Below are 144,179 nucleotides of genomic sequence, written 5' to 3' on the forward strand. Positions count from 1 at the left end.
ATAGTCCCATTGAACATGACACATTAAAATCACGATCACTGAATTGTCTCACACTCTCAATAGTGGAGCACAGTCTTAAATTAAGTATTATGTTGGAAGGTAAAAGCATCACAGAATACACATCCTTCAAATGCCACAGCTCATGCGACGTATACCAGATATTAGTGACAATGATGAATGGAATACTGCCTAATTGTGTAGGCAGACTCCGTGAAGGAGGAATCACATGGTGAAATCAATTCAAACTCCTAAAGTTGTAAATATTATATACATGTATGAATGTGCCTCTATGAATGTGCCATCTTAGAGGTATATTCTGTGTTCATTTACGAAGACATGAATAAAGTTTGGCTCCTTCATAAGTCTGGGTGTGATTCAGAAAGTGTGTATTTAGAGTACTGAATTGGGTCCTCTAATCATCAATAAGGACTACCGTTAGAGGAAAAATAGAGGCTAAAGGGTGATTGTGCGACAGTGGTGGCCGTTTAAAAGTGGTCTGTCAATAAGTGTATTAGTGTTCCATCTGAGGATGATAGTTGAACAGTGTATCAATTCAGATGTCCTATTGGGAACAATAAAGTAGGACATAGAGTGAAGCTTTTCAATCTACTTAAGTATGTTGAACATAAGTAGAGCACTGTCTCAAAAAGAAAGTCAAAGAAAGGGTGAGAGAGTGTCTTACTGATCAAGGTCACGGATTTCATTGCTCAGACCAAACACATTAGCAGATAGACGGAAAATCCAAAAAGTGTCCGCTTGTAGCATTGGTTGTTAGTTTCCAATATATTCCGCCTTATGTCATCAGGGGTGTGACTTTTTCAACAAAGTGGGAACTCATTCTGACAGAGCCTTTTCTGCAGCAAACCAGCTGATAAAGTTGGCACCTTGGTAGTTTGGATAAAAGCTTCTAATTGAAAAAGGTACAAAAACATGTAATGGATTGTTCTACGTATTCACGAATCTCACTTTTCAAATCAAGAAGATGCTGACTTCAATTTTGGAAAAAGCTGAAGAAATGAAGTGGATATAATCAAACACACGTAGTTTTCGTACAGTCCAATATCCTATGGCATCCTAAAATGTATATGCTTCCGAAAGTACACGATCCTCCATTTAAACCCATAGTGTTGAGATGCGACTCTCTATTCGAGCCCTTGGGTAAATATGTAGACTAATCCTTACAAGCATTTGAACAAAATTGGACATTATATATAAAGGACACCGCTCATTTCCTACAACTTTTAGAGAACCTTGATTGTGGAACAATCAAACAATGGTTATTTTGTACAATTGATGTTACATCACTAATCACCTCGATTCCTTTATAAGAAGGTATTGAAGCTTGTGAACGGGCATTACTGCTACAACCAGACATACCAGCCAACAAAGTGTTCCTTCTGGCAATCCTTCAGTTTTGTTTACAGCATAGCTACTTTGAATTGAATAATGAGTTTTATCTTCAATTCAGTGGCACCTCAATGGGCTTTTCTGGGGCACCATCGTGCACCAATACCTTCAAGGCAAAGTTTGAGCATGATGCAATTTTCTCTGATCCATAGTGAAATTCCAATTTAATCTTTTATGGTCGCTACATAGACAACATTCTTTTAATATGGAACAACACCCAAGAGAAATTGGAGTAAAAATTAAAGGACTTAAATCAGATAAATGCAAGAATTAAATTCACATAAAATATTAGTACGAAAGGCGTACCTTTTTTAGATGTACAAGTCTCTAAGATCCACACAATGTTGAAAACTACAGTATACAAGAAACAAACAGGCTGTTATACCTTACTTTTATTCCACAGCTTCCATCCGGATGACTTGATCCACAATTTACCTTATTCTCAAATGTTGAAGACAAAAAGAATTACCTCCACATAAGAAGGCTTTTCAACAGCATTGGATGAACAGAAACGAAATTTCATACAGAGGGGTTATCTGGACAACATCCTTCAAAAACTAGAAGCTAGAATGTCTTCAATAGTTTGTGATGAATTGTTGAAAACTCAAGTGAACGATCCCCAAGAGCGGATAGTTTTTGTTTCCCCCCCAAAAAAAAATCATTAATAAGCGTTGGGAACTTTTGCAGCATGAACCTGATTAAAGAACGTATTTGTTGCCAAGCCTTTATTCCCATGCACAAGAAGTAAGAACTTTTGTAACAACAAGGGAACCCTTTAGGTAGTGAAGGACCTACGGTAGCAATTTTTTAGGAAAACATTGGTCCTTAACGTATCAAGTAAAAAACCACAAATGAATTATAGTCAACAGAGTGTACTATAAGCACAAAAGGTGTCCAGCCGGACACTGTATTTAATCAATTTAGAGGATAAATGATATTGTGAGCACAAATATACAGTGGGATACAATCCTGTATCCAATATATAAAGACAAGAAAAGAAATGCAGATAGGGAGGAGGAATACTTTCAGGCAAAAGGGAAAAAGAAGAACGCATGTATTTCAATGAGATTTAGACAAGGCTGTTCTTATATAGTAGACACACGCATGGTAACACAATGGAAAGCTTGTGTGTAACTATTTAGCATGTCGACGGCGTTTCGATCCTTAAAAAAAAATACAAGGATCATCATCAGGACTAAGAAATGTATGCCTGAATATTGTTTGTGAGCCTGTACATTATTGAAAATGAAGGATTTGCCTTTCAATGTGTAGTCACTCCCAAGTCCAGTCCAGCGTCAAACACTAGATGCCCATTGGAACCCAATCCCATTGGTTGGACTCGCCAAATGTGACACTTGCATTGTATGTGACCACACATTGGAAGGCAAATCCTTCAGTCCTGACCAGCACGCTTCTATATATTTAAACACAGTCAACTCATCAGTTATTGTTGAACCGCATATTATTCATTTGCTCACCAGGTGTGCATTACACAATTCATTTAAAAGGTTTCATTTCCCAGCTTTAACTGCAGTTTAGAACTGCGCGCAAAGGCTGCAATGGCAGACCTGAAACATGTTTAAAGGGCTACTTAAGTGGGTGGCACAATCAGGCCCTCTAGCAGCACAAGCACTTTATCAATACTTAAAAGCAGTGGCTACTGGCATGTAAGGAGGGTTGGGGGAATGGGAGACAAAAATTAAAGTAAAACACAAGTAAGAAAATATTAGCCCTCCTCCTCGCTCGGATCTTCTCCAGGCAGGCTGCAGGCTCCAGGAATCTGCAGTAACCAATCCTGGTGTTGCTCTTATGCTGCATGAGAGCAGTGCACTGATTGGAGGGAGTGGCCTCTCTCGCCGCTCCAGAGGACACGCGAGCCCTATGCTGTCTTTAACCCAGTTGTTTTGGACAGCTGGGTTATAGAAGTTTAAAATGTGCATGTCTGGCAAGCCGTCGTAAAATGACCTGCCAAAAAGACATGCACACTTTCAAACTAAGTGCCCTGCCTAACACCGCTTTCTGCTGCTGCCTGACTGGCAGCAGCAGAAATCAGAAAGCTGCACTCTCTTTCCCTGACTAGGGGCTCGGGACGGGGTTTTGAAAAGTAAAATGATAAAAAATGAACTTTTATTACCATTTTATTTTTCCATTTCTGTGGGGCAATTTTTCAGATGGACGATATTCCTCTGCCTTAATGGAGGAGCGCAATGGTAAAGTGCACAGAGTCCTAAAAGCCAGCAAAAACGGGTTCAGAAAACAGGATGGTGAAGGAAAAAAGCATGGGGATGACCCTGTAGAAAGGGTCAAGTCCAACAGTCACATTTCCGTTTTGCAACATTTAATACCCAGACAAACAAAATTATCTAAGCTCTGGACCCATATTACATAAAGTGCCCTGGGCGCAGTGCCCTGAGCGCACAGAGCGAGTTTGTTCCCACTATACATGCCCCAGGGGCACTTTGGAATTACTACAAAAGGGGCCGCAGACACTTCTGCAGCACCCTCTGTAATACCAATAGCGCTGGTGCACATAAAGCGCCTCCGCTATCTTCGAGGGGGCATTCCCTCATTTGCATGGTGGCATGCTCCATTTGCCTCTGCACCTGCGCTGTATTACCGATGCTAGAACTGAGGCAAAGAAGCACTCAGAAGGCACACTGATAGTGCGCCATTTAAAATGTAGCGCACTGCCAGTGCACCTCCTGAGACCAGCCCTCTGCATGTGGTAAGGGTGGGTCCTATGGAACCCCTAGACATCGTTTTGCAGGCGGGTGAAGTCACTGACTGCCCCTGCCTGCAAGGGAAACTCTAATCCCCTTTGAAAGTACAGGCAGATTGCTGCCTGCACTGTGAAACACTGAGCAGCTTTAAAGCAGCTGCTCCGTATTCCATGTGAATGCACCGCCCCAAGGGCACCGCATGTTTGCAGCTGCCCTGGGGCCAGTACATTCATGGTAATAGGGTGCATATTCATTGTTTGTGTCGGGCACACCATTTTAAAGGGGCAAACAATGAAAATGTGCCTACCCCATAATTTGGCCTCTGGTCTCCCAACATCACAATTCTAATTTGAATTGCATCATTTCAACTGGTGTTGATCTGTCGATTTAAAAGAAAAAAATCCACATAAGCGATTCAATAATGTCAGTGGAAACTGTTAAATTATATATGAAAACACCATGATATTACCTTTGCTTTATAGGTGTTATTAATTTGGCTATACATAGCAAATACAAATGCATAATGGCATTATGAATACTTTTAATTCTACATTACAATTAGTTGTCAAATATCATCACCTGGATATTTGTAGATTTTTCCACATTGAACATAGGGGGCATATTATCAAGGACAGGCGATACATTATCGCCGCTTTTATCGGCAGGAAACTGCCGATAAAGCGGCGATAATGGTCTTGATAATATGCTCTATGAGTTCCAATCGAAGCCCATGTTAGATGTGAACACATCTAACAAGGGCTTCGACTGGAATTCATAGAGCATATTATCAAGGCCATTATCGCCGCTTTATCGGCAGTTTCCTGCTGATAAAAGCGGCGATAATGTATCGCCTCTCCTTGCTAATATGCCCCATAGATCCTCTCAAATTCCAACTATTTTGTATTGTGGATAGCAAAACCTTAAAGCTTGTTTTTTATCAAGTTTAATGGATAAGAAATTATTGTCAACGAAATTGGAAAGTACAGCAATGACTACATTCAATCAAACCAAGGACTGGTCAAAATAGAATATGGATACAATCTCATTTACAGTCCTTGAGTGAAACAAAGGGGCTTTCTTGACTTCCTGTTTTAAATTAAAAATCCATAAAGTAGAATGCGAAAATACAGACACCTGCTGCTGACCACTCCAAAATCACAGATTTTAATTTTCCCTATTTGCCCATAGCTACCCAAAGTCTTAGCAAACATCCTTCATCAAAGCAATCAGAATATGCAAGCAGTAAATTTTGTCCACTTCATTATACAATCGATCAAAATAATTAGAAAGATGCCATACTGAACTCCAAAAATACACAATGCAATGGTACCACACCATTTGCCAAAGAGCATCATGCCATACACACAAGTTCTACAACACTGAAAAAAAAACTCCCAAAACTCAGTTGTTGTTATTAGGACAATTGAAGATGATTCACTAAAACAGATACATTCTTATGGGTACAGTAGGGTGGCAACCCAGCAAAAATATCATTTTTCAGAATTTTTTTATGATGAATTCATGAAATCAGATATCCTGTTTGTATAAATGGAGCACAACGATGGAGCCAGTTATTAAATGTGGTTATATACATTTTTTAATAATTTGTTTATGCTGAGATAATATGAGATTTTCCAGCTTATGATTTTACATTGCTCGAATTGGTAAGTGAAATATTTGGAAATTCTGATTTGTTCACCTCCCAACTGTGAAATGCCTTAAAAACGTCTTAATTGTTCCAGAAGTCCTCTTCCTGGCTTGTAAGAACAGACTGAGATATTGGAGTAAACAAGATGTCAGGATATTTGATGTACAATGCTAAATGTGAGCCTGTCTATCACCTACATGTCCATGCTCTTAGACCATGACAAGGTGCTTCTGTAGTCCTGATTGACATTTCTGCACCTTAACATCTTACACGACCAGTCGTAGCCACTTCAAGGCCAAATTGGCTAAGCTCCTGACCAACGACCTCTGCTGGCAGTGCGGGCCTGACCACTGCGACCTACTTCATATTTCATGGTCCTGTCCGCTCTTTCCAACTACTAGTCTCATGTATGGGGCCATCCTAACTTCTCCCTCCCCTCAGTTGGCCATTCTCAATGACATCTCAGATCTCCCCGGCACACAGTTGGCTGGCTATTTCACTTGCCATGGCCAAATCTTTATGCTTCACCACTTCATACTTTCCTTGCATGTGACGAGGTACCCCTACTTCAGCTCACTCGATGAGATCCTTCTATCCTCCAACTCTTGACCTAGAGTGCGAATAGCTATTGGCTGACCACACCGTCCTAGTGATGTAGACCACCCCACATGTCTGTCCACACACTGCTTCTTTTTCCATTTAGTAATTCACCAGCACCCCTTTTGTCACTCAGCCTGACCACCCTCCTTCCTTCCCAACCCCGGTTACCTCTCCCTATCACATAGCGCTCTCATTCTGTTTCCTGGGATCATAAACTTGCAGCATAGCTATTTCTGTTTCTCCTTTAATGGATGGTTTCACAGAGTATAGGAGCTTATGTTTTGGTTTACCTTGTCCATCGATAGGGAGCAGTTGTCTTCTTACCATTTTCAGTGATTGTATGCTCCAACTCAGAAGCTTTGCACTGTATGGATACTCATGTTCATCCTTTGCACTGCTGCATATTAACTAATTAATAAAGGTTTCAAAAGAATAAAAGAGATAGGGTTTCAGTGATGGGCCAGGTGCGCTGCCCAAATCACCCCATTGGTGGGCGCATCCCGCATTTTTTACATTGTGGCGGGCGGTGCTGCAACCAGCACCCGCCGCAATGTAAAACATGCATGTTGTGCATTTGAATGAACAATGTGACAGGTACCGTGCGGTGCCTGCCACCATGTGCATGCAAATGTAGGGGGGTACCATGGGCACCCCCACCCCCAACACCCTGGGGGCCCACAACGGGTCCCCAACACAACTGACCGCAGGCCTTTACATCGCGGCATCCCTGCCATGGAAAGGTCAATTGCCGCCTGCATCATAATATGGATGGAGGTATTTGTAAAGCGCAAACTACTCACCCTGACGGGTTTCAAGATGCTGGGGGCCACCGTGGAAATTAAGTGAGCTGTTCCCAGAGTCACATGGTGCTGAGCTGAGCTGCCACCAGAGCCGGGGATCGAACTGTGAACCATGTGCTCTGAAGTCAGCTGCCCTGGCCACTGCATCACACCTCTCTTTCCTCCCGGTAGACGAGTCGACCGGCAAAAAAGCGGCAGACGGGTTTTCCGTCCGCAGCAGACCCCCCCCAGACATACTAATATGGCAGGGGTCTTTCAGGTATGGATGGCGGGCGGATCACCCCTGCCGGGCCAGCTGTGGCTATCACCGGCCCAGCGGAGGCGATCCACCTGCCATCCTAATCGGCCCCCAAATTCAAATAAACAAAAAGACACAATGCACACTCAGAGTATACTATCATACAACAACTGGAGAAAGTTACCAGAACCAGTATTTTTCAATATGTAGAAAGAAAACCAACTCATAATTATTTTTATCACAAACATTTTGAAGCAAATTGCACAGATTAAATGGATTGTGTTAATGCAAAAAATCATGAGTCGATCCAGCTTAGTTGTCTCTTCACTGGATCTATCCAGTAACTGCTCATTTCAGTAACATGTGGTTAACTCAAGATTCTACTAAGTAGAAACTAGAGCACCAGAAGTGACTAAAAGAATCATATTGACTAAATTAGTGTAGAATGTATGCTGTTTCATATTTCATCTAAACTTGCTGCAAAAATGTGGGACAAAATGCACCCATACATTTAGATGTCCATATGATTTGCAGCAGGGTTCACAACTGTAAATATTATAACCTTTAGCTCCTTGCCCATTCTTCACCTATATATCTTCCTGTAAAGCAATTTAAGTTCCAAACTGAAGAGGACATTGTCCTACCTTTTGTGCAGATTTCTCAATTAGAATTGACTTTTACATTATGTGAGAATTCTAAGTATGTTGAATGTTGGGAGTTTCCCCATTTGTGTTTTGTTTTAGAACTTTGAGATTTTGATTTTGCTGTAGCAAGCTGCCTGCTAAATAGGTGCCATCTTCATTAGTTCTGTATCACTAATTTGTGTTGGTACTCTGATTGAATCTCTCACACTGTACACCAATTTAGTTAATGATGTCACAAATCATCACTTTTGCTATTGAGAAAATGATCAAGCAGTGAAAATTAACACCAAACTTTTTTGTGTATAACATCTACGTCCAGCTACTATGCCCTAAGATACTTTAAACTTTGAGAGTATTGTAGCAGTGGACATGTCGGCAATGGGTGGCTACTCTTTTGCGATTTCATAGTAGAGCGACAAGTTCATTATATCCCTTATTCAGGGAACTCCATTGACACCCCTACAGATCATATAATATTGGTATGGAATTTCCAGTCAGTTCTAATATCCTCCTAGCCTCTATCTGAGAAAGACCAGAAAATCTCACTAGTCACAATTTGAACTATATTTTGGAGACCCATCAGAGAGGATGCCATACATTTTCAGTCAGATGAAATATCAAGACCAATCTATAAATACAATTTATCAAAAGAAATATTTTAATGTCACTTTTCCACAATCCAACAGTCAAAACATGACCACTTCTATAGTAACAGGAAGAATCCATATCAAAATCACATGGCACTATCTTCAAGTTTTGAAATTGGAAACCAGTTGCCAATTGTGAAAATCCAAGATAATTTTCCCCACAGTTTGAAAATACCTGTCAATTTGCTTAGTAATTGGCATTGACAGCTATGCTGCAGATCCCATGTTAACATAAAACTAAATGTAAAATAATTTGATATAGATGGTTTTAACTCTTACATAATTTGAATCCTATGAACTGAGCTTCAAAGACCAAATATATAGTTAGATTGCAGTTAGCTGTTGTAATTTTACTAGTTGAGAGTTCGGATAAATGTTGTTCCTTAGCATGGTATTGAATTTGATTCATTCCCTGCCTAGGTTAGAGAATACCACCACATCAAATAACTTATGAGCTCTTCTCCACCACATGCCATCTCATCACTTCAAATGGAGGAAATTCTATAACAAATTGTGAGGCGGAATGGCCGGTATCGACTATCTACCCTGTCATTTGACTATTAATTGTCCTTCTATTACCTAGTCTCTATTCAGGAATGGAATGGATGTACTACTTATTGGCTGGTTCATTGGCTCTGAAGATTATTTTGGGAAAGTATGGTCGGGAGTTGCTAGAATGCCTGTGAAGTGGTCTAAGCTGAAATGATTGCCAAATGGTAAAACAGTAGAACTTTGAGTTGAGAGTGAGATCAGCCTTGCTTTTGTGAAAATGTACCATGTTGATTTAAGATACTAAGGGCTCTGGAATATAAACAGTGACCCAAGGCACTCTGACGAAAACTAAAACACTGTATTGAAATTAGTGTGATATAGGAACCTTTTAAGGGTTGGACTTGTTACAGCAACAATAGGAAATGTACGTAGTAAGTCAAATAGTGGCCCAGAGTGGCATGTCTTCAACCCTTTATATATATTTTTTATAACCAACTATTTGACAGCAAAATAGTGGTCGTCTGTTGTTCTTGAGAGAGTGAAATGTATTTGGTTTGAAGGCAAGATCATCATTTCATTTACCCATGACTCCATACATCTCAAGATTAAGGGCCTGATTTAGATCTTGGCGGATGGGTTACGTCATCACAATGGTGATGGATATCCTGTCTATCGAAATATAGATCCCATTACAAACCTTTGGGATTTATGTTTCAACAGACAGGATCTCAGTCACCATTTTGATGGAGTAACCCGTTCGCCAAGATCAAAATCAGGCCTTAGGTTACCAAGGGGCACGTCAAGAAGGGGGCCGTAAAAAACTTATCGCCGCTTTTGCGGTCGTTTTTGGCCGAAAAGCAGCGATAATTCTAACGCCCTATTGGCAAGGACACGCTAACGCATGAATCCATGCTTCTTCGCCCTTTGCCTAAATGCCCAGCTTTGCATCTCTAATGAGATGAGATGAGATAACTCTGTTATCGCTACTTTCCTTACGCCTGCTTTGAAACTGACTTAGCCAGGATATCCTATGGAATGTGGATATCATGGCTAAGTATGTGAGGCCCTATCAGCAAGCTATCGCCAAAAGTTGTGTGATTATCGCTGGATTTCCAGCGATATTCACACAGTTAGGCAGCTTGTACTCTGAATTTTATCGCTGTGGAGATAAACGTTGCTGATAGCACGCTATCTCCGCGATAAAATTCAGATATGGGTGGCGATAATTATCATACAGCTAAGTGCGCTTAGCGATAATTATCGCCCCCTCTTGATGATATGCCCCCAAATGTTTTGCAAGTGGTATTCAGCAGGGTTATTAATCAAAGGTTAGATCGGCGATTCACCATGCCACCACTACGTTTATCTGGTATCAAGCCTTTACAGGTAACTACCTTAAATAGACCACACAAACTATTCACAAGTCTATCAAAGTCGCAAAAGTAAAACTTATTAGGGATTCCATTGGACCCACCAGCCTTACTTACTTTTATGCAACCTAGGAGTGGGCAATTTCCTCCTTTGCCATAAGTAACCTTCTAACATAAGTGGGCCTCTGTGTTTTTCTGCCACCATTCCCTTCGTTCAAAGCGAGGTCAAGAATCCACTCTTGAAAGTAAAAGGACTGATTTCAATAAGAATTTAACTAAGAGTAATGAGGATTAGAAGTATGTATCTGGGCCAGTGCAGATCACATTCATTCAGTCACCACCCTGCCAATACATTGGAAAATGGCAACAGTTGTGCGTTGAAACTTAGGGTTAGTATTTTTAGTTTATGATCACAGCTACGTATATTCATGTCTGTAGACATCTCTTTATTTTTACAAGTCTATTTATGCTTGTGCGTATATTCCCATTATGTATTTGTGGTGACAGCACTTGATCCGTATACATCGTTTTTTTCGTAATTTACAGAAGCTTTGCTGTTATTATTCTACGTCGGTAGTCCCTAGCAACGAGATCTTCCTCTAAACGGGAAGCATATTTTCTGTGGCTTTGCAACTAACTCAATGCAGTTATTGTTTTCCATAATTAAAACATTGCTTTGAAAATATTTAGATGTTCTCGAATATGAGATTCTCCTCTATGTTGCTAAGTAAAATAACAATTTCATATTAAACACATTAATTTTTATCATATGTACTAATATAATTTTGTTTTGAACTGACAGCATAAGTGGAGTTGACGTATTAGAAACAAATAGATCTTGCTATTCACAGCTAAAGCTGTCTGCAGTTGTGACCTAAAAAGTAATGAATAAACAGGACATAAAACAGGATTTGAAAATGAACTTGACATTGTGTTGCATCAAATGCCCTTGAACATTTGTTGCTCGAATTTGTGCTTTTTGGAAGCTAACTGGTCATTACTTGTCAATAAATTAAACCTAAGCTAATATTCCTCGACGTATTAGCATCAGTATGCATTATACCTAAAACGCCAAGTATTATGGGGAAATAGAAAAAAGTCATGATTGTAATCACAATTTGTATTGACAAACTAACAGTTGTTTTTGTCAGATTCGTTACCGTAATACTTGGAGGTGAACATCATCGAATAATGGCTGATTTCACACTGATGTCCAGAGCAAACAGGTTTCAAACTAGGCTGAACTGATTGAGCAATGGCCAAAATCAGCTCTGTGCTGTTATCCCATGTTTTGCACCTATCCAAACCATAAATCAATTAATTCATCTTCTATTCTTTCGCTTGCACGTTTAGGATGTTTTCACTTAGCAATTCAGACTGGACAGCTCCTATTTGAGCAGGATCAAGACTGATTTGCATATTGTTGGGTCATTTGCATATTGCCGGATCTAAATTAAGGTGGCCTGGGTTGCAAACTAATGAAGCACTGTAATACATCCTGAGAAATCACCAGTGGCTGAGATTAATTCAAGTATTCTATCCATCACTATTTTGTTTACTTCAGTGTAATGCCTGAAGTGGGACGGGTATGCCTTGGTGTAAGTCCCCTGTACACTCCGTCACTGGATCCAAGCTCTACTGATGAGCCCTAATAAGGGTAAAACCAGCCTTGAGATGCTAGAGTTCTATTTAAGGGAGGACCTGGCCTGGCAGTTTGGGCTGGACTATTCCTAACTACTGGAGTAAGGTCATGATTGATTTGCAAATGGCAGGGTCCAAACAGAGGTGGCATGGTGTGTGAAATAGCGATGGAGTGGTATGCAGCTCTAAGTAATTACCAGTGGCTGAGATTAATTTAAGCGTTGAATTGATCACTTTTTGGTTTACTACAGGACTACATGTTCTAGAGAATTTTTATTACCAATACTTACATCACAAAATCCTAAACATTCAGACATGAGGATGTATCGGTTTTAGGTTCACCCACCACGGAATGGGCTCGACCCCTTTGAGTCTTAGAATGTGCCATCTGACACTCTCTAAATTCTCTCACCTGCCTCAAAGGTACAGTGTCTGAAATCACAGCAATTTTCAAGTGTTGCAGACTGTTCTTGATCTTGATGTACCCTTGATATCGTCAAATGGACCATCACAAGGAAGCATCAGTGGGACCTGAACTGTAGAGAAAAACTCACGGCCATCAAGTATGTAAGTAAGAAAGATAATTGGCAGCGGCCCAGAGTTCACCTTCTAAAGATACGTAAAGGGGTGTATTAGTAGCAGATCTATGAGACCAGATAGATTGCAAAAATGTACATGCAGCATTTTTACCTTATTTTCACCCAATAGTTCATTGTGTCTGAAAGGCAGTTAACTTTGTTTTTTAAGAACCCATATACAGATAATGTGTGTTAAAATGACTTGCAGAATGGGGACAATATCCATCAGATGAGTTATATATTTTGTTTAAGTGAAGTGAAAGCCAGGTCTAAAAATATTAAATGAACTCTTTCACTTGCTTGTGATCTAGAAAATCTTTTGCATTTGAAAATTGGTAGTTAGAATGTTTACCAAGAGAAATATTAAGGCCTGATTTAGATCTAGGTGGCTGGGTTACTCTGTCACAACTGTGTGCACCATCCACCAAAATATAAATCCCATAGAATATAATGAGATTAATACTTAGACTGACGCAAAATGTATCACTGTTGTGACGGTCTAACCCGTCCACCGAGATATAACTAAGGCCCTAAATCTTAATACGAATTTCAGAGATGCATTCAAAAATCACTGTTCAATAAATGGCAAGTATTTAAACAAATGATAATAACCCTAAAGGCTTAAAAATGTGCCAAATCATCATCTCTAGCTGTCATTGTGTGAATATCCAACTGGTTCCAAAGTGCACGTTCAACTCAAAAGGCTGAGGAATTGAATAAGGTTTTTTTTTAGGATATTATATTGGGCGTTTGTAAGAAATCGCACTATCGATTGGGGGAGGGTGGGAGCTGTTCTCAAGTAATAACTATGATGTTTGTCATTACCCTCTCATAGCTTGGTACAAAAGCAGTCAGGCTTAATTTAGAGGCAACGTTTAAAGCACTTATGCAGCAAACAAAAATCCATAGAGTATACTACAACACAAGAAAAGTCCCAAACCAATTTAGGAAAAAATAGTACATTTTAATTAAAGATGGTACCAGAATGACAAAAACCCAAGCTGTAGCACTGTAGATAAGAAATTTCAACATTTTAGGTATATATAGCACCTAAAAGCAGAAAGCACCACTTGCAGTTATCTAGTCGAGCTACACCAGGGGAAGTCACAAGTTCAGGCAGACCCCAATGGAGTGTGGACCAGATACAGGGACCAGGGTAGTACTGCTGAAAAAGTTACCTTCTCAAAGCTAGTGAGAAGAGTTCTGTTTGTGGTATAGGAGGCTGCAGAGAGCAGGGGGAGTGGCAAGGATGGTAGTAACTGTAGCAAGAGGAGCAGCCTGGGTGGCATGGGCTGTCATCGCTGTACAACGAAGATATGGTCAGAAAAATAAGGGGCGGTTGATGGTCACCACAAGCTATTGTTGTTAAGCATGAAGTGAACATTTCTTGTTGCCAATCATCACTAGTGGTTGCTGTAGCATGAAGAGTCTGGTTCGCTGGAGCTTCACAATGTTAGTCGTCATAACAAGCAGAATCTTGGCATTAACGGGTCCATTCATAGTCATGACAAGCCAAAACTTCAGGGTTTCACCTTTCTTTGTAGGAGTAACTCAACTGATGCCATCCAAGGGCCCAGGAATTAGGGAGGAACCACTTGGGGATCAGAAATTCATGCGAGCAGGGCTCATACTGCCCCAGTTGCAGGTTAGGCAGGTCCAGTCAATCAAGGCAACTTGGACAGTTGCAGGGAGTCCTCTGAAGCTTGTGTGTGTCTGTAGATCAGACAGGAGGTCGGATAACTAAACTTGGAGTCACTCAGGTTAGCCTGGGATAAAGAAAGCAGGTCCAGTCTTCCTATACAGAGAGCAGTCACAAAGCAGTGGCTAGTCCTCTGATATCAACAGGGTAGTCATTTTGTTTCAGAGCATTCTTTCTTCTGTAATGTCCACAGTTCCAGGAGTGTTCTGATGAGTATCTCAGGAGGTCGGATTTCTACATCTGGTGCTGGCCATTTCGTTTCGGGGGAATACCCTGCCCTTTCCCTAAATCTGGTTCTGTAAAGTTCTTCCCTTCACTGGACAACACTCAAAGAAGTCTGAGGTGACAATAGGTTGTGCCATGGTCCTTTGTGTGTGCTCGAGGCAAACTCTCTGAAGTGTAGGGCACAGCTCTTACCCAGCCGTCCTGGTTGGATGGCCCATTATGGCCACCATCTAAGCCCCTTCTGTGTCCATTGTCTGGCAGAAATAGACAAACCCCAACAGCTGAGCCCTTCACAGTCATGTGACCCAGGAATGCTGGCAGAAATCACCTCTTTCTAAAAGTGGCATATTTCAGAATTGTGACTTAACATCTGACTTTACAATTAAAGAGGATTATAAATTACAATTCATTTGAGCCCAAACAGTATATTTTAATCTGCTCCCAATCCAAAGTTAGCACTTGATTAATATGTCCACTCTGATTTCAGTGATGGGTTTATTAATACATACACCCAGAGGGCACCTTAGAGATGCCCCCTAAAAGCCTACCAACTGTTGGTGTACTGACTGAGTTGTTTAAGTCAGACTGCCACCACAGATGAGTTTCTGATCCCCAGGGGTTTGGGCCTTTGCTCTCAGGAGGTCAAGGACAAAGCCCGCTCTGGCAAAGGTTGTTTACACCTCCCTCCCACAGGATGACCTGCAAATTAGCATTCCAAGGAGCTACAAATAGCCCCCTACCTATGGTATGTGAATGTGGCTTTTCTCACAGGAGAGAATGTTGACCTCCTCTGTCCAGGGCACATTTTGGCACCAGGACAGGCTGGAAATTAGCAGTCAGAGAGGCTGTTCACCTACAGGCTAGTTCCACTCCTAAGGAGGGCTATCTGAAGTGAAGGTGACATTTCAGAGTATGCCATCATGGTGATAGCAAACTTAGGAAGTCTGACAGAGGCTTAAAAATGTTCAAATAAGGGGAAAAGTGAACCTGGGGGTCAATAGCTCATTTGCACTCCCATATTGCCCCTAAATTTAGTACTTAGGGTATTTCCTGGCACCAGAAAAGCAGATCCAGTTGACCTGAAAAAGGAAGACATACATGAAGAGTCGCAAGAAGCAAGAACAGAAGACCAGCAATGACATGGCGCCAACCCTGCCGGCCTGTGTGCTAACGTTGACAATTTCACCAAGGATGAGTTGTCCTGCAGCTGCTGTGTCTCCAAAGCCTGGGAGAACTGCCGGTACTTCACCCAAGAATCAGGAGCTCCTGTGGAGCAGCGGAGTTGCTTCCCTGCATCCCGCAGGCACCCCAAGAGACATGTGAGGACTCCAGACTGCCAAAACCTGACACCTTAAAGCAGCACTGCACCCGAGCTGCCTAGCCCAGTATGAAGTGGGTCAACAGTGCCAGCATGGTCCCCCTATCCTCCAAGGCCGAAGGCCACCTTGGACTTGCCCATTGTGGTCTTCCCACTGCTGCCTACAGCCTGTGTGTGCAAGCCCCTGCAACTTTGAGTGTCCCCAGTGATGAAAACCCTGCGCCTCAAAGTACCTCTGCATCCATCACTCCTGGCCCATGGAGAAGAGGACCAAAGGTGTCTCCACTAACCCTGGGCAGAGAACTCCGCTCCGCCAGTGGATTTTACAGAGTTTTGCCTACTTCACGCTCTGTTGAGAATGAAGAGTTCAGGCAAAACTCCAACTCCGTAGTGGAGCGGAATTAGTGGGCCTCTCCACTCTCCCTAATATAATTATAACAAAAAGATAGGCACTTACCTACTGTGGCATCTCCGGGATGCCTCCTCCTCGCCATGGTCTCTCTCTCCTCCCTGTCCTGCCGTCCTTGTCCACACAAACCCTTCTGTTGTACGTTTTGCGCACAAGGGTGGAGGGGAGCAGACCAGATTTTTTTTCCAACTCCCTGGAACTCTGCATAGTGGCACTCCACCAACTCTGCCTGGGCTTAATTCCCACAGCACTGAGCATCGTGAAAGCTAAGCCCTCCCTGTGGTCCAGACCGACTAGCCTCTAAGATCAAACCTGCATCCTCTTTGTGACCGGACCGATCCACATTGACTACCATTGCGTACCTGACGCTATATTGCACCACTGCACCTCGCTGTCCTAGTGCCACTGGAGGTGACCTACCAGTGCTGCCTTGGACCTGTAGCTGTAATGTATGCCGTATTTGTTTTTCTTCCCATAGGATAACATTGCAGCAACTGGAAATTGCACTGTGTTGACTTTTTGAAGCTAAAACTATTTCTATCTAAAAACATAGTAACCTATTCCTATTGATTCTGGTGCCTAAACATATATAAAAATATGTGTTATTTTTATAAATTTGTGTGGATCTCCTTATTGAGTTGTGTGCCTCATTTATTGACTGCATGTATTTTCGGAAGTCTAACACTCCTCTCTGATAAGCCTACGGCTGCTCGACTACCCTACCCCCTAAAAAGGCACATGGGGTTGCTAGAGCAAGCCCCCATCCACTAGTAGTGGAAAACCTGGACTCTATTGACACTATACCTCTTTTTGGCATACTATATGAAGACACAACCAGATCAAACACTACATTGAAGAGCCAGCTTCCAACAATGCCCCTCTGTCAAACTGAATGACAAGCAAACACTAACAAAGGTAATCCGTCTGGCTTTCTTTACAAGTGAAAGTGCTAGTGCAATCCATTGATGCCCCTTATAGCCTCTTGCTATGTCACATGAGCATCAGGACATCCTGTGGCTGGTAAATGGCTCCAGGTGCTTTCAAGGCATGGTCCAGGTGAGGCAGGAGATGGGTAGAGGGTTGGGTGATGGGCTCTGAAGCTCCTTGACTAAGTGTTGGTAGCTCACTGAAAACGTTTGCATGAAAAGTGTGTGGTTCAGTGTTACAAAGTGCCATAAGTGAAAATTATGTGATGGAGTGTGGATTCTGATGGGATATCTACAACCCTCTCTCCCATTGACACCTTCAGTAGTGGATTTCCACAAATGTGAATGACCACTGAAACAGCCTTTCTAGTTTGTTGAATTGCACAGGGTTGAAATGTTTACAAGGTTGCAAGTGACACGACTTCAGATCATCCCACGTAAAAACAAGGATGGCATAAGGAGCTCATGTCTATCATTAGCTACTCGATCTTCCAACTGATGTGAACCTCAAATTAAACAAATATACTACTACTAAACCACCTGCAATTGCTAGGTATACATTTAGTCATTGTAAGGCATTCCTATATAGTTAGGGGCGGCTTAGCTTGCTGGGCTTCACCTCTGCATAGGCGGCAGGCTCACTCGCCGCACAGGTGCTGCTTTAGTATGCCACAGTACATGTGCACAGGAAGGGGAAGAACTGAAAGCATGCTAGCTGGACTCATTTCAGGGTCCCACAGCCATCATTTCAGCTCCTCCTCATGCAAGCACAGGGGGCCTCGGCCAGTCATGTATCTCTTGTGGAGCGACCAAGCTAACGCACTGCTGCATCTGCAGAACGGTCAGGGCTGGCATGCGCCCCACGCAGGTCCGATCATCACAATGAGGGACAACAAGAAACCCTTGTATTGTGCAGATGTACAGCTATTGTTCGAGTTCAATTCTCAGTGAGAGATAAAGCTTCATATTGCAGATTACCTACAATTGATGAATGCAGGATGATGAATATGTGAAAGACACAGCATCAACTAATTGCTTTTGTCTCTCATTTTGACAGGTAGTATAATATCTAGTAATGAGGCAGCTGCCACTGTCTTTAGCCCACAGAGAGGTGGGTGGGAAGAGGTGGATGAAAGAGTAGGCAGAATAGGAACGCTGATGATGGGGAACAGGTGTGTGTCAGTTCTAGTAGTAGAGGCATACTTTTAAGTCGGGGAGTACAGTGATGCCCACCGTAGGGGCATATTATCAACAACTAGAGATAATTATCGCTAGGTTGGCTTAGCGGCAATAATTTTATCGCCGTGTAGCGGCGATTTGTATCACTTAGGAGCCTTGATATTATCAAGGTTTATCTCCTAAGCGATAAAAATCGGCCGAAATGCACAGCGATATTCATGCATTACCGAGCAAATGCTCTTAGCCATGTTATCCACCTCCCATTGGATAACATGGCTAAGAACTGCTCAGGGCAGGTGTTAGCTTTTGGAGATATTCGTGCTTAGCGCGAATATCTCCAAAAGTTGGTAATAGGAGATACCGATGTTAGCGACTGTTTCCAGTCGCTAACATCTTGGCACGCCCACTTTGCACGTCATTAGTGATAAATTTCTCTGACATGCAAAGTGGGGCCCAAGATGGTCGCTATCTCCTACTAGCTGTCGCTAACTGGTGTTAGCGACAGCTAGGTAATAGGGAGATAATTTTATCTCCGCTTTCTTGGCTTTTAAAGCCAAAAAAGCAGAGATAAATCCCTTGATAATATGCCCCTTAACAACCAGCTTTTACCAGATCACTAACTGACATAGAGACAATAGATATATCCAAAATGTACTTAAAACAGGGAATTACACTGACATCAGCAGCATAACGAGTTAACTCACCTTTGTGGGTCCAGCAGGCACATTTAAAAGGTCACTGTTGCCTGACATTATGAAGTTAGACATTTTAAGAAACCTGATGGAACTGACGCTTGTTTAATGGTACCTTATCATGGGGCAGGCAGCAAATGGAACTGAGCTCTGAAATTAAAGACGACAGCTTTAATGCTAACGGAGCAAATAGTCAACGGAGGCGGCATCCTTAGGAGAAGACGTACATTTTGTAAGGGAGCTAATGGAAAAAAAGGAATCGTATAACAACATTTCTGAAATGCACTCTATGATGTGATGTGATGTGATTGGTAAAGAAACGCGTGTCTTGGAACGAAAGATGCCTCTTCTTGTCAGACTCAATCAGAAGTAGCTTTCTATAATCCCACTCTGCAGATCATATTGTCAGCAGTATTTCAAAGTGCTCATTTGTATACTTGAACATACCTCTGACTGAAGTTTATGAAGAGTTTTAGCAAATGTCGCATTAATTCTTACTAAGTTTAAAATTGAAGCTCAAATTGATAGCAGAACACACTGTTCTGCATAAAGAAAGATTTTCTTCTGACATTGGTACTGTTATGTTTGACTTTTGGAAACAATGTATGCACAACAGAACTCCCAAATGATAGCAGTAAACCTTGTTTCTGAAATATTCCATCTGCTTTGCGAGAGTAGCGATCAGCAAGCTAAAGTAATAGTCACAAGACAAAGAAATTATGCCCAGCAGAGGCCTCGAAACCTTCCATAAAAATTCACACTAACCACTAGACCATAGTTCATGCACTGTAAGTTGTAAGTTTACAATATCGGATGACGACTACATTCTACAGTTGTATTTATGTTATGTTGTTGCCATTTATTTAACACTTCCAAACATTATTTTGGCATGGCAGTGTTTTCTCAAGCTGTGCATTCTTTCGTGCTGTTAAAGAGGGAAGACCATCACTTGCTTGCATGTGTTTGTTGAGATTTAATTGTGAGAGGTTCTGGTCCTTTCTTAGTTCTGGTCATTGCTTAGTTTTGATGTGGTTTTTCTATGTCCCTGTGGAAACAAACCTGGGGCGATATTATCAAGAAAGGACGATACATTATTGACGCTTTTATCGGCAGGAAACTGCCGCTAAAGCTGCGATATTGGGCTTGATAATATGCCCTTGTGAATTCCCATAAAAGCCCAGGTTCTGGTGGTGACCTGGGCTTCTATGAGATTTCACAAGGGCATATTATCAAGCCCATTATCGCCGCATTAGCGGCGGTTTCCTGTCGATAAAAGCGGCGATAATGTATCGCCCTTTCTTGATATTATGGCCCTAGTTTTATGTTGTAGGGTCCTGCAGTGTCTTTTGTGTCTGAATGGACGTACCAAATGGACTTTTCTGTTTTTAAAAAGAAAAAAAGGTGGTTTTATTTAGGACCATATTTCCATAGGAAGAGCTTGTTTTATGGTGACATTTGATGGATCTTCACAAAATTGGAATTTTTGGGCATGAAAAGCTTCAGAGTGATGTGGCAAGCAGCGCCGAAAAACAGGGGGGCTAAAAAAAATTTGCTTTTCACATTTTCATTCCCGTAGAAATGTTAGTTTTACTACAGCCGAACTGCTGAACGGAATTACACCATATTTGGCAGAAATAGCTGTTGGGCCAGAAAGTGACCTTATTGTGGATTGGTGCAAATCAGTTAAGGAGTGCGGAGTTATTAAAAAGAAATTCAAATCTGTATATATAGAGACATGGCTCCTCTGAGGAGCCTACAGTCACTGAGCTGAAATCTGATTAACTACAAACACTTCAACCAACAAGTGTGGGCAGCCATCTTGGGACTCGGCATCTGCGGAACCCACAAAGAAGATAAAAAAAGAGAAGAGGGCACGATAGGAATACCATGACTGCCTTGGCATTTTGGGGGGTCCCAGATGGACCATACCAGAGCACAATATAATTTAAAAATAAATAAATAATTGCCACGAAAGAGCAACAGGCTAGTAAATCTGCTATAAATGTTTTTTAATAAACAACCACAGTATCCCACAGTGGATTTTGTATAGCCCCTGGATTGGCCAGGTCCTGGGAATCTACAACAAAAACTAGGGCTCATGAAAGCCCCGGGGACCGCCACCTCCGCAGGGAAAATGTGGATAAATGAATGCTGGGAGGCTTAAGTGCCCCCCGAAGCCCTAAAAACCACCCCAAAGCATTCTAAAATATGAATGTGGTCTGGCCCACTGTGCTCACCCATGCCATGGGGCCCACCACCTCCCCGTGACAAATCACAGTAAAATGATGGGGGGGGGGAGTTGCCCTTCCGCAGCCCTGGGGACTCCGACCTCACTGGGGCACTTGAAAATATGTATGCAGATGGGCCTGACAGGCACGCCAGCACCTCTGGGATTGCCAATTGCCAAGGGCAAATCACATTAAAATGAAGCTGGCCTGCGTGGCCCGCTACAGCAAAGGGGACTGCCACCGCCTCAGGACACTCTAAGATATATATGCAGGTGGGCCATATGGGGCCGACCACGCCCAGGGGACCTCCACCTCCCTGGGGAAAATTATACTAAAATAATGCAGGGGACCTCAGCAGCACCCTCGCAACCCTGGAGATTGCCACTTCCCCAGAGCAATTTATTCAAAATAAGGAGGAGCTGCCAAGTCCCCTGCAGCCTCAGAGGCTGCCATCTCCCTGGGGCTGAAATAATTTAATTGCAGGGGGTCCATCATGTGCAGGGAAACATATGAAAATAACTGCTCCCTCAAGCAGGGAGCTGATATTTAAAGCAGCTCCTTGTTTCCAGCAGCAATGCTGGCTCCTGCAGGAGGCGGGGATATAACTTGGACCGCAAAAGCCTTGAGGCTCCCCCCATGGTCCCATTGCACACTGGGTGACCTCGGGAAACCAGGAGACAAGGCCGGGCCCCGGGGGATAGGGTCCCCGAGGCGGAAATTGGCCCAGGGAGGGGGACCACACAGCCCCACTTCCTATTCAAGGAAAGCCAGGCCCCTCGGGTTAAGCATGGCATGTAAAGTTGCATGTATCCTACAGTCACTCCTATTTGCTCAGTGACATTGTACATGATTGTGCATGGCCCACTAGGACTTTAGTGCTTGTATTTACTAGTTATGAGAGGGACAGTTGACAAAAAGAGCCAGTACTGTACAATTTATAGTAAACACAAGCCCAGTAGAATATTAGGCAGCGTTGACATTTAAACATTTGCCATATGCTAGTACTGGGTTCTGATGAAGTATTTTTAGTAATTCATAATATGTGTTATTGTGAGGCTCATTGTTGGTGAGAGCAGTCGGTAATTATAGAGCAGAGCATCTCATGAACTATGAGTCCTAAGTTATTAAGATTGCATATTATGTAATTTATCATGTGGCAATATCATGTAGTAATTTATTTTATATAATGTGCAATTATTTGTGCTTTTTATTGAGTATGTTCAGGAGCCCACTCAAAGAGGGCATGTGTTGGTGGCAGTTCACTCTAAACATTTTGCTAGGGAGTCTGTCTTTACTGTTTACCTTAATTTGACTGTAAACAAGGCGAAGGAAAAAACGCATCGGAGGAGCCATTAAATTCACATTTATCAGCGTCTCTGAGTTGTCTGAGTTTGCTTCATTTGATTTGATGGAATGTTTATATATATATATATATATATATATGGTTTGAGTTATTTGTTGTTCATTGCTCAGCTGCAGTAAAGTACATTGTACAAACACATCACAATCTGGGTAGGTAATTATATTACAACGATGAGTGATTGTGTGGTATAATTTGCTGCCTTAATCTGAGTGGTTCTAGTGTTTATGATACTGCTGCACAACACATTGAAAAAGAGAGTACCTTAGATTGGAAGCGTTCTTCTTCTTGTTGTGTGTTCTCTTAGGATGTCTATTAGTGGAATTTACTGGAATGATGGGGTGTGGTTATAATATCGAGTGGAGAGGACTGTTATATTGGTGATCAAAACCAGTCTGTGGGTCATTGCAGGCGTGTTGAGCACATTTGACTATGACTGTCTATAAAACCACTGATTTGAAGGATGTGAGGTTCTTTGTTTTGAGCAATGTCTGCATGCTAAAAGTTTGGTATTCACTGGTTAGAGTTGCTATGTACACACATGGGATGATAAGCAGTTCCCCTCGGAATGTTATGTATTCAGTCTTGTGATAGATTAGTAATATAGCCTTCTCAGGCAAGCAAACTACAATATTCATGATATGGTCCAAGTATTCTCATGCTTAGGAAATTCATCCCACTAGCTCAAACCAATGACAAGGTGAAGCTGGCCCAGACAATAGTGATGGCTTGTTGGGCTATTGTCACATAGTATACATAATACTCTCAACAAACTCATTTGCCTACTGCAAACACTACATAACCAAGTAGAGTAACTACTCCTACGCATCCAAAAACTCAACCAGGCCAAACTTGTATTAGGTGCTCTCCATCAGCTCCAGGAAGAATTGATGGTTGCAGTCAATAGCCTCTCTACCATTCACAGCACATGGAAAGCCCTTTTCCCCCCACGACTCCCCTGCCATGAACAAATAAATGCCCAACACAGAAATAAAGGACCTTTGTGTGTTGGACATCGAACTCTGCCTCTTAAAGAAATGCACAATGGGCCCTCAATGCATTTTACTTTTCCCAGATACATTTAACATTTTCAAAATGGACAAAATAAAATAAAACACTGGTCTGATAATATATATAATTATAACATGATAAAACAATAGTTGAGTCGGGAAAACATCGTTTCACAAGTTGAAATGCTCACAATGTAGACCTCTCTAAATTAAAATCAGTTTTTACTTTAATAACGATAGTGATTCATACAGAGTTTGTTTAGGAACTTTACCACGTTATTTAAAGCAGTTCCGGCTGTAAACTGCTTTCTAAATGTATGTGAGAACTTTTGAGGATAGTTATATTACTGTTACTCAGTTTGCTGGCACAACACAACATGTCCTCAAGAACGCTACTTGCAATGTCTAATGGATGTTGTAAGGTTTTATGTCTTGCGAGTAAAGTGGTCCTCCATCTAATAATAGAATGTAATGTTGTATGCCCTGATCAAACACAAGATGAAATAGTGAGAATTTTAGGAGTAAATTATGGATTTGGACAATTCTTGTTCCTTTATGTAGCTTATTGTATCTGCAAACAGAGAAATTACATAGAGCTACATAGTAAACACTGAGACGTTCCTTGTAAGGTGAGAAGTACTTTTTCTAGATCGTCCATTTTTCTGCTCTGGAAAGCCAGCATTTTAATTCTGCAGTCCCTGTTATAGGGTAGGAGGTATTATTTACAAATTGCATAAGCGTCTGTCTTTCATGTAAGTCAACTGCATGAGAGATCCATAGCTCAAATACACTGATTAAAATATGGGGAGCAGGGGAAAGCAGATATTGCTTAAAAACATAACATGATTTCACTTCGCATGTTTTTCTGTAATCCTCTGCTACAGTTCCCTACTGCAAAGAAGAAAATTCGACCTTTAATTGAATTGGAAAGTTTTATCAAAATCAAATCTACAGCATATGGGCAACGTGCTGAAAAGATCAAGTTAAATTCCTCTTACCAAATCCCCCTGTTGCAGTTATATTATCTTGTCAGCATTTTATAGCACACTTCTACAGTTTATATGGCTAGGACACTTTCAGAAGTCTGGGTGCCCTTTCCCAAATGTTTTGGTTTTTAACCAAACAATCATGTTTGGTTGAGTTTATTCAGTGAAGTATGATTTGTGAAAAAGTTTAATTCAGAGTTTCTTAACCTTTTCTCATATTTGAACGCCCGCAGAATCATTACTGGAAGAAGGGACACTCACACTCCAAAGCAGTTTCTACAATCTGAATCTCAAAGGAATACACAACTATACCAAAAAGTCTATATCAAACAAATGCACACATTTTAAAATACTTTCTTCATATCGCATAGAAAAAATATGCAAAAGTCCAAATTTAATTTTGCTAGGAAAGCTAAAGCTTTTCCAAATGTGATTTTATTTCTAAAAATACAAGGCATTATGACAGACTGATAGTATTTCAACTTTTTTTAACCAAATGAATCCTCTCTTTATGGAGGGGCATCCTCATGCTTCAATTGAGGTCACCATTCATCCATACTACTGTTTGCTGTACTTGTGCTGGTCCCAAAAATCAAAGAAAAACCAAAGTTGATGATGCTTATGTTACCAACTTAATTTCTAGCCTCTAGTGTCAAATTCCATCGCAATTACAAAGCATCGTAAAATGTTCTGGTTTTTATTTTTATGTATATACTTTATTAATCTCTTAGTAAGATTTAATTGTCTAAATAGTCACAGACCCCCTAACTATAGCTCGTGGAACTACAGGGGGCCATGGATCATAGGTTAAGGACCACTGATTTAATCTGTTCAGTGGTTTGCATTGGTTAATGTGAATCATTAAGTGTATCCCAGTCTCTACAGGATCTTTGTAGTGTAATATATGCATGTGTGATGATTGACTTAGATGTTTATGTTCTTGCATTACAATGATTATGTGTTTTTTTGCCTGAGGTGGTCAAACTGTTGGCTAGAGAGCCATTAAAAGCCATTTATAAATGTTCAATATAATGTTGTGTTCAAAGGGTGTGATATGTTCAAACTGAGGTTTTGTGAGTAGGTCTTAAATGTGTGTTGGTGTGGTAAGAGTGATATCCCTTTGAGGTAATATTACTGTGTCAACTCTCAGAGACTTGTCCTTTTTTATCCCGCTGCTGGTATTAGGTGGGCTAGGTAATATATTATTTTGAACAGAGCACATTATGATACTATATGGACACGGCTGAACAATGTGCATTGGTGGCTGATCCGTGCTATTGGGAGGACAAATAAATGAAATGGTTTGTCATTTTAACTGCAGTGGGCATCTGCAATACGATTTGCTTGGTATGCACTGAAATGTTTTTTCCTGTTATTGAATGCTCTTCCTCGCTTTGTGATAGATGACTGTAAGACTTTGTCAAGTGTTGTAGAGATTTGCGGTGTTCTATCTAAAATACAGTGATTTAGATAGGGCATCCACAAACTCATCCTAAGGCTACTGTGATTCTCTGGTGGTGTCCCTGAATATCCTGTGATACATCTCCAGGTAAAAACAAATCTGCTTGAAAATGTCTTAATTTATTTGTTCATCTAGGGTAAGAGTTGTGTCCCTTCCCTTAAACAGGTAATGTCATCAACAAGTAGAAACAATAGGGTTTGGTTCATTTCTTTTGAGCTTGCGTTAGATATGTATGAGGTTGAAAAGGTATGCCTATGTTATTTTTAGCAACAAGTATGAGAACTTTTGGCTTCCCCATGCTGCTGTCCACAGTGGACTCTGAAACACAACTAACTACTAAGGGAATCTTCCTTTTGCTTTCACCGTAAACCAACATGGCACTTTAGGTTCCTCAAGAACCTGGACAGCCATCTTCTCTTCCAGAGCAAACATTGAAGCTGTCTTTTTCTCATTTGATGTTAGTGATGACCTTTTCTCCTCAGCAGCATCTTCTTTTAATCTAGGACATGAGAATAATTTTTCAGCTTTGACTCCCTCTTACATTTCTATTCCTTGTAATCAAAATGGCAAACCTCTAATAGGGCAAAACTGTGGGTGTTCACACTTTTCCTCATGCTGTACAATGTTAACGCAGAGTATCCTCTGGCAGATCATGCCATGCAGTGTACTCCTATTGCTTTAGTCCTTCACCACATCTGAGGCCATCCATAGAGGCCTGGTTGCCTCTCGAGTACTGAGAACTTTTTCAAAAGTCAGCTTTATTTGCTTTGTGAAACAGTTTACACCCACTCTCCCTGCACATTGGCTTCATTTCCATGACTGTCTGGCTTTTGATAATAGAAAGACTCGCCTCCATGTTTCCCAAAACAAAGAGGTCAACATTTGATGAGAAATAAATTGATTCTAAAACAAACATGAGCCACTCAAAAATGAAAAGAAACTGTTGCCAATTCACAATTAACATAAAAATAACAATAAAAACCTATTTAGTAAAAATGAGGAAAGAATAATGAACAAAAATGGCACAGAAATGCTCAACTAGTATTAAAGGGATCATAGAAAAGTGCTAAGAAAACTCAACGTGTCAATAAATGTCAATAGTTGCGATTGACCGAGAGCAAGGCACGATATTAGGCTGATATAAACGGAGAAGGGCCAGGAAGGCATAGCAGTTTGCCCCAGTCTAAAGATTCACTTTGAACTTTTGTCTTTTTTTATTTTTATTGAAAGACAATCTCATCCAGAGGGACAAGGAAGGATACTGTTTCAAGGAATCCTCAAAGTGTGATACAACAAGTCTAGGATCTGACAAAAGCCTTCGTTCCTGGCCACAAACGCTCAGAGTGGGGCAGGGCTGCTATATGTAGATGTAAAGGCCACTTAAATTTGGTCACCTTTTTGGTTTTCAAAGTACTTCGCAAGACCAAAATTATAGCCAGCAATGCAAAGAGGTGGTTACATCTTTTTGATGATCCTATTTTAGTGTCAAATTCCAAGGTCACATGTTGTTCTGGGAGCCTTGCCACCTTCAGCAAGCCCTCCAGCATTTACTTTAGGCACATTTGGGGTTTTATGTAGCACCCGTTCAACCCCAGGTCTCTTGGAGGTGTCCCATGTTTTGATTTGATGTTTAAATCTTGAGGTGCTTGATACTGTACACAAGGAACGAGCAATGTAGTACTACATATGGTACCACAGACCTAGAAACATCTGCTCCCTTTCTGTCTCCCTTTCACTAAGTTGTAAAAAAGATGAGTGAAGCTGCCACCCCGGGAAACATTTCTTTATTCAATTCTTAATAAAGCCAGGAGCATTATCAAACATGCATCTTTGGATTGTACACAGTACCTTCAATTGTTTATGCTTCCAAACTAGTAGCCAGTAAAGGGAGTGTAGAAGTAGATGTGGATGGCTAATCCTTGATGCTCCAGTCTCAAGATGTGCTACTGCATTGTTAGATAACGTGTAGTCTCTGTATATTCTAAGTTGAAAGGCTTAAATGTAAGGAATTAGCATAGTCAGGTTTCGATCCTTTATTAGCCTAAAAAAGCCCATCTTTAAGTGTCCATGTGTAAGAAAGTTTCCTCAAAAGTTTTCGATGATGGGTACAAAACAACCAAAGCAACTTGTGTTAATGAGATTGCTATCACTTTTGCTGCTCAGCTCTAACTACATTTGCAGGGGCTGGTAGCGGACCCAATACTGAGGACTAACACCCCTAAAAGCCAGAAGCAGTGTTTACCATTAGCAAATAAAATGTCTGTCCCAAAATGTAATTGTGGTGTCTTGGAAATAGACACAAGAATATTAATCTCCATTTAGCTCACCAGTAAGAGGGTGCATCAGCATAAACGCATGAATTCAACTTTCTTTCAAAGTGTGGCTTAGCTAGGGGGTGAAGATATGTATTAAAAAGAAGGTAGGGAGGGTAGGAGTCTTTGGGTAGCTTGCTCTTTAATCCAACTTATTATGCTTTAAATGTTTTACTGCCTGTTCCATTGTGATGGAAGAGAGCCATTTCAACGTCAAACATTGTCTTGTTGCTGCTGCTCCAGAAGAGTTTCATTATCTACTGTATGTTATGTCATGTTGTTTTATAGAGCGACCAGCTGCCCCAGCAAAGGGGCGTCCCTACGCTAATAGCAAATGCTGCTGATAAGTCTGATGGCATCAAAGCATTCATATTTTCCATGTCTGCTTCGAATGTTAGATCATCAAGAAAGGCCAAGAGCATTGACTTAGGACTGGGAGCTGCTTGAAAACGTGCTTATATAAGGTCTAGGTAATTTATGGTTTTGTAGATGAGCACTAGGTTTTTAGCCCCTTGCTTTCTAGTAATTTAGATGCAGCTGTCAATAATGAGATTGGGTGAACATGTTTCATTAGTGTGGGGTGAACTATACCAAGTGTATTTAGGATAACAGTAACTGTGGCAGTTTTAGAATATTTAGGGACAATACCTTGCTCTTAAGATTGGTCGAGTAGATATTTAAACAAAATTAGAACATTGGAATGTTAGGAGCTCCATTGAAAACAATGGAGTGCTCTGGGCTTATAATGGCTGGTATAGGCCTGGAGCCCCAACATTCCAATGCTTCTTTGTTCACAGCTCTGGCTGTGAACAAAGGCTTCAAGGACCCTGAGGGGATTCCAATCCCCTCACGCTCCCATAAGGCTTTGTTCTTTTTTGTTGGAACATTCTGCCTCTAGTTGCAGAATGTTCTAATAGCCTTATAGCCCTTCGTAGCTGGGCTATACCGGCTATTAAAGTCCCTCTCCCTTGTTAAAGGCCCTCGCTTCGGCTCGGGGCCTTTAACGCTGTAGAGGGCCTTTCATAGCCGGTATAGCCCTCTACGGCGGGCTATAAGGCTATAGTAGGTGGCCAACCTGTGTTATAGTCAGAAAGTTAACAGTACAAGTGTCAAGGGTGAACTCTAACTTAAAATTAATCAGAGCAGTTCGAATGTCTAAAAAATAACTAAGGGCCTGATTAAGATCTTGGCGGACGGGTTACTCCGTCACAACGGTGACTGATATCCTGTCCACCAAAATTTAAATACCATTATATCCTATTTCTGTAGGAGCTAAAAACCTTTTCTGGACTCTTCTGAGGTTGTTTCTTTCCCACAGAGATGAGCCATTCTTCAGCCTTTTCCATTCCACTGGTTAACAAGAACAACAGGCAGTATACACTCACTTTCAGTCACTGGTAACATGTGGAGAGCAGGGCACCACTTAGTAACCTAAACAGGAAAGTCTGGAAAAAACATTCTATTCTGAGTTTTAGCCAGTTAAAGTTGTGTTCTGATAGACTGGTGATGGCATGCAAGTTCATAGCACACGCTAGTAAGCCATTGGTGACAACATCTAGCAATATTAAAAAATAATACCTACGACTGAGCCAATTAACTTTTTTCAACAGTTCCTGTTTGGCTTCCAGACCACTATTTTACCCTTATTTGTGGCATTTGCAAGTAAAACGGCCACTGTCCTCTCACATTCTATATTATCAACAGTGTCACAGGGCAGTCAAAATACAACCATACCCACTCAAAAAGTGTGAAAATCTGTAAAGTATATGCAAAATTGCAGTATCCTACAGGTAGCTAGCAATAGTTAACACCTTTACCAATATTGCAGAAAAAAATCCCCACCTCCAGTATTTTTCACACACCATTTCACCAGTGGAAACATGCCTTAAATTATGGAAAATCTGCACAATGTGGGACAAATATTGTTTTCTTAGGTTACTCCTCATTTCACAGTTCAAATCAAATAATTGCATAGTAACACTGCAACAGGAATAACCATGCACTAATGATAATACAAGCAGCAAGGTAACTCCATCAGTTCAGAGCATAATTCACAATGCACTCTTATGTAGGCAGTACCTTCACTTCCTAGTATGAAAAATAAGATGGACATACAGCCATAATTGCCATTCGCACAGTACATGAGCATTTGGCTATCAAATATGGATGTACAGGAAGCAGAAAAAGGCTTGGTGTTCAGCAGAGGCAACTGGGTCTACTACCTTAATAGTACAGCATAATATGGAGCTGTGGGGTGGAGAGAACTGTGGTGTATCACATTCTCCACCCTCGAAAGATAAGGGTGTCTTCTTTTGCCTTGGACCCGATACATGTTGCTTGAGGGCTATATTGCAGATGGTAAATTTCTCTCAGGTTTGTAGCAAACATTGAATGTAATGTATGTAATGTGTTCAATGTGCGCTTCAATGTTACTAATTATGGGGTCGATTAGGATGGCGGCGGTGAATCCGCATCCTCCGGGCCGGTGGAAGCCACCGCCGGCCCGGAGGATGCGGATTCACTGCCGCGGTTCCATAGAACACTACCCGCCAGATCAGGATGGCGGTGGGATCAGCGGCGGACGGCAGGTCTGTCCCCTGCTGATCCGCGGGGTGTAGACCGCTATTTGGTGGCGGTGTCTGCAAGACACCGCCAGCCAAATTAGGAAGCATGTGTAAACATGCTTTTCCGCGGCGTTTTTTCCGCCGTGGAAAAGCATGTGGACCTTTGCTTCTGGGCAGGGTTAAGGGGGGTGGAGGTGCACATGGGGGGTACCCATGGTACCCCCCTGCATTTGCATGCACAAAGCAGCACCCGCCGCAATGTTAAAGATACAGGATGTGACCACCAGGGTGGCGGTCACATCCTAATTGGCTTGGAGGGAACGCCGCTGCCCTTGCAGACGGTCCCTCCACCTCGGGGGTGGGGGACGGACGCAAGTCCGTCCGCCATCCTAATCGACCCCTTAGTTTGGAGAACCTTTCAAGCAATACGTCAGACTCTTGAAAAACTCAAAGAAATTAAGTTTGCCATCCATTACATTCTAAAACGGGTACAAGTGATATTGGCTCCCTACAACTGAAATTGTATGAATGGATTTGTGTGTTGATTTATAAATAACATGCAACTAAATTCATTGTGTTCTTAGCTTGTCAAGATATTGTAACTGAATTTTAAAATTCTCCGTTACCTAAATTGGAAGGATGAATGGCTGAGCCAGACTTGTTGGGATTCGAGGTCATGACCTCAATATCTCTGAGCCATCCTGTCAGTTTAACAGAGCATCGCACTAAGCACAATTTACTTTTTGTGCTAAGTAAAAGGGTTACTAGAGAAGTAAAGGCAAGCAGTAAGCTTTCTGTAACTTTATGCTTGGCATTTTCTATTTTGTTTTTAATGATCATCCTCAATATTTTCCCAATACCTTGTCTTTCACGCACATGCATCATCATGTATGAGCATGTGCAGTAAGCACTAGTTGTTAAAGTAATGCCATTACTTTCGGTCTTTCCATCACCTTACTTCTTTTTTTTGTAAAATATTTGTATATAGCGCGAACTCGACCCAAAGGTATTGGAGCGCTTTACATGAGCACCGTATTTACATTACACATTCAGGCACGGGGAGATTAAGTGATTTGCATGTGGACCCGACCACCTCCCACTCCCCTCCTCATCCTGGTCTTTTTTGTCTCCAACAAGACTAACCTTAGGTTCTTTTCCTCATGATAGAGCCTGGGGGACTTTGATGTTATGTTATGTTATGTTAATAACATTTATTAGGCGCAACAGCTGCCCCAGCGAAGGGGCGTCCTGGCGCCTGATCATATGCAACAACACAACAGATCAGAGCTAACAGAGGGGGATATTAGCCTACAGAGATGAACAAGTGGGTTTTGATGGCCCTTCTAAAAAGGGTCAAGCTGTTAAGGGCCCGAATATGAACAGGAAGGGAATTCCATAAGTCTGCCGCCAACACGCGGAAGGAACGTCCTCCCATCCTGCTAAGCCTGAACCTAGGCTTATTCGCCAGATACTGGGCTTCGGATCTAAGGGATCGCGTGGGGACATAAGAAGAAATAAGGCCTGTCAAGGCCGGAGGAGAAGAAAGCTTTAAGATCTTAAATGCCAGACAGAGAACCTTGAATTTGATTCTCTGTCTGACCGGAAGCCAGTGCAGAGAGGCCAAGACAGGAGAGACAGGACATCGTCTCGGAAGACCTACAATGGCCCGTGCAGCAGCATTCTGCACCCTCTGGAGCCTCGTCGCCTCAGCCTGATTGACTCCAAGGAGCAAGGCACTCCCGTAGTCTATCCGTGAGAGGATAGAGGCCTGAACCACCAGTTGACGTGTGGGAGGGTCGAAAAATGTGAGAACTGGTCTAAGTCCTCGCAGAATGCCATAGCAGGTGGCTGCTGTCTTCTTTGTATGGCTGGCAAAGGAGAGGTTAGAATCCAGCCATACCCCCAAATTTTTTACTTCTTCCACTGGGATAGGCATCGCCCCCAGTTCGAGAGGCCACCACTGGTCTCCCCAGAGTTCCGCCTGCTTCCCCACAATCAGGACCTCGGTCTTTTTAGTATTAAGCTGTAAGCAGTTGTTACACATCCAACTAGCCACAGCTATCAGTCCTGCCCGGAATCTGGGTGCAGTCACCTCAGGGTCCCCACTGAGTGTCACCGCCAGCTGCGTGTCGTCGGCATACGATGTCATCGTAAGGCCATATTGCCTGACGACAGCAGCCAGCGGTTTCACATACAAGTTGAATAGTGTGGGGCTGAGGGCAGAGCCCTGAGGGACTCCCAGTTCCAGAGGATGACACGAGGACTGGCCAGGTGGAATGGCTACTTTAAAAGACCGGTCCGAGAGGAATGAGCGGAACCACTTAAGAGCCTTCCCGACAATCCCCACTTCCTCCAGACGCCGCAGCAAAATGTCATGAGACACCGTGTCGAACGCGGCGCTCAGGTCTAACAATAGGAGCGCCGCGGTCTGCCCCGCGTCTAGCACTGATCGCAAATGCTCAATCATAAAGAGCAAAGCCGTTTCAGTGCTATGTTGCGCACGAAACCCATGTTGAGTCTCGTCAAGGATGTTATTACGCGAAAGGTGGGCAGACAGAATGGTATTCACGTGTGCCTCCGTAACCTTGGCGGTCCAAGGCAGGAGGGAGATGGGCCGGTAGTTCTCCGGGAGCAGGGGGTCAGAATTCGGTTTCTTCAAGATGGGTTTGACCACAGCCTGCTTCCAGGGTAATGGCACCACGCCCTCACTGAGGGAAAGATTGATTAATTCCATAATGGGCTCGCGACAGAGAGGCGGGAGAGAGGCGAAAAACTCCGGTTTCAGAGGATCTGAGGGAGAGCCAGATTTGATTTTAAGGCTCAGAGTATCGAATACCTCATTAGACATACTCGGCAGGATTGACAGAGTTTCAGGCACCAAGATCTCTACTTCGCTAGGAGCATCCCCGGGGGCAGCTGGTACGAATCCTCGATAGATTTTCTGTACTTTCTCCACGAAAAAGGATGCCAAGCTTTCGCAGTGCGAGTCCGTACAGATTTCTTGCGAGGTGGCCCGTTTCCCCATCAGGTCTTTGAGTACCTTAAAGATCAACTTAGTGGGGTTGGGGCTGTTGGAAAACTCAGCAGCGTAATAGGTGGCTCGGGTTTGGCAAATAGCTCTATGGTAAGACTTAAGCTGGGCAAAATAAAATGATTTTAACGTGGGATCAAAAGCTTTTCTCCACGCCGATTGGATGATTGCATGATTGGATCCCTGGCATAAGCGGAGCTCCTGGGGCAAAGTTAGGGCTTGGCAGCATTTCCTGGTTTCCTCAGTGTGGCAAGGAAGGAGCACGGTCAGCGGATGGCATGATGGAGTCCGGCGGTCTTGCTGTGGCTGCGGCTGCACTTCGGCGTTGGTGCCATGACAAGAAAAGGCGCGTCAAGGGTCGAGTTAGTTATGCTAATGGCAGTAGGAATGGGTTTGAGCCTGCTTTTCTCTTGCTTTTTTCAGAGAAATCACGGGGCTGTGATTGGTGAATGTTCTTTACCCTGCAGGCATTCCCTCATTTGTTTGTTTTGAGGTTTTGTTCTCCCTCTTAAGGATCTCCCGTTAGGTTTGCTTCATTCCCTGGTTATCATGAAAGGAAAGAGAGTGTATAAGTGGAAGCATGTACTATCTACTACGTCTTCTTGAGAGACAAAGTTTCTCTACCCCGCAAGTGGGCTTGTGATGCTTGGAGACCCGCAGTGGAGAGTGCACCTCTCAAGTCTAGGGAACAGGTGCATGACATGATTGAGGTAGCAGTGGCGAGAGTCCCTCAGGCTCATCCTGGAAAGCCACTTAATGTGGCTAAGACTATTTTGGTGAACATTGATCCTTCAGCCTCGTGTTGGAATGCTCTATCGAATTCTTCATGGATGAAGTATGTCTCCAGAGAAGAAATGTTGGATATTCTGGTTCATGTATTAGAGAACTTGGGGTTTCAATCCTTTCAAGCAGCAGAGAAAGTGGTTGACCTTTTCCCGAATATGTTAAACCGTCAAGGCTTGCCATGCCCTTTTAAGATCCTGTTATGGATATGATTATGGAGGAATGGAAGGCTGCTGATAAGATTGAGGTCCCTTGGTTTCTGCAGTAAGGGGAAGATGCTTTCCTTCATTCTGTTCGCCTTGACTCGATTCTGGCAGCCTTGATTGGTAAGACTGCCATTAATCCTGTGCAGTGATGCCACAGATAAGAAAACGGTCTTCTAAGAGGCTTGTGGCTGAGAGTTTGGCTTTAAAAGCAAGTCTTTCCTCTGCTTATTTTGAACAATCCCTGTTGCAGGGCTTTGATAAGCTTGTGGTAGCCATTCAGGAATGTTCTGGATGTTCTGATCTATTCGTCACTATAGAACAGCAGGAACGGTTGCTTGCAGACATTTCTTCAGACATTATATGCTCTTTAGCCATGTCCACAGAGGCTTTAATTGTAGCAAGAAGGCCTCTATGGCTGGGACAGTGGAAGGCAATGCCTGGTGAGAAGTTCTCCTTGATGAAGATTCCGTTTGGGGGTTAGTCGCTCTTTGGGGAACAGTATTCTGCCATGATCTTGAAGGCCTTTAAGGAAAGAAAGCATGCATTGCCCTATAAGGGTGGTTCTGCAGCTGGGAAGCGGTGGAATGAACCCTCTAAGTATTCTCTGAAACATGAGGCCAGTGACTCTCTATCTGGAGAAGGTATCAGCCTCGTTTTTCTCCTAGGCGCAATGTCCCATCTCAGAATGGGGCAACAAAGAAAGGCTCCTGACAATAACAGTCCTCTTGAGACTCTGCCAGTGAGAGGCAGGATCCAGCATTTTCTTTCAATGTGGTGGCAGGATGTGTCAAATCAATTGGTCCTAGTTGTTGTGGCCACTAGCTTTGCAATTGAGTTCTAGCAAGTTCCCCAACATTCTGGTGTCCCTCTGACTGCGGTCCCATCACCTGAGGAGACGAGGTAAGCTCTTCTAGATAGAAAAAAACTTGATGATAAAAGGGGCCATCTGTAGAGTGCTATGTTGCAGAGCAAGTCAAGGGGGCCTATTTCACCTGTTTTTGGTTGAAAAGGTGTTGGGGTATTTTGTCCATTCCTGGCCATAAAATGGGTCAGTTCTTGGATAAGATCCAGGTTTTTATCTTAACAATTCAGGTGAATATTCCTCTGGTGGGTCCATTTTTTGGCCTCATTTGATCTCCAGGATGCCTCTCTTCATGTCCCCATCGCAGTTCCCTCTCAGCGATTTCTGCGTTTTGTGATAGGGAACAGTCGTTTCCAATTTAGTGTTCTTCCTTTTGGGCACAAGTCCTTGCCAAGGGTGTTTACAAAGGTTCTGGCTCCACTTATGGCTATTCTTCATGCAGAAGGGGTTTTGTTCATCCCTATTGGATGATTTGTTGGTGCAATCCCCATAAGTGTCTCAATTGGTGGTTCATGTGGAAAGGGTTTTGCAGGTCCTCCAGGAGTACAGCTTTTTTATAAATTTGGAAAGATCTTATTTGGTTCCTCCCAGGGCACTGTGTTCATCAGGGTGTGTTTTCAGGCTCACAGAAATCTAATGGCTCTTTCAGAAAGAAGGTTGGCCAGCTTACAGGCTCTGGTTCTGTTGTTGATGACACAAGAAGCTCTAAAAGCAGTGGATTGGTTGCAGGTTGGTCACTTGGCATCAACTGTATTTCTTGGGCAACCTAGCCCTACACCTACATAAGCTGATCAGCTGTATTCTCTCCCTTTGGTCTCCAGGGGCTCACAATCTTCAGGTCCATATCTGGATGTTGGCATAGGTCTGTGGTGATCTGTTGTGGTGGCTGGAGCGGTATGATCTCAAGAAAAGGATCTTCCTTTCACCTACGACTCCAGTGGTGGTGAGAACGAATACCAGCCTCTCAGGGTAGGGGGGCTTGGCTGGAGTCAAAGCAATTCCAGGAGTTCAGATCTTGAAATGAAGGTAGTTATGGACAGTACAGCTTGCTATGGTTCAATTTCAGGTGGTCCTGAAAGAGAACGTGCTGCTGGTTTAGACCGACAACATGGTGGAGAAGTCGTATGTCAACAGGCAGGGCAGTACCAGGAGCAAGACCCTGAACTTGATTGAACGGGATATCTTCATCTGGGCTCAGGAATATGTTATGTCTTGTAGTGTTCTTTTATTCGGGGGGATTTGAATGTAAAGGCACTTTTCTCAAGCAGGGATATTCCGTGCTCCAAAGATTTCTCCCTGCACCCTCGTCTGTTCAATATGATTCTTCAGAGGTGGGGTCATCTCAAGTTTCACATGTTTGCTCCTCCACAGAACGCCAAGGTGCAGAGGTTTTGTTCAAGGGGGAGGTGTCCTCAGGGCTGGACAATGGACAGGTTGACATGTCTTTGGCCTCGCCTCTGATATATGCTTTTCTACCCTTTCAGACGATCCGGTAATTTCTGTTGCAGGTCAGGGGAAAGAGGCCTCAGATTATTTTGATTGCACTATGTTGGCCCCGTGCGAATTGGTTCACTCTTCTGAAGTTGTTGAAGAGTTGTCAGAAATGGACTCTTGTGCCGTCTCCTCTATTCCTTCTGTCTCTACTCCTGGGATCATTGAGGAAGTTAGCCTTGATGGCATGGGGGTTGAACTGAAATGCCTAGTTGGTTTGGGGTTCCGGAGAAGTTGGCAGGCGTCTAGGAGTTCATCTACTCTGCATTCTTATGCCAGATATTGGAAGGCCTTTTCGATCTGGTGTTTGGGGAAATAGATGGGTCGCACTTTGGACAGTCTTTTTCTGTTAATGCAATTTTTTCAGGCTGGAGCTAGCATTGGTCTGTCAGTAGCTGCTCCTAGGGTTCAAAGGGTGACCATGCAGGCGTTTCCTGGCTCTTGGCAAACTTTGAAAGATAAGGAAGGGCTGATGCCTAGGTTTTTCCAGGGGCTGTTAAATTTGTTTTCCAGAGCGGTGCGCTCTTTTCCTTCTTTGAATCTGCATTTGGATTTAGAGGCTTTGACTGGTCTTTCATTTGCTCTCCTTAATCAGGTGGTTTGGAATCTTTTAATGTTTAAGACTTGTTTCTGGTGGCCATTACTTCCACTAGGTGCTTGGGGGAATTGAAGTCATTATCTACTAAGTATATTTTCTGTAAGGTGTTTCAGAATAGGGTTATCCTGATTCCAGCGTCATAATTTGTGCCTAACGTCAATTCTGCCATTCATATGTCAGTAGGTAATTTTGTCAGAATTTTGTCCAGGGCCTTCTTCAGATGAGGAGTACAAGCTTCATTGTTTGGACATGAGGGGGTCTTTAGTATGGTACCTGGATGTAGTGAAGTCATATCAGAAAGCGGACATATTATTTCTGAATTTTAGTTCTGTTAACAAAGGGGAGCAGCCATATATGACTACTTGGAGTAGACAGATACATTATCTGGTGAAGGGTGTTGTTTTAGGGGCGTTCTGAATGCAGTATGGCTGCAACAGTGGCTGGGTTGCAGGGGACCTCAGCTGTAGTGATTTGTAGGACTGTGACATGGGCTACTCCAGCCACTTTTTTTCGTCACTATAGGATTGCTGAGTTGGAACGTCTTGATAATGTTTTGAGTCAGAGGTCTAGAAGAAGCGATGTTGAAGGGGGCCAAAGACCTACACATAATTCACATTCATCTGATTCCCACTCTACATTCCGCGGATGACGCAGTGATTATCGCCCGCACCCCCGTTGAACTTCAGCGCTCACTGTCTAGGTATAATTTATTCACGTCAAATCTAGAGCTAAAAATAAATATTAAAAAAACCTTTACTATGAACTGTGGCCACAAACGAAGAAAAGGGAGAGAAATTTATATTAACAACTTTAGCGTAGAGTATACCCCCACCTACCCATACCTTGGAGTACTAATAGATTAAAAGGGCACTTGGAAAAAAGCTATTGGGGCAAGAAAATTGCAGTTCTTAAAATCAACTATGGCCCTGGTAAAATTTACACAGAGATTGGTAAGAAGAGCCCCCGAGGAGCGGATCCGCATCTACCAGGCCAAATGTATCAGTACCGCTATTTACGGGGCTGGGGTGTGGGGCAAAGTCCAGGCAGATTCCCTACAAATAGTGGAAAACAGTTTTCTGAAGTTCCTGCTTGCGGTTCCCCAGGGCACTTCAACATTCGGTTGCCATCTAGAGCTGGGCTTGCCCTATATTACTGACATCATTAAGGTCGAACCCATACTCCTATGGCACCACTTATGGACTTCTGACAAGCTGGTTTTCACCCAGAGTATTGTGAGGGATTGCCTCCAGCTGGAAAATGTGAACAAGATTGGCTGGCTCCGATATGTTAAGGGGTTCCTTCATAATATGGGGTTGGAGAAACTCTATCTTAATCCGCTAGCATTGGACTTAATTTTGAGAAAAGCGTTGAAAAATCAATGTCTAGCCCACTTAACGGAGCTCCGTCTGCCTGTCGAAGGCAGCAAATCCTCTGCTCAGCACGCGCTACTGATTTAAACTTCTATGCTGATTCAGCCCTATCTAACTTGGAACCTAAGCAGTTACAACAGATTTCTCCTGACTCGGTTCAGGCTAAATACTTTTTTTCGGCTAGTCACATTCCTTAAAGTTAATGACTGGTCGCAGTTGCCTTGTCAATGCCCTTGTGATGGTACCTCTCCCCAATCTACCCTGCATTTGACTCTATTCTGTAAATTTCTATCTAGAACCTAGAAAAAGATATCTTGTTCCAATTTTTAAAAGTCTAGGACTACCTCAGTGTTGCCCCGCCCTCCTAATTCTCCAACTCCTCGAGTTTGATTTCTTAGCACTAAACATTGTTAGGTTTTTAAAATGTTGTATTCGACACAGAAAGAACCTATAATTGAAACTTGGTGTTTTCTTTCCTTTTTAATTCCCTTGCTGTGTATTTTAACTAAATTGTATTTTGAATGTAATAATTTATTGTTCCCTTCTCTGACAAATGTATAAATATTTCACGTATGTACTTTTATTGTTTTTTATTATCTGAAACCGAATAAAGTAATTACTGACTGACTGAGTCAGAGTGTTTTCTCTTTATGAAGTAATAGAGGTGTTTCTGTATGTGAGCTATACACTTTATTAAAGTTGAGTGTGTTTGCAACTCAGTTGTCTTTTTCTATTTACTTGCAATGTCTCATTTGTTAAGAAGGAAGGCAAGGGAGGAATGGTAGGCAATATGTTATTACTTACTGATAATGGCATTACTCCTAGTCCTTCTCCCTTGCTTTCTTTCAAAGTCCCTCCTGCCTCCCCAGAATTGAACAACTGAGTTCTGGTTTGGCTTGTTTATGTACAGGATGAGGAGGGGGTGGAAGACACTTTCATTTTAGTAGGGGCGGGGCTATTGGAGGCAATGGAGCCTCATCAATACAATCATATTTAAACATGCTTAAGCTATTCACTAGACAAATGACATGCCCACTTGTATATAGGAAACTGGCTCACATAAATTCAATCTTATTTAAACATGCTTAAGCCATTCACTTGTCAAACGTCATGCAACTGGCTCACTTTATGAAAAAATTATATTTTTAACTTAAGGCGTCTTTGTCTCAAGAACAACCCATATTCATTAGAAATGGCAATTATAGTAGCCTTGATATGAATTGGAATATTAAAGACAATGCTCTGCTACAACATATTTCTCAACTAGCTGGACATATTTCTTTCACCATTGGTATAATTAAATGCATACTTTTAGACGTGCATGTTGTAAATAATACAAATGACATTGCCATGAAATGTGTTCCATCAGTTAGGATCACTTCTAGTCAGCAATATAATGCGATTGGAGGGTAATGATTATTAATTGAGAATTCATATTTGGGTGGATACTTTAGGTACCGTGCGTCATTATCCTTCTCTTTTTATTTGCTTGGAGCATGAAGTCAACTATGATATAAAAGATAGGTCAGAACAGTAATCAAATGATGATGTAAACAAAGATCTGGTGAATAAAAAGTGATATGAATCGTGAATGTGGGTGTGATGGGAAACAATCTTTACAACGCAGTCAATACATCACACTACATTTACAATGCAGCCTTTACATTGCAACATCCTTTACAACGCTTGTCACTACAACGCAGCCATTACATTGCATGTCACTACGCCGGACACTACAACGCATGTCACTACAATGCAGGCATTACATTGCATGTCATTACAACGCATACCATTACAACCGCTTAGTACCCCTAAACTATCCAACACTTACCCTTCTGTTGCACCCCCTGGAGTTAGCATAGTAATTTTTACCCCTACACTATCCAACACTTAACTTAAATTGCAATGTAATGGTATGCGTTGTAATGGTATGCGTTGTGAAGGTATAATGTGATGAAATGGAATGCCCTGTAAATGAAGTTTTTAAAAATTCATGATAATGGCATGCAATGTAAATGTATGCGTTGTAAAGGACGATGCGATGTAAAAACTGCGTTGTAAATGTATGCGTTGTAACATCATACATTCGGGTATGATTAATGTCATGGTTAAGATTTACACGTCACGACAGAAAGCCTTTTCATTTTCTTCAGCAAATGAAAATGTTCAATGAGAAAATGAATAATGCACCTTGAAGTATTTCGACCACTGTGATTAGGATTCAGTGTGCGATTGTAAAAATGTACTTATTTATTTAGAATTGCAAATGAACATTTATTTGAAAGAATTGGTAAATTGAAACCAATTGACCACTAAAACATTGCATATATCAAGGAAAGATGGTGAATATATAGGATTCTCAAATAGCATTAGGGAACTGATATATTATGGTATGTTAGAGTACGATATATGTTATGGTATGGTATGTTATGGTTTGTTATTGTAAGACATTTTTATTGTTTTTTTGCCATCGAAATGGAAAAGCTGAAATGGAACCATACCAAAAGACTGTGCAGTCTCAAGAAAACATGTATAAAGTGTGACACAACGACCCCAAAAAATGTAAGTGGCCCCATACCAGGGGCTGAACTCAGATCAATATTTCAGGCTGCATGTACACATTTCCTCGATAACCTGGAGACCATGTTCAAGGACATCCTTCGAGACACTCTCTTCCAAATCAAACTTCTCGGTGATACATTACAAGTCCTCATGGATCAGTTAGTCAAAATATGGCTCAAAATAGACCTCAATCCCAATTTCCAGCATGTTCGGGCTCCGTTCCTTTTATCCTAAGTAAACCCACCTCTGTGCCACCTATTTCGAAAACTACAAAAAATGCCATCTAACTACTCATTTCACGCACAACATAGCTTGCCATTCACAGCCTCGTAAAGCACCCTAAGAGGAAATTTGCTTCCATTAATGTGATAATTGAAAATCCAAAAGTACCCTCATATAAATACGACTGGCAAAGTTTATGAAATAAAGTCGCTCACTGCTCAGCGTTCAGTGAATGTAAGTTGGCTGACAAATCTAGTTGAGACGCATCATGGTAAGGAGAGTGGGCAAGCTGGGATATTCTCCCGAGTTTTCAAGGCGTGACTGTGTCATGATAAAACTCAAAAACATATGCCTTGTAAGCCAACTAATACATAGATTGAAATACGGCACAAAAAACAGAGGCACGATACAAGCTTTGTCGCTTTCTAACACCCCATATCCATTGCACCAGCCCCCTACCATTTCCCAGCGCAAGGTTCCAATTCGCTTTGCAAACCCGTTTCTTCTTTCAACCACAAAAAACGCTTTGGGATTTTGGCTCCCATGTCAGACGTTGAGTGACCCTCTGATCTTCCATCAATCCCCCCTGACTTCATGGAACTGGATACCAGCAAAGAGAGCATTCCACTCACCCACCCCGCATTTTTCACACACATTATAAGGGTCTGTACTAAACCAGAGTATCATGTAATACAATTTTTTTTAACACTGATTTTTTAAGGAAGATGAATTTATCGTGCCAACCTTTACCTGCAGAGGCAAAGTTCATCCATTGATTTTATCTTCCTTTTTATCTCACTTTGCGTCACATATACAAGATTCATAGGGCCTCATTTATGAAAAGTGACGCATCGCTGCATCAAAACAGCGATGCGTCACTTTTCAGTGCGCACTCCTTGCGACATACGTGATGCGTCATTTTTACAGTATGACGCATCATTTCGCAAGGAGTTACAGATACGTCAGTATTTCTGACGTATCTGTAAGCGCAAAAGTGACGCATTGCTGGAGTGTGTCACAAAAGTGACGCAACTCCAGCAATGCATCCTTTCACATGGGGCAAGCCCCATGTGAAAGGGCTTGCGTCAGTCTTACGCCTGCTGTGAGGCAGGTGCAAGATTTTGACGCAACAGCGTCCTAGAAGTGACGCAGTGAAATCTCATAGATTTCACTGCGTCACTTCTACGAGGCTTTTTGCGGGAGAACGCCCCCTGCATACATTATACCTGGCGCAGGTATAATGTGGCGCAGGGGTTTACAAAGTGACGCATCTACCTAGATGCGTCACTTTGTAAATATGGTGCAACAAGGCACATTATTTACGCTGCTGGTGCGTCACAAAAAGTGACGCACCGGCGGCGTAAAAGTGACGCACGGCCTCATAAATGAGGCCCCTACATTTTACCATCAATCCACAGTGACCGCAAACTATTTGCTCATAGTTTTGTAACCCCTTTGATAATCCTTAAACTCGTAGCACTCTACCTGACCTGCAGTTTTAAAAAAAACATTGTAATCCGCTTAAAATGGAATAAAGTAGACCATGAGAAACTTTTTGTAAATCTAATTTCCACAAAGCGTGCTGAAGTTATGACCTGCTTAACCGGGTGGCACAAGCTGAGGATGTGCTGGTCAGCTTCGAAGGTCTTTGAAATTTTGCTTAAAGCCTGATAGTTTTTAAGCCCAAACACAAGTAACCCCGCCCTCACAAATGGTTCAACCTTGCATGCAGGGCTGCACTTAAACAGCTAAAGGAGTCCTTTAAGGTGTCTCCTCACAACTACGAGGCCATAAGACATTGTAGATCCTCATATAAAATAATTTTAGGAAAAAGGAAACAGGATATAGGAAACCAAGTCTGGGACGACCTCCAAGTTACCACCTTACTTAGAAACTCTAGGGCCTTCTGGGAAGAAATAAACAAACCAACCAAAAATAAAATGCTACATTTCACCTGAGGACTGGGTCGTACATTTTTCGAAACTCTTCCCCCATGATCCTCTTCTTAAAACTGCATTAGAGGTACCAATCTCTTCAGGCACAGAAATATCAGCCCTGAGCAATTCAATTGAAGTCAATGCAGTATCTAGGGCCATTTTACAATCATCTGCCGGAAGGGGCACCAGGCCTCGATGGGGTCCCTATTGACATTTAATACAGGACCCTGCTGTCTGGGCACCTCTCTTAACTAATGTGCTTGGCACAGCAAATCAGAGGTGACATTATTGGAAGGATTCCAATATTGTACCTATATTTAAAAAAGGAAATAGAAGCAAACCGTCATGTTGAGCACGGATGTATGACATTACAACGCATGCTTTTACCACACATGCCTTTACAACGCAGTTTTTACAATGCATGCCTTTACAACGCATAGCGCTTAGGGGTGCTGGGTAGTGAATAGTTCCCCGTGGATAGTAGGGAAGGGGTTGGATAGTAAATTAAATCCATTCTCTATCCTACAGCGCCCCCCACCGCTATGCGTTGTAATGACATGCGTTGTAATAGTTGCGTCGTAAAGGCACTGCGTGGTAAAAGTTGCGTTGTAAAGGATGTTTCCCGTTGAGCACCAATCTCTCTCCTGGGCTCCTCAGCAAATATTCTTGGGCGGGTTCTTTTACAGGTCTTGGAAGATGGGGCACTTGACAACAGATTTTTCTTAGAGACAGAATATGGTTTCCGTCTGCGCTGAGGCACAGTCGAGCAAACACTAAAACTTCTAATGATACTAGGTAAATACGTTCAAGCTAGCGGAGCGCTCTAAATATGGCCTTCTTGGACCTCTCTAGTGCTTTTGACTTGGTGGACAGGGGCAAGCTAAAGTACCATGATGTGCAAAGCTGGGATCGACTCAGCCCTGATAGATTTTTTAACACAACTCCATAGTGACTCAAAGGTTCAGGTTTGTTTTAACTAAAATGGGGATTGCACCATGCCATTTTATTCCACCAAAAAGGTGAAGCAAGGTTGCATTTTAGCACCTTTAATTTTTCTTCTTTATATAAATGCCTTTCAGTTGGTGCTGAGAGCCAAAGGCAAATAACTTCCCAGAGTCAGGAATCATCAAGTACCCGTCTTATTATATGTGAATGATGCGTTCTTGATTGCCCGCACTGAGGTCGTCCTAGGCTTGGTCTGCAACTGCTCCTTGATACAATTAATGATTTTATTAGGGATCTTAACTTGAAAATAACCCATCAAATATCACACATAATGGTTTGCGGCCTCAAAAAGACCACCTCACGCACGTTCACCATACATAGAACCCCCATTACAAAAGTTCACAGTTTTAATTATATATGTGTCGCTTTTTCAGAAAAGTTGAGTTGGAAGGCCTTTTTCCCCGGAGAGTTTGTAAGTTTGCTGGGGCTATGGATGGTAATTTCAGGTTCTCTAAAACAATTGGGCCAAAAACCCATCAAGGAACTAATTACCTTATTCAGTTTCCTGGTTCTTTGCGGCGCCAACTTTCTACTCCTGCTGTGTTTGCCCAAGCCTGGGGGGGGACTACAATCTCCAGCCTGCTATCGGCCGCGCACGGCCGCCACGCCATCTATCAGCGCCGAGAGGTGTCTGAAAAGCGCACCCTGAATCCCGCAGCGCGGGTTCCTGTTTCTTTCTGGCACCAACTTTTTACTTCTGCTGTGTTTGTCCCAGCCTGGGGGGACTACAATCTCCAGCCTGCTATCGGCCGCCGCACTATCTATCAGCATCAGGAGGCATCTGATAAGTGCACGCTGAATCCTGCAACGCGGGACTCGCGCGTGGACTGCGCTCGGATGAAGCCTGGACCACGGAGTGGCCCTTCTGTGCCCATCCGGGGCCATCAGAGGCCGGGCCGGGCCACCCCTCTGACATCTCTTATCATCCGTGCTTGGCAGTGGTGAGTGGCAAATCACTTTAGTTTCATGTTTGGGGCAGCAATCGTTATGGGCAAATGCAATACATCCCAGCATTGCTTAACACTACGTCCATAGTTAGTATGCTGGAGAGAGCAGTATTGTTAGCATTGAAATCAAGCTAACTGAGAGGCACTTGTCCTTGGGCCTAACAAAACCCCATTTCCTCTACAAACTGAGAATACTGATAGTAGCGACTCCCAACTGAAGCTGATTACACAAGTTGATCACAATTCACACTCGCCAGCCCGAGAAAGCGAAATGGGCGTTGAGGGAAATACGGATATTGGGCACATTGGGGTGATGGAGGATTCCACATCCATGGTTTGCTCTAAGGACACTCTTGCAACTGCAACTGTGAATGTCTACCCAAACCCTGAAGTTACCGGGGCAAAAAGAAAAAGGAAAACAGCTAAGCTGGTCTCTTCTAAGTGGAAACAACCCCCACGTTCAAACACAACGCACTGTGCTAACTACATGGATTCAAGGTTCGGCAGCCTCAGCTAACCCAGTACCTGCATGCGCTCCTGTTGAATTAACATTTTCAGAGACACTAAATTACTCTGTATATACCCAAACTGAATCAACACCAAAACTTTTTTCTAAACTTAGACTAGGGGATACTGCTATTGATTTTATTATAGATACGATGTATGAGCGAGTCAAAGAGCTTGTAGATAAGAATTTTGCCGTATTATGGAAGCGCTTAGATTACTTAGAATATCTAACCAATAAGTTAAATTTACACAGTAATTTACCTAAGCAGTCATCATTAGAGGGCAGTATTCACAAACCACAGACCCTGAGTGATGCAATTCTTACCGAACAACAGGGAATTTTAATTTCCACGCAGCCTCTTGTCTCTTGTGATACCTGTCGTAAAACTAAAGATTGCATCCCTCTTAAACTTCCCCCTGACTCTGTAAAAACCCAAAATTCAGTCATCTCCACCACAGTATATCCACGTAGCCCAATTGTTATCACGTTCCACCTACAGCCCCCGCTAATATTGTCTGTAACAATGTATGCGGGTCTGCTGAGGCAAGTGAAGATTTTTTAAACCTACTACCGGCCGGGGGTCCGTATGTCCTGTTTCTCGCAGGGGTTCCCCCAATAGGGAAGAATAAATCTGAGTCTTGGGCCCAACTACGGAATAAGAGTATTGACTGGCTGGATAAACATAAAGGGTTCAGGAGGTTTATTATAAATGACATTATAATGGTATGTAGGGTCAGCTGGGTCGGACCGTCAGATAAGACTTTTGAGGCAGATTGCATTGTCATTAACTTTCACCGACCAGCACTTGTTAGATCAATATTGATGGCAAAGGAGATTAATAGCTGTTTGCCTTCAAATATTTGGGCATTTCTTCTTGGTTTCTTTTATAAACAAAACTTTGAGCCGCATCCTTCAGCTATCCCTTTATATCCGTTAGTAAATAGGTTCTCTGCCCTTTCTGGTCTTGACAGTTTAGATTGACCGTCATAGATACCAAAATCCACTGACATCTTACCTTCAACACCTATGTTGGCTATTCCTGAAAACAATGGTTCTGAGCCACATGGCCCTATGTTACATGTGCTATGCTGGAATATTACCGGCTTGGCTTCTAAACTAAGTATGATGATTAGGTTAAGACGGTAAACAAATAAGATGTATTTATGTTTCAAGGGACCTGGGCAGCAATATAGCTATATCTTGAAGGGTATGAATGCCTCAATATTACTGCGCCTCTCCCTAAACAAGGCAGACCTTCTGGTGGCTTATCCACCTGGGTGAATATTTCCTCGGGTGGCAGTGTTAAAACAATCTCTACTAAAAGCCCTAACATCCAAGCCTTGATATACACACAGGGGTTTCGATTTGTTTTATTAATTTTTATAATAATGATTTTTTAACTACACCTAATATGAATTTTGTTAACCTTTTAAACTTTATTTCGATATACCTAATCTCACAGGAAATCAACCACTTGCTGGAATTTGTTTGGGTGGTGATTTTAATGCAAAGATTGCACGGGGAAATACTTCAACTCCCCTTTATCACCCTTTATCACCCTTTGGCCAACCCACGCAAAAGGGGGTTTGAGTTATTGGATCACTTATCAAATAGTAGCCTACTAAATGTAATGGATATTGCAGTGGCAAACAATGAGGACAGCCCAAAACCCGCTTATAGAGGCCATGGTTGTGCCTCAATAATAGATTACGTTTCCATAACGGCCACATTAGAAGACTACTTGGCTAAAGCAGAGGTCAAATCAACCACGTTTCGGGATCATAATCCAATCTCAGTTTTATTCAGGGTCGCCCCCAGATCCGATTTCAGAAAAGAGCTAGGGGCCTGTAATGTAGCACCCTCAACAGATAACATAAGGGTTATATGGAAAGGTATTGATAATAGCAGTGTGTTCCAAAAAAATGTTAAAAACCTATCGATCATTTTGTGATACTTGTCTTTCACCTGTTGATCCTAACCCTTTTTTCACTAGGAGCGAATGTGATTTGTTTACAGGAAACCTGGTGTGTCAATATGTTGAATGTGTCTAAAGACTTTTATGTCCTGGAAGTGCCTGCTGCCCCTTCCAAGAAAGGACACGCCAGGGGGGGAATCGCCTGTTTACTATCCAATAAATTGCAATGGAGATTCTCCCATTATATTGATTTCAGCAAACTTTTCCATGCCGTAACTATTGAAAACTTGTTTAATGCTGGCATTAAGGCCCCTATTGTGATTTTAAATGTTTATATTCCTCCAGAAGAATGTTTTAATGTGTTAATGAAGCGGGTATTTCGTTATGTAGATCAAATCAAAAATGTTCCATCTCCCCCAGCGGTTTTGATTATGGGTGATTTGAATTGTAAGATTTCCAATGTTAGTCTGGAGCTTTTCAGGAATAAGTGTAAAGAAGAGGCACACTTTGTCCCCCAGGCTCTCTTCCCTGAAAAGTCAGTGACAAATAAAAGAGGGAAGATTCTGTTAAAAGAGCTAATGGCCGTCGATGGGCTTATAGTAAATGGGAGATTCCCGTCGGACGTCCCTGCAAAATTCACCCACAAGTCTCCCTTTGGGTCTTCCATCTTGGATTATGTCATTGTGGATTATGGCCTGTTTCCATCTATTCTCGACCTCAAGACAATACCTACCCCTCTGAGTGATCATACTCCATTACTCGTAACTATTTCCTTAAAAAGCCTGCCCACTGCACCCTGGTCCCTTAATGGCAGTGATGCAGCCTTCCATGTTTCTACGGGAAGGTGCTATTGGAATTCCTTTGCCATCAAAGGGGTGAAGGAATTGTTACTCGATACCATTTTAGTTCTTAATGAGTGGCATGGTAACGAAATAGTATATTTTGAAGAATTTCTGCGTAAGGTCATCTCTTGTGCTAAAAAATCTTCACGAGCGAGAAGAGGGGTTGAAGTTCCCAGGGCATTGTGTATTTTAAACAAGGAAATTAATAACCTTGTCCGGGAACAATATCTAGAAAGAGGCATTGAACGTGGAAGAGAGATTTCCAGGCTAAAAAGAAAGAGAAATAGACTTAAGCTAAAAATAAAAAAGGCTAAGGAAGATATTATCTGGATTGACCTGCGGGAATCTGTTGTACATGGCAGGATTAGAGATTTCTGGGCAATAATAGGTAAGGGGTGTGGATCTAGATTAAGCCCCTCCCCTATCCCTATCGGGGAAGAGGTATGGTCCATTTATATACGGGACCTGTATGCAGGGAACTGCATGTCTGATACTATCGCCCTTGAAGATACCCTTGGTGATGTTAGTATCACTGGTCCGGATGCGGATGGCCTAATGAATTATCCTTCAGTAGAGGAAATTGAGATGGCCATAAAAAATATGCGTGTCTCTGGGGCAATGGGTCCAGACGAACTTCCCATGACGGTCCTTAAACAGGACCCGCTCGGGTGGAGCACAATTTTGTACCCTCTGTTCAAAGTATGTTTTATGACTAAAAAGGTACCCGCCTCGTGGAGGGGGAGTATCCTGGTCCCCATTTTTAAGAAGGGAATGAGGGATTGCCCAAGTAACTATCGCTTGATTGCGCTCCTCGACTCAATCGGGAAGGTTTTCGCGAAATGTCTTCTAGGATCCCTCTCCGCTTGGGTCGAGGAGAACAATATTCTGCCGTTTGCTCAGACTGGGTTCCGTAGGAATCACGGAACCCTGGATAATCTTACCGCTCTGCATGTGGTCACGGACAAATATGTACAGGTGCGAAGGGGGACGGTGTATGCAGCCTTTATCGATTTCTCCACCGCGTTCGATAAAGTGGACCGTGGAATGTTGTGGAGAAAATTGGCTGCTCTTGGTCTCCCGCCCTACCTGTTGGAGCTGGTGCGGGCCCTCCATACAGAGACCTGGTGTAGGGTCCTGTTGGGGGGTGAAGGGGGGCTCTCTGACCCAATTCCATCGGGTAATGGCCTCAAACAAGGCTGTTTATTGGCTCCCCTTTTATTTTCCTTATATACGGCTGATCTGCCCGCCGCTATGTCTAACACTGAGGGCATTGCCCCTTCGGTGGGGGGGACCCCTTTACCTTGTTTGATGTATGCAGACGATGTTCTCATCCTTGATCTAACTCCCAAAGGACTTTCAAATCGGCTACATGCTCTTCATAGTTATGCTGTGGCTCATTGCATGAAGATTAACATAACCAAGAGTAAAGTTATGTGTATAGTAGGTAAAAGGAGGTGTCGAGCAGCAGATTTTGGTTGGTACATTGGGGGGCAAAAGTTAGAGGTTGTCAAGTCATATATTTTTTGGGGGAAAATTGTTACGGCTAATCTGAGTGAGAAACTCCACATAGAGCACTGTTCCCGCAAAGCTCTTGCTCATGGCAAAGGTCTAAACTCTCTATATCATGCAACGGGGAAACGGCACTTCCCGATCTTATTGGAGGTGTACAGAGCCAAAATCCCGGCAACAATTCTCTATGGCATAGAGTTAATAGAGGTGAAAAAGTGGGACTTTTGCCATCGGATTGAGGGGAAACTCTTAAGATCTCTTTCCTCATTAAATACTGCATGCTCTTTGGCCGCCTGTAGGCTCGAATTCGGTCTAAGGAGCAGTTGGGTACAGGGACTCTGTGCCCTAGTAATATGGGTGGCTTGTCTTGCAAGAGCGGAAGTTGGGACATTGAGAGCATTTCTCAAAAAGGAACTATTAGGTAGTTTCAATGAGTTCTCCCAACTTGTTCGTAATTTCAGAATAGCCGTAAAGTTTTTAAAATTAGATGAAACTATTCTTTTTGTGTATTCCCCTACACAGTTAAAACTTGTTTTAAAAGCAGCCTCTTGGGACCTCTGCTTCCAATCGGACAAAAAATTAATTCATGGAAAGAGGAATGTAGATATCCTCCTTGATACTTATATGATGAAGCAGCCACAACCTTATGTGCGATGGTCCCTCCCACACGGCATACGAAGATTTTGGTTCTTGTTACGTTATGATCTAATACCCTTAAATCTTCTGCTATCCAAATGGTATGGCTCCACCTCTTTGTGCAATCTATGTAATTTAAATATTCAGGACTGCATGCATGTGCTACTGATTTGCCCGGCGTTATGTAAATGGCGCTCTAGATGGATAAAAGTAATTTGTCTCCGTCTTGGCATCCTAACCTTGAATGATTTTCTTCATGCACTGTATTGTCCTCCTAACGAAATGTTCTGCTTCCACATTTTTAATTTTTTTAAAGGTTTTCTAGCTATTTATTGATACCTCATGGAGATGCTTCTTGACTTGCCAATTATTTACTGTTCTGGTGTGTAAATTAGTCAGTATGTAAGTTAGATATTTCTTGGGTGGATAACCCTCTGCATTTGTATTGTTTTGTATTGTATTTCTGTATATTTTATGTGGCCCTCTGTAGAGAGCCAAATCATAATAAATAAATAATCAATGATCCTAACCCAGAGGTAGTTTCTGCTTTTGTTCAATTATGTGCAGGCATTAAAAGATTGATCTCAAGACCTGCACTTGCTTCCAACTCTTACCCTAAGTGGTTTAACAGCATTTGCTCTCGGGCAAACACAGAGCTTAGAGCTGCCCTCTCAGCTGCCCCTAGGGATTCTAACCTCATTAGATCATTGAGGCACCAATACAAAAGAGTGACTAAGGAGTGGAAAGACGAGATATTAAAAGAACAATGGAACAACTTGGCTTGTGCTGCAAGACTTAACAACTCAAATGGCTTTTGGGCAGCAGCCAAGTCTTTGAGATCATTGGGCAATACACTCACTCCGTTAAGTTGTAATATAAAGAGCGAAGCTTGGGTAGCCCACTTTTCTAAAATATATGCTGCTACGCCCCAGTGCGAGGATTCTGTAGATAATTTTGTTGCCACACAAATTCAAATATCGTTAATGAGGTTGAGGATGCTATTGGCCAAAGTCTGGGTAATAAGGACCCTGGCCCAGATGGGTTTCCCATCGATCTTATAAAATTTAGGTTGGAGTTCTGGGCGCCCCTATTACTTAACGTTTTTAATAATTTGACAACAACCAAAATCCCCAATACATGGTCAACATCTGTTATCGTTCCAATCTTCAAAAAGAGCGATAGATCCAACCCGTGTTGTTATAGACCAACACAATACACTTAAGATATTGGGGAGGGTGCTATTTAACAAAATCAGATCCTGGGCTGAGGAGGAAAATATTTTAAATAGATGTCAGCTAGTTTTAGAAGCAATCTTGGAACAGTGGAACAGTTTCTTAAGCTAAATCTGATCATAGGCAAATATGGCATAGCTCGACACTGTCCCATGTACCTAGCATTCATGGACCTTACCTCTGCCTTTAATTTTTTTAAGAAATCACGGCTCATGACATGCCTTTTAAACTATGGGTTGAATGAGGCTATAGTGCACTTTTTAGCATATTTACATAGGGACCTAAGGGCACGGGTGAGAATTAGTATGAATGGGGCAGTTTCTGGGGACATAGCGGTTGGAAGAGGGGTAAGACAAGGGTGTGTCTTAGCCCCACTCTTGTTCATTTTATATATTAATGAGTTACACAACGTGCTGTCTGAACTGACTACAGATGTCCCTATGATTAATGGTGATAAACAGCCCGCCCTTTTATATGCAGACAATGCGGTTTTAATGGGTTGTACACCTAATGCACTGTGTATACTAGTTTTGATTTGTTTTGTTTTGTTGATTTGATGAGTGGTCTGAACCTTTGTACACATTTAGAGAAATCTTTTTTAATGTGTTGCGGTCCTACAAAATGTCTTATTAATGCTATTACTTTAGGTTCTGAAACTTTGTTACGCACACGCACTTTCCCATATTTGGGTTTACAATTCTTAGACAATGGATCTTGGGCAACCCACTTAGCATATGGTCGATGTAAATTTTTAAAGGCAGTTAATTCAATCTTAAATCTCCCCTAACTGAAAAGAATTGAGGTAGTGTTTTCCCTGCTCAAAATCGATGGAACAGAGTGTGTACCCACTCTAACATACGGGGCCAAAATCTGGGGCTTCATAAATCCTAAAAGTATCCAGGTTGAAGAAAATAGATTGTGTAGAGAAGTTTGGGGATACCTATCTCCTCTTCATCCTTTGTCTGTCATAATGAGCTAAAATTGTTTTATATAGAAGATTATATTAGATCCTGCCCGGCCCTGTTTTGGTTAAAAGTCTGGCAAAATCCGGCAGCCTCGCTAACCAGGGAAATTATAGTCGATTGTGGTGGAGACATACCGTGGCTGGCAGAAGTAAGGGAAATTTTAACTAGAATAAATCTTGGCCACGTTTTTCAAAACCCAAACCAGTTAGAGGGTACTAACAAAAAGACTATCCGAGAAGCTATTTATAAATACTATGGGGATATAAGACATACACAAGAGCTTTCTAAAGCATCCGTCACATGTTATATATCTATGGTAGACTATGGAGGCCCCCCTCTTATCTACCAGCTAGTTATCTTTTTAGAGACATTAACCGTTGGGATCAAAGTTTGCTCTTTCGTCTTAGAGCTGGCACATTGAAATATTTGTTGTGCTTCCCCTTTGGCTTCCAAACTAACATTGAGCAATTGCCTTGCCCATGCGGCAATATAGGTAAGCAATCCATGTTACATTTTCTGTTCTTTTGTAATTTATACCAAAGGTATGGTAAGCAACTTCTGATTTCAAGGTTGCTTACAGGATTATCCTTCAGCTTTATGGGGAAAACCTAACACTCCGTTTTGAACTTTCTTGAAGATGGCTATTCGTTTGCCTGCCTCTATGAACCCCTGATAAGTAGACCTGGTTGTATTATATGTACTTTCTGTTTTTATGCTGATAAAGAACATGTTTTTGGGTTCTTGGCCAATATTTACATTGTGCAGAGTTCTATCCATGGATTTAATAGCTTATTTCCCCCTGCTGCTATTCCTCTAAATCTACTTGCACTTTTCACTTTGCACTTTATCATATGTTGCTGCTATATAACGATATATTCTTGGTTTCTGTGATAATTTTATGATGATTAATTGAATAGTTCTTATATAGGAAAAGTCTTTTGTATGTTTTAAACTTAGATGATGTTTATATGTAATGTTTTAAGTGATTAACTTTGAGAGATATTGTTTTGGGCTTCTATTGATACTTTATATCAGATTAAAAATATTGATTGATTGACACATTATTCAAAAGCAAATGTCCCTTTTTGTGGTCTTATGGTTTTGGTGTCTGGAGGTATACCCTTCCTGGTAGTCTCCAAAACATTGAAAACAAATTCCTTTGTAGACTCCTAGCTATTTCTAAAAGGACAGCCAGCCTTATTGCCCTTCTGAAGGTTGGAATACCTTTCTTAGAGGACTTTGTGCAGGTGGCTCACTACTTACCTGGATTAAGATTTGGCATTCATGGCACACCACAATTTAAAGTATGGTCATCGAAGACTGCCTGAGACAAGACCGAGCCCTCACCATCCCCTGGCTCACCAAAGTATTTCTGACGTTGGCCTATCAAACCTTTTTTACTTTCTCATGGAAATCGGCAATAGTTCAAAACTCGCAGTGAAAAATCTTTCCTTCCTACACAGAAAGGAAGTCAGATTCTCCGAAAATCAACAGATGAGTTCCATTTACTTTGGAGAAGGATGCGAGGAGGAGTCTTTCAGCTCGAAGAGCAGGTCGAGCGTCATGGATGGTTAGGGCTGTAGGGTGAAGAGCCTGTCATCACTGTAGCTTAGCGATGATTGTCACAGTGGGCTGTCATCTCTGTAGTATGAAGTGCAGGCCTGGCACTGCCGGTCATTAAAGACATCCACTGTCTGTGCAAAGAGCTGGTCTCACTGGAACTTCCCATTGTCTGTTGTTGCGGGCAGCAGAGTCTTGGTGCAAACTGATCTTATCACAGTTGTGAAGATCCCAACTTCAGGATTTTTTGAGGAGCTTCCACTGACACCAGCCAAAAGTCCAGGGCCAGGTGGGCACTTCTTGGGGATCAAGACTCACTCCAGCCGATGTCAGCCGCGAGGATGAGGCAGGTCCAGTTACAGCTGGTATGCTGGCCAGTTGTAGGGAGATCTATGGAAGCCTGTTGTGTCTCTGTAGCTCACAGAAGAGGTCAGCCAACTGACTCTTGGAGTCACTCTGGTGAGTCTGGGATCAAGGCAAGCAGGTCCAACTGTTATTCTTCAGACAGGAAGGCTGTCCTTTTTGCAGCAGGGCAGTCATTCTGCGTGCAGGGCAGACCTTCTTCTAAATCTTTCACAGGTCTTGGAGTGCTCTGAAGAATGGTTCTTAGAGTGCCAATTTTATCCCCAGTGTCTGACTGTGGATAGTGGATGCCACCGATGGTGAATCTTTCCTCTTTCCTCGGTTTGGGTATAAACTGGCTAGATTCAACATAAGACAGGTAGGCCTAAGTGTGATCTGTAATGTGAGTGGCAGGGTAGGCAGCCCTTATAATTCAGAAGGGGTTGGGAAGCCCTGAGGTGTTCACTTCAAAGATCAGAAAGATTAAGTGCTACACCCAGGACATCCTGTTCAGGAAAACAACACCTTGCCCCACACCCAAGGCACTTTTGTGACTATGTCTAGGAGGAATACACAAAGCACAACATGGGAGCCATTCTCAGTTATTTTACAATGGACACTGGCAGAAAGGCACATTTGGTTTAGGCATAAAAGTATCATCTACCTAAAAGTTGCATTTTTAGAATAGTAACATAAAACCCAACTTAGGCACCAAAGAGGATTTTAATTAACAATTCACTTCAGTGTAAACAATATTTTCTTATCTGCTCCCAACTTATAGTTAGCACTTAATAAATGTAAATAGGCAACAGAGTGTTAGTCTATATGAGAGGTAGGCCTTGCAGCAGACAAAAACAACATTTGGAGTTTTTCACAGCCAGGACATCTAAAACGTAAATCCACCTGTCCATTTTTTTAAATACTAAGTACCTGCCCTATGAGCTGTTAGGACTTACCTTACAAGTGAATTGTAAGTTTTAAAAAAGAAGATAAAGGCCTGGCAGTATTTAGACAGAATATCAAAAACACAAATGTCGTGGGACAAAATAGCATATAAAAAATATTGAGTAAAAGAATATTGTGACTGTAAGTTTCTATAGGTAAGTAAAGTTTTACTATATATAACTTCACATATATTTACCTTGATGAAATATATAGTTTCAAGGTATGTAGATGTGAAGTTAAGAATAGTAAATCTATACTTAGTTGTTTGCACTAACTTTTTTAAATATTTTGGTCCTCAATATTTAGGACACAATATTTGTATTTTTGATATTCTGTCAGTCACCTAGTGTGGCAAAAGGTTTATTTTGCCAGGTTGAAATGGCAGTTGAAAACTGCACTGTAGGATGCAGTGGCAGGTCTGAGACCTATTTTAGAGGGCTACATAGGTTTCACAATGAGTGCTGCTGCCCTCAAGTACCATTTAATGTACCAGCCAGGAGTATAAATAGTGTCTTTTATTAGGGACTTCAAAGTAAATAAAATGTGTCAATTAGGTGTATACCAATTTTACCATGTTTGAGAGAGAGAGCACTAGCACTTTGTGACAGGTTAGAAGGAGGGAAGTGCACAGAATCCTAATGCGAATGAAAATGAGGTCAGCAAAATGAGGACGAGAAGGCAAAAATTTTGATGGAATACCACTTTAAGGAAATCGGGTCTACTTGTTATGTCATGTCATATTGTAGATCATACTATAACCTGGAAGGACATCCTGCACAGAGCAGGTGTGGGTCTTGCTAAATATAGGGTTTAGTGTGGCTACTTGAAATGCCAGACATTCAGCTTCTTTCAGAATTCAGAAGTGAGAAAGAGGCTTTTATGTGTAGCAGCATGTCATTCCATGCTTTAGGGAGCAATGTAGGAGAAAGCTTGACCACTGGATCTGTTTTTCCGCATGCGTGGGATGTGTGCAAGTAGGAATCTGGACAATTGGAGGTGTTTGGAAAGCTTGTGAAAACATGCTGGTACAGTGTTATGTACTGCCTTCAAACAGTGGCTGATTGTTGCAATTGTGCTCGTTTGCGTATGGCGAGCCAGTGTAGCTCTTTGAGGTATGGTATTTTGTGAGCATGACATGGGAGATTGAGTGATTCTGACCACTGAGATCTCATTGGTCTGCAGCTTTATGGTGAGATTTGTGTTCTATCTAGTATGGAGAGTGTTCTCGTGGCCCAGCTTGCTTGTGACAAGTGCGTGCATGACTGTTTTTCAGGTGCTGATTGAGAGCTTTTTTAAAACTTTCCTCAACATCTTCAGGGTATAGAAGCATGAGGTGGTGATGGCATTGAGGTGGTTGGTCAAGTCAGTTTTGCTGTTGATGACAATCCCAAGCTTCTTTACATCATGTGTGGGCGGGTCAGTCCTTGCTCTATTGGCCATGAGTTTTCGGGCATCTGAGGTGTACGGTGCCTAGCTTACTGACTGGGTCCTTCCCTTCAGGAAGGATGAGATCCATCAGTGTGCATGTCCTTGAATTTTAATATTGTGTAGGCTTTGGATGAGGATGGGGTGGGAGACCTTGAAGAATGCAAATTCCACTAATCACATCAGCAGAAAGGATCTGATTTCCAAAAACCATAAAATATAATTCAGCAATATATTTAGTTAATCCTGCTTTTAAAGGTTGAGTACATTTCAAGTTGTTATGCAATTCAGAAAGAATTCCAGGAACACTGCAAGGAAACTGTGATGGTCAAAGATTCGCAGGAATATTCAAGTGTTAAGCCATTTAGACATTTGAAAATGTAAACTGTGTTCATTTCTGCAGGTGGAATGTTAACCACATAAGTACTACTTGACTTCAAAACGTTGTTTTCCCACATGGGAAATATGTTCTTTGAATGCCTTCCCTTGCACCTATATATATATATTTCAGAAATGTTCCACCCTTTTACCCCCCCCTTGAAAATGCATTTACACCTACACTTGAGTAGAGCAAATCTACAAGCTTATTTGAGGGAGGATTTTCCTGCAAACTTTGATAAATACCCATAGGCTGTGAGTAGTTGCCAGCTTTTGAAGTTAGACCCTCAAAAATGCTACCCACTCTAAAGAGTAGATATACAGAGGTGGACTTTTTTTAATGTAATTTGCATTTGTAAAAACTCTAAACATATGAATAGGAAAGGGGAATTTGGGGCTACATTTTAATTTAAATCCATCTTTTAATATATTTGCCTACTGATTCAATTTAAGATCATGATTGCGTGACACTATATATAATTCCCTATTTAACCTTCCATTAGGCATATTGCATGTGTGTTTTAATTAGTTGCACATATATACTTTATAATCACACACAAGTGCATGAGTTTCTTCATGAATGGTTAGAAGGTCACCCAATTAGTTTATGTATGTGGTATTATGTTGACAAGCATGCAGGAGCTCATCCTTGCTTCCCTCTTCCTAAACTGAGAAGGCTCTTCCCAGAAGATGAATCCTCAGTGCATGATCAAACCTTCAGTTGTATGACCATGAGGATCAAAGAGCCATGCACTGAACCATTGTCTTTGTAAACAAATGTAGAAAGTCTTACAATGGTTGTGTAAAATATTAAATAATTCATGGTGTCAATCGTGATGTAATCTGTGACCTCATGTGTGAATTCAGGAGAGTCCCATAGGAGAATTCACCAGATGATTTGTAAGGAAATTTGCATTTTTTTTCTAGCATTTTGTGAAACAGTAAAAGAACAATAACTCATAATTGCGGGTTTCTTATTGTGTGCATTTTCCCCATCACAAAGTATCCACTTGGGTCGGAAGCAGTGGCTGGCTGTAACTTAGCACAATTCAACACATGGCCACTCCCTACTACCATGACATTTAGGTACATCCATAGGCTACACCCTTCACGACTAGCCTCTCACCCCCATAACTTTCTGAGAAGGAGGTCTTTGCCTTCAACCTGTACTGCCTTATTACTTACCGGTAATCTTCATTGCTCCTGGTCCAGTTGTCCTTGTCCCATTTATAACTTGTAGCATAATGAATGGGACGAGGAAAGCAGGGACCAGGGGCTAATGCCCTATTAATTACTGGTAATCTTCATTACTCCTAGTCCCCTTGTCCTCGTCCCATTCATTACACCACAAGTTATGAATGGGACGAGGACAGGAGGGAACTTGGGGGTAATGTCATTTTGAACGCTTAGCCTCCAAGGCACAGACTTTGCTATGCTCAGCAAGACCACTGCTTACCTCTCACACATCCCCCCACTTCCTTTGCTCTCCATAGTGCCCTTTAGGGCCCCAGAAATAGCTTTCATTTAAAAACATAGAGATTAATAGATATTATTCATGTGCATACCTAGATCTATAAATTTGTATCGAGCTGTTCATAGCCCCAATCTCATCTTATTGTGTGTAGTTGGGCTCTCACAACCCATATATAATCAGTGATGTGTGATTAGCTTCACACATGGTACTCAAACCTCATATAATGGTCAACAAACCGTGCCTCACAAAGGGGATATGTGTATTCGTAGGTGATTTCCCAACTCACTGCAGTGTTCTACGTGCTCAATACTCTGTAAACCTGCTGCCCCGTCATAGATACAGCCACAACAAAATGTATGTAGGGTGGCAGCCAATCAGCTAGTTAACTTGCATAAACCATTGGGAAAGTTGTGAACCGCAAACCAGGTTACAAAAAAAGATAAATTAAATAGATGCGTTTTCCCTCAGAATTTGCAGTGGTGGACCTGTTTTGAACCATAAAGGCTGGATATCTATAAATCACACGCTTGGAATTTAACATTTTTCAATAACTTCTAAAAAGATGTAAAAACACATTTCAAAATGTCCACATTCGAAACTGGTCTCTGGGTGCATGCTTTATTTAGTGCCTTTCAGGACAGTATTTTTTCTGTGGCACATACCAAAGTCTGTGGAAGTTAACATGGCAAAAAACTTTAGGGAGCCCTTATAGAGCTGCTATGTCTTGGCCAATCTGCGCATAGTTTTCAAGAAGCATCAAACAAAAGTGAATCACATGTAGCTATGTGGGAATTAGTTAAACTGGCAATGAAATGCGTTGGTTTTCTAGAGCCTAACCGATATAACTATAGCCACAGCAAAACTGTTGCCACCTCTCAAATACGTATGGTATGAAGAGTCATTTATAGTCAAGTATGATATTAATAGTGATTCACTATAGACAGTAATGCATACCATACATACATCGGTTTACCTCACTAAACCCTTCATTTCAAGCTTTCAGAACCAATAAGTCAGGGCCATATTATCAAGCATGTGCGATACATTATCGCCGCTTTTATCGTCAGGAAACAGCCACTAAAGCGGCGATAATGGGCTTGATAAGATGCCCTTGTGAATTCCCATAGACGCCCAGGTTCTGGTGTTAACCTGGGCTTCTAAGGGAATTCACAAGGGCATATTATCAAGCCCATTATCGCCGCTTTAGTGGCAGTTTCCTGCTGATAAAAGTGGCGATAATGTATCGCCCTTGCTTGATAATATGGCCCTCAGGGGCATATTATCACGAACAAGCGATAAAATTATCGCCGCGTTATCGGCAGGAAACTGCCGCTAAAGTGGCGATAATGGGTTTGATGATAGGCCCTTGTGAATTCCCATAGCAGCCCAGGTTCGGGTGTTAACCTGGGCTGCTATGGGAATTCACAAGGACCTATTATCAAGCCCTTTATCGCCGCTTTAGCAGCAGTCTTCTGCCGATAAAGCAGCGATAATTTTATCGCCTGTTCTTGATAATATGCCCCTCAGTTCGTACACCTCCTGTGGGACTGTAGCTTCGCAAACATACATTTAACTACACTATAAATAGTATAGTTTTACGTCTCTATTTGACTGTGATTTCAAGTATTAATACCAACTGTATACAGGTTAGATAATACACCCCCCTCCCCCCCCCCCCCCCACACACACACACACCCATAGACAAGAAGATCTGGGCAGTCTCAGTTACTTGCGGGTCTTTATTCGCTTTAAGAAAGGCACAGCAGATGAAAACATATTCCAAGTCCATGTAGTAAAGGTGAGTGTGGTGGGAAAATCTAGTATTAGGAACTCAAAACACCAAGAGGAGCGAACATATGCATTTAAAATTATATATGATTGGGTTCTGCAAACTAGATTTAACATGGACAGATGATGTGTATTCCAGTTCCCAAATTGAACGCTGACATCCCTCAAAAAACCAAACAGTCAGCAAGAAAAACAAAGACAGACCAAAATGGATCTTATGTCATTGTTCCTAAGATGGATGCTAAAAGCAGTCATTTAAGCTACTGAACTCAGCACATGTAATTTTCCTTTCCTAACAAGAGACGCTTGTCAGAAGTTACATAAGGTGCTTACAGTGGGAAATGTGCGCTTCATTCGCTCTCCCTCGTGGGCAATTGCTTTAATTAATGTTTCTTCTTCCCTCTTTTCATCTAGCCATACAATGAAATCAGGGTGAGTGAAACCAACACAATGCAATGGTCGCAGTTTTTCTATATTATGCTAAATTTGCTTGTCTTTTTGTCGCACTGTAAAACGTAATTTTATTCTAATTCACAAGAGTTTTTACCTACGTTTTACTATGCCTACATTTAGTTATGATCCATGTGGTCAAGTAATCTGGCAACAAAAATGAAAGTTTGCCAAATACATTTATTATATAAGCACAAACATTTTTTAGGACAAGAAAACATACTTTTTGTATTGCTTCAGGCAACAAAATATTTGGAGCCACATTTTACATTTAATTCATGGTTGGTCACCTTCCACTAGTCTAGTGCAACATCTTGCAAATTTAGGGCCAGATGTAGGTAAGTTCCATTTACAGATTCTAAAATACCGAATTTTACCGTTTCGGTATTTCAGAATCGGTAAATGGTATGTAGGTAAGTTTACTGAATCGGTAATATTCGGTAATTACCGATTCGGTAAATACCGATTTGGTAATGAAGGAACACATTCAAGGGTGGCAGGGTGTCACATTGACACCCTGTTGCACCCCTGAATAGTGCATGGGTGCATATGTGGCACACATACATGCCCTATGGGCATGTATGTCTGCCACATGGCACTTTTGAAAAAGCACAAATTTGCTTTTTCAAAGGTTTTTGATATTTACCACCAACTTTTATTTGGTGATAAATACTGAGGGCCAGATGTAGGTAGGACTTATTTACCGATTCTTAATTACCGAATTTTACCGATTCGGTAATTAAGAATCGGTAAATAAGAAGGGGGGACATGTAGGAGCATCCAGATGTTTCATTTACCGAATCGGTAAAAATCTGTATTTACCGATTCGGTAAATACCGACCGGTAATGCCCATTCATTCCTATGGGCTTTGAAGCCCATAGGAATAAATGGGCATTACCGATTCGGTTTTTCCCGAATCGGTAAATACCGAATTACACAAGGGTGCAGGGGGTGTCACTTTGACACCCTCTGGCACCCCCAAAAGAGGCTCGGGTGCCATGTGGCAGGCATACCTGCCCTAAGGGCAGGTCTGCCTGTCATATGGCATAGGTGTGCATGCACACATGTGCATGCACACCGGAATCGGTATTTTACCATCAAATAGATTTGATGGTAAAATACCGATTCTGTAAGGCTTGTGGGACTCAGAAGAGTCCCACCTACATCTCAAATTTACCGATTCGGTAGAAATACCGATCGGTAAATTTACCGATCGGTAATTTTACCGAATCAGTTACACATGCCCCTACATCTCATTTCTGCAATACCGGTTGGTAACGGCCGAAAATACCGATTTTCGGCCGTTACCGCCGACCTACATCGGGCCCTGAATCCTTAACCATGCAATGCACTCATTTGAGTGCTCCTTACATTTCAGATTCAGTAATTTACCGATTTGATACTTTAAGGAATCGGTAATTTACCGATTCCTTAAATTACCAATTCGGTAAGTTACCGAATCTGAAATGTAGCCACCTACATCTCAAAATCCTAATACCGGTCAGTAACGGCCAAAATTCGGTAATTTCGGTCGTTACCGACCAGTATTGGGCTACCTAGATCTGGCCCATAGTCTCCCACTTTTCCAGCTCGATTTCTGTCATAACATATTATCTACAAAGGTGTATCAACTTGGTGATTACCCAAAATAATCCTAAACAGGTTTGTTGGTTTAAATATCGCCTTATCTTGTTGGTTTTACCCTATTCTACTCGTCATTTTTTGTCTATTCCATGGTATTAGTGGTTCAGATATTTTGCAGTGATCTGGTTGTCGATTTTATTATACTGCAGATCTTAGAGGACCGGCTATTCATGATTTCAGCTCTTATGAAGAATATATCGGAGAGTGCTACCGACTTTGAACGTTGGAGACAAATTTGTCTTGATTTGTGCCAGGTAGCTCGCTCTACGAATAATCAAAACTGCATCCCATTGATGAGGCGCACAGGGCCTTTGATTGCTTAAGGGGTCATAAAGAGAAGAGGTGGGCTGTCAATTGCGGCTGACCTATAACTTTCAGAGCTGGCCCAACACTGTTTTACCTGTAGTTAGTGCTTCTCTATAGCAGCACAATAAGCAAAACAACAATGGAATGGAATGCAGTACCAGATTAACTGCCACGGGCTGTGATTAGTTGAAGTATTAGACATCTGATCCATACAAAGAGAAATAGCTTGAGTAATATGTTTGTCATAACATCGTTTTGAATTTACATGTTTCAGAAGGACACATTTCAAGCTTCTTCGTTTATCACAGAAACCTTAAAATGCGTACATTTTGGTGTTTCGAAATTCACAATGGACATTCAGAGGAGGGATTGTTTTGTCGCATGTGTGAGCATGTCTAACATATTACTGTGACATTGTTACACACCTCCACATTGACGTGTAGGAGCATGTTCACAGTAACAGATTATTACAAAAACCTAACAAACACATAACAAAGCTGAAATTCACGGAACACAATTTTAGCTGGGGGTGTTGAGAACCATTGTTTATGCAAAGCAGATGTGTGACTCCTGTCACTAAGGCGACAGATGAACAGAATGTATAGAAACTGCAGAATATATGACGCCCGCACACCTGTTAGCAGAAATGTACAATGCAAGCAGAGAACTTGCACGAATCAACATATGCTTAACTTTTCCATAAATGTCACACCTCGACACCAAAACCATCATGCCTCTGCTATGCATTCAACTAGGTATGACACCAAGCTGGAGTCCCCATTTATTTATTTGTTTTATTTATTTTTTGAGGTTTAAATAACGCAAACTTGACCAGATGGCATCAGAGCACTTTACATGGACTCCAAATAGAGGAGGCAAAACAAAAAGTGCGAGGGAGAGAGTCATACAATAAAGAGCTTTGCATGTGGTATGTAAGTATCAATTACAGGAGATGTTAGAATTGATATCCTTGGCATGGTTTCCCCTGAATTTTTGTCTCTACCTCCTGCATTTTTGACCATGTACTGGATTCAGTTTTTGCAGGCTTAGATGCTTTGGGCATTTACTGCTGCAGATCAGTGACAAGTGCTCCCTGTGTAAATTGTAATTATGATTGGTTTTCCATGATTGGCATATTTGATTTACTGGTGAGTCCTGGGCAAAGTGCACTGTGTTTGCCCAGGTCCTGTAACTCAAATACTACTGGTGGACTTACAGCACTGGTTGTACCACCAAAATGAGTGGCCCTGTAAATGTTTCTCAGACCTGCCACTTCAGTGGCTGCACGCCCAGTTTTAAACTGCCATGTTGACCTTGCAAGTACCCGCACTTGCAGAGACCCTAACCATCTCTTTTCCTACATGTGATGCACCTCTAAGGTAAGCCCAAGTTAGGCCCAAGGTACCCCCGTGGGCAGGGTGTAATATATGTAAAAGATAGGACATGTACTGGTGAGTGGTACATGTTGTCATAGTGAAATACTGTGTATTTAGTTTTTCACTGTTGAAAGGCTGGTCTTCCTATAGGCTATCATTGGAGCTGCACTGTAAACATTTTACGTGTGTAACTTTCAATGGGGAACAGAAGGAGATTTGGATATTAGGCTCTCTAAGGTCAGAATATAATAACCCATCTATTGGTAAAGGTGTTTTTTGAATTGTGTGTTTGAAAATTCCACTTTTAGAAAGTGGGCACTTTCTTGTTTGACCATCCTGTGTGCCTATGCCTGTTTGTATATTCACTGTCTAGTTTTGGGGTGATAGGAGCTGGGGATGTGCATTCACTCTAGACAGTCACAGGGTGTATTGAGGTATTTCCTTCCTTTCCTGGCTGACTAATAGCCAGGCTGAATAGACCTTTCTGAATTTAGAGTGGTGGGAGGAGTTTTCACTAGCAGCTGAATAGGCTGTGTCACCACTGCAAAATGCTGTCTCCACCTCCTGTAATGAAGCTGGACCATAGAGAACATGACTGTTTTTACTGAGAAAATGGGGTATAAATATTAGACCTAAAACTCCAGAATTTAGGATCTATTCTGAAAACAAGAGGAACCTCCGCCAATGAGAAGAACTGACGAGCTGTGAGGAGTACTGTCCCTTTCCAATTGTCGTTTTCCTGGGTTGGCCTGCAGTTGCTGCTTCTACCAAGGAGAATAAAAAGACTGGAACTTTGCTGTGAATCTGCTTGTGAAGAATCTCTAAGGGCTTGTGTGTGCTTGCCTCCTGTTCTGATGTCTAGTGGACACAAAGAGTTCCCCACCAGCTTCCTTGAACTCCACGGCTGGGAGGTGTGACCTACCAGGAGGTGCCTGTTCCAGTTTTGGGCCTGTGGAAGTTGTTCCTGTTGCTGGGAGCTTGAAGAAACCAAGAAAATTGATGCATCAGTCTTTAAACGCCGTTTTTTCTAATGCAGCACCGCAGAAAGAGAAATTTCCATGCTGCGCTGCTATGTGGCCGAAGAATTGACCCAGTGCCTGCTAGCAGCAGAAAATCTGCCACATGCTGAGTTCTGTGCACCAATCCCCAAAGTCCAAGATCACCGCACCAACTCCAACGCTGGCCCTTCTATGTGGCTGAAAGAATCGACACATCGTGGAAAAAGCGGTTCAAGAAACCGACACAGTGCCTGTTTGCCGCCACCGCATCGACCTTCAGCATGGCCCGGATTTCCACCCATCGCGCCTCAGCGGCAATTCCTCCGACGCATCATCTGCAGACCAGAACCATTTTGAAACTGATGCATCACTTCCCCCTTCAGTCTGGATTTGACACATCATGCAGCAGAACTGCCACATCGCCTCCCCAAAGACTCAGGAACTGATGCATCGCTGTGTTTTCTGATACTTCCCTTCTCTGCAGCTGTTTGGCCTAGTAAACTTTGATGCATTTGAAGTACTTTTTGTAAAAGGTCATGCAGCAATAGTTTTTCTATGGACAAAATTCCTTGAAACCTTTTAAAAGTCATATTTTAAATTGTGTATCTTGGATTTTTGTCGTTTTGGTTTTGTTTGGTTTAGATAAAGACACTGGTTCCTTCCACACTTAGATCTCGAAACTGGTGTGGTGTCTATTTATAGTTTTTCTACTGCATTAACGTATGTCTGGGTGCAAACACTTTAAACATTGCCTTTGGTATAAGACTGTCAGCTCGTACCAACCTATCAAGGTCATGGGCACCTCTGCCAACTAGAGATCCCCATTTTTACCAGGAACTATATGCATCAATTACATAAGTTATAGGATATGTGGGGAGGAAGGAGTCAAGCATTATAGTTTACGTGTGTTACATAAGTATCATTTACAAGATGTATTTTTATCATTAAAATGAGGTATAGGGAAAGGGTAGGAAGGATTCGAACATTGTAGGTCTGCTCAGGAAACAATGTTCCAAAGAGGTATCATAGGATGCTATCGATTTAAGGGAAGTAGGCTCTAGACTGTGTCATAGAAGGGAGATCGATAAGGGGAGGATAGGTATTTTAATGCAGTAGCTGGGAAGATGGTAGCAGGGGTCAGGGTGAGCAGTGAAATAGATGGACAAAGTGATTTGAAACAGAATAGCCATTTAGGAAGATAAGTTTAAGAAATTGTTTAGACTCAACAGTATAAACTTTTCCTGAAGTGAAGGTAGGATTGGCAGTAACAAAGTTCCTTAGGGAGGACGTTCCAAATTCTGGGGGCAATCCCCAAGAAGGATCGGGTGAGGATTGTGGTTGTCTTGAACGTGGGAGGGATACGGAGAAGAGTGTTGGAGCTTCATAGTGGTCTTTTTTGTCCTGCCTTTTTGAGCTTTTTAGTGAGGTAGGTTGGTTTTCCAGAGTAGAGGGATTTATGTGTTATGCAAGCAGTATTCAATATACCCCTCACTTCAATTGGTAGCCAGATACGTTTTTTGAGAGTGGGAGTGATGTGATTGAAAAGTCTTCCTCCAGAGATAAGTCTAATGCGTTGAGTGTGGACTTCATTGGCAGGAGGTGGATTTTTAGAGAACCTGTGAGAGTGAGGTTGCCGTAGTCCAGCTTGGAGAGGACAAGAGATTTTACTACGGTTTTCAAGTCTTCAGGGGGGATAAATGTTTTAATTTTTTTTATGTTCTGGCATTCGTCAAGACCGATTCTGAGAAATTTGACAAAGTTGGATAGGGATAGTTTACAGTTTAGAGCAGTTAAACTGTTAAGGCAGTAGTGTATGGGGTGGGGATTTCTTTTTTTTGGCTGGATGAGGAGGAGTTTGGTTTTGTGGGGTTTAGCCAAAGGTGGTTGTTGATGAGCCAGGTGTGTATTAGGGAAAGAGTGTTGTTGAGGTGGTGGATGTCTTTAAGTGAGGCGATTTTGATACAAATTTGGGTGTAGAGATAGTAGGCAATCTTGGCATGTTTGAAGATCTGTGTGAGGGGTTCCATGTAGAGGTTGAAGAAGGCAGGGGATAGGATAGAGCCTTGGGGGACTCCTTGTTTGATTAATGTTGCTGCCAAAATGGATTTGCTTAGGTTTGTTCTTTCATTCAGGTATCATAAGAACCATTGTAGGATTTTGTCACTTATGCCAGCACGTTGGGAGACTGTGCAAAGAAGAATCTTGTGATTGATGGTATCAAATGCCTCTGAGGGGTCCAGGAGTATTAAGAGACAGGCATCTCCCTCATTGAGGGATCTGTGTAGATCATCAATGTTGTTTAGAGTCGCAGTCTCTGCTACAGCCTTTTCTAAATCCTGATTGGAATGTGTTGTGGAGGTTGAATATCTCAATGTGATTATTTAATTGAGAGAGAGCACTTTTTTGATGGTTTTAGCAAGGAATGGTAATAGGCATGTAGTTATCAAGGTCATTGAAGTCTGCACCAGGCTTCTTAATGAGGGGGGGATTTGGCCAAGTTTGAGAGAGGCCAGCAAGTTGCCACTGGATAGAGAGGAGTTGGTGATGTTGGTCCAGGATAGAGCAATGATGTGTCTGAGTGTTTTGACAAGAGAGGAGGGAGATAATATATCATAGACTTCCTTTTCGGATATGTGTTCAAATTTGGACCAAATTGCTTCGTTATTTGGATGAGGGTGATTGACAATGGAGTTCTGGTATTCAGAGCAAGTGGAGTTGTAGATGTCTTTCTCTGTTGGTGGGAGGGCAATCGGGCCATCATTATTGGTGGGGTCTTTCGTGGGCGGAGAAGGGGAGAGGGAGATCAGTGAGAGCTCATTGTTTGTTATCTTGTCTGCGAAGAATTTGGCAAATTATTCACAGCGATTTGTAAAGACATCAATAGGGTGCTCAGGGATGGAAGAGGTTTGTCTTTTAATGATTTTGAAAAGGTCTTTCAGATGGTTTCTGGTATGGTCCAGTTGGGATCTGAAAAAGGCTGATTTTTCTCTGAAGATGTGTTTTTATATTTAAGGCATTTTGCTCTGAGGAGGGAGAAATGGTGTAGAGTGGGTTGGTTACTCCATTTTCTCTCTGTCAATATGAGTGTGTGCCTCTCATTAAGATCTGTGTTGAACCATGATCTAGAGGAGCCACTTCTTGATTTTGTGATGGTGTTAAGAAGTTTTGGGCCATATGTATCAAGGAACCAATTTGCCATTCTGTAATAGCGATTTTTAAGAAATCGCTATTTCAGAATTGCAAAATGATATGTATCAAGAAAAACGCAATTTTGTAGCGATTTCTTGACATTCCTTAATTGCGAATTTGCAAATTGCGAATTCGCAATTAAGGAATACTTTCCCATTAATTTCTATGACCCAGGAGGCCCATAGGAAGGAATGGGAATTTTTTCTCAATTTGCGATTCGCAATTTGCTAATCGCAAATTGAGAATAATTTCAAGGGTGCAGGGGTGTCCAAAGGACACCATGTTGCACCCCTGAAATAAGCATGGGTGCACATGTGGTGCACATACATGCCCTAAGGGCATGTATGTGCGTCACATGGCACTTTGAAAAATTCTGAAATGTGCATTTTTCAAGGAAATCGCAACTTACCACCAACTAGAAGTTAGTGGTAATTTGCGATTCCTTAAGAGCATTTTGGAATTTTGTTTTGCTTAATACATTGCATTTAAGGAATCGCAAAATTTGCGATTCCTTAAATGCAATCCCAAAATAAGGAATGGTAAATTTAGCGATTCCTTATTTTGCACCCAAATTCATTCATACATACCATTTTGCGAAAATTAGTTTGCGAACCCATTTGGCCTTGATACATATGGCCCTTAATCATTTTTGTCTTTTAGTGGGAGGTAAGTTTATCAGTTTTGGTCAGTTTGGGTGGCGGAGTAATGTGGGTGCCAATTAGGGATTCTACTTCTGAGTGCTGTATTTGGTGTACGTTTCTTGTCCAGTACTCCATCAGGTGTGATTGGGTGAAAAATTTTGGTTGGATGATGTTGGAGGCCAAGAGAATTAGGTGATGGTCTGACCAGTCAATGGGACAGATGGAGTGGAGGGATTTAATGTGGTGGATAGAGATGATAGCATCAAGGGTAGCAGCTTTGTTATGGATTTGGTTATTACAGTGTTGAATAGGACCTTTGATTCCAGGAGGGAGTCTAGTGCTTGTACTGTGAGGTCATCATTATCATTCAGCTGTAGGTTTAGTTCTCCTAGGACAACGTCAATGGAATCAGTCAGGGAGTTCAGAGTTATAAGGTTAGTTATATCAAGGATCCAACTTTCGTATGAGACAGTTCAGAAATAGCATGACTAGGTGTGAGATGGTGCTGTTTGAGAGGGGTGGTTAGCCAGGAGATGGTATGTGGGTTGTCCAAGAGTGGGTATGAGATTGACAAGTCAGGGCGTGGGCTGGGGTTTGATTTGAGTTCCTTACATAATAAGTGGATTTCGTCCTGAATGGTGTGGATTTTAAGTTTGAGGTGGATAATATGGGATAAGAATTGGGCTATGGTTGGTTGAGAGGGAGAGGCTGGGATAGATTGGTTGTTATTGTAGAACAGAATCGGGGTTGGGTTTGGTTCTGTATTGAATCCTATGTAGTTGTTAGAGGTGGTTTTTTGGATATATGACTTTAGGGTTGTGGAGGCGTCTTGAGTAGTATGGTTTGGGTTTGAGAATAGTTGGGAAGAGGGGTGGGAGTGTGTGGATGACAGTGAGGGTTGGTGAAGGGTGTTTAGGGGTAATGGGTTTGTGAGGGGGAGAGAGGGAAAGCTAGACTGGTGAGAGGGGTAGAGAGATTGAGGATAGAGTATAAGAAGATGAGACGGGTGGGGAAGGGGTGATTGAAAATGGAGAGATAGTGTTCTGTGACTTGAAGGAAGATGTTCCTGTTTTTGTAGATAGTCATGAACAGTTTGCCACCAATATTGGTGATGATGAAATGGTGACTTTAGATCCATATGGAATGTTGATAGTGTTGGTTACGTGTTGGTTCTGTAGTAAGCTCTTTGGCAGATTCTTTGGAGTAGAAAATTGGGGCCCCCGTGTTGTGCTGTGGTTGGTGTCTGTTATTAGTGTTTCTCAATGTTATTTGAAGACATTGTGTTTGAATTTTTTGCAGAATGTTTGGAGAGGTTTGATGGAAATTTAATATAGAAGGAATTGGGACCATGTCTTTTAAGTGTATATTTGTGAGGGGCCATATCGGGTGTGGGGAGAGAGATGGGTAATCTAGAGGGGATGGTTTATGTGGGCGGCATCTGGCAGTGAATCTGGTATGTAGCCTTTGGATTACCTAATAGTCAAAGGTGGGGTTGGGGCGGAGCTGAGTTGAAAAGGGGAATGCTAACATTAGCTGGATAGATTGCAGGACCTTAATTGTCTGGTTGGGGAGTGGTAGGAGGGATCTCTGTCTGTCTCCCAAATGCAAGACCATACGGCTGTAGGGTTCAGGGATCTTGTGCTCACAAATTTATGTAGAAGCTAGCATAGGGGTTACAGATTAAAGTAGGTAACATTTCAACAGGCAGTGAAAGATGGCTGTTTTATTTGAAGATCAAGAGATCCTCTCGAGTAGGTGGGCTAATCCTTTTTTCATGTTCATGTGTAGTCAGGTGATGAACCCTATGTCTATGTGCTAGGTCAATTTTTTATCCGGATGGAGGGGCGCCATCTTGAGTAGTGAGGGAGAAGAAGGACTTCCAAAAGGAAGACTATAACAATTGTATGGGACTCCCAGGATGGGGTAAAGTAGTACTCACTGGGCTCCCAGCAGAGTGAGGAAAGAATCTACATGGAGTGCCACTGGCCCTGGGGAGATGTGTGTAAACACGGCCAACCAAGTGTCATGAATGCTTGTCTGGCCCTCAAAATGGTACTGTACCTCACCTGGGGTGTATATGCTCTATGTGTTGGGCACAGACAGAGCCGTTGGGTCCAGAATGGAGGCAGCCCTGGAGCAGGCTTGACCAGGGAGCCTCCAGGTTGGCCTGGAGGCAGGCACATTGTGTCTGGTATGGCGAGGGGCAGTTCCACTTAGAGTAGACAAACCACAAGGGTCAAAAAATGAGTTATATGGAGGCAGTCGGGGGCACAAGAGAGGGGGTCGCCTCACCATCCCGGGCTCCTATTTCTGCAGTGCACAGGCTTTCCTGAATTCTGAACGGCAACACGGGAAGGAACACCAACTGCTGTGCGGAGGTATTTTTGTGATTTGTTCAACGGACTGCAAACTCTATCTTCAGATCAAAGGATAGATGCGACTAACTTGAATTCTAACACCAATCCGGACAGGTTGAAGTAACACTCGCCGTTTTATGTTCTGATTCATTCTGATCTAATTTCCCTGAGCTGAAAAGATTTAAGTTGGTGCTTCCCAGCACGTATATACGGCATCTAAGCAAAATTCCACGCTTCCCATTTGCACTTACAAAATTACACTAGAAAAGATCCCTTCAATATTGACAGATTTATTCTCCATGTGGTCCTGAAGAGAATCCCTCTATTAGATGGGATTGGAAACGCGTCAACCCCGTTGTTTGTTTTATTCTTTCTAGGCTAGTCATTTGTATGATTTTGTATTTTGAAAGATTTTATGATGGCCTAATGTCTGAAATTGAGATATATTGACAATTAATTATGCGATAGTTGTCTCACTTGACCAAAAAACAAAACGAATAGGCGAGAGACACCTACATATTTCTTCCTTTTCCTTTTTCTAATTTTTTGTATATGTATCATACATGTTTGTTATGAATGTGACACAGTATGTCAGTGGTATGGATTGAAGCTGATTGCATGTCTTGTGTTTTTCTTATTAAAATACTTTATTCTCAATTCACTATTTTTGTACATACTCTCACATAGAAATGTAAATAGGAGCTCCCCTTTTAAAACTATGGTTCTGATTGTTTGATTATATAGAAGTGTAAAACGTATTTGATTTTTGATAAAATACAAAAAGATAATACATTTATAATAAAAAGCTTTTGAGATTGAAATCATAACTGAAAGAGTGGTCCATGCAGGACAGTTGTTTTTTCTTTGCTCTGCTGAATTAGTTGAAATAACGAGCAGTACTGGCATTTTGTTTTGTTGATCTGGGGTCCAACTGTGGCAGTGGAGTTGAGAGGGCAGGCAGGCAGTGCCAGAATGATCAGTGGGCTCAGAAGGGAGGCAGTCCCTCTGTGGGCTGAACCAGGGTCTTCTAAGATGTCTGTGTGTTGGGCATATGCTCAGTCGGTTCCTGGAGGAAAGGCAGGGCCGGCCCAGGAGCGTCTAGGTCAGATAAAGGGCATGGAGCTTTATGCAGCCCCCAACATGTCTCCTCCCTTTGCGCTGTGGGTAGCCAGCGCTCAGGCATGCACAGGTGCTGAGATGAATACATCCAGGAGAGAGGGCCAGTCAGCATCCAGTGGCAGCCGGCGTCCTTTGAGATTCAGATAACTCAATCAGGGTTTCAGCCGGAGACTCAAGGAATCTCAGAGGAGGGTCGGCGGGTCACTGGCTCTGATTCTCTCCAGCATTCCCTCTGGCACCAGGCATGGGAAACTACCTTTGCAGGAGTCTGTGTGAAGTAAATGCAAGGCAGATGCAGGGTTGGCCTTCTCAGGAAACAGTGCTGGAGGCAGCTGCAGACAACAGCACGGCGTAAACAAGAACCTGCACCTGAGTAGAAACATGGCTGTTCCTAGTGATCCACGGTGCAATATTGAAAAGGGGAGATGGCAAGGTTAAAGCAGAGAAGTTCTGGCATCCGGTTTGCAAATATTAACAACTAAGTTGTTCCAGTCTCTTATCATCTCTAGATACCAATAGGCAAAACTATGGACCAGATGTAGGTAAAATCAGTTTTGCAAGTCCTTAATAGTGATTTTTAGCGAATCGCTATTAAGGACTTGCAAAATGGAATGTATGTAGGAATCGCAATAATAATTGTGATTCCTTAATATTCCTTAATTGCGAATTGCAAATTGCGATTCGCAACTAAGAAAACCTTCCCATTGCCTCTAAGCCCATAGGAATGCATGGGAATTGCGCACGCAATTTGCGAGTACCCAATAGGTAATCGCAACTTGCGTGTGCAATTTCAAGGGTGCAAGGGTTCCAAAAGGACACCCTGTTGCACCCCTGAAATGTGCCTGTGTGTGCATGGCACTTTGAAAAAGCAAAAAAATGTTTTTTTAAAGGAAATCGCAAATTACCACCTACTTGAACTTGGTGGTAATTTGCGATTCCTTAAGGCAATATCACAATTTGTGATGCCTACTAGCATAGCATTTAGGGAATCGCAAAAAGCGATTCTCTAAATGCTTGCAAGTAGGTATTTGCCTTCCTACATTGCACACAGCTTAATTGTGAATACATGAATTTCAGCGTTTGAGATCGCAATTTGACTTGCTATGATTCTACTACTTTCAAGACAATTTAGAAAAGTGGTTACTCTATGAGGATGCAAATCAAGATTTTAGGACCTTTGAAAGAACCACGTTGAAAAGGTGTTACAAAATCAACTGATCTGGTCATTAACAGAGCTACACATTGACACGATCCCTGAAGGTAAGGACATAGGTGAAAGGAAAAGCTGACTGACAAGTTGATCCACAGCTCATACGCCACCATGGCTACAGTAGAGCTGTACAACATTGCATTCTATTCTTGGATTTTTTTTCCTGCTTAGCTATTCAGTTGCTGTAGAAAGCATGTTGCTGTGGTAACCTACCAATTGTAAACCTTGAAGTAAAGCGACTTCTGAAGCTCAGAAAACTGAAAGAAAGAAGGGAAAATTCTGCCCAATTCAAATAGAGTCCCATTGGAAATGATATAATTAATTCGCATTGTAAACAGATATTTTAAAAAGATCAACAAATCAAGAGAGTTGATATAAGAGCTATTTTGTGGAAATATGGACAATAAAAGGGTACACTAAATGACATCACCCATTGTGTAAGGACAAACGTTCGTGCCCACCTGGGCAAATGCGCCATCCCTGCTGTTTTCCCTGTTGTGAAGACATGTTCTCCAGTTCTGTTGCTTTTGCCAAGGGCTGTTTAGGACAGTGATCACACAAACTGCCATTCAGCTGCTCCTTAAGGACACCCATGGTGGGCTTCGAAATTGAGGTGTCCCTCCATTGGTCCCCCCACTTCGTTGCCGCAAGAGAATAGTACAGACGACTCCTTGTGTACAGTCTGCTGCTGGTGGCAGCATTATTCTAATATATGTACAACAGCCTGGAGCAGATTGAGCCCCTTTGTGCTTATGTTGTTTGTTAGATTAGAAACACTATGTGCATAGATTTTTCAATATATAAAACATCTGAATGTATGTTTGCATGAGAGGTTTGCCCCTTTCATCAGGCTTACCTTCAATGTTTATGAGAATGGTATTGAACATTTAAGAATGAATGTTGTCCAGAGATAAAAGCAATACCAGCTTGTTTTTGCAGGAGGGGGTAAGGTTTCATACCAGAGCGTGGACCCTAAGTTTGGATTGGGATAGGTGCAAGTAACTGTGGTCATGATCACTGCACCGATGAGCGAAACTCTGCTTCAACACGGTTGGTTGGACTTTCCTACTGTAAAGGATGCACTGAGTCTGTTTGACAGTGTGCTGCTCTCCAACTGCAGCATTTTGAAACAGAAATCTGAAGCTTCACTGCAGCTTATAAAACACCTTGTTGAGCAAAGACTTTCGTGAACCACGATGCCATTGTGCTTTCTTAATTTTGAGCCAAGTTCTATACATTTCCTCTTGACTAAAATCAAACCAGAGAGCCCTACAGATGTTCTACTGCGCTCTGCCTCTGCTCTTGCCCTGGCATATGCGTAAACCACTTTAAGTCAAGAAAGTCTAGCGATGTGTACCGATCTATTACAAGACCTCTATACACCTCAGCAGCATCCAGGCGAGGGCTGCCTCATGAACAAATTAATGAAAATGCAGTTGTGCTATATGAATGGTCAGTGTAGCACACATCTTCCTTGGCTGTACCACCTTTCGTTGCTTTTGAAATATGTTGGCACTGTATTGTGTCTGGAGGTCTAGCAACAGGTTGACCTGTATGCTACATGAACCAAGAGGGGCCTGTCTGAGACTAGTGTAGGACCCTGTGTGCTCAATGAAACAATAGGGGCCTTACAAAGACAAGTGTATGTACCTGTGTGCTACATGAACCAAGAGGGGCCTGTCTGAGACTAGTGTAGGACCCTGTGTGCTCAATGAAACAATAGGGGCCTTACAAAGACAAGTGTATGTACCTGTGTGCTACATGAACCAAGAGGGGCCTGTCTGAGACTAGTGTAGGACCCTGTGTGCTCAATGAAACAATAGGGGCCTTACAAAGACAAGTGTATGTACCTGTGTGCTACATGAACCAAGAGGGGCCTGTCTGAGACTAGTGTAGGACCCTGTGTGCTCAATGAAACAATAGGGGCCTTACAAAGACAAGTGTATGTACCTGTGTGCTACATGAACCTAGAGGAGCCTGACTGAAACTAGTGTAGGACCCTGTGTGCTCAATTAAACAATAGGGGCCTTACAAAGACAAGTGTATGTACCTGTGTGCTACATGAACCTAGAGGGGCCTGACTGAAACTAGTGTAGGACCCTGTGTGCTCAATTAAACAATAGGGGCCTTACAGACACTAGTGTATGACCCTGTGTGCTACATGAACCTAGAGGGGCCTGAGTAATCCCATCACTTCTTACATCCCATACATGAAACTGCCATGCCACTGATTTAGAGGAAACAGGACAGTGCTGCCCTCTAGAATAGCAGGAGCTATAGAAAACCCACGGGGAGCCAGGGAAGACCCAGCCAGAGCCCGGAAAGACCCAGCCCATAACCTCATTGTGGGGTTTCTGCAAAATGCCAATTACTGTAGGCCCATGGTTGCAATAATTAATTAGTAGCTCAGAGGTGCACCCACCATTCTGAATGTGACAGGTAGGGAAACCAGGAGATCTTAGGGAAGGGGCGAACTCCACTATCTCTCTTCCTGAAATTGGGAACTCTGTAAGTTGGTCTACCACTAAGAAGAAGGGTGTGAGAGCAGATATGGGGAAGGAGGGAGCCTAGGAGATCCAGGGGGATCTATGACCACTCCTTCCACTCCTCCCCTGGAAGGAGACTACACCCTAAACGTAAATTAAATGTTGAGAACCATTTTGCACCAGCTTGAAATGAGATTGGGCTGCCTTTGACCATTATAAACTGTGAATCCCTGGTAGAGACATGAAATATCTCTGAAGAATATGCATGCATAATAAAATACCGACTGTTGGGACAAGAGCAGTGTAACTTTCGGGGCTCTTTCAGTTCATTCCAGAGGCTATTTCATAAGTCTGGTGATAGGGATGGAAGGAAAGGAGGCACTTCTTCCCTGCAAAATTCAGAGACCGTCTTTGCCCACATGCTTCTCTTTTGGTACCCCTTGGCTGTTACCTCCAGCATGTTGATGAGTATAGAGTGAGGAGGCTACCTTCTCTTTTGTGTGCAGGATTCTCTGAACCAGAGCGTCCTAGATCATCCTTTCATCCTATTGGCACTCAAAGACAAAGGCAGTGGCTGGCCTGTCTTGAATGTATAAGGTATATTCTGTACCCAAACTGAACACCGGACGCCCCTTTGAGCTATACTTTGGCTGTTTATCCATCTACACATGGATAGTCAAGAAGGCTGGGAAGTGAACTTTATGTTGCAGAACACAAGTGCAATGGTATTATGGGAGAACACCAGCACTCTAATTGCTGATACTGATTTGTGCAACAACCAAACACTCATGACCCATGATTAGCATAAAAGGCCATTTATTAGGACATGGTTGCAAACTTACTAAACTTTATTCAACAATAACATCAACTTTGCAATTAAGGCACGTCCACAATACATCCCGGGCCACTCACATCTCACACTAACTTCCATTCCCACAAAATGTCATACCTTGTTCCATCCTTAACTGATCCAATCCTTACATTCTTTCGGTCTCCCCAGGCTCTCTTTATCTCCCAAACACCATCCACTGAACTAACTCCTCACTCGACAAGGTACAGCACACTGAGTTTTTGCCTGTGCTCAGTTCTTCTTCGGAGGGGGGGGAGGGGTGGTGGATAAGCCAGCATGTGGCTCTCCACCCCCCAAAACTCCTGCCAACGACCCCTGCAACTTGTCCTTACCTTGGCTAATAATGCTGTAACACAAAAACAAACCCTTGTTCCCAACACCCTATCGTTCCTTAGGGTGGACGGATGGACAAACTTTTTTTTCCTTAATTCCCCCCCCATGATGCACAGTGTCTGGAAGAGGCAGAATACAGAATACACCTCTTTGCACTCTTATATCCCCTTTCCAAAATCCTACCCCTTCCCTCCCAGCTGCCTAACCCCACTCATGTCTTATTTCTGTCCACGAAATTCCACTATATTTATTTTTCTCCCTTATTCCAGCTAAACGCCCACAATTGCTTTCTGAACCTTGTCTCCAGCCACAGAGACACAAACAGTCAGTGGATGCTTGCAGACGCTGTGTGTTTCAGCGTATGTCTATCAAGATATTTTTTTTAATGTGTTTTTCTTCAAAATTTAAACCCCCTGAACTATGTCTATTGAAAGTGCTATTATGGCTATAAAATAAAGATAATAAAAAACATAATGTGCAGCCACTGCACAGAAGAAACAGGTTGCTCTCATTTGCAGTCACTTAGCAGCCAGGAGAGACAGATCCCACGTTCAACCAATTGGACTCCCATTCAGCCCGAGTCTAATGCTGTCTTTTGGAATCATAGGGCTCCTAGCATATATAAGCTATTAGTATCCTTGGAAACTTAGGGGCATATTACCAAGAAGTGCGTTAGTAAATGCACAACGCACATCCCCATATCGCCGGCTATCGCCGGATTTCTTCGCCTTTTTAGTGCGCAATTATCAACGCGCATCACGTAGGCGAATTGAAATCCCGAGATAGTCGACGATATGGCACATTAGCGCATGAAAACAAACGTTGTTTTCATGCGATAATGTATTCTTTGATAATATGGGGGGTGGATTCAGCTTTATGATCCACTCCCCCATGTTATCAATGCCCTAACACCTGGTCAGAGCAGGCGTTGGGAGACCTGCAACAAACGAGTTTATATTGGAAGCAATGTAGTTTGATATATGTATTGACATTTGTTCTCCTGCTTTTGGTCATCTTAGTTTTTTTTGGGAGGGGGGTTTCTTCCCGTTCCCTGTGCACTGCATTTTTTTAAAATGAATAAATACATTTTAATTTAAAAATCATATAAGAAGAACACCTTCATCACATTGCTCAATATTGTGGCTGGAACTCCAGCCACAATCACCCTCAGACTCTTTCTTTTAATTAACTTAGGGGCATATTACCTAGAAGTGCATTAGAAAAACGCACAACGCACATTCCCATATCGCCGGCTATCGCCGGATTCCATCGCCGTGATAGCACGCAATTATCTATGCGCATCACGTAGGCAAAATGAAATCCGGCGATAGTCGGCCATATGGCACATTAGCGCATAAAAACAAATGTTGTTTTCACGCGCTAATGTGCTCCTTGATAATATGGGGGGGGTGGATTCAGCTTTATGATCCACACCCCCATGTTATCAATGCCCTACCACCTGGTCAGAGCAGGCGTTGGGAGACCTGCGATAAACGAGTTTAACGCAGGTCTCCCTCTCCCAACGCCTGCCTAGGTAATAGGGTGTTCCCACCTCCAACCACATTTTACATGTAGTTAGACGCGGGAACGCCCACTTTGCATGTCATTAGCGATGTTTATCGCCGACATGCAAAGTGGGCTTGCGCCAGGCTTTAAAATGCCCTTGTTAATAGGGCTCTAGCAGTATCGCCGCTTTCTCGGCACAATTCGCTATAAAAGCGGCGATACTTGCCCTTGGTAATATGCCCCTTGGTTCAGATAATCTCTGAACCCTTTGTATAGATAGTAAGTTAGTTTTGATATACTAAAAAATACTCAGGAGTTTGAATTGAATAGATTGAATCCTCACTACCTGCACTGTATACTAGGAAAAAGAAAGCTGTTGCAAGTAGTGCTTTATCTGTTGCTCTGCTAAGGAAAGGGTGCCCGTTTTAGGGCTTTCGAAATATTAGCAATTAGTTGCACCTTTGTGTTTCAATCATCATAAAGAACATCAAATGTATACTGTTATTTATTTTATTTTCAGCTAATACACGTTATACATGAAATATGTTAGGAATTCAAAGGCTAAGATGTGTATTTTGTGGGTAGTCGACAGAATGCCACAGACTGATCCTTAACGCTCAGATTTCCTGAACAGAAGTATGTACAGGTTTCTCTGAGTGGAAATTCACATAAACTTTGGCCGGAGTAGAAAGAACATTCTCATGGCAAATGAGCGGTGTATAGTGGGTAATATACCAGCCAAATAACATTAGATCAAAGAACAGAAATACCCTCAGCACGGTGCCTGGTTAACTAAAAATGTGCCAGGGAATATAAAGATATCCCCAGAAAAAATCTAATGAGAAAATCCTACAAACAAAAGTGCATCTTTTTTGGGTGACCCTCCAAGTGTTTTTTAAAGATCTTTCCACAGAAATCTTTAGCTGTCCCGCTAAATTACGAGCGACCACTGTACACCACATACAAAATACAGCATGCAGCATACTGAAAGGGTCTCAACTGTTTGCTTCCTTGGGCAAACCCCACTTTAGGCGCTGAATTTCCAGGTAGGCCATCTTGCTTTGCACCATCCCAGAGTATTTTTAACTTGAGGGAGAGATGAGTTGGCAAAATATTTCTTTAGTCTTAACTTGAATTTTGCATAAGTATTATGAAATTGTATTTTTATTTGTAAGTATAACCATCTCAAATCTCTGCCCTAAGCCGATCCGTCTCTCTTTTACTGAAGGTGGGTTGCTTTGATGTCACAGCTCACTACTTTGAGTGCTGACGACTGTATCCCTGACACAGGAGCATCATATGTAGGTGGACTTCTCAGCATTGGTGCTACAACTACGGCCAAAGTGATCAATCACCAGCAACCTCCAGCTAACTCACACTTGCTGACAGTGCTCAGTTTAGCCCTTTTGGCGACAAAACATGTGTGTTGATTTGAGCTGAACTGGTTGGTAAGTGGATGATTAATGTTGAAGTTATCCAATTACAAAACGACCCACTCATTTCATCCAACTGCATCGTGCCCTGCATTGGAATACAATTTCAGTGCCTTGATAACTGCTTTGCTTTCTGTCTGGGGTCTGTCTGTTGCTTTCCTATTTTTTGATTTCTAACCTGTATCAAAAGTAAGTACAGAGCCATATACATTTGCAAGGTCAGCTGGTATGTCTTTTCAAGTGAGACTGTTCCAAAGTCATCCTTGTGCCTGGGCACCCCTGTTTTTTTGCTGACTGGTACTGGTGGTAACTGACTCTGACTGTCCCTGGGGTCTGCCTAACCCAGCGCAGGACCAGTGCTATGCTGAAAAGACACTTAGAATACAGTGAAAACAACAACATACAATAGGGTACACTCTGGGTTAGGCTCCCACTATGATGTCCATGGCCTTCGCTATAAGGCCCTAGAACATGATAGGGCAGGGGGATCAAAATTACCTTTAAGACCTAAGTATATAATAGAGCATGGCAATCTAGAGGCCAGCAGCCCTTGCTGCACTTGCATGTGTGCACTGCTGAGGCCTGAGGTCAGTTTAAAAGCAGCCCTGTGTTGCAGGACTGCTCTAGAAGTTAAATTTTGCCTAAACTCAACATTGGTATTTGGGTCACTTAAAAATGAATAAACTACAATATTATGGCATATTCAGTAGCCCTCCGGATTTCCCCTTGGTGTCCCACTGGTTGGGGCCAGGTATTTATAAGGAATACCCATGTAAAATAGGTTTTATATCTCCTGGGTTTAGTGAAATTGCACATTTCACTGCCCACATTGTAGTAAAGTTCTTCCCAAAATCGCCTTTTGTGCTAGGAGTATTGTAGAGTGAGGATCTGCAATATTTTTACATATTCAGAACCCCTAAAGTCTCCCCTGTGGTGTTCCAGGTGTGGGGAGTCCTACAGATTCAGGCAGGGTCCTATTAAAATATGTTTTATAAGCCCTGATGTTGGAGAAATTGTTCAGTTTATTTTCCCCATTGCAAATCCCCAACCACATAGGTTAACATGGCAATAAGTTATGTATTAATAATTTCTGCCAGGAGAATCATAACAAATATAATTCATGGACTTCCTGTAATAGTATTGATAAATCCAACAATATACTATTGTTGAAGTTATCCTAAAATGTACAGACAAGACATTATAAAACTTTCATGTCTGTAAGGCAAAATTCAGCCTTCCACTGATCTGTCCTGATTGGTCAGAGATAGGTGAATTAGCCAGGTTGCTTTGATAAAGTGATATGTAGCCCTGAGGTGAAAGAGCCATTCTGGGAGGGCAGGGTTCTGTTGCATGAGAATACCAGACCAAGGGGGATGGGTAATATAAAACTAATCTTCAATAAGAAGGAGGAGACAGGTAGGAGAAACCAGTTTCATCAACACCCCTACTCTTTGAACCCAGCCAGAAGGCAGGCTTAAGGAAAGAATGGGCCGATGCCAGGGGGAGGGACAATATGGAGATGAGCCATCCTAAAGGGCCGGTTTAGTCAGCTCTTGCCTCTCTGCTAAGACTTCAGCCATATGGCATTTTGAAGAAATAGTGCTTTCTGGGAGAGCATTGTGCCACAGTTTGGAATAAATGATAACACACTGGGCTGTTGTCCTTCCCTCATTGGACAGTAGTGCCCTCCTGTGTGACCCCAGAGAAGACTGAATAAGTATCTGAGAGGGGCAGTTCCACTCAGATCTGCCGCTGAAACAAGAGGAAAAAGAGGGATTCATGCTAAGAAGTTTGATTTGCACCAACCAGGCCCTGCACTTTGACTGACTGTGCCTGCTGCACAGGCTGGAACTACAGCCCTATGAACCTACCTTCCTTCAAAAGGACGAAAGAGTGGACTCCCTCCAAGCAACAGGTTAATAGAGCTTGCCTGAACCATCACCACTAAGAATACCCAGCCTGGAGTACTATCAATGGATTTGTAAGGGTTTTGTCCAAGTGGATCATGGGAATTGAAATCCTAAACTTTCAAGGTCCATCTTGGAGATTACAGACCCTTGGAGTAAGTTTTGGACACGTTAGAACCCTCAAAGGAACTTCAAGAAGAGGTTCCAGAAGTTGAAGAAGTTTGGAGCAACTTTGGAACAAAAGCTCCATAAGTGGACTGGCTCAACCTGGCCAGCAAAGCCTGCGGCCCTCAACCACAGGCGGCCAGCTGTCCAGGTTTGTCCAGCTGAAAAGCTCCAGAAGTCCGAATTCCAGAGTCTTTCCGGGAGTTGGAGGAAGCCCATGCTGAATATGTCCTGGGGAACAACATCGACAGACCCCATGATAAAAAGCTCCATAATACTTTCTAAGTCCGAACGTTGAGGAGGTGACCGGGACCAACAGAAAGAGTCAAGCCACCCACCTTCAACCGCGAGCCAGTCTGGAGCTCTGGTTTATCACGCTGGAAAGCTCCGGAGCTCTTCGCGAGGCAAGCCGGCGAATCCTCACCTAATCCTCACTGCCTTAGAGCTTCGAGGGACCCCGGAAAGAAAAGCTCCAGAAAAGTTTTAAAGCCAGAATGTAACTACCTTGACTGAGACCTCCACCAAGGGGTAGCCGCACAGGGCTCCATCGCGGTCAGCCTGAACTTTGGCTTTGTCCCAGTCTAGCACAACCAAATGTCCCAATAGATGCTAAAGGTTTCTATGTGCTATATAGTGCTAAATCTTTAAAAATGCATATCTCCAGTTCCCTACATTGGATTTTCTTTTCATTTTGGCGTCATTTTAAAGATAAAAATATTTGCTATTTTTATAAGTTGGTGTTGGATCGTTATTGTGTGTTGAGTCTCTATTTACTGAATTGGTGTTTTTAAATTCTTTAAATACCTGTCTTTTGAAGTTAAGCCTACCTGCTCACAGCCAAGCTACCAAGGGTTGAGTATACAAATAATTTTCTTAGACCTATACTTAGCCTTAGATTGCATTAATGACCTTTTTGCCAGTGGCATTTACTACTACCAATAAGCCACTTTCCTACAGAGACCTATTTGCTTTGGCTGGATATGGATATTTTAAGACCACCTGCATGTTTGACTTAGACAGAGTGTCTTTAAGACTGTAATTACAGGCCTGAATGGCTGAACAAAAACTGAAGCCACATACTTCAAATAATCATTGTTTACATGTTTAGTAGCAGATGTTTTACATTAGCTAAGTCACCTCGACACAGTAGACTTGAGATCAAAGGGACTGGAGGCAACATGAAGAAAGCAAGACATGCCCTATATTGGTATCTATGTAGTGATGGGATTAAAAGTTCTACTACAGTTCATGGCCTGTGGCAGCTTGTTTTATGTAATCTTAAACAGATTTGTAGAGTGCACTATCACCTGGGAGGGTATCCTGGTGCTGGGAAGGTGTCAGTCTGGCCAAACCTAGGGCCTAGTGGAACTACTCAAAAACCCAGGTGTTCGGCTTTTTGCAGAATTCAAGAAGTGAGCAGGGCTCTCTTATGTGTAGCAGCAGGTGGTTCAGATCTTTAGGAGGAATATAGGAGAACCCTTGGCCACCAGATTTGGTTTTTCGTATGCAGAAATATTATATTTCTTATATGTTTTTCATTTGATAATAGACAACTTGTGGATAAAAGTCATATGATTTATTGATTGGCTTAGGGAGCAGCTACAGAAACCACTGTAATGTTTATCATCAACCTAATTCATTTAGTTTTTGTCTTTAAAAAAAATAAACTGCAAAGATAATTTTATTAAATCTTGTTTCTCTCTTTCTGAAAGTCTGGCACTGTAATGAATTTCCTTCTGGCAGATGCTTCCTTTTTTAGGTCAGTAATGATCTCTTTGAAGAGGTGTGAAATACCTTTCTGGAAGAGAAAAAACATTTAGCCTGCCATCTGTTTTAAGGCAGGGAGGAGTTAATTAGCTGCCATCTACCCATCGTCATCTGGGAATGCGTGAGAGAAGAGTGGACAGAAACAGGAAATGGCCATATTATAGCCCTGATATTTAGCATGTTTATGGTAAACAGAGGTCTGGTGGAAGGAGCCGTCTCCTCTCACTAATCAATCAATCAATCAATCAATAAATCATTCAGGATTTATAAACCACAGCTAATCACCTGAAAGGGTACTCAGGGATTTGCAGGTCCCCGAGGCTTATTCGAACAGCCAGGCCTTGAGGGCCTTTCCGAATTTCGGAAGTAAGGTGATGGTCCTGAGTTGCGTTGGGAGGCTGTTCCATGTCTTTGCTGCGATGTGGGAGAAGGAGTGTCCTCCACTTCTGCTTCAGTAGATGCAGCCGGTGATGAGGGCCTGTGTCACAGTGCATCTCGTGTGTTAGGGTAGTCACATGTAAATCTTATGTAGCATGTGCAGAGTGAGGAAGCAGGCGGAGGAGACAGCTTTGATCTGTGATTTTATGGTGAGCTTGTTCTCAATTATGATTCTGATTCTTCTGGCATGTTCGGTGGGTGTGGATGTGGACCCAACATCTGATGGCCACCAGGAGTCATTCCATGTGTTACTCCTGTTGCCAAAGATTAGTACTTCTGTCTTGTCCTCGTTCCACTGCAGGCAGCTCTTTTTTTTTCCAGTCATCAATGCTTGTCACACAACTGTGGAAGTTGGTTCTGATGGTGGTGGGGTCGACGGTGAGTGAGAGGATGAGTTTGTGTAATCTGCATAGAAAATTATGTTGAGACCGTTGGATCTGATGCTGTTGGCCATCGGGGTCATATATGTGTTTAAGAGCAGACGGCTGGGGGAGGAGCCCTGGGGGGCACTATAGGTGATATTGAGTTTGGAGGTGAAAGGTGGGAGGTAGATATTCTGGGTTCTTTCAGTGAGGAAGAAGGTGATCCATCTGAGCATGTCCCTTCGGATGATGATGTGGCGTAGTCTTTCAATCAGCATGTGGTGGGATATGGTGTTGAAGGCAGCCAAGAGGTTGAGGAGGATCAGCACTGCTGTTTTTCTTCAGTCAAGGAGGACCAACGCTGCTGTTTCTTCTTAGTCAAGGAGGGTTCAAATGTCATTCGTGGTTGCAATTAGGGTGGTTTTTGTGCTGTGATTACCGGAGATGCCAAATTGGGAGGCGTTGAGTAGCTGGTTCTGCTCCAGGTGCCTCATAAGTTGCTTGTTGATTATCTTTCCCAGTACCTTGGCTAGTAGTTTTTGAGTTTGCTGGGGTCTATGGTGGGATTTTTGAGTAGTGGTCCGACTTCAGCATGTTTCCAGGTATCAGGAAATGTGGCGGTGATAGATGTGTTGAACAGGGTGGTGAGTTCCTAGGCGGTCCTTTGGTTTCAGAGGTTGAAGATGTGGTGCCGGCATGAATCAATGGGAGCTCCCGAGTGGATAGGTTTCATGGTAGAGGTGGTATCCTGGGTGGAAAGGAGGTTCCAGGTGGTCAGTCTGTGGTTCATGCCAGTTGCAGTTGTGGTGTATCTGTCTAGTAAGTCCATGGGTGTGGGTTGGGGTTCGAAGTTTCTGTATATAGTTGCAATCTTTCAGTGAAAGAAGTTGAGGAGGTTTTCGCAATGCTCAAGTGAGCGTGTGATTTTGTTTTCACTGGCAGTCGGGTTCAACAATACCTTAACGATGGTGAAAAGTTCATTGGTGTTGTTGGCAAAGGTTTTAATGCATGCAGCTAGGGCTGTCTTCTTTGTTGCCCTTAGCAGGTAGTGGTAGAGGTTAAGGAAGGTCTTGAAGGGTTCTCTGCTAGAGATGTCCTTGCTGGTGTGCCATCTCCTCTTCAGCTGTTTAGTGCCTCGTTCGCTCTTCTGAGTTCTTGGGTTTCCCAGCTGGTCTTTCTGGAGGATTTTCCCTCTATGTTGGGGACAATGCTGTTGGCGCAATTGGTGACACAGGCATTGAACTTAATCACTCTCTGTTTGAGTTTGAGGGCTGTAGTAGGGGTGGGGGGTTGAGGGTATCCATACAGCTGGTCTCTGCGATTTTGTTCTACCTCTGGAGGGGGAGTTGGGTGTTTTGGTGGTGGGTGTGTGGAGGCTGGAGATACTAAAGTGGAGGATAAAGTGATCAATCCATGTGAGTTCTGTAACGTAGCTGTGATTAACGTAGTTGCTGGAGGTGAAAATGAGGCCCAGAATATGTTTTACAGTGTGTATAGGGTGGTGAATGACCTGTGTCAATCCCAGGTAGCTCGGACTATTGAGGAGGTGTGCTGTATTGTTTTCATTGGGTTGTCGATGTGGAAATGTAGGTCACTGAGGAAGATGTAGTCCTTGGTGTCTAAGGTTAGGGGTGCAATGAAGTCTGTGATGGTGTTGCAAACGCTGGAGCGCAGACCATGGGGCTGGTAGGCAAGGGTGCCTATGATGGTTTTCTTGCTTTCCGCATGGAGTTCGTATTTGAGATGTTCAATGGGAGAGGTGGTGTTGTCAGTTGTGTCGGTGCACTGTATGGTCTCTGTGGATGATAGCTATTCCTCCTCCTGGCTTGTTGGTGCAGTCTTGATGAATGAGTTTATATCTGTCAGGGTCACTCTGGCAATGTCTAGAGCAGATGTGGGGTTGAGCCAGGTCTTGCTGAGGAAAGTAATGTCAGGTACGCGGGTGGATATGAGGTCCCATAATTTGGTGGAATGCTTGCATAGTGAGCGAGTGTTGAAAAGGGTGCATGCAAGTTGGTGTTTTTGTTCAGGTTGTTTCTGTGGTGTGTTCGGGGTGGGGCTGGACTGTGGGCTGTTGTGTGTGTGCTGTAACAGGTTAAGTGGCAGTAGGTTCAGGTGACAGGTGGAGTTGTGGAAGGTGGAGCATTGATCAGCATAGTTACAGTGTTTGTTGCAGCATCTGCAAATGAGGGTGCAAAGCTCAGTGATGGCGTATCTTTGTGGGTGGAAGGGTGGTTGTTGGAAACCGGCTATTTCTGGTAGGCTAAGGCTTATGCCAAAGCCAGGCAGAAACCACCATTCCAGTCAGGGCAAGGAAGTCACACGCCAAGATAACCCCTGCTCACCCTCTAGGTAGCATGGCGCGAGCAGTCTAGGCTAAACTCGGAGACGATGTGTAAAGCATTTGCGTCAGCGCACGACAGCAACAACATTCTAGGCACACCACAAAAGAGACTCCACACAAGGTTATATTAAAATAACATTTGTATTGTCAAAACATATCAGATAGAAATCACACATGTACATTGCGCCAACTGGCACGGCAATATTCACAAGGGATTATTTACAAGACAGGGCCACATGGGCCACTGTCTGAATCAACACTTTGCAGATATAGAAATACTTGTCAGAGATTAGAATAAAAGTATATAAACTTCACCGTAACACAAAGTAACAGTTATAGATCACATTCAGTAACTACTGGGAACAGGTAAGTACCACCTACGCAACCCTAAACTCCTTGGGAGACTGTCACGCAGGGGACCAGGACCTTACTAGGACCACCTGTACTAAGAAAGAAGAACCACCTAAGTATCACACAGCATTTAGGGGTCTAAGAAAGAATACCTTACCCATGATGTATGAAACACATTCAGAGGAGTAGTAAAGGTAAACCACCTAAGTAGCACACAGCGTCTAGGGGTCTAAGAAAGAACACAGTACCCATGATGCATAAAGATACATTCAGAGGAGTAATAAAGAGAAACACATAATGAATAAACCTACACATTCAGCGGTGTTAAGAATAAAGCACATGATGCAATAAAAGTACATTCAGAGGTACCAGAATAATGCAGTAGCGCAAAAGTCACATGATGTCTAAAACATTCAGAGGTGCAGGAATAAAACATGATGCAAGAAATCACATTCAGAGGTGCAAGAACCATACAATTGCGCAAAACCTACATAAGCCACCACCTGTGGCAGTCCCTAGGCCAACTGGCCTTGTTGGGGCTAGAACGCCCTGAGTCTCAATGTCAGGGCCTAAACGATGCAGGGGCCCACTACTTGCTGGGCCCCTGGGAACACTCACAAGGGCCTAAACGTAGCAGCTGGCACTAAGTGCTGCGCAGCTGGGTAGGCCTGGCACCACGGTGCCCTCGCTGTCCCACACAGGGACTCTCTCTCCAACTTGCGCCTAAACGGTGCAGCTGCCCACTAATTGCTGGGCCGCTGGAGAATCATAAAAACTGCGCCAGGGCCCTCATTGGCCCTCAGGCGCAAACTGCGCCACGCTGGAGCCACACAGGCTCTACAAACACCTACGCCCACGTTGGAGCCACACAGGCTCTGGCAAGACACTGCGCAACATGTGGCCACACAGGCTCGGCACTGCAACTGCCCTGGGGGAGCCTCGAGGGCTCGAGCCAACGTTGGGGCGACCCACTGCCATCCGGGGCCGCCCTAGATGCCCCCAAAGTCGATTATGCCCCTACGAGCCTCTCACAGGGCTCCAAGTAATATGCCCCGCGATCGTCGGGGCGGCCCTCTGCCAAGCGGGGCCGCCCAAAGCATCCTTGCGCCGTTGGAGTCCCTCGCGGGGGACTCTGACCCAAATACTGCCCCCGGGTTGTGGGAGCCTCAAGGCTCTGGCTTAACGTTGGGGCGACCCACTGCCAACCGGGGCCGCCCAAGCACCAACTCTGCCTCACCGGCAAGGAACACCCCCGAACTCCCTCCGGGAGCAGAAGCAGAAGCAGCACTGTCCCCTGCACGCCCGCACTCACCGGTACCTTGGGAGGCGGCGTCGGCTCTTCTCTGCGGGGCTCTCCGGCGGCGGCGGCTCCTTGATGCAGCAGGGCTCCCTCGCATCACGGGAGCCCTGCAAGCCGACCGCCACGCTTCTTCTTCTTCCTCAGATGCCGCCGGGCTCCCTCAGCTCACGGGAGCCCGGCCGACCCGCCGCCATGCAGCGCCATCTTCCCCTCGCCTCCTCCTTCTTCCTCGCTCCGCGGACTGCGGGGGCGGGACTTTCGGCCGGCCGCGCTGCGATTGGCCGGCCGGCCAGGTACTTCCGGGTCGCCGCGGGCAGCGCGGCGGCCCGATTCAGGCAGGCAGGCGGGCAGGCATTAAAGATATCGGCGCGGGCAGCCGAAAGACAAGGTCAGATAAGCGAGGTGGGCACTCGCAATGTAAATAAAGCGCTCCCAGTGCTACATGACGACCCACAGCGCTATAATCCAGATAAAGCGCTCTACAGCGCTAGAAATCAGGCAGAGCGCTCCCAGGCGCTCAGGGGGAAGCACAGCGCTTCCTGCCAGCAAATGCAGCTCCTACATGCTGCAACACGGTCCCAGAGATTCCAAGGGGGGGGCAAGCAAAGTCCCCTCATCAGCCCAGCAAGGCAGAGGGGTCCCCCAGGAGTCCAGGCATCCAGTAGCTGGGCAGCACCCACCCCTGGTCGATTCAACTCCAGAAAAAGAAGAACCCTTTGGAAGGAGACACCGTCCCTTCTTATACACAGAAATGCCTTTGAAGTACTTTGAAGCTTTCGTGCAAGGGGCCCTGAGTACTGGAATGTTTCTGGTTTACGTCTCCCTGACAGCTTCAGGGCCAGAGGTGACAGTGGGCCGCCAGGATGGAGAGCCAGCAGGGTGGGCGGCAGGCACAGCCCGGCACCACCAGACGCTCTTTCCTCCCATCCCTGACAGCAGAGGGGCCTTTCATCTACCCCCTCCTCCGGGGCCTTGCAGACCCTGCAGACCCTGTTTTACTCAAACCAGACAGTCCATCTACCAACAGGCCCAGGCATGCCTGGGCCAGGCCCATCAGCCAATCACGTGCTAGCAGACTCACTACACAATTATGCCAACTTCTAAAAGTGGCGCTTCTAGACTACACACAGCCATGCCGCATACACCATTCTGCAGCATTCATTCTCACGAGTTCATACATATCAAACTCGCCCCTGCACTTCCCATGCATCAGGAATCTACCATGGGCATACATATTCCCCATTCATTCCTATGGGAGGGCAGGTCACTCACCATCCATACACAGAAAGCACACGCATTTTACACTGTACCACAGTGAAAAAGTGCGCAGAGGCCTACAATCACCAATCCAGGTTCCAAAAACAGGCTAGGAAAAAGCAAAAAGTCACGGGGTAAACCTGCCCAAAGGACCGGGTCCAACAGTGGTGCTAGGTGTGGTCCAGGCCGAGATGTCTTCAGTGTACCGGTGGCATGCCCGCTGAATGTGTCTGCTGTATGGTTGTGCTGCAGGCTGTATTAAGGACGTTATGGGGTGGGCAAAGCTTTTGTTGGGGGAAAGAATGACGAGTGGGAAAACACCGGCTGGAAAACACCATAGGGAAAACACAGGCAACTGCAGTGTCACTGGGTCAGTCTGGAACAAGCAGGAATGAGAGGGCACTGGCAAGTGGCAGGCTTGGTGTCCAGGTGCCTACATCACAGTAGTCATTTGAGATGTCATCTCAGATGTCAGTTAACATGTCATGAGTGTTTTTTTTAATGTAGGGAAAATCTTATGAGCGCACCTAACCATAATTTCCCTTTAACTATAACTTTTTTCAGTGAATTTTGGGACTTTTTGATCATATTTAGCCAACTGCTCCACTGTGCACAACCTTTGGCCCCTGGCCAGGACCTGTCCCCAACTCCACAAGGGCATATATAACTCCCTGCTGCGCATAGCCGTGGGCCATGAGCTGCAGGGGGGTTGCTTGTAGGGCCTGGCCGCCCATCCCCAATGGCAGTCATCCCCAGAGGCCCAACGGGGGGCCATGTGAAGTTGTGGGTTGGCCACAGTGTCTGTCCCCTGGCCACGCCCTATACTCCACGGCCTGCAGACACTAAACTCACATTTGTGGGTTTTTCTATTACTTGTGGGTACCCTTGTATTCCTCTAGCACATGTTGTGGCAGCTCCCAGATGAGTACCGCATTACTCCCAGGAGGGCCACGCTTGATCCCACTGGAGTATTGTAGCACCCTTTGTTTTAAAATTGTGGCTCCAGGGGAGCAGTCCCTCTAGGTCCCCCGCTAGTGCCACGGGGTAAAGATATTTCCTTACTCTGCCCCTTATATTCTATTTTTTACTTTTTAGGAGACAGACACTGAATCCCTAAGTCGTGTAATAGCCGCTGAGCCTTTTTTCTCTGGATTAAGTCCCAGTTCCTCAGTAACACAATGGCTGAAGGGGGCGGGGCTCCCTCACCCAATCAGAGGGACCTATTTTTAAAAATGTTTGATACAGCTGCACCAAACATCTGTGAATATCTAACCGTTTAAACCCCTTCAAGCCCAATTTAAGCATTTCACTTAATGCAACGTTCTCTAAAATGACTCAAAGGATATACACTAAATCACAGAAAGCATACTTTGAGTAAAGATCTAACTTTTTGCCAAACTTGGTGTATTTCCATTTAGCCATTTTTCTGTATCCGAGAGCAAAGTTTTCTATGGGAATTAGCATGGGAAATCAATGTCCCCACTTGACAGATCAGCACAAAACTTTCCAGGAAGGAGCTGAGGTGGAATGATTCAAGCAGATTTGCCAAAAGGCAATTCCAAAATTATTAGCAAAACAAAAATGTTCTTCCTATAGGTACTGTGACCTAATTTAAAATGTTCAGGGGTGACTGCTACTACTTTATAAGCATAGAAAGTGGCTGAGGCATACTTAATCAGGAACTGCAAAGCTCCAAATATTGAGGTTCAAAAGCAAAAGAAATAAAGAAACAATGTTTAGATGAAATTTCCACAAAGCTGACAGATGTCACTGCTGAAATGTGCATGCTACCAGCAGACCGGAAGATGGAAACCCAGATGCAAATTAAATGGACTCTTAAAGGTTTTGAGAATAGAGCTTACATTTTCTCCCAGTGCTGGCGAATAGTCCTTTCAGTTAGGGGATAAAGTGAAAATTGTGTGACACATTTTAATAGCACGTTTGGTAGATATGGACAGAGACTTGCCATTATCAAGGATAGGAGTAAATCCATTTTCAGAATGGGGAGAAAATGCACACAAAATTGACAGATGCATGAAGAAGAGGTTGATACATCGGAAAATATTTTCAGTCTCGAGTAAAAAACAAATGAGGAAGGGCAAAGTGTTTTTGCAAATAAGAATTAGCATGTATAAATGTCTATCAGTATCATGTACATTTATTAGGCTGTGGGAGTCGCAGATTTGTTTATTTTATTAATTGTTTCCCGAAGATAAAAAAAACTGCTAAAAATGCATGTTACCTGAGTAGCGCTGGGAACCTGCACCACTTCCAATGATAAAATAACAGGTGAACAGTTGCTGCAGTCAGCTTACATAAAGGACGTTGTCAGGCAATAATGTATCCCAATCATTCTGGAAAAATTCGTAATATAAACCACTTCAGGCTCATGACACAGTAGCCAGTATCTGGCTTCAGAAAAACACTTGAGGCCGTGGCTTTAAACCTTCTCACCTCTAGAGTTCTAGTTATTTATTGCTCTGTGTGTCTTCATACCTCGTGTTCTTAATTACAACCAGCTATTAAGATTAATGCTCACCGTCTACAAACGGCGCGCTGCCAAGTTTACCTTTTGTTGTTGTCCGTTTGATGGATGAGAAGAAAGGAAGCGGCTTAGAGGATTCCCCTCAGAAACCAGGAAGATTGATCAAACACAGAGCGGAGAACAACGGCATCGCTTAAGATTTACCACAGGGTGAAGCACATCTAAATGACACAGGATTAGAAAACAGAAAATCTATTAGTCAATGACATTGTTGGTTTCTGTGTCATTTAACCTTTTAAAAGTCATGAACTAGGACCTTCAACCTGCATGGAGTAGATTTTTACCCAGTTATTCACGAATTTGAGAATGAGTGTAAATTGTTATTATCCTAATGTGAAACGCCAAGCAGGGGCTGAGAAAAAGGGGGGTCTCAAAAGTAAAATGTCCCCATGCATTTTCAATAGACATCTTTATGCAGCCCCACCTGAAAATCTGCTGAAAGGAAATACACCAAATTTGGCAGGAAGTTAGGTCTTAGTCGGCAGATCGTGCTTTTCGTGACTTTATTTAAGTTAATTCAGTAATTTTTGAAAAATAAAGATCCAAACATATTTCTATATCTGGACTGTTGGGTCCGAGGGACTCTTGTGAGAGTCTCACAGGAGCGGCAATTAAAAAATAGAGCGTTCTGATTGGCCCAAGGAGCTTTTTTCTCATTGGGCCATCTCGCTGCGCATGCGTGAGCACCAACGCATATGCAATTGTCATCAAGAAGTCGCACTGGAGGAAGAGGGCAGCCCGGGGATGCCACTGCAGCACAGGTAAGACAATTTTAATACTTTAAACTGTGTTTTAAGCTTGTATAACTATTGTTAATAATGTGGCTGGGAGGCGCGTGGCACGTAGCGGAGCTTCGCGGAGTGTGCAGAGATTGTTTTAACCTCTCTGGTGCTCCGCATAGCCTCGCTACACTCACTACGCCCGGGGTTAATTACAGTTAGCGCTGCAGACTTTGCAATTGGGAAACCAGGTTCAAGTTCCGGTGTCAGCTCGACATTCTGTGATTCTGGGCAAACCACTGAATCTCCCCATACCTAAAACCAAAATGAAAATGTCCTTGTGTAATGTAACTGATGCTCATGTAAAGCATTCCTATACTTTTGGATCAAGTCTGTACTATATGAAACTGCAAAATAACAAAATAATTAAGTGTTTTGCACACTTCTGTCATTTGGCTACACTTGTGCTACATTTGGATGATATTTGTTCTATATTTGGGGTCTTTTTCTCCGGTGACCATCTTGGGAGAGTTATTTGTTATGAAGCGGCCTTATTTAATAAGTTATGGCAGTATCCTCAGTATGAAAATGTTTTCAGGTTTCTACTTTGATTCCATCAAAATGGTGTTCCTATGTGCCACACCTTTGGCATAAACTCAGAATGTTAGCACTCTAGTTGCTCATTAGAACACTGTAGTACAACTGCTGATCACCAGGGAGTTAACTGGCAGTCTGCTGCTGGTGTTGAAAGTACATAATTGAGTCTGCATGTGTTGAAAGTGACAAATATTTCACAAAATGGCAGTAGTGGTTCCACAAAAGGAAATTACCGCACAATCAAAAAATACAAATGTAAGCAATCTTCTCCACACAGTAAGGTGTGAAATTATTTTGGAAAATTGAGGAGCTAGTATTGGTTCACAACACCCCACTACTAGAGGGTGATATTAGCATATATTTAACAATAATATGCCCAAAACATGAAACAAAAGAATCTTATGTCAGCACTCTCATCAGCAAGCCAAATAGACTATTAGGTCTTCGGATAACATTCAAACAGTATATATAATTGTATAAGTACTCCAACTATTCCAAATTTGAAAACATCTCTTTTTCTATTTTGGGGATGCATTCTTGATGCCGAAGAATTTGAGGACATTTCCACCAAACAAAGACGCACTTTCTTCAAATAGTTAAGAGGAACTTCAGTTTTTTGGTGGAAATTCACCCCTTTGTAGTCGTCTTGTCTTCTCTGTAGGAGAATTCATGTTATCATAGATGTCTGGATGAAGATGCAAGAGGAGCAATCACACTGCCGAATCACACACAGGGTCACTGGAGACAATTTCTCCTGGTTCATTGCACAGCTGTAGTGTAGAATATGCATTAGTTGTTACCTAACGAATTACCACTTACTAATTAACCAATAGAAAGTACACCTTTTGGGGTAGACTTTCTCTGCAAAACTGTGAAGTCTTGTTCAATAAAGGGGAAGGTGAGATTCTGTTCTGGCCCATTCAGTCATAGATCTACTGACACACCCACACCGCCACTCTCACCCACTCACACACCACCCATTCAGCTCCTCTTACATACACTAACAGACCCACACAGCCACTCAGACACCCACTCACACACCCATAGAGCTACTCATATACCCATGTAAACACTCATACACCCATTCACAGACCCATACAGCCACTCACATACCCACTCACACACTAGGAAAACTAATAAAACAACCAAACAGCTACTCATACGTCCACTTACAGATGCATGCAGCCTCTAACATACCCACTCACTGACCCATACAGCAACTCACACACCCATTCACAGACCCATGCAACCAAATTTTACAGGTTACAGTTAGGAAATACATTTTTTTTAAACTTCAAAATAAAAAAAAAAAATCCAAAGGTTACATAGATATTATAGTTAGGAAATATAATTAAAACAACTTTGAAATGTACTGAAAACCCAAAGGTTGCAGGTACTTCATGGTTAAGAAATAGAATTTTAAAAAAACTTGAAAATTCACTGCAAAAATCAAAGGTTACAGGGATTTTCGAGTTAGGCTCAAATTTCCATTGCACATAACCATAGAAATTCAGCAATTATCATTACTTGAGCTAACTATAAATTACACCCCTGCAATGCACTGATTATGACCTCACATATTACATCACTCATGACATAGTCAGTGTCATCACTGATGACTAGGCCTGTATAGAGTTTGCGGAGTTCTGCTACAGATGCACAAAGGAGCTCACATGGAAACTACAAAAACTGGGAGAAATAAAGCTTTTCTCCTTGTTTCGCCTGTTTAACACCAGGTTTTCGCTGTTCTTAATTTTGGCACTGCCTTCTATTTACACCACCCTTGTAAATAGGTGGGAGCGTTAAAATCAATGGGTGTTGTGGTGGAAAGCCCATCGCAACACCCATTGCTCTCCCCTTTCACGCTAAGTACAACGTAAAATGGTGCCTTACTAACAAGGCAGTGTTTACCCACATTAAGTGGCTGAACGCTGCCTTGTAAATAATATGAAGCCTCCATCACCATCACAGCATCACTAAAAGTGACGCTGTGGCAAGGATAGGGGCTTGTAAATATGCCCCCAATTTTAGAGAAAGAAAATACTACTAATGATTCTGGGTCTTAGCACAGGGGTTACAGTTTTTGTTTGATATAAAAATGCATGTATGTGCTATGTCTATATTGCAAACCTAGCTAAATGGCAGCAGAGTGCTGTACATGGTCAAAGACAAGTGTAAAGTCAAGGAATAATAGGAGAGGAACCTGGGTTGCGGACAGTTAATGCATTTTGAAGTGGTGCTCTTAAATAGGTGAGTCTTCAACTCTTTACTAAATTGCAGCAACGTTAAGGTGGTTCTGATGGATGTAGGTGTGGTTGTCCCAGATCCTGGACGCTTGGATGAAAAAGGCTTGCTGCCTTGTTTTATCTTTTTAACTCTTCTTAGTCTGCAGTCAGATGGTGTCCTTGCTGTGGGCATGCCTAGAACCACCATTGATCTTGAGCTTATCTGCAATGTAAGCGGATGTGCTGGCAGTAATGGCTTTGTAATGATGCAGCTGGTTTTGAAGATGGTATCACAAAGAATGCAATACCCCTTGTGAGCTTGGGTAACAGAATCAACTGAAGTAAATGGCCAATAAGGGGATCATTTATAGCACTTATTCAACCTAATATATGATGTTTATTCATCTATTGAATAAGATGCTCTGAATCAATCTGTGAGAATAAATGAAAATCAACTAATATAAAGACTGAACAAAATAAAAATGAATAACAGACCAAAGAAAATAACAGGCATACTAAAACAACGATGCTACATTCAATTTGTATATATTAGGTTTCATACAATATTACTTGGACTTTTCTAAGGGGTTAAAGAAATACAATGAACACACATCTGTCCAGTGTGCAGATTGTGCATAATATTTTACAGATCATGTAATAACCCCTTCGACGCTGATGACGAGCTGGCCTCGTCATGAGGTAGCCTCCTCGCACGCTCATGACGAGCCCAGCTCGTCACGTAAAGTGCGATTTTGAAAAACCCAGCGTACGGGCGGAATTCCGCCCGCACGCATGCGATTAATTATACATGTAAAAATGTGACTAACCGTGATAATTAAGTAAGGCTTGATAGCGATAATTTAATATCAGGAATGTTTAGTAATGTATTGTTTTTCCACTGCCTTGCAGGACCAAGATTCTGCAATGTCTAGCAAGGCCACATAACTAAACAATATGCATACCTATCGATTATTACAGTTTCTCAGGTGGAATTACCAATAGGACTGCCTCCTAAATTGGCCTGTTAGACTCAACAAGCTGTAATATTGTTCAAAGAAATGTCACATGGTGTAAGTAATTACATAATTCTAGTCATTTCTCATTCTCTGCCAGGCAGCTTGTGACAAGTTGTGCACTACCAAGCTCTAACCCTTAAGAGAGCAATATGTCATATATGTTTATAGCAAAAACATGCAAGCCATTTAAACTCTTTGTTAGAGGTATACAGAATACAAAATTGGCCTACATTTTTTGATAGAACTCACACACTATAAACAGAAACAAAAGACAAATTGGCCAACCAGAATATGAAAACATTTGCCTTTAACAACGTGCAAATCAAAGCTACTGGTTTTAACATTGACTATATATTATACACAAGCAAGGCCCTACACTCTTGAAAAAGAGCATTTCGTTTTGTTTACATTGGTTGCATGTTGCATAGCAACCACTTCTGTCACCAGAACACAAGGGCAATATTTCCCAATGTATTCTAATGCAGGTCCTTGAGTGTTGTTGGTTGTTGTTAAACCGTAGAGACTTAGGGTGGTCTTTCTCAAACCTTTTGCCTGCTTGCCTCACATTTGCTGATTCCTTTTTGTTGGCCTTAGGACTCTGAGCACCTTGCCACTGTTAACCAGTGCTCAGTCTCCTCAACAGGGGTTGATTGACTTATCCACAATTAGTTAATTTAATTTAATTTAATACAGTGCACCCTATGGGGCTAGGGCTTGTAAATTAACTGCTACTATTTGGACTGCAGCACTGCTTATGCCATCTACGCAAGAATCTCTTAAACATGTCTAAGGCCTGCCACTACTGATTCTGTGTGTGCAGTTCACACTGCCATGCCGACTTGTCATTAAAAACCCCTAGCCAAGCCTTACATTCCCCTTTATTACATATGTCGCCCATAGGCCCTTGGTAGCCCATAGGGTATGGTGCTGTCTAATCAAAAGGCAGGACATATGCTTTTAAGCTTTGCATGTCCTGGCACTGAAATAACTCCCAAGTTTTTTTTTTACTACTGAGAGGCCTACCCCTCTGATTGGGTAACACTGGGGAATCCTTATTACATTTAATAAGCTGCAATTCCTAGTTGAGAGAAGGTAGAGTTGTCATGTTTAGTATCTATGGAACTGTAACGATAATTTCCCTTAAATGGTAACGCTGGATTTGTCATTACTATTCTGAAAATGCCACTTTTCGACAGTTACTCATTTTTCTGCTTAACCCTGTATGCCTGCAGCCTATCTCCAATGCAGGTCTGGAATGGGTGACAGCTAGACTTTGTGCATTCCTTCTCGACAGCCACACACAAAGGGAGCTTAGGTGTGACTGAGAGGCCCTCCACATCCTGATGGTCCATCCTGGGCATGATGGGAGGGAGGAGAGGACACACCTGAATAGGAACCAACACATCTTCTGCTGTGAGAGCAGAATCAACACATTGCCACTGTTGTGGGAACAAGACTGGTGCTTCGCACTCACAATTAGGGCATCGCCATCAGAACCACGACGTCGGAACCACTGCATACCCATCACTGCAGACGGACAACCGTTGAATCCCTTCGACTGCATGGAGAAACCTGGCACATTGACTTCGAAACCAATGCGTATTAGAACCAGCTCATTGCCAATGTTGCATGAAGAAAACCAATTAATCTCCTTTACCGATGTTTCAACACTGATGCATCATTTAGCTGCACCTGGCATCTTGTTGTTTGCAACGAGGATTAAGGTACTTTCGCTCAGCTGGGCCTGTGTGGGTATTGTATCTGACCCGTGCTCCATCGCTGTCATTCTGAGCTCTTGACTATGTCCCAACCCAGCACAACCTGGCACTTGCTGCTTTAAGTGCTATTTTTGTATTTAATTTTTATAAATTCATAGCTTTACTTCTACTTCCTGGATTGTTGTCATTTTCCTCTTGTTTAAATTAGAAAATCATAATCTATATTTTGACACTGCTATGGAGTCTTTTCGTGGTGTTTTCACTGTGTTAGTGTCTGAAGCATTGTTACAAATACTTTACATATTTCCTCTTGAGTTAAGCCTACCTGCTCTGTGCTAAGCTACCAGTGCATGACCACATGTTAATTAATAATGTCTATCTGACTTACCCTGACTTGGATTGTGGTCCCTGCTTGGACAGGGTGCATCCCTCTGCCAACCAGAAGCCCAATTCGCCAGGGCAGTCTAGGCTTCCCAAAATGAAACCCAGGGTCCCCCTTACAGTGGACTATTACTGGGGCATTTACTCAGTATACACTCTCAGCACACTTAGGGCCTGATTAACAACGGGCCTCTGCACTCGTGGCGGAGTCTCTGTGCTTGGGGCAGATTCTCCACAATGAGAATTCTCATTGCGGAGATTCTGCCCCATGTGCAGAGACTTCGCAATACTATGGGGCCTCTGCCACGAGTGAAGAGGCCCTTTGAGAACCAGGCACTTACTGTGCAGCACTAATATATTCATGCCTTTAACATTTACCTGTACACATGCATTCAATATACACACACAATCTGCTTGCACTCCTGGTGAAGGCGGTACCCTTCCACCACTATTAGAGTAGCGCTTTGGGCAACCCTTTCAGTCCACCAAGACCACAACCCGTGAGACAGCCCTATGTCATGGCATACATGCATGATCTGTGTTCGCCTATGGAAAAAACAATGAGCATTAGGGATCCAGACAACAGTACAGTCGGGCATTCAGGGAAGGGGTACACATATCTTGCCATGTACAGGACGTTTCCATCCCAACAATTAACAATAATCACCTGTTATTCAAATCCAAGAGGTGATGGTGCAGTTTACAAATGCACATGTTATATTATTGTACTGATGTATAAACATAGCAGTATTTATATATATATATATATTTGTTTTACAAGAAGGAGAGGTGGAGCTATTGCACACAATCTTAGAACATATCCTTCTTCTAAAAATGCCGTGATCTCGGCTACTAATATAACTTTTTTTCTTTTGCTAAAAAAAAAAAAATCTCCCCCATCAGAAAAGACCTTACACCTGCTTGATTATTATTTTCCGGTCCATGTGTTGTTAATGGACTCTGCTAAAAGCAGTTAATTACAGCGCCGTGTCTTTATGTGTCACTGAAGTCCAGCGGACAGTGGATATATGATGAAAGGTTTCTCTGAAACAGCCCTCTTCCACAAATAATTGTCTAAGTCTGCTGAAACCACATCTTGTGCTTGGGTTTCTCTTTATAATAAGGGCTGGGACCTCTGAAGAGCTCCTTGAAAGTGTTTTGAGAAACAACACAAGTGGCACCTTTGATCCAATTAGGTCAGGCTGTATGGCTAGTGAGTGGGCAGGCCTATTTTTGGAAAATGAAATCATGACCTTGAAAACTTTGAGTATCATGGAACATCTTCGCAAAGGTCATTTGCTCCGTTCATTAACGGTAATAGACTGCCTCCTCCAGCTATTGTTGGCGTAAAAGCGAACTACAAAGAGATAAAAGAGCAGAAGGCGCCTTTCTTACAGATCAGCTGCCGGCCCGAATGTGCTAGCAGTGGCACTGACTGTGTTGGAAAAGAAGTGCTTTTTCACGTCCAATTAGGTCCCACCAGTTTTGCATTGGCTGTTGGCTTACAATAATTAGGACATTAATGCAATAACTATGTCATAAACGGAGTGTTATGTATAAACTCGTTTATACTAAAAGCCTCTTCTGTTAGCAAAGCAAAACTTTTTGTAGTCGGAGGTATAAATGATACATACACTGCCCATAAAAGTCGCACAAAAAAGCCCTGAGGAAGACGCACACATGCCTTCTCTCTCCGTTAGACGAGAAAAGCTTGAATGGCTATCTCAGATTATTTCCTTTTATAGCAAAGACAGGTCAGAAGCCTTCACGCAGGCAGACAGAGATGTCTATAGCATATTATTGTTTCAAGCTCAGGTTCCACGAGTATCCCTTAAAATATCCAGAGGTCACCAGCATCGTACAAATTAAAAAGTACAAGGGTTGAAGCCAGTTAATGAACATGAAAATCTTATAAGCGAACCACCACACAAAGGGGCATATTCACAAGCCCCTATCGCAACCACCGCGTCACTTTAAGTGACGTGGCGTGGTGGTGGCAATAGAGGTCTCGCCTTATTCACAAGGCAGCGTTAAGCCACTTAACGGAGCATAACGCTGCCTTGTAAATAAGGCTCCCTTTCATGCTGTGTTTAGCGTGAAAGGGGCGTGCAGTGGGTGTTGTGGTGAGCGTTCCACCGCAACACCCATTGATTTTGACGCTGCCCCCTATACACAAGGGCAGCGTAAATAGGAGTCAGCTCTAAGATGAAGGCCAGGAAAACCCTGGTCCTAAGTTGGCGAAACGAGGAGAAATGCTTTATTTCTCCTCGTTTTTGCTTTTTCCGTGTGTGCTGCCTTGTGCAGCAAACATGGAAAAACAAAATGCCATAGTTTGTGAATGTACAGGAAGGTGTCCCTTCCTGTACATAAGCAAACTTTTTTTTCAAATGCCGTGTGTGCTGCATGGAGCATCACACATTTAAGTTACAAACTGGCATTTTAGGTTTGTTTATGTGCAGGAAGGTACACCTTCCTGTACATACATAAACCTCCTCGCTTGCAGACTCCCTTGCACTTTGGTGCAAGGTTGCCTGCGTTGGCGCTAAGTTGTGAAACTTAGCGCCATCGCAGGGGAAAATGCAAGGCTGCACCATATACTTGTGAATATGGTGCAGCCTTGCGTTTCAGAAGGGGCAGAGAGAGGTGTTACGCCAAGAAGGCTAACGCCTCTCTCTGCCACTTCGTTGTGAATATCCCCCAAAATGTGTACAAATTCATTGAAGGAATGCACAGCGAAATACTATGAGGAACCAAGAAATATTAGGGGAAAAATGCCTTTTGCTCGCTGATGCTGGTCCTGATTTCAGTGAAGTGAGTTAGTTTTGAACCGAATGGACATCAAGGTGTTTTAGATAACATGGACTCATTTCTAGTTAGCTGGATTCAGGGGCTATTGGGGAGCATTGTATGTGCTATTAGGGCAGTCTTTTAGCAAGTATCTACTTTTGATTGGAGTTTAGTCAATTCACTCTCTGTTTTACATCTACACCCTTTATTTGGGATGAAGGTTGCAACTGATCCACAGGTAGGATCACTGAGAAGCCAAAGGGTAATATCGGCGGGATGCATTGCAGGGACATTGCACAGTTTAGGAAGAGTTCAATTCATCAGCCTAGTTTTGGGATGGTGATTAAAGCTGCTTTGTTAAAACACTGCTCTTAATTTACCATTATATTTGTCGATCTCGCTCAGTGCCCTGGGATGTACCACAGAAGTGTGTGTTTGTTAGTTAAAAGTGTGTACAAAGCAAAGATGTCAGGAGTGGTGCTCTAATTCTAGATGGAATAAATACCTACTACTGCCAGTCATGTGCCTTTAGTGTTTTGGAGTGAGCGAAAGCTGCATTACCATCATAAAGGACATTTTTATATTTTTGTTGTTTCAGGTGTGTTGCAGTGACCCCCAAATGAGCTGTTTGCAAGGGATCTTTGGGGTCTCTTAAAGTTGTAGCTAAAGAGTGCTTGATGATTGCAAATGGCTATCATCAAATCATATCTTCAAGGTGAGGGATTTGTGTTATGACTCAAACTGGCAGAAATAAGTTTTCATATACTCAATAAGTGATGAGATGGAGTGTATTGGAGGAAGGTTTATGTTGAGAGGTGGCATCTTCAGCAGAATTACATTATTAAGCTATTCTACCCATCTAATGAATGTAAAATCCTTCAGTGTGTGAAATGCAGAGGTGTTCACTGTTAGCAAACAAGTCACAACCGGAGTTCAAGGGGCTTGTTTGTTGTTTGAAAATGAGGTGGCTTCTACTTAGGCATTCGTTTTGTGCCATTTTTGTGCCGGTTACAGAAAGTCTCCATTACTTTCTGATCTTGAGTAATTCTAGTTTCCCTCTTCTTAACTCACTACTATAGTGAATCTGCTGCATATTTCCATTTGTTTATGGAATCCATGAGAATTCGAGTGGCATGATTTTGGAATACAGATAATGACCAAGGTCTCTGCTAAAGACAACTGTAAGGACTTTCTTTATAGAATGTATTTTAGGACCACATGTACACACTGTCCTGCATTAGCTGTGTGGGGGTCTTGAAAAAATGTTATGAAAAGTGAGCCAATTATTTGTATCACATTGAATACTTTAACATATATGTATGGTATTTTGAGTCCGTGATGCACGAGCCAATTTCGACAGACCTCATCAGCAAGTGAGAAATAGCAACTAGGTAAATAAAATCATGTTGACTAGCATCTAAATATTGCCGAATACCAAGGCTGTCTAGCCTTGATTCCGTCTCACCCTTCTTTCATTCATCACTACACACTCCCTGCTCCTTTACCTAATCTGCCAGGCTCTTTTTCATCCTTTTTTCTCACTTCGCCACTGTTTCCTGTCTTTCCGACTTTTCTGCCTTTCTCGCTTTTTGCTTGGTAAAGTACGATGATGAAAAATAAATCCTGATCCCAAAAACGAGTGCAGGCAGGCCCACCTGCAACCACCGGCTCAAATTAAGCACTGAGTCTAGAATCCCCTTTAAGTATAACCTGGATGCAGTCTTAAACTGCTGCTACCCATGGTGTGAGTAAAGATGAATCTCATTTCCTTGAAATACTGCGAGGGCTGTATTTCAAGGAAATGAGATTCTGTACAAGCAAGATGAGGCATTCATTTTGGTCTCCTTCAGCAATAATTTATACATATATCACCTTACATAGATGTTTGGATTGGATATAATAACTTGAGGATTTATTTGCTCCGAAGATTACATTAAAGCTTGGACAGAGACCGAGTGAACGCCTGAAGTCTCTGGAGGGCATGCGGGCAGCTTCAGGATGTACTGTATCCTGTGATTTATAGGATGACTTTGCTGCTGTTACCTTTAAGATCCGAAGAGCAGAGCTAACCGAGCAAGTGGTAGCACGGACATCCTTTAAGGTGACATAGCTCAAAATACATTTTAGGAGCTAAAATATATTGTACGTATTGTGAAGTGATAGCTCTGTGGGCATTGCAATCAGTGGACACGTAAATATTACTTTCAGATGGTTTCAAATGGATCTATTCTAGTTTGCTTTTTAGTTGTGAGGAAGGTATGAACGGAATAGGGCGGGGGTGCATCATGGAATTGAAGCAATGAGTCTGTTTACTAACCACGGGGATTTCCGCTGTGTACATTGCAGTGACATACATTACAATATGCGTTTGATCAATCTTGCTCACGTTATAAAATATTAAAAGAATATTTGTATAATTCTCAACAGTATTTGAATAGTGCCTTCCGTATGAATTTGTGCTCACTATGTAGAGCCGTGAGACGTTTCCTTTAGGCCACCTCACATTGCTTATGTCTATGCGCACAGTATTAAAAGTTCTGTGCTTTGAGTGAGTAGTGTTTGTGCACCTTTTCTCGTCAGATCATTTCGATATCAGTTTCCCACTTCTGCTGTTTCTGTGGGAGGTGGTTAGCAGGTACTGTAGATTTCAAAAGTCACCTGCAGCACGCAGAACAGTTATTTTATTCCCAATTACTAAGAGGTGTGTTATAGTGGGGTGAGGGGGACTTTGCTGATCTTTTCCCATCCCTTCAAGCTCTTGTTTGCTGTATAGAATATATTATTTAGGTCATGGTGGCTAAAGCGGTTTCTGAACATAGTTATGAAGTGAGGAGGTGTCGTTTTCGCACAGTGGAAGTAAGCTTTTTCTCAATAGCCCCTATGTGCAGCAAAATATGTTTGAAATCCAATATAGTTAGAATAAATTAACTCGCAGATCACGTAAACCATCTTAAAGATGGCCTCTTCTTTGAAAGCGCTCCAAAGCATAGATAAAGAAATTGGGCTGATGTGAGATCAGGCATTCTTCTGTGTTCTGCTCTGTGCCCTTCAGGTCCTGAATCACCATCTGTAGTGATTAGCTATGGCCAATGTCTGGCAAGATGTACATACTATGAACAAGATGCAAGTTGAATTTGCTTTTAAAAGAGATAAGGGACTTTGATTGTGTGCCTTGTGTGGGGGGATATGTCAGAAAGTCTATACATTTATGGATAGAAAATTGATAGGTGTTTAGACATTTTAGTGGTTGTTTTAGGTCAATACATGCATTCATATATTATAATCTTTTAATTCTATTTTTAGGTTAAATACGTTCTGTGCATTAGATAGGAGAAGTTATAGATCTGTGTCCAGAGATTATGTTTTGTTATGTTTTATTAGGAGGTTTTTTAAGCGCGCGGATACCAAAAGGTGTCTTGGCACTCTCTGAAAAGGCAAGTGAGTGATGATTAGAGGTTAAAAAGCCAGGGGCCATATTATCAAAAAGGGCGATACAATATCGCCGCTTTTATCGGCAGGAAACTGGGCTTGATAATATGCCCTTATGAATTCCCATAGAAGCCCATGTTATGGTGTTAACCTGGGCTTCTATGGGAATTCACAAGGGCATATTATCAAGCTCATTATCGCCGCTTTAGCAGCAGTTTCCTGCCGATAAAATATGGCCCCAGGTCTTTATCTCCTTCCTGAATGTTGTTAATGAAGGGATTGCTCTGAGATGGGGTGGGAGGCTGTTCCAGAGTTTGATTGTATTGAGGACTATACCTCTACCACCCCATTGCATCTTCTTAAATTTAGGAACAATTAATAGATTGGCATTGGCCAATCTGAGTTTTCTGTTGGGTTTATATCTCATAAAAGCTGAACTAAGAAAGTCTGGCCCTGAATTATGCAGTCCTTTGTGGGCTAAGCAGACAGCTTTGAATTTAGCCCGACTGCGCATGGGAAGCCAATGAAGCTTGCAAAGTCCCTGCGTAATGGAGTGGACTTTTGGAAGATTAAAAATCATTTTTGACTAATTGTAGTCGACTCGTGTTTTTCTAAAACGGTTAGATAAAGACTATTGCAGTAGTCAAGCCTGGGAAGTACTAGAAAGCTTACTAAGGTTTTCCTGTGGCTATCCGGCATAACTGGAAGAATTATTCTTATCATTTTTACAATATAGTAGGTTGAGGACGTGACAGCTGATATTTGCACGCTCATATTAAGGTTGTCATCAATGATCATATGGTTGAACAATTGTGATGAGATAGCTGCTGGTTGTTCTAAGAAGCTCCATGTTTAGGCTCAAAATCATGATTGAAAGAATTGATCCTTGAAAATTGGACCGCAAAACTCACAGGAGTGCAGCGTCATTACAACTGGGGCGGTCGGGATGCCCTGAAACCACTGCAACCGCCAGGGATCAGAGATCCCTAGCGGCGGTGCAGCAGTCTTGATGCCGCAAAATGCTTGACGGGACCACCGTGGTCCTGTAAAGCATATTACAAGTTGTGTCTCCGCCGCGGTTTTCATGAGGGTCCCACAGCCATGAAAACCATGGTGAAGAGGGAACAAAAGGGGCCTGTGGATGAATGCAGGGGGGCACATATTGCACCCCTGTATTCATGCATCCCAGTACCTGCTGTGCAGGCACTGATTTTGTCGTTCGCACTGCCATGGGAACTCTAAAGAACCACCTGCTAGACCAGGAGAAAACTTCTAATCTGGTGGGCAGTTCAACCATGGGTTCCCGCACCGCCAAACTCATAATGAGGCCCTCAGAGTCTTTTACTCTTTTACTTTAAATTATAGAGAGAGGACTGAAGAGATCCAGATACTCTTTTTCAAAGTATCATGTGTGGCTTCAGGATATTGAGACGAACCTTGTGTTGAATGCTGCAGTAAGTAGTACATTGCTATCGCACATTATCTGTAGAGCAGCAGCAGAAGCTTGAGGCACGCTGCTTCTAGCTGAAGGTCAGCTGAGCTTTCTGAAGAGGATGCAGTATCTCCAACTTTACAAATGGCCAAAGCGTAAGAGTGAGAATAGTGATATTTGTGTGGGCGGTCGTTGGGCCAAAGCCCGGCTAAAAAACAGCCAGATAACCAGTAAGTACTTTGATGGCCTTTCATCTACACATACCTGCATTTGAATATGATTTGACTACACATTTGACTGATGGTTAACTATTTTTATGATTCTTAAAGGACGTATGTTTGTTATTTGAACACATCAACATAATGATTGATCATGGAGTGTTTCTCTTTGATGACACGGTCAAGGGAGGATGTTGTCTCAGTAGGAATTGAAATACACAATTCACACACAGATCTCTGAAGTAGGGTCATTAACCCAAAATGAAAAAATTTTACCAAAATATAGTATGCAACTTTCTGACCATGGCGTATTAACCCACTGATATTTCTCACGTTGAATATTGTCTGTGACCTTCTGTGTACATACAAATCTCTGCAGTAAGTGCTGTGACGTATGCAGTTTTCTGAGGCAATTAGAGCCTTTGTCACGCCAAAGCTATTCTTCCTAGAACCAGGAACATGGTAAACTAGTATTAAAAAAATAGGCAGAGGGCTAATTACCATTGACAATGGGTACTGAGGTAAAATCATCACAGAATGATCTCACATCCATATCATACCCTGCAACTGTAGCTGCACTATTTCCATGTAAAAAATGGGGTACACACCTTACTAATTATAGATAAATTTAAAATCCTGCCATTGCGCGTTTTGAGTATGGAGGTTATTCATGAGCATATACAATCCCCTCAGCCTTCTCTCCCCACTTCACCCCCCACCAGAATTAGGGAAGCTTGAACTACCCCTATCCATGTTGGGTCTTTGCACAAGTGACAATTGACAACTTCATTTCATTTTATTTATTTATTTAGAGTGCTTTAAAAAGCGCACACTTGATGAAGGGTATCAGAGCACTGTACATAGGGTTGATTGAACAAAAAAGATAGGCATAGAAGTACATGAAACATAAAAAGACACAATAGCCTGTTGCAACAGATACCACAATAATGTCTATCATTCCATTTATGTCCCATTAATAGGCACTGATCTAGCTTCTTCATGGTGGGTATTTTGCTGCCGCTCTGAAACTATTCAGATCCAGGTACCCAGTGGAGCTGTGCTTTAGTGGGATTCTCCTGAAAAGGAAAAGCTTCAGATCAATCTAGAAGTTGCTGACATTGTGACGTTCTGTGCACCATGGGGCCATGGGTGGGGGCTCTCTTGAAAGTCTATGAAGGGAATGTATTCATTTGGATCTTTTTCTCCTCTTTTCGATGTGTTTGAACACACCTTGGGTGGTAAGGCGATCCAGAACCTTGGCGTCGACCCTGTTAAGTACCGTGTGTACGTTTTCAGTTTTCAGAATCTTGGAGGTTCAAGCCTGAGAGAGTTTGCACTTCTTTAGTAGTGGCTGCCACTAGAGATTCAAATCTTGTTGCCAGGTAGCTTGGTTTTTAAAAATGTAATGCTTTGTGTGTGAGTCAGCCAATTTTCAGGTGTTTACATGCTTCAAGGGGAAGCCAATCTAGACACCTAAGCAATGGGGTGATGGTGTCAAAGAGTCTAGTTCCTGTTACCAGTCTCAATGCAGCATTAAGAGTAGTTTTGAGCAGAACTGTTCTTGCTTTGGGCAGACCTGACAGGGTCGCCAAACCATATTTTAGTCTGGAGACCACTGGTGATTGTCCTGCCTATTTGAAGTGTGTAATTTTACTAGAGTTTTATTTAGTTGAATGATATCTTCTAGAGAGCATATCTTATAGTATAGTTGAGTGTCGTCTGCATACATGTGGTATGCAATGTTCGATGGATTGAGTATTGCAGTTAGATGTTCCTTATATAGGCTAAAGAACGTTGGGAAAATGGTTGACCTTTGAGGGACTCCGCACCTCACTGGTGAGGTGTCCATTTTTTATGCATTGTAAGCGAATCTGCAGGAAAAAGGCAAAACCATGAGAGCACTTTCCCAGACAACCCCATTCTGTTTTCTAGTACTTTTAGTATGGTGTTGTAAGACGCCGATTAGAGGTCTAGGAGTATGACTCGGCAAGAGTCGTTGTTGTGTAATATCTTAAGGGTGTCTTCCATTATGTGAACAACAGCAGATTCAGTGCTGTGTCCTGTTCTAAATCCTGATTGAAATGTGTTGAGTACGTTGAACTGGCCAATGTGTTTGCTCAGTTGGTTGTGCACACATTTTCCAGCAATTTTGCTAGAAATGGAATATTCAACACCATACGAAAGTTGCTCAGGATTGTAGGGTCAGCACCAAATTTTTTTAGAATGGTGTCACTTGCCCAGTCTTCAGGCACTCTGGTATACTGCCCTGTTTTAGCAATGAGTTTAAAATCTTTGTTAGCATAGGTGAGAAGAGGTGACTTAATTCCTTCAGTGTTGTGGAGGGGATGGGGCCATTGACATGTGAAGTTGGTTTCATAGATAGTAAGATCTTGTGGATCTCTCCCTCAGTTAGTGCTTTGAACTCCCTCCAGACAGCTTGATTTTCGGTCTTGGAAGGGTTGTTCATCATTGGCTCCACCACCTGGAATGTAGGGTCCTCAGCGGGATGGCGATCACGGACCGTATTGGCTTGTGAACTATGTTTGCTGATTACAATTTCTTTTTCGATTTTTAGAATCTTTTCATTGAAAAATGAAGAGAACGCTTCACATTTTTCAACTGTGTTAATTAAGGGTGGGCGGCCAGCTACGCTCCGTGCACAGAGTGCACGTAGTGCCGTCTCCTACACATTTTGTGTAGCGGGTGTAGCCAGGCGGCACTACGCGCGCTCCGCAGACGGTGCGTAGCCGGCCGCCACCCACCTCCCTCCCGCCCTCCCTAAATACTTACATAAAAGGATAGTAAGCTTTTAAAAACACTTACCTTGTCTGCCGCGTCCCCGGGGCTCCCTCTCGCCGTCCCGCGATTCGCGCCGCCATTTCAGATACTAATGCGCATGCACGGGCGGCCGCGCATGCGCATTTCTCATGAGAAATGCGCATACGCGGGCGCCCGCGCATGCGCATTAGTATCTGAATCGGTGGCGGCGCGAATCGCGGGACGGCGGGAGGGAGCCCCGGGGATGCGGCAGACAAGCTAAGTGTTTTTAAAAGCTTTCTATCCTTTTATTTAAGTATTTAGGGAGGGCGGGAGGGAGGCGGGCGGCGCGTAGTGGGGCTACGTGGAGTGCGCGGGTGGGCGTGGTTCTGTGCCCACTTCGCGTAGCTCCGCGGAGCCCCACTCCGCACACTACGCCCAGGGTTAGTGTTAATACTGAGCTTGGTTACATTGTTTACCCCAGTTTGTTGGTTGACAATTTCAAACTGTTGTCTGGGGCGATTCTTTGAATTGCCTAGTTGAGTTCTGAAGTATCCCAGATGTGTTTTTGTAGTTGTTTTGTCTTTCACATAGTTTGATTAGCAGCACTGTTGAGATTTTTTGTCTCCATCTTTGCTCCACCTGTCTAAGACTTCTCTTTTCCTCATTTAGGCTTTGATTGTAACACGGTTTAGAGGGTATGATTATTTGTTTCTTGAGTCTCAGAGGGGCTACTGCCTCAATTATTTTTGATATTGTGTGGTTGTAGCGTTCGGTTAATTCAAACATATTCTGGGTTGTTGCAGGAGGATTGAGTTTTTTTTGTGCACAATTCTGTCAGTTTCACCTTGTCCATGTTTTGGGTGTCTCTGATCCAGTATTTTTGTTTGGTTACTTGCCCTTTGGTAGTCCGTGTGTGTGAAATTAGGTGAAATAAGATTGAGTAACGATCAGACCAGTTGTTGGGTATAATTATGTCTAATGTCAATGCCCCTTCCCTGGATACAATTAGGTCGACCGTTGAGCCTTTTGTTCCGTGTTGGGCTTGTGCAAGATTGGGTCAAGTTTTGATAATCAAGGAATTGTTTTAGGGTAGAGACATGTGTATAGTCCTCGTCCTTCCAGTGAAGGTTAAAGTCATGTAGTAATGGCATGTTCCTTTAAGTAGAATGTTATATGTGTAATAGGAATGTTGGGTGCTGGGCAACAGTAACGGGTAGATCTGGGATCATTCTTGATGTACCTTTACTGGAGCTGCATGTATTATCTTGCCTGTAGAATAAACTTCTACTTATACTTAACAACTACGTCCTCTGCTTCTGTTCATATTGGAATTGGAGATACTACAATTTTGGCGACATGGATGGTTTTTAAGAATAAAAGAAGAGAACCTATTAAGAAGTACAGAAGCGTCTAAGAAAACGGAGGTTTGATTTTTCAGCAAAGCCAGCGCTGATTTCGATTCCCAGACTTGGTCCAGGAAAGCCAGCTGTGATTTCGAATTTTACTGGGACAGCAAATTTCGTGTGGGGACCGGAGTGCGACGCTGATTTCAACGTCTTTCTGGGAAAGGAGTGTGTTTTACTCCTTTAACATGCCGCAATTTTCAACATAAAGAGGAAGTTGGTGTTGTCATTTTCCGAGGGATTACTGATTTATTCGCTGTGGGTTATGTGAATTTTTACCAAGCGATTACGTGGAGTAATTTCAAATCACAAACTTACCAACGTTTGGCAACGGAACACTCTCACGAGACAGTGCAGCGCGCTCATTATTCTTCTCTGGAGCGTTGGAGTGTTCTTGTCGGCGGAGGTAGCTACGTGAATTCCTTCTTTGTGAACTTCTACACGTCATCGTGGAAGGAGCGTTGCATTGTGGGTAGCGTCATCACGTTTTCACGCTGCTGGTCATTTTCGGCGGCCATCTTCGTTGTGACTGTTCCCATAGTAACCTCGTAAAAAAAAAAAAAAAAAAAAAGCCGGGAAACATTTTCTTCGTTTCTTCTCATGGCCTTGATATCACAACTGTGAACCTTGCAAGAAACTGAACTTTGTTCGACATTCGGAACTATTGAATTTAAAAAGGAAAAGACCTGGGAGAACCTGGTTTGGAGTAAAGCGACAGTGAAAGCATTTGGAGGAGAATCGTTTTACTTTGTTGCTGGTGACGCGCACACTGTGTGTCAGTGGTATTAACGTTCATGCCTGTAGTTTGCTGTGAATTTTTTTCACGAAGTGTATTTTGATTGTCAAATCATACATACAGTAGAGATTTCTTGGAGTATGCATGCAGCAGAGGTTTCATGATGTTTTGAAGGTTCTTGAGGGGTTGGTTATTTACTAATTCATCATTCACGGGGTGGTTATTTGAGTATCTTAATTTCATGAGATGTTTTAATTTCTAGAGGTATTAGTTATTTACTAACTTTTCATTCACGAAGTGGTTATAGTTGCTGGTTCATCATTCACGTTATTTGAAATCTTTACTGACCCGTCATTCACGAAGTGGTTGTTTGAGTGTTATTGTTTATCTTTCGCATTTACATGGAGTTTATTTTTTATTAACCCAATTTATTTTGCAGGTTTAACTTAAAAGACCCTTTGTAACCTGGTGCATCACAAACTCCCATTATTCTTGAGGTATTAATTTATTTACTGACTGTTCATTCACGAAGTGGTGTTATTTACTAACTGATCTTTCACGAAGTGGTTATATTTGCTGGTTCAATTTAATCTTTTCTGAATTTTGTTTTAAAAAAGTGATGAATATCCAACATGAGGATAATTCTTCTTCATCAAATTTGAACAATAATTTTGTTCAAGGAAATTTAGTACTTAAGGAAAAAGTTGTTATAAATACCTCTATTGACTCATCTTTTAATCCTTTTTGGGATATTTCCTTGGGGGGAATTACAGTACAATTAGTAGCAGATTCGAGTTCACCATTCACTGTAGTGCCACAAGAGATGTGGAAAAGTCATTTTGTGGACAAAATAGGAGGGTGGTTAGAATCCAATGATGTTACTGCCGAAAGTTTTACAGGAGGGAAAATTGATATGCTAGGGTTTAGAACCCTCATGTTTCGTTTTAAAGGAAAGCATGTTATGGGAAAATTATATGTTGCAAATAATGGTCCACCGGTATTAGGGTGGAAAGACCAAAAGTCACTGGGCTTCAGCTTCTGCACTGTTTCAGAGGTTGATGTCGAATTATTCAGAGGTTGTTGTCTTCCAAAGCAATATTCTGATTATGGGCAAGGATAAGATTCAGCAGAATGCCACTTTAAGGGAAGTTTTGTCCGTTCTCAGAGTCAAAATTCTTGGGTGTTCAAAGCAACAAGTGTAAGCGTTCAAGGAAAATGTACCTTTCTTAAGACGAACAACTTATGCACTCATTTGGGACAGGAAATGTTTTTTATAAGATCACTAAACTTTACTTAGAATACTAGCTATATAAGATTCGGGTTCTGAGTCTGATGATAATGATATTCAAATTAACTATGTTCGGAACATTGAGATTTGATTATTAATTATCAAATGTGAGTGACATGTTTATTGATGATATAGATTTTTCTTTTCTCTGCATTTTGGAAAAGGGGGATGGTTGTGGGTGAGTTCACATATTCGGTTCCGTTCACTTAAAAAGATGCAGAATTTACCAAATCAATTTTATTGTGTAAATTGTTGGGTTCAGAGTGTTATGAATTCATTATAGTTTGTTAATGATTTTTATGTTTTTTTTGTATTTTGTTTTTTTTGTATTCTCCTTTTTGTTTCTTTTGTTAAGAAGGAGGATGTGTAGTAATGGCATGTTCCTTTAAGTAGAATGTTATATGTGTAATAGGAATGTTGGGTGCTGGGCAACAGTAACGGGTAGATCTGGGATCATTCTTGATGTACCTTTACTGGAGCTGCATGTATTATCTTGCCTGTAGAATAAACTTCTACTTATACTTAACAACTACGTCCTCTGCTTCTGTTCATATTGGAATTGGAGATACTACAAGTCACCAAGAAAATAGCATTGGGGTGTTGAATGGAATGTATTGTGCTTGTTCCATTATATGTTCAATGAACAGCTGGTTGTCTCCTGGAGAGTGATAAAAAAGGTGTACTTTGGCTAGGGGTTTCTCTGCTGTGGAGATTTCTGCACCCATGTATTGACAGGATGTGAGTCTGTCTACAGGGAAGGGTTTGACTAAAAGGGATTTCTCGAGAATGTGATTGCAATCCATCCTCCTGGTTGATGCTGTTGGTCAAGATGTTGGATGGTGTAGTTTGGAGGAACGAGTAAGTCACGCATGAGTGCGGACCATTGATATAGCCAGGTTTATGTCAGGAAAAGTATGCCCAAGTCATGGTGAAGAATAGTTACGGCAATCTCTGTGGCATGTTTAATTGCTGAGCTGCAGTTGAGTAACATGCATTTTGTGGTCGGTTTTGAGAGGGACAAGGGATGGTCATTTAGTGCCCTTGAGATTTCAATTAGGTTCTCATGATTTGTGTTCTGACTTTTCCACGGTCTGTATGTTGAAAGCTGGAGTATTGAATGGTGGTGAGGAGTCATTGTAGTATAGAAGCAAGGTTTTGATTTCTTTCGTGGATAGATGGGTCTGTGCTCTCTTTTGCTGCAAAACGAATGGTCAAGGTTGGGTGCTGTAGCTATTTGCTGAATGTCAGAGGTTGTTAACTATAGGGGTTAATGTGTCTTGTGTGAGGGTCTTAATCTCTTGGCAAGCTGGTGAGGTTTCTTTGATGATCGAATAAGCTAGATTTACGGCATTAATTAAGTTTTCAATTTTGTATTCCAGCTTGCTCAGCTGGGTGTTCCAATAAGTGGTCAGATTGTGTCTGCTGAGTAAGTCATATTTTGTGGAATTTGTAACGTATGTTGATCATCTCTATCGCTTGATCTAGGTGAATGATCTTTGTAGCTTGTGTTGTCTGGAAATTGTGATTGTCTTATTGCATGCTACTTTTAGTGACCGTGCAATGGATGGTTGCGGCCATTTTAGGTGTTTTTTCTTGTATCTTCAATTAAGAAGAGTTCGCTTCTTTGAGTCTTCTGATACCCTGGCAGAGGTATGCAACTGATGTTCTTACTGTTGGTAGCGATGTGTGTTTCTTGTGGCACAAAGGTCAAACCCATCTGGGGATCCATGAACGTCTTTTCTCCATTGGGGTGTAGTTTGATGTTCCTTTTGTTTATGTCATACTCGTCTTTGTGGGTCTCTTTGACTCTCCGTCCTTCTCTATTGTTCGTTGTAGTCATTGGGTGCAGTGGCCTAGAGGTAGCATCTAGAGTGTGAGCGACCAGAGTTTGACTAGGATCCTTACACATTTTCGTCATTGTTATAGAATTGTTGAAGTTCCTTGAGAGGTGGTAATTTAGGCGGTTGACAACAGCTGGTTTAGGGTCCTTGACATTCACGTTAAAGAGCAGGTTTCATTGGAGTGTAGTCGTAGATCCTTTGGGTGTGAAAAGATACATTTACATAATGTTTTGGTCTTGTTCTGGTGAGTTTTCAATTCTGAGAGGTTGTGGATTGGTCTGGGTATCTTGGGGCACTGGCACCTCTATAGAATGGTTCATGCTTGTTGAACCCTTTTGAACAAGTTTCTATTTATGAGTTTGTGTTTATCCACATTTCTCCAACAATAGTTTCTGTATGTACAACTCAGTCGTATGTCTTGTTCCAGATACACTACAAGTTTATGGATGATACTAACTTGGGACCACATCATTTAAATTGCTTCTGTTAGAAATGGGGTTTCGAGTTGGCTAGGGTACGCAGTTAAGCCAGGTCGAACTCACCACTGTAGTCAGGGTAAGGTAGTTACACACCCAAGATATCACCTGCTCACCCCCTCGGGAGCTTAGCAGAGCAGTCAGGCTTATCCCAGAGGGAAAGTGTAAAGCGTTTGCACAACACACACACACCAGTGACACGCAAAATACACCATCAAAAAAGACTCCACACCAGGTTATATAAAAATATCTCATAGGAGAACTACTGTGTTTTTTTAAAACTAAATGGACCCTCCCTCCTTCGACCACTACCTCGAAGTATCCTGGGATGCTGGCACCCTTGGGCAGGGGCGTTGCTGCTGCTCTGAGGGTGTGCGCCGATGCTGCTCAGGCCTATAGCACAGCTGCATTGAGCGCCAGACCTGAGTACAGGGGAACCATGGGGCAAATTACCAACGATTAGCGATATTTATCGCTAACGAGGCTTAGCAACTAATTTTTTATCGCTAAGCATCACCGGAAATTATCGCAGAGATAACTTGCTATTAGCAAGGTTTATCTCAGAAGTGATAAAAATCCTCGCGCTAACTGCCAAATGAGAGATTATCGCTGGAAAACGAACGATAATCTCTCGAAGTTTGGCGTTAGCTTGATGATAGGGGCTCACAAACTTAGCCATGATATCCACCTTCCATAGGATATCATGGCTAAGTCAGGAAAATACCAGGTGTAAAAAACTAACAGGGTTAGCGAAATCCTTGATAATAGGAGAAATGTCGCTTAACAACATTTCTCCTATTATTTTTCTCTGGAACGCCCCCTTTGCATCTCATTAGAGATGCAAGGTGAAGCGTAGAGAAAAAGGGTGCTAACATGCGAATTTGCGTGTTAGCACCCTGTTGCTGATAGGGAGATAATTTTATCTCCGCTTTCTTGGCTTTTAAAGCCAAAAAAGCGGAGATAAATCCCTTGATAATATGCCCCCATATTATGCAGTCCTAATGTAAACGCCTATTTGCACATAACGCTGATATGTACGCAACATCCAAACCAACTAAGCACTCAAATTTGAACTAACACAGATCCAGGTTTGCTGATTAGTTGCATAGAGATCAGAACAACAATCCCACATTTTTGTTACATTTCTTGCATCACTTCAAATCAAATTATTAGAATGTCAGAGTTGGGAGCTTTACTTACATTGTGAACAGCAATATGTTGTTAGCATGTGCTTTCTAATCAGCAGCAGGAGTTGCAGCTTTTATCTGCACTACCTGAGCCAATCTGATAGCTAGACAAAGTGAGAACAAAACATAGCGTACCCACATAGCACTTGGCAAAAGCAAAAATCAAGCACACGCAATGAGGCTAAACAGAAATGCACACCTGTGGGGACGCTGACACAGAATGAATCTGCCAAGCACATACAAGGAATTGCAGTTGTGAGCACATATGACAGCTTCCATGGTTGCTAAAAGCAACAAAGTGGCAACTGCTTTGAAAAACACATCTTAGCTGTCAGTGACATGACAAGCAAAACATAAAATCACTTACTACAGACAATATATCAGCATTAACAGGCATTTAAAGCTCTCTGGAATTAGCCTTTGTTTCCAGACGATCTTGCAGCCAGCAGACAAACTGCGTTCAGTTTAGAAACGCCAATGGAAGCAAAGTCACGGCGCTGATGGAGAGCGCGGCGCCGCACTCCCAGAAGATAAAGGGGTGAATTTCCCCATATATCATCTTAATGGCTACATTCTTACAGAGCGACATGGAGTGCTCCTTTCATATTTCATGAGTTCTATTTGCCAGGTTTCAAAATGCCAAATGTGCCAGTGAGCAGTGCTTTAATATTCATGGGTTTCTGAGATAGCTTTGACAGTTGTCAACTGGAGAAATGGCATCATCAGGGACAGGTTTGACTTATGGTTTTGGGATCCCAGCAGCTAGCTGAATCGCAGGTAACTCTGTCGATGTCATTTGTTAAAAATATCTATATCGCTCTTACCAGTGCTATTAATCAAGTTTAGTGTTTTTTCGTCACCATAATTAATACTTGTTGGAAGGAGAATTTTTTAGAAAGTTTGAGCTTTGTTAGAAAATGAAATGTGGGTTCATAGCAGCACGAGAGATCCATGCTTGTTCCATAACTAGTAAGACTACAGCAGAAAAATGGAAGCCGAACATGAAGAAGATGATACTATTATTAGCACTGTTTGTCAGCAAAATCAGTCGTGGGGCGCTGGTGCCCCATTCATCTTCCGCGAAGGCCCTGAAAAGGGGTGTGCCAAGCTGAGAAACGCTCCTCAAATTTGGTATTTTATTTTTAAACAGCATCACAAAGTGCGTAGCCGATGACGTTTAAAATAATTAAAAAAATAGCAGAAAGGGGTTTTGCGCATCAGCTGGAATAGTCAGACTGGCACACTTGTGAGATGCACCTTATTGTCTCACAGGCGGTCCAGCTGAGCGCATAGTTTCTGCTAGTCAAAGCTCTAAAACCAGTCTTTGACAGTGGGGAGGCGGAAGCGGCTGCTGCTGAGTTGCAGCTTTTTGGGTTGAGTCTACTAGACTGCACATGCGCTGTCTGTTGCGATGAATATTGTGGTTTATCAAGAATATGGCGGGGCTTGGGGCCCGCCCATTGCTTATGATTGGTTGGAGTTCCTTGTCACTCTCATTTGCCTCCTTCTTATATGTGCCTCAGCTTGCCAACCTTGTGTTTGCTCCTCCCATGGAGCATTGCCTCTTTACAGTCTTTTTGATTGGCTAGCATTATTACTTCCACTGCTTGATTTCAAGCTCTACTTTTTACTTTTGTGTGAAGGACTCCAATAGAGTGGGTGAATTTTCGAGCCATGTATGCCTGACTCCCTGCACTCTGTGTTGCTCTCTGTTGCTCAGCTGCTTCTCCTTGCACTCCTCCTTCTTGTACTCACCCATGTGCCTCTCTCCAGTGCTAAACTTGTGTGCCCTCTGAGGGCCATTGGTTTTGCATCCTCTCCCATGCTGAATCCGTATTTCCCCTTACCACTCTTGTGTTACTTCAATGTTTGCCCTCCCTCATGTTGATTATGTTTGCCGCCACACTCCCCTGAGTTACACATGTTGACACTGCCAGTTTAAAAGAAATACTTTTAGGCATTTGATTTTCTTTTTAGTTACCAATCCAACTCAGATTGCTAGCTAACAGCACGTGATCTTTAGGCATGCATATGTGTGGTGCACAAGCCTACAAAATGACTAAGGTAGCTTTGCCAAAGGCTGCTAAAAAAAAGAAACATTAGCCAATCGGCATAGCAGCCTGTATGCTGTAAAGCGTTGCTACAAACCTTTGACAAATCCAATAGATTACAAAGGCGAGGTGTGTTGGCTTTTGCCAGTGCTTGTTTTTCTTTGCTATCATTCAGTTCAGGGAGGAACCCTCAATGACTGTGGGGAAAATAATGCCCTACTGCTGGATGTCTTGCTGCACTTTAAGCTAAATCATATACATCATGGGCTCTATTTGAACCTCGCACACTTGAAAGTGAATGTTTTTGAGACTTGCCAAATATCTTTCATTATATGTTAACATAATAAAGAGATTAAAAAAAGAAGGGCTCTTTGTCAAATAGATAGTTGTGGTACAACTAAGGTCTACCGGTGCAGTGTCCCGCTCTGGGCCTTTCCACTACATTTGGGTCAATACGAGGCATGTAAATCCCATTGCACTGTGCATGAATTTCCAAGGCAGATCTTTGAGGAGAGAGGAATGGGAAGTAATGGCTGCTGAGCAGTGGCTGATGTAGCTCCTCACTGCAACTCAGTACTAAAAGTAGCCCTGAGTTGCAGAAAGGATAACTGTTCCCTGCACGCAGATGTCTTCCCTCTGACAACCAGTTGGACAAAATGGCTCCAAGAGATGTAAAACTTTCTCTAGTGACCTTGAAAATCTTTGCCCATCATTGTAAGTGGTGAGGCTTCCTGCATGTGCGCAATGTATTTATTTTGCACATCCCTAATCTTAAAACCGCTGTATGAAATTTTAAATTTAAGAGCATCACACTATGCATATTTAAAAAAAATGGCACTTAGTTTGTGAAGTGCGAAGCACAATGGGAGGAAGAGGCTATCCAAGACAACAGTAATATTCCCACTGCGTAGGAAGGCCTTGTTCACACCCCTTGGCAACCACACTATAATATCTCTCTGGGGTTCCAGATATACATTCTTGGCTTCCAGACATCCCAGGGAGGGACTCTCAGCAACAATGAATCAGAACTAGGGATGACCCAGTGACAGATAATGTGCTACCTCATTGCCACCAGGGGGCAAGGTCGCCTTCGGCGAAAGTGGGGAGAACAATTCTCTGAAGCCAGGAGACCTTGGGATGTCTGGCTGCAGGAAATGGGCTGAGTGATGCGTAACTACAGCTCAGGTGAAGTTGGGAGTCATCTCCCATCTTCATGATGGGTGAAGTTGCCCGGCTTGCTTTTTGTGAACACTTTTACGTTCCCAAAGCCCAGTCCATAATTTATTTGCATGAAGCAAAGACATCGATAATATCTGTAATGTTATAGTCAAGTCCCCCTCAAATTCAGGTAGAACTGTATGCTGAATAAAAGAATTGACCCACTGAATAGTATCGGAGCCTTCTATTCCTTCCAGCACCCCTACAATCCTTAGATTTGATCTTCTAGAGTGGTTTTCAATCTCCTCAAGCTTGTTTTCAAGAAAATCTTTCTTCTTGGCTGCCTCCCTAGCTTCCCCCGAGACCAGGCTCATTTTATCTTCAAGGGTAGAGATCCTAGCCTCTGCCTCATGTAGTCTATTAGGGAGCGCCAGCATTGATTCCTCAAATTTGTCCATTCTTAAATGTAAGGCAGCTATCTCCACTTGCTGGTTGTTTTTTATTTCTTGGATCTCATCAAGAATTAGATTCAGCATTTCGCGGATGTCTAGCTGATATCTCACCTCTGATCCCAGAAGGCTATCTTTTCCAGCCAAAAGATTTACGTTAGTACTCGTATTACTCTCACTAGGACCTGGCTGTGCCTCTTCACCCTCTACTCGTGCTGCCCCAGATGCTCCGCTTTGTATGTCCGGAAATGGAGAAGAGTCCTGCACAAAGTCCCCCTCATCCACCACCTCTTTTTCAATATTAGGGTGGATTGCAGAAAATGTAGGAGGAGAGGTTCAGGTCCCTGGTCATGGCAATGAGTCTTAGACGTTTTTATCGGGCCAGAGTCATCGGGCAGTTCGATATTAGCTGGTGAGGCAGCAAGAGTTGAGGTAGTAGGGGATTGTAGGGGAAGAGTCTTTGGAGTAGTTTTCTTTGCAAAGAGTGGGTAATACTGTATCTCCTTTCCCCCATTACCACTCTTACTTTTACCCTCTCCTGCCTGAGGTGGTGTTTCTGAAGCTGATACCAAGGTAGAAGCTGGCACCTCTGCTTCTACTTCAGATTGCGCTGTTATATTTAAAATGTCTCCATAACCCACAACTGCCTTCTTCGGCTCCATAACTTGCAGAGAGGTAGAATAGAGAGGTAATTCATCTTCTGAGGACTCGAGCATTGTATCCTCGGCCGAGTTCTCTTCCCTAGTTTTATCTTTGTTTCTATCATTGTCCTTGGCTGCTTTTCGTGAGCCCTTTCTGGCTAAGGCTAGGCGGGTCTTTGTTCTCTGACGGGCAGCCAACTCGACTTTGCTAGGCTTGGTAAACTCTTCTCCCTCCTTCTGGGGCTTGCCCATTATGGCGTTTAATTTGACAGGGAAAACCCCCCTTCAATATTTCTTTATATTATACTACAAATATTTCTGCCAGCCGTTACTCACAGAGTTACTTGCCGCGTAAATATATTCCAGCTCTAGCTCCAGCCTTGGCAAAAGTTCATACAGCAGCCGCAATTTCTGTGCGTTTCCCTTGCGTTCTCAAGCAGTCCTGCCAAGAAGAAAATCAATCCTCGGGGGCCGCGTACATGCCAGAGGCAACCAGCATCAAGCCCCGAGGAAGCCGTATAAAGATGAGTCTCTAAAATCAGCAACAGCTTCAACAACAGCTTGTAGATAGATTCAGGTGCCCCCAGCTTTGCGTTTGAATCACGGGAAGCACCCGCGGGAAAAAGAAATCCGCCGTAGAAGCAGAATCAAGCCTCGAATCACGGGACGCCGGATCCCTGGAAACTGTGTCTCTCAAATCAGCAGCAGCAGCAGCTTTGTGGATGGATTGGAGTGCCCCAGCTTCGCGCTCAAATCACGGTATGCCAGGCTACGCCCCCCCCGCAGGCTCCCGCGGAAAAGAAAATCCGCCATAGAAGCGGAATCAAGCACTAAGCAGCATTCTGACGGCTAGCGTTTCTCCGCCGTCATTCCAGGGGCGTGTCACGGAAGGCTGCACGGAGGCGTGGTACTCCGTAGCCATTCCTTCGAGCAGCATGAGGAAGCGACTATAACAAGGGCTCATCAGGTCCCGGCTCAGCGCTTTCCAAATTCAACATCTCCAAGAACTATTCTATTGAATTTTGATGATTATAGGATTAAGGAGAGGATTCTTTCTAGAGCCTATCAACAACGTCAGTTTTCAGTATCAGAAACAACAAAATGTAGGATCTTTTCTGACATGACTGCAGTAGCTGCAAAAAGAAGAAAATAATTTGTTAAAATTCTACATCTATTTAAAGCAAATGGCGCCAAAGCCTCGATTGCGCAGCAGTCAAAGTTGAAGGTCATGGTTAAGGGAAAATTTTACTTGTTTACTGACTTATAAGAGGCACATTCTCTTCTTAAGGAGATCTCTTCAGGAGACAGGGCCTGAAAAAAAAAGGGGGAAAAAAAGGAAAAATCGAACCTTTGGTTTTGTAATGCCTTACTCTTTCTGAGTTGTTTTCTCTCTTTCTCTTTACTCTAGTTCTCTTTTTTTTCTAAAAAGATGTGTTGTCTAGCGTTAATCTTGATCAATAGTAGTATGGGGCGGTACCAGATCTACGGGTCACGTTGGGTGTAATAAAAGCACACCCAGAATAGAAGAAGTGGGATGAATGCGGACAGCGTGGCAGGGAGGGGAGCTTCCACATTCCCGGGTAGGGTGGGCGAGGGGGGGTAAATGCAGTAAAAAGGAATAGGTGCAATAGGTATAGCATTTTTTTAATGTCTATTGTTAGGTACTTAACAAGGAAAAGACCTTTTTTAGATTGAATTTAATACATGTAATATCCTGTCAATTAATGCAAATGGAATGTTAAATAAACAGAATTACGGGGCTCTCGTGAACTGGGTATTTCTCTTAGATCCCAGGTGGTCTTTTTCCAGGAGACTCATTTGAAGTCTAATAGCCCGAAGCTGTTTATTTCGAGATACTTTTCTAATGCCTTTTTTTCATCAGCAGGGGTGGCCCAGAGAGGGATCTGGCCTGGGAATTTTTACAGGTTCAAAGAGATGCCAAGGGTAGGTGACTCTGGGTGGTAGCAAAATTGCAAGAGAAAGTTATACATTTTGTGAACTACTATGGCCCCATCCTTGATGATATTTCTGGGTTGACAGTTGAAGTTTTAAGGGGAGTCCCAGGACAGATTGTTCTAGGAAGAGATTTTAATTATATTCAAGATTTGTTAAGGGACACTTCTAATAAGAAAAAGAAGCAGTTAAAACCTAAAACAAAATGTTTTTTTGAAGCACTCCTACATGAGTATCAATTAAGGGATCCCTGGCGTTGTAGGAACGTTGAAGAAGAATCTTATACATGCTATTCCCACCGGTTTCGGACTGCATCCAGAATAGATTTCTTGTTTAATATCTAGATCTTTTCAAATCTCAAGAACTCTGATCGGATGCAATCCGTTTTCCGACCACGGCAGAATAGAACTAGAGCTAGTGCTTGGAGGGGTGGATGGGCAGCGTCCCAGGTGGCAGCTGGATCGCACCCTTCTACAAAATCAGAATTGGGTTTCAGGATTCAGAGAATGGATTACACAATTCTTTGAAATGAATGATAATACAGCTAAACTCTTTTCAGTTTGGGGCAGATTTAAAGCAGCAGCAGGCGCCTAGTTCATCGCGTATACCAGTGCCCAGGCGAATGAAAGAAAGCTAAAAATATCTATGCTTCAGTCAGCCGTAGAGAATGAATATGCTCTACAGCTCCAACAACATTCGAGTCAATTAGAGCAGGCTAAAGCTCTTCTACGGGATTTTTTTATCGTGGAAGAGATAAATAGCTCGAATGCCTTCCAGTAAAAGGTCTACGAAGACAGCCAGTTGGTGGGAAAATTACTGGCTAACTCTACGAGAAAGAGGCAGGAGTCATCACTGATAGTGAAAATCCGAGTGGACTGGAGGAGGTGGATGGTGAAAAGATCTCTAGGATCTTCCTGGACCATTTTGAAAAATTTACTCTACAGAATACCAGGTTGAGGAAGTAATGATCCAGGAATACTTTGCAAATATAGAAATCCCCAAAATCTCCGAAAATAGGGTTAACCAAATCGGGCTTGAAATAAATACCTCTGAAATACAAGAATGTATAAAGGCAACATCAGGGGCAAAGGCTTCCGGTCCGGACGGATACCCAGTTGAATTTTACATTTTTTTTGTTTTTAAAGAACTAGTAACTCCCTTGAAAAAGTTATTTAACTATATTAGATTAGGTGGGCATGTCCCCGTGGAGTTTAAGGAATCTACATTTATATGTTTTGTTAAAAAAGACAAAAACCAAAATGACGTTAATTCATATAGGCCAATTAGCCTATTAAATTTGGATTATAAAATCCTCATGAAAATATGGGCGGAAAGATTTTTGCTCGCAGCCCAGGAAGTTATCCACCAAGATCAGACTGGGTTTATTGCAGGATGTTATATGGCAGCAAACACCGAATTCGTAATTCAGGCATTGGACTATTTTATTATAAACTCGACTCCAGCCTGTATTTTAATGATTGACGCAGAAAAGGCGTTTGACTTGGTCAACTTGGCAGCATTGTTTTACTCTCTCGGTCAATTTGGTTTCCCAGCCTCAATTATTAAGATGCTACATAACATCTATGAGGGAGCATCGGCTCAAGTAATAATCAATGCAAAACAGGCTGAGAAGATTAAGGTAAATCGGGGTACAAGGCATGGCTGCCCGTTGTCCCCGTTGCTCTTTACTTTCTTTATTGAGCCTCTAGTGGTAATGATCAGGGACAATGTGGCCATTCAGCCCCCTATCATCGGTATGTCTAAATTAAAGTTGTTTGCCGATGATATTATCCTTTATTTAATACCTAAAAAAGAAAATATTGAGAACTTAATGAGAGAGTTTAAAGACTATGAAAAGATAGGGGGATATAGAATAAATGCCAAAAAAACTGAGGTCCTTGCTTTAAATACCGATCTACATTTTCTCCCTATTTATTTGCAGGCCCAAGCTGCAAAAAGTGACCCAATTAGATACCTGACTTGCGAATATGATAAGCTTTTTTCCATGAATTACACTAGAATGAAGAACAGAATGAAGAACAAAATTCATTCCATTATCAGTTATAGGCAGGGTATCATTGATTAAAATGTCAGTGCTGCCCCTGCTTATATTTTTGTTCAGCAATGTTCCCATTAAAATTAATTTAGGTTTCTTTAAAGAGCTGGAAACAATGCTGAGAGGTTTTATTTGGGGCAACAAAGCTTCGAGAGTCAAACTGCCAGTGATACAACTTCCAGTTGATCAAGGAGGTTTAGCTCTACCCCATTTAAGGACCTACTATGAAGCTGCATTTTTTTATATATTGGCAGGATTATTGAGGGTTAATCAGATAAGAGATAATTTTTTTCTTATAAAGATGTTACAAGAGGTAGGTTCCCAAATTCCAATTTTTTTGAAAATTGCAAAGCTTCCAAAGAGGTCAAGATACAAGACGCTAAGAGAATATGCCTCAAGAATGTCGCTCCTTTTTAAAAAACATGGTACCGATGGCTCTCATTATTTAAGTTTAATTGAATGTACTCAAATAGGCCTCCCAGTAAGTTTGAATCACATAAAAAATTGGGAACTTTGCGGGCTCCGTGAGTTGAGACATCTGGTAGTCCAAAACAGGGTAATTAGTTGGTAGGAGGTGGTTGCTAGAACGAATAGTCCCAGGCGTCCAACCTTTTTTGACTATATGCAGATTGTCTACTTCATCAGAAATGAGATAAGTGGCCTGCTTAATCTTCCTACTGTTTTGTTAACAACTCTGTACGGAGGAAAAAAGAAAGGTATAGGATATTGATACAAGGTGCTTAATTGCTCTGGACAAACTGTACTAGTAGACAGACATCTTGAGAAAATAAGCCTCGCGACTCAATGCAATTTTTCCTCAAAGGATTGGGAGGCCCTGTGTCAGTTGGGTAATACATCTTTAAGTGCAGCCAATTATAGGAGGATGTCCTTTTTATCTCGCTGGTTAGCGTATTATACACCGGAGGCTCTGGAGAAGATGTACCCTGAAGTTGAGAATAAGTGTTTCAGATGTATAGCTAATGGTCAGGGAGGATGGCACCATATTTTCTTCGCTTGCCCACAGTTAGAATCTTTTTGGAAGGAGATTTTTGCTGATATACAACAGGCCATTGGGAAATCTTTTCTGACAGTAACAGAAGTGGCCCTGTTTGGTATATGCAAGGATAGGAGTGGGTTCAATAAAGCTGAAGAAGTACTTATATTTCTATCCTGCGCTGTCGCTCGTTCTTTAATACTTCAAAACTGGAAATCCAGGGAGATCCCATCGCACTTAAAATGGTTTAATAAAATGAGGAGAACCTGTCTTTTTGAAAAGGCCTATGCTGGCAGAGTGGGAGCTATAGGGAGATTTGAAAGGAATTGGAAATATTTTGGGAATCTAGAACAAATGAACGGAGGATGATTCGAGAAGAAAATCGAGAGTAGACGATATAAGTTTTTTCACTATTAACAGCCTTTTCATCTATGTAATAGGTATGTTTTTTAGGACATTTGCACTTTATCAACACTTTTTGTAGCCTTACACTAGCTTGCAATAAGCACTTTCAAGATTGCACTTTATTTTACCTCTTGCACTTTGCAGCAGCACTTTATTGCAGTTTTGCACTTTTTGCAGATGCACTTTATAAATTGTAAATTTTTTATATAATGTCCTGAAAGTTTTAATGATGTCTTTGGCTGCTTTTTCTATCTCAATAAATCTCTCTCCCTTTTATCTTTTTATCTCTTGTCTCATATTTTAAGGTTTTTTTTATTTATTTTTTAGAAATTTATTGAAATGTATTGATATTGAAATTTAAAGTGAAATATGTTTTGTAGCTTCGGTTACCTAGTGCTCTGTTCAATAAAAAAAGATAATATCTGTAATGTTTTTGTAAGGCTGAAATGCCATCTGTAATGAGTCCACCTTTGGCCAGTCACATAAGAGCACAGTGTTGGTTATTTTGGAATATTTGCTGTTGGGGCCCTTCGAGGTGAAGGTTTAAATTCAGAGAATGCACCCCTCAGTTCAGTGTCTAATTATTCTTCAGAGTTCAAACACCCTCGTGCCTTCTGGAGGATAGCAGCAAAGAGTGACTGGGTCATTGGAACCTCGTCAAAGGGGAAACCTTTCACCCTGCTGCCTTCGGAACCACAGGAAATAATTGCAAACAGTCTGAGCAATCACAAAGTCAGTGGAGCTGCACCAATGTGCATCACAGTTCCTCTGGCATTGACCCCCACCATGCATACCTTGAAGAATATTGCAAGATGTAAAAAATAGACACGAAAGGAACATTCACATCTTTTACAGTTTCAATGACATACATCACATTTTTTTTGCATTTTTATATAGCGCAAACTTGACTTGAAGGTATCAAAGCGCTTTACATGAGCACCAGTTGCATTACAGATGGACACATTCATTTTTAGGCACGGGGAGATAAAGTGATTTGCCCAGAATCATGGTTTGCTTGAACTCCTGCCAAGACTCGAAGCTGGTTCCCTAGCTTCAAAGTCAGCCGCTCTAGTCATGTACCTTTGAAACTCTCCATTACATTGAGAAGACATTTACCATTGAGGGTTAGTGATAAAAAAATAGAAATTTGAAAATTTGCATTTTGAACATTTTCCAGTGATTGTGGACGGCTTGAGGCAATTTGGCAAACAGGCAGTGATCTCAAGGATCAGCGAATCCCCCCCTTCAAATTAGCGGTATCGCAATACTGATGGTGTACTGTATTCTGTCTGTTCAAAGGACGGCTGTCTCAAACTCGCAATGCCATCTCACTGTGAGTGACAAGCTCCTCTGTTGCTTCCAGTGAGATACCCACACTGCATTCACAGATGTGTTCGAGGAGCACAGCTAATCCTGCATTAGGGCACTGTAACTCATTCCTATATCTTGCCCTCTCTGCCCCTTGTGGGCAGATTTGCTAATATTTTGCACTGGGTTTGCATTGTAGATGCTAACGGGCGCAGAATGTTTATTTGTTTTACGTTGGAAAGTTGCCTGAAAGTAACATAAAGCAGGGTTGTGCTCTGCTTAGCAATATTTTATATTGGGGGCATTTCATGGGTGGTACATGGGTGTTCCCATTTAACCCGATGGGTTTTTGACACATATTTCTATCTACTAACAATAGTAGACTGGGTTAGGTGCTAAAACATAACACCTTTATGAATTCAATGTTAACTCTGGAAATATTTGTATCTCTCTGACTTTGCATGAGTATTGCACTTTACAGCACACATCCAAAGAGGGAAAGTTTTAAAGTTGCCAAGGCACAGAATTTTATGATTAAAGAGAACACTTCCAGGAACAGAAATATTATTAGACACAACACAGACACCTTTGCACAATGGTGCGAATTACTGTGCTTGGCGCTAGGCAGCCTGATGGTGCACTAGGGAGAGAGCAGGACATTGCTATATCTTAACACAAATGGTGCTTCCTGTTCTCTCACGTGGAGCAGAGTAGGAACTTTGGTTGCTGCTATGCATTGCTTGGGGTTTTAGTAAATCTATCTATCCCTTGGAATTAGGCAACACATTGGCTTTCCCACTGCACCCCTCCAAGCATCACTGGACGAAGAGCACTTGGTACATGTATAAACTCATTTTGTTTCCTTAGTGGTAGCAGGATAAAATATAAATCAAATGTGATTGATACATCACATACGCAAATCAGTCTTGGCCGTGCCGCAATAGGAATAGTCCAGCACAAATTACCAAGCCATGTCCTTTGTTTCCCAGTGAGCAAGTAGCCCATTTCTGGGCATACCCTTAATCACTTAGGGTGTAACATTAAACACACAAAAGGTGATGGAAGGAATGCCTACAATAAGTCTAGCCACTCGCAATAACTCAGGGTGGCAGGGTATAATCTGAGGCGGCATGGTGGCCAAGGGAAAGATGGGTTGGAATATTACCTTCAACACTTGCCACTGGTTAGGATTATTGTCACTCCCATCATCTTTTGTGTGTTCAATGTATAATCCTGAATTGCTAAGGCTATGCCCAGACATGGGAACTTGTCACTGTGCCACTGAAACCAAGCTCCACCCAAATGAAGATGTGCAAGAAGGACAAAACATCCTTGGCTTGCTTGTGTTCCTGTTCAGTCGGGACCTAGCTTGACAGTTCTCGCTGGACTGTTCCTATAACGCATATGAAAGCCTTCCACCCATCCCCTTTCGTGAATCTGATATTGTGCTGTCAGTCCGTTTTGCCCGGAATCTTTTTTTTTTTTTTAATTGCGATTCCTTATTTTGCTCAAGCATTTAAGGAATCGCAATTTTGCGATTCCTTAAATGCTATGTAGGGGTGCTTTTAAAATTGTGATTTTGTCTTAAGGAATCGCAAAATACCACCTACTTCAAGTAGATGGTATTTTGCGATTTCCTGTCAAAATTTATTAAAAAAAAAAAATCAAAGTGCCATGTGGCGCACAGACATGCCCTTAGGGCATGTATGTGCGCCACATGTACTTAGAGGCACATTCCAGGGGTGCAAACACCCTTGGAATTGCGATTTTCTCAGAGAAAATCGCAATTTGAGAATGTATCCCCATTCATTCCTATGGGCCTCTTGGCCCATAGGAATGAATGGGACACTCATTCATTAATTGCGATTCGCAATTTGCTAATCGCAATTAGGGAATGTTAGAGGTTCGCAAAACAATTGCGAATTACTACCTACATTCCATTTTGCAATTATAAAATAGCGATTCCTTAAAAATCTCTATTTGTGGATCGCAAAATGGAGATTACCTACATATGCCCCCAGGTATCTTAAATTCTAAGTGAATCATAAGCCCAGGCAGTCAGATTTCTTTCCAGAACACCCTGTAATCAGAAGACTGTGCAAAAGCGAGGCGTTTAGTGCCCTGGTGTGTGTGGAAGAGAAATCTCCATGCTCTGTTAGTGGATACATTATTGGCCATGGTGGTCAACTGATCCAATGCAATGCATGTTCAACACATGCCTTAATAACAAAGAGGCGCAGCATGAAGTAGTAAAAGAGAGTAAAGTAGACACAGTGTAAGAGACAACTGTACTATAACATCATTTAATTATGGGCCAAATCAGGTAATCGGGAATCTCACTGAGAATGTAAAACTAAAACAAATTCAAGGAGGGATCTTATCCTTACGTTTAATCTATGGCATATTGCACTGCAATAGCTGGAACGGAATATTTGCAAAGAAACAAAATCAACCGAACTGACAATTTAAATTGACCTTCCGAACATAAAATATGTGTTACATCTCCACCATATCGCACTCAGAGCATATTCTTGGCTGTAATGAAGGATATTCTATATGTATTTGCCCCATCTTGGTTTTGTGTAATTGACCACTGGAAGCTCGTTTTGGCGGCATTTTCACTTTCTTTTCAAAAGTAAAATTTTCGGCTTCCAGTGACCTCACCATTTTATCGTCATAAAAATGGATAGAGTTGGATTGCTGTGTGTATTTAGACAGCAGATTGTGCTCCTCTTGCCAGTATTATTTTTTTTATCATAGGTGACATTGCATTGCTTCTTGTCAAGCAGCTCATTGCATTTTTGAAACTGGAGACACTCCCTGTTATCCATCAGATTATCACATGTGCGTGCTTGATTGAGGCTTGAAACCAAATGTATAAGTCAACACGTGAAATTTTTCTATGGGCAATCTTTGCGTTGGAGAAAGGAGTGCATAACAACTGGCTGATTGTGGATACTTTTTTACATTGACAATAATATCTAATATATTTATTACAGTTTGTTCAGCAATTCAATATGTGCATATTTTAAGTATTTTGATTAGCCTCGAAATAAATAAATGGCGTATGACAAAGTCTCTCAATTTGAATTCAATCAATCAATCAATCAATCATGGTATTTATAAAGCGCACTACATACCCGTGAGGGTCTCAAGGCGCTGGAGGGGGGGGGGACGCCGCTATTGTTCGAAGAGCCAGGTCTTGAGAAGTCTCCTGAAGGTTAGGAGGTCTTCAGTCTGACGCAGGCGAATGGGGAGCTGTTTGTCATGGAGAGGGTGGAGTTGAGGATGACCCCCAGGTTGCGAGCGTGGTGGGTGGGTGTAGGGGGTGCTCCTGGTGCAGTCGGCCCCCCCGGAGTCGTCCCAGGCTGAGGGGGTGGAGCCGCGGATGAGGACCTCCATCTTGTCCGAGTTCAGCTTCAGTCCGCTGTTTATCATCCAGTCGGCGATGGCCTGTATTCCTTCGTGGAGGTTGGTTTTAGTGGCGTGGGGTCGTTGGTGAGGGAGAGGATCAGCTGGGTGTTGTCGGCATAGGAGATGATGTTGAGGTAGTGTTGTCATGCTACATGGGCGAGCTGTGCCATGTAGATGTTGAACAGTGTTGGGCTGAGGGATGAGCCTTAGGGGATGCCGCAGATGGTCTCGGTGGCTTTGGAGCAGAAGGGGGGGGGGGCGGACGCTCTGAGTTCTGCCGGAGAGAAAGGAGGTGGTCCAGTCCAAGGCCTTCTCTTGGATCCCGGCGTCATGGAGGCGTGTTCTTAGTGTGCGGTGGCAGACCGTGTCGAACGTGGCTGACAGGTCCAGGAGGATGAGGGTCGCGGTTTCTCTGTTGTCAAGCAGGGTCCTGATGTCATTGGTGGCGGCGATAAGAGCAGTTTCGGTGCTGTGGTTGCTGCGGAACTTGGACTGGGTTGGATCCAGGATGTTGTTTTCTTCGAGGAAGCTGGTCAGCTGTTTGTGGACGGCCTTTTCGATGACCTTTGCCGGGAATGGGAACAGGGAGATGGGTCGGAAATTCTTGAGGTCCTTGGGCTCCACCTTGGGTTTCTTGAGTAAGGCGTTGATCTCTGCGTGCTTCCAGTTCTCCGGGAAAGTCGCTGTCTTGAAGGAGATGTTGATGGTTTTCCAGAGGTGGGGTGCAATGATGCTGCTGGCTTTGTTGAAGATGTGGGGTGGGCAGGGATCTTCAGGGGATCCGAAGTGGACGGTGTTCATGAGCTTGATGGTGTGGTCGTCATTGATGTAGGTCCAGGCCAGCACGTGGTTGGTGCGGGTGGTGGTTGTGGGAGCGGGGGTCACATCGGTTGCTGAGGTGGTGGAGGCGTTGAAGCTGTCATGGATGTCTGCGATCTTGCGATGGAAGAAGGTGACCAGCGAGTTGCACAGGTCTTGAGACAGTGGGATGTTTTTGGTGTTGATGTTGTGGTTGGAGAGTTCCTTCACAATGCTGAAGAGCTCTTTGCTGTTGTGTGCTTTGTTGTCTAGGCGGTCTTTGAAGGAGGTCCTTTTGGCGGATCTGATGAGGTGGTGGTGTCTGCGGGTGGCGTTCTTGAGTGCTGTGTGGCTTTCTGGTGTTTGTTCACTGGTCCAGTTCTTTTTGAGTTTTCGGCAAGTTCGCTTGGAGGCCTGGAGGTCTACAGTGAACCAGCTGACTCTCTTGCTGGTGTGGGTGTTGGGGGTTTCTTGAGTGGGGCTAGGGTATTGGCGCAGTCGTCGATCAAACATCTGATGCTGCGAGCTGCAGTGTCAGGGTCGGTCAGGTGTGCGGGTGGGCTCTGGGCGAGGGCGGAGGTAAGCTGGTCCTTGGTGGCCTTGCTCCAGTTGCGGCGAGGCATCTTTTGGGTGTGGTGGTGTGTGGTGGATTTCCGGAAGGTGAAGTGGATGCAGTGGTGGTCGGTCCAGTGGAGTTTGGTGGTGTTGTTGAAGGAGACGTTGGCTCTTGCTGAGAAGATGGGGGTCAAGATTGTGGCCAGCGGAGTGGGTGTGTGTTGTGACGAGTTGTCTGAGTCCGAGGTTGGTGAGGTTGTTGATCAGGGTGGTGTAGTTGGTGTCGTTGGTGTTCTCGAGGTGGAAGTTCAGGTCCCCGAGGAGGATGTAGTCCGTGGAGGCAAGGGCGTGTGTGCTGATGAAGTCGGCGATGGAGTTGCTGAACTGCGGTCGAGGTCCAGGGGTCTGTAGACGAGGTTGCCTCTGAGGGTGGTGTTGGGGTCGGTGTGGATCTGGAATTGCAGGTGTTCGGCGGTGATGAGGGTGTCGTCGATATTGGTTGAAACTTTGAGGGTGTTCTTGTGGATGATGGCGATTCCTCCTCCTAATCCATTGGTGCGGTCCTTCGGAGTGATCTTTTAGCCTTCCGGGATGGCTATGGCGATGTCGGGTGCCGAGGAGGGGTTCAGCCAGGTCTCCGTCAGCAAGGTGACGTCTGGGGCGTTGGTGTCGAGTAGGTCCCAGAGCTCACCGGCGTGTTTGCGGCCAGAGCTGGTGTTGAGCAGGATGCATCTGAGGAAGTTGAGTTCTTCAGTGGGCGGGTTCGAGGGCCGGATACTGGTGAAGCTGCAGGTCCGGCAGGAGAAGGGTCCTTGGATGCGCTTCGGGCGGCTAGGCAGCAGGTGTATCGTCCGGCATTGAATGCGTGGAGGGTGTTGGAGCCGTAATGGAGGCGGGCGTCGTGGTGTTTGCGGGGGCCAGGGGTCCTGGCACTGGGCGCGGTCCCGGTGCGGATTGTCACAGACGGGCTTACCTTAGGCGCACCCGCTCCTTGGCCTCCGTATGTGGGACTGAGGGAGGAAGTAGGAGCTGGGAGGCGGGAGCGGGGTGGAAAATGGGAAGCAGGGGCGGGGCCGCAGGAGACTCAGCGGCAGGAGATACGGAGGGGGGAGCGGGCAGGGGGTAACAGAATGCAGAAGTGGACATGGGGCACAAAGGGGAAGAATATCAGTGCTGGAGACGGTCAGGGACACAAAAAGTACAGTGAAAAAAAGACAGGGGTTAGTGCAGCAGATCGGAATGCAGGCCAGCTAAACCATGTGAGCGGCAGCAGCAGCGGTCTTCAGGGCATACAGGGGGTCGGCATGGCAGTGAGGGGAGAGACCTGCCTGGTAACAGGGTCAAGGGTCGCTCTCTCTACCGCTGCGCGGCCTCCATATGTTGGGCTGAGGGAGGGAGAAGCAGCTGGGAGGCGGGAGCAGGGCGGCGAATGGGAAGCAGGGGGCAGAGCCACAGAGGACGCAGGGGCAGGAGATACGGAAGGGGGTGCGGGCGGGGGGTCACAGAATGCAGAAGGGTACACCGGGCAACAAGGGGGCACAAGGGGGAATGATATCAGTGCTGGAGATGGTCAGGGACACAAAAATACAGTAAAAAAAAGACAGGGGTAAGTGCAGCAGATCGGAATGCAGGTGAGGTAACCAAGTGAGCGGCAGCAGCAGCGATCTTCAGGGCACACAGGGGGTCGGCGTGGCAGTGAGGGGAGCGACCTGCCTGGTGACAGGGTCAAATAAATTGCGTTTTGTTTCTTTCCAAATCTTTATTAATAAGCCTTCATAAAAAAAAATACATGTCTTAAAATACTCAGAACAAAAAACCTAGGTAATAGCATCAAAGTAATATAAAGCAAGAATAATTCAGCCATTTTACTCTTTGAAGAATTTTTCAGCAGAACAATAATGTTTGTGTTGTAATTGATGGTTAACATTGACTTTATTACATGTTATTATTCTTGCCTTTTTGCCGAACTGTTTTCAAATAAAAAACAGAATGTGTTAGATTTACAGAAAACAGCACCTTTGCAAACCTACTTACTATTATGAACCTTCACTTCATCACTATCTATATATTCTGATTGCACCATTTAAAGGTGCCACAAGCAAATAGAGCTGATGCAGAGCTATTTTCAAGTACTGTCTGGAGAAGGAACCCCTGACCGTTTCCAGGAGTGTCCTAGTGATAAAAAAAAATCAACACATTCACCACATTGTACACTGTTAGAACAGAGGAAACCACAACAATCATGAAGACCGTTCACTTAGGAGACCCAGCAGACCCCTGCTGCACCATGCATTCAACAAAGGAGCATCCATATTAGCAAGACCCTCACCCATATCCTCAACACCTACATCAGTGCAGCAACATTCCTGAACCATGGAAACATGCTGCCATCAAAGATCTCCTAAAGAAACCCTTGTCAGACAATACAAAATTCACTAATTACTAACTGTTATCACTCCTTCCCTACCTACCTAAAGTACTGGGAAATGCCATTAACAAGAGCCTCTCTGACCACCTCGCAAAGACCAGCTTCTCTAAACCACAAAATCAGGATTCAGACCCAAAATCAAAATGGAAAGTGCCCTTATAACAGCAAAGGATGACAAGATGATCCTCAACAGGGGGAAAACACAGCCTTCATCCTTATGTACCTGTCAGGGATGTATGACGTTACAACGCATACTTTTACAACGCATACCTTTACAATGCATTTTTTACACCGCAACATCCATTACAACGCACACCATTACAACGCATACCATTACAATGAATTCTTTGAAACTACCTTTACAACGCATTCCACTACAACGCATACTACTTTTACAACACATTACATTACATTGCATATAAGGTAAGTGTTGGATAGTGTAGGGGTTAAAATTACTATTCTAACTCCAGGGGGTGCAACAGTAGGGTAAGTGTTGGATAGTGTAGGGGTTAAAATTACTATTCTAACTCCAGGGGGTGCAACAGTAGGGTAAGTGTTGGATGGTAAGTTTTGCGTTGTAATGGTATGCGTTGTAATGACTGCGTTGTAATGGTATGCATTGTAGTGGTGTGCGTTGTAGTGTCATGCGTTGTAATGACTGCGTTGTAAATGCATGCGTTGTAATAGATTTTGCGTTGTAAAAGTTTTGTTGTAATGGTAGTGCGTTGTAAAAGTTGCGTTGTAAAGGTTGTATACCACTTGTCAGCAGCCTTCAACAGCATCTCCCACCCCAGTCCTCATCCCACAACTCCATTAAGCAGGCATTCAGGGACTCACTCTCGATTGGATCTGCCCCTTACTCACCGGAAGAACTTAAACTGTCAACATGCCCCCTTATATGTCTGAAGCAATGGATCTTATTTGCAGAGTCTCAAAGGGCTCCTCACTTAGCCCAAGGCTCTTCAGTATCCACATTACTCCGCTGGTCGACGTCATATGAGCTCCCAACATAAACATCCTGGGTGGGTGACATAATAGTGAGCCCTTTGGTCATCTATGGAGCAGCGCCAGCACAGAAGTGCACATGAGCTAAATACGGTCCGGCTTGTAAGTAGGCAATTTCTCCCTTTCATATTGCAGAGAAACATTCTGATTTTGTCAGACAATACCACCTCTTTCCAATTATGTCAACAGACAGGGCAGTGTGGAGTCATGTGCAATCTGTTGGGATACAGTTGGCTGCTAAAGTTGGTGTAACTATGAGAAATCTCAGTGGTAGCGACTTATGTAACAAGTTCACTCAGTGTGAGGGTGGATGCTTTTGGCAGTCGCTCTATAGATGACCACAATGGGAGCTACACCCCGAAGTGACAAATATGATCTCCTCCAAATTGGAAATTCCATGTACAATTCTGTTCGTCACAAGTTCTGTGCTATCCACTCCCCTCTGGTTTGTTGCCTGTGGAATGCCTTCACGGTCAACCGGTCTGAGGGCTTTCAGTACATGTTGATGCTGTTTTTGCTCCTGTCAAGTACTGCAGAAGATGTGGAAGGAACAAGCACTGTTGATTCTAATTGCCCCAGACTGAATGCAAAGGATCTGTAAGTCTATTGTGTTGGCACTCAGCTCTCTGCTGTCTCTTGCTATCCTATACAAAGTGAATCTTCTCTCACAGTGGGATGGTCATGTCCTCCACCCCAATCCCCGCATACTGTATCCACAAATGTGGAGATTGAGCACTGATGGTTTGAGTCAATGTAACTTCCTGATGTAGTCATATACCTCATCTTGACGGCCAGGAAGCCTGCTATCAAATTCGTCTACGGAGGTGGTTGGACTATGGGCCTGATTTAGATCATGGTGGATGGGTTACATCATCACAACGATGATGGATATCCCATCTGCCAAAATATAAATCCCATAGGATATAAAGGATTTACATTTCGGCATTGTAACCCATCCACCAAGATCTAAATCAGGTCCTAAATTTGTTCAGCAGTAAAAGTTGAAAGTTTTCAACCCTTTTAAACCTTTGTCTTGGTCATTTTCCAATTTTTCTTAACAGCATTCTGCTGAACATCAAAACTGCCTCATCGCTCACAGTCTTCCACACAGAACTGAACAACTAGCCATTTGAGTGATTTCCAAGATCACTACGATTGCTCAGCGCATGGATACCCTCAAGGGTGATGGAATGGAATGGAATGGAATTGGATTTATAGAGCGCATGGCTGCCCTTGAGTGTCCCAGCGCTAAAACAGTTAATAACAGAGCGAATGAGGAAGAAAAGTTTAGGGATCTTTGGGGAAAAGGAAAGTTTTAAGTGATTTTCTGAACTTAGGGTATGAAGGTTCCTTCCGTAGGTCCCTGGGCAGGGCATTCCACTTTTTTGCTGCATTCAGCGAGAAGCGACGACCTCCCGTGCGGGCCTTCCTTACTCTAGGAGTAACGGCCAGGTTTTCTTCATCAGATCGAAGGGCACGAGTGGCTTTGTAAGGACAGATCAATCCCCTGAGGGCTGGGGGGCCGTTACCTTGGAGGGATTTGTAGGCAATACATAGCGATTTGAAGGAAATTCGCTCCTGGATTGGGAGCCAGTGCAAGGCTCTAAGCAAGGGTTTAGCTGAAACCCATCTAGGGACTCCCATAAGGAGCCTTGCTGCGGCATTCTGGACCCGCTGTAAGGTGTTAATCGTGGCCAGGGGTGCAGCCAGGAGGAGGGCATTGCCATAATCCAGTCTGGCCAGGATTAGGCCCTGAATCAGAAGTTTTCTTGATTCGAAGGGGAGCAGGGGGAGGACCTTCCTTATGGCCCGCAATGATCCAAAGCATCCTCCAGCCACCTTCTGCGCATGGGTCATAAAGGTGAGTTGGGGTTCAAACCAAACCCCAAGACTCTTGACTTTCTCCTTAGGGGGTGGTGGGTCCCCCATACAGGGAGGCCAATGGTCGGAGGACAGAGATGGAAGTGGGTGACCCATGACCATAATCTCGGTCTTCGCTCCATTGAGTCTAAGTTTGGAGGCAGTCATCCAGGAGAAGATAGCTGACAGGCAACTTGACAAATCAGATGGGTGTCCCCTTTGTTGTGACAGCGAGACGATGAGTTGAGTATCGTCTGCATAACTAACAGATTTGATCCCGAAGGGGGCTACTGCCTCCTCTAACGGGGCCATATAGACATTGAACAGTGTGGGGCTCAGGGAGGAGCCCTGCGGCACCCCACACTGCAAGGGGACGGGTTTGGACATTGAGCCATTCTCCCAAATCCTAAACGATCTTTTATCAAGGAAGGACTCGAGCCATCTAAGAGTCGACCCTGTAATGCCCACTTTGGCAAGACGCTGGACCAAGGTTGGGTGGTCGACGGTATCGAATGCAGCGCTTAGATCCAGGAGGATCAGAGCTGCAGATCCCCCTGAATCTAAGATGCATCTTGCTTCTTCAGTAGCCACTAGAAGGGCGGTGTCTGTACTCTGACCCGGGCGAAAACCAGTTTGGGAGTCGCTCAGGAGACCATTCTTTTCCAAATAGTCTGAGAGCTGCCTATTCACCAACTTCTCAGCCACTTTGCCCATTCCTGGAAGCAAGGAGATTGGGCGGTAGTTGGCCATGTCCAAGGGATCTAATCCTGGTTTCTTAAGAAGTGTTTTAATTTTAGCTTGCTTCCAGCTAGGGGGGACAAGCTTGTGCTCTATGCATCTGCCAAACATCCTCACTTATGCCAATGACACATAGTGGATACTGTCCAACACAGTCAAAACACCCAACACCAGGAACAAATCCACCCCATGCATGACAGAAGTGGCCATCCGGATGAATTCCAATTGCCTCAAATTGAACTCAGACAAGACTGAGGTGGTAGCCTTTGGAAAGACCGCCTCGCTTAGGACTCCACTTGGTGGGTCACAGACCTTGGACCCACACCCATGCTAAAGACCTGACTTTTCAAGTAAGTCCCCTAGGCTGGCCTCACACACCTGCTACAGAGCACCAGGATAACCTCATGTGTGATTAGCAAGCTATAAAAACACCAATAACATAATGTAACATAACAGGAGAAAACATAAATACCGGTCTTCTCCACTGGGGGGACTGCTATCAAAACCTGTCATCTCCAAAAGAACAGGGCAGTGCATTTCTTCTCCATTGGAGGTGTGCAGTGCCACGTGTCAGTAGAACAGGGCATGTCTTGTCCATTGTGGTGTTACAGTTGCAAGTGTCAGGAGAGGAGAGGGAAGTGTCTGTTATCTCCATTATGGGCACAACATTGGCAAACTAGCAGAAAAACACTCAGCTTGTAAGCTATCTGAAAAGAGAAATTACACATGAAATTTCTTTAACATGGCTAACCATGTTGGTATTTAAAGGTGCTCGCCACATGGTGGGAAATATTTGACAGAAGAGAATTTAACGGTGAGAGACTATACATTGTGTATTTTTGTGATTTTGATTTGTATTTTTCACCGATTTCGAGTGTTATTCTTTTGACCTTACCTATCCCATATCAGCATTGTTCGCCTTGGTCTTTAAATTTGTAGCTTTACATGAATGACTCACAAAAATAGGCACCTGTTAAGTTAATTGACACTTTCTGATTGTAAGAGAGTGCATGAATAATTGTAGCCGATGGAAGTCAACCCACAAGTAATAAAGTCACTAACATGTTAAAGGTTTCAGAAATTTAACCCTGCACTCAACTCATGGTGGATATGGCACAAATCAAACAGGCTTAACTCAAAGAAAATGTATAAAGCATTTAAAAGTACCAGAGCAATTAAAAAATCAAACAAAAAAACACAATACAAATCCCACACTAATTTATAAAAAGTTTGAAAATTTTAAGAAGCAAAATGACAAAAATGCAATAAGGGAACCAGACATATTCATTTTTAAAGATTTAAAGTAGAAAAAGCACCATAAACATAAAGTACCCCATGTAAGTCATTGGTCAAAGTAGACCGGGACCAAGTGGAGATTCAGACCAACGAATATGGAGCTCAGGTTGGATACACTTAGTAGATCGGTCCTTGTGAAAATCAAAACGTTTGAACCCTTTTTTAGTCACTTTCTGGAACAAAAGCATTGAAACTTCCTCTAAGCCCGAATGCAGAATGGGACTTCATAATTTTTTCAGAAGACAAATCCTCCCCTTGTGGATCACATCTGAAACAGTAGCCTCTATGGAATCAAAGGCCGGAAACATGAATCCGGTTGGTCCTTCTGGCACTGTGGACCTTTGGAAATTTCTTGATGAAAAGTCCAAACACAGAATGGGATTTGGTTATATTTTCAGAGATGCAGGAATCTCTGAGTGGGACAAAGCCGAAATGTAATCTGATGCTATGGAACTGCCGGTGGTACACTTCTCCCGGTGGGTCCCACTGAAATTCTGGAGGAAGATGTTTCTCAAGATTCCAAACCTTTTCTGGTGTTCAAACAACCACCTTAGTACACTCACTTCAGGACTGGAAAAGAGGCACTTAAATACTTTTAGGGTGACACGAAGAGGCCAACAACATGATTCAGTCCAGGTCCAACTGCTTACTGGTAAGCTGGAAATTTCAGGAGAAAGGGCTCTTGCAACTTGTTGTGTCCCTGTAGACCAGTGATAAGTCAATTTATCCTTTGCATACCACTTCCTTGTCCCGGGTAAAAGTGAGAGCGCTCTAGCCTTTCAGGTCACCTAAAGTCTCAAATAGCAGGTGCAATCTTTCTCTTGTTCTTCCACAGGTCCAGAATGGTGACTTGGTGTGCCACATTTTTGCCTACTCCAGTTAGTGAGTGAGGGGGACTCCTGGCTCTTCCCTAACCAATGAGTTAAAAGTTCCTAAGGGTAACCTTACCCACTTTTGCTGCAGTTCCTGTTTTCCCCTCTGCAAATAATCCTACAGGGCATCTTTTCCCCAATATCCAAGACATACGGAAACGCTTCTTTTCTTGTGCAGAGTCTATGTTACAACCTAGGCATGAATTCATGATCAGTTCCCTCCTCTGCGGTCATTCAAATCATTCTTTAAGTGGCTTTCCTATGAGTTGATTTGGTGCCAGTCTGACTAGTCTGGACAATGGCTGGCCCTTTCTATGTGTCACCTAACATTCACTTTCAACAGAGCAGGCCCCTCTGAAAGAAATTAATATCCTTGGCTCACCAAAACTGTTCTGTCTGCCAGGGGAAGAAGAGCACCTCCCCAGAGCCAGGCCCTGCTCTGGGAACAGTTTTCACACCTCATTAAGGTCAAACACTTGATTAACAGCTACTGAAGAGCTATTGTAAAGCAGCCTTTAGGAGTTGTAGGCATGAAAAAAAGCTAACTTTGTAAACATTAATTTAACTAAATATTTATATAATTTTAATTTTACATTTTTATATAGCACAAACTTACTCGGGTATCAGAGCGTTTTACATAGCACCAGTTGCATTACCTGAGGACACATTCACCACTGAACAACTTGTTGTTACCCAGCAACCTGTTTTCTAGTGCGTGTTCCTAATGTAAATCATTTTTGGTGTTGCAATATAAGATTTGCGTATACTGCTGTAGGAGAATGGTACACTTGCAGAAGAAATAGTAAAGCTAACCCAACAGAACCACTGCTCTTAAAGTTTCAGCATAAGCATAATTTCACTAAATTACTCATAATCCTCATTATTCTAAGTCAGACTCCCCTGAATAAGGGGCCATCCAAATCATTTTTCCTTTTCATTATACTATGGTATGTGTCTGTCAATGTTCATAGATAACTTTTATTTTGACTTTAAGAATCATTAAACAGCATAATTCTGAAGACTAAACAACCTCATATTGCACATTTGAATATCATAGGTATCATTGCTGTGTTGTACAGCAAAAACACTCTAAGGAATTACACAGACATTGGCAAATTAAAACTTTATTCAGCAATGTGCCTTTAAAATCTGTGCGTAGGTTTGGAGATATTAATGTTACAGTAAATACAGATGCTCAGAAATAAAGTATTATTCAGCCACATTTCCACTGCCATATGTGTGTTACACAACTTGCAACAGCAAATGTGCATGTATGGTTAGTCCTTGAGTGTCACTGAAAAAATATATGCTTTGTCTATTGTGTTGTTTTTAAAGAATCTGCATTCAATTTTGCATATTGTAAGTCATTAAGGGGCATATTATCAAGGACGGCGTTAAAATTATTGTGGGTTTAGCGGCAGAAAACTGCAGCTAAAGCGGCGATAATGGGCTTGATAATATGCCCCGGAGAATTCCAATGGAAGCCCATGTTCACACCAGAACATGGACTTCGATTGGAATTCTCAAGGGCATATTATTAGTTTTCTGCAGCTAAACCTGCGAAAAATTTTAACGCCGTTTTAGATAATGTGCCTCCTAAGATTCTGAATTTCAAGTTTAGTGGACAACTGATGGGGGGTAATAAGTCACTCAAAAAAAGCTAAAAATACTATGAGTTGCCTTTATCAATCACATCGCAAAAGACTCAGTGTAACGTTTTTGTTTGAATATACGTTTTTATTTAATAATGATGTAAGTTTGTATTGTCAAAAATATTGTAAGTTTATGAGCAATCCATTTGGAGCAAGTTATAGTTTTCACAGAGAAGCTGTTAGATGTGGTTGGTGTAGTAGGCAATACATGGTGATTTTCAGTAGTTTTTTAAGTTTCTCTTTGAAACGATAGCAACGCTGTAACTCTGTGTTTTAAAGTAAATTACAGAGTTTAAAAAGAAATATCAGT

Source organism: Lissotriton helveticus, chromosome 2_1 (assembly GCF_964261635.1).
Source record: "Lissotriton helveticus chromosome 2_1, aLisHel1.1, whole genome shotgun sequence".
Lineage (NCBI taxonomy): Eukaryota > Metazoa > Chordata > Amphibia > Caudata > Salamandridae > Lissotriton > Lissotriton helveticus.